General features: G+C 37.0%; 3 protein-coding genes and 3 long non-coding RNA genes across 13 annotated transcripts; 3 read left to right on the top strand and 3 right to left on the bottom strand.

Moving 5' to 3' along the window:
* The first annotated feature begins 4,279 nt into the window (after nt 1-4,279).
* Nucleotides 4,280-9,508, top strand: zfand2a (zinc finger, AN1-type domain 2A). 2 transcript variants are annotated; one of them, XM_019098966.2, is made up of 10 exons: nt 4,280-4,435; nt 5,017-5,102; nt 6,374-6,468; nt 6,570-6,701; nt 6,783-6,934; nt 7,021-7,140; nt 7,633-7,723; nt 7,820-7,896; nt 8,064-8,148; nt 8,901-9,508. In XM_019098966.2, the coding sequence occupies exons 2-10, from the start codon at nt 5,048-5,050 to the stop codon at nt 8,937-8,939; spliced, it is 846 nt and encodes a 281-aa protein (XP_018954511.1). In that variant the 5' UTR covers nt 4,280-4,435; nt 5,017-5,047; the 3' UTR covers nt 8,940-9,508. The 2 variants fall into 2 exon arrangements, with proteins under 2 accessions (XP_018954511.1, XP_018954512.1); XM_019098967.2 differs by having other exon boundaries at nt 8,064-8,203.
* Nucleotides 9,509-12,959: 3,451 nt separating this feature from the next.
* On the top strand, nt 12,960-32,982 carry galr2b (galanin receptor 2b). Its single transcript, XM_042720954.1, has 5 exons — nt 12,960-13,287; nt 25,400-25,596; nt 28,153-28,236; nt 28,782-29,179; nt 30,797-32,982. The coding sequence occupies exons 4-5, from the start codon at nt 28,806-28,808 to the stop codon at nt 31,557-31,559; spliced, it is 1,137 nt and encodes a 378-aa protein (XP_042576888.1). The 5' UTR covers nt 12,960-13,287; nt 25,400-25,596; nt 28,153-28,236; nt 28,782-28,805; the 3' UTR covers nt 31,560-32,982.
* Nucleotides 32,983-69,943: 36,961 nt separating this feature from the next.
* On the bottom strand, nt 69,944-128,379 carry axin1 (axin 1). 7 transcript variants are annotated; one of them, XM_042720919.1, is made up of 12 exons: nt 128,237-128,379; nt 121,932-122,129; nt 107,563-108,534; nt 84,532-84,672; nt 81,856-81,952; nt 78,639-78,776; nt 75,628-76,175; nt 74,908-75,078; nt 74,471-74,719; nt 73,855-73,962; nt 72,406-72,555; nt 69,944-72,042 (listed from the first exon to the last, which is right to left on the bottom strand). In XM_042720919.1, the coding sequence occupies exons 3-12, from the start codon at nt 108,438-108,440 to the stop codon at nt 71,916-71,918; spliced, it is 2,607 nt and encodes an 868-aa protein (XP_042576853.1). In that variant the 5' UTR covers nt 108,441-108,534; nt 121,932-122,129; nt 128,237-128,379; the 3' UTR covers nt 69,944-71,915. The 7 variants fall into 7 exon arrangements, 6 of the variants coding, with proteins under 6 accessions (XP_042576853.1, XP_042576858.1, XP_042576845.1 ...); XM_042720924.1 differs by lacking the exons at nt 121,932-122,129; nt 128,237-128,379 and adding an exon at nt 110,431-110,765 and having other exon boundaries at nt 74,908-75,075; XM_042720911.1 differs by lacking the exons at nt 121,932-122,129; nt 128,237-128,379 and adding an exon at nt 110,445-110,765.
* LOC109059456 lies at nt 89,942-91,769 on the bottom strand. Its single transcript, XR_006154262.1, has 3 exons — nt 90,754-91,769; nt 90,573-90,597; nt 89,942-90,134 (listed from the first exon to the last, which is right to left on the bottom strand). It is a non-coding gene; the product is annotated as an uncharacterized LOC109059456 (long non-coding RNA).
* Nucleotides 98,450-100,033, bottom strand: LOC122136599. The gene is made up of 3 exons (XR_006154261.1): nt 99,596-100,033; nt 99,418-99,442; nt 98,450-98,974 (listed from the first exon to the last, which is right to left on the bottom strand). It is a non-coding gene; the product is annotated as an uncharacterized LOC122136599 (long non-coding RNA).
* LOC109065965 lies at nt 110,055-123,219 on the top strand. The gene is made up of 4 exons (XR_002013598.2): nt 110,055-110,100; nt 122,064-122,140; nt 122,289-122,491; nt 122,703-123,219. It is a non-coding gene; the product is annotated as an uncharacterized LOC109065965 (long non-coding RNA).
* Nucleotides 128,380-128,681: the final 302 nt, after the last annotated feature.

The following is a 128,681-nucleotide window of genomic DNA, read 5'->3' as shown; positions in this document are numbered from 1 at the left end:
AAGCTCATCCATCTGTACTAAAAAAAGTGCCTCACACGGCTCCGGGGGTTGAATAAAGACGTCCTGTAGCGAATCAATGCGTTCTTATAAGAAACATATCCATATTTAAAACATTATAACCACTTTTCTGTAGCTTGCGCTAACTGTCATATATGGAAGTTGTTCTGGGCAGATGACGGGCAGCTGTGGCCTGATGGTTAGAGAGTTGGACGTGTAACCCGAAGGTCGCAGGTTCGAGTCTCAGTGCTGGCAGGAGTTGGAGGTTGGAGGGAGTGAATGAACAGCGCTCTCTTCCACCCTCAATACCCATGGCTGAAGTGCCCTTGAGCAAGGCACTGATCCCAGAGTTTCTCCCCAGGCGCTGGATATATAGCTGCCCACTGGTCCGGGTCACAGTGTGTTCACTTCTCACTGCTGTGTGTGTGCACTTGGATGGGTTAAATGCAGAGCGCCAGTTCCAAGTATGGGTTACCATACTTGGCAAATGTCACGACTTTCACTTTCACGTAGGACGTATGCGTTGTGCATGCGCCGGTGAGCATATGCTAGTCTCGCGGAAACCAACATTTGTTAACAGGAGCAAAGGAAGCAAATTTTCCTTACATTAGCAAAGGAAAACCAGTCTTCTCTTGGCTTATATCATAATCCTCTGACATTTTTCTTTACAAATCCTTGTTTTTTTTACTTCTAATTCATGACCGGTGTTTGTTTTCTTCTCTTCTCTCTGCTTCCACGTTCGTCCATCTCACCGGCGCATGTGCTACCCATACGTCCTACATCCAGAATGAACGTGCTTATGACAGTTACAGGAAGTGACAGAAAAGTTTTTAAATATGCATATTTTTATTACAACAATGCATGGATTCGCTACAGAAGACCTTCATTCACCCCCCGGAGCCGTGCGAGGCACGTTTTACTATGGATGTGTGTGCTTAATTTCACTTCTTTTGAACTGATGAACTGAAACACCTGCTGAGTCTCATTCTAAAGCTTGAAAGATCGAAGACATTTTTAATATAACTCCGACTGGATTCGTCTGAAAGAAGAGAGTCAAATACACCTAGGATGCCTTGAGGGTGAATAAATCATGGGGTAATTTTCATTTCTGGGTGAACTAACCATTTAAGTACTTGTAATGAGACATTTTTAAAATACTCGTAATCAAACTAGTTAAATTTTTATCGATTATGTGATTACATATTACTCACATAATAGCATTATATTATTTATAATTTATAAGTTCTCGAAAATTCCACTTTTTTTATCTTTTAAATATTCCTTTCTGAAATAGCCTACCACTTCTAGACATTCAGAAAGTCTTCCAATTTTGTGGACATTATATAAAAATCAGTCACTAGTTAGGTGGCTATAATTACACAGAAAATTGAAAATTCTGTCATGTAATTCTGTTCTGTCATGTAATTTGGAATCAGTAATGGACCACAATTTGTAAGTAATCTACCCAGCTCTGTGTCACTGTGTTTGAACCCTTTTCCGTTATAAAAAAAAAAAAAAAAATCCTGTTGTCCATTGGAAAGGTTCAATGAACATTTCATGGAACCATCAATGTCAAAAAAGAACCTTAATTTTTAAGAGTGTAAAGCAACATATAAAATATAAATTTGGCTGCTAGATTAAAAGTAAAATCATGAGATTTAAAGTAAAATCATCTTTTAAAAAATCCTGTCTGTATCTAGACTTTCTCATTTGGTGCTGTTTAACTGTAAAGCATTAATGGGATAAGTTATCAAAAGGCATTCAAGCCTTTTAGTAAATCATACCAAGCAAATGTGGTAAAACTTTGTATTGATGCTCTCAGGGTTATAGATGCAGACTTAGAACAAAATGCCAAATCTTGCATGACAGATCGTAAAAACATAATGCCCTTATTTAATTGAATGATCTCTGTTCATGTGACATAGTTCATTTAAAACAACACAAACTCTAATATTGACAATTTACTGCCTGCATTTCCATAGCATAAATTGATAGTAACATTGAAACCAAAATGAAAAATAATTATTAGAAGTATTACATTTTTAGTGAGGCTCAGATAGAAAAAAACAACTACAACATTAATGTCACCTTGTGGTGAAATTATACAGGCAAAGCGCAATCAATTGCACAGAATATTGTCTTATTCCAGTTTGTGATGTTTCATTAAATAACTCAGAACTCATTGTTTCCTTAATGATTCATTGCTATTGTCAAAGCTGTTCTCAAGACCAAATACTGTCATAGCTAGGAATACTAAAGTGTCATTTACACTTTTCCTTATTGACATTTCCAATAGTAATTTGCCTAATTTACTTTCTCTTTTGTTACAGCCAGGATGCATTAGAACAAACAGGACACCTCTTCTCTATGATGTCAAAATGCTGATAGGTGATCCCAGTCCTCCTCTGATAGCTGGTGTGATGTATTATCTGGCAAGAGTCAAAAGAGAAAACACAGCCCTTATTGGTCATACGAGATGACACATACTGTACAACTACAATGTTCCAGAGTCATTTTCTGCACTGTCATTGTGACATTTAGCTTTCCAGCACTGGGGACTGGAGAGAATAATCTACATATGCGAGATTAGCCACCAACTGATAATTAGTTATTTATTGTATTTACTTCACAATATTTTTGTGAACAGATTAGGATATAAATCTGATCAATGCTTTGCTATGTTACAATCTAAAAATTGTTATACAAACAATTAAGCACAGTTACATAAACATACACATTAAAATAATTACACAGTTTACATTTAAACATGATTATTTCTCATGTATATTCTTTTGTATTAATTCCTGTATGTTTTTAGTTGTATTATTTTTATATTAAAATCTTCTTAAGAAAACAGTCTCAATATAGTTATTTACGCAACGCGCAATTTGTATATGTCCCATTCAGATATTTGAGATCTCCATGGTTGTTTTTTGTTTTTCTTTTAACAAAAAAAAAAAAAAAAAGCTGAATCACGGCCTCTGGTGGTATTTTCTGGAAATCTCCAGCAATAACGTGATTGCGTCAGCAAGAACGTGACTAGTCAGGGCGTGCCTATCTGAAGCCAGAAACGATAAGGAACAGCAGTACCGGAAGCACAATTTTGAAAAGATGATTTTCACTTGTAAAAGTCTCTTAAACAGTCAGTGCTAATGTTTTTCTTTTCCCCTTGTAAAATAGCACAGATTAGTTATTTGAGCCAAAAATGAAACAATCCTTATGTAGTATTTGTGCGTGTGTGTGTGTGTGTGTGTGTGTGTGTGTTTGTTTGTGTGTGTATATATATATATATATATATATATATATATATATATATATATATATGCACAGATTAGTTATTAGTTTCTCCACTTTCAATTTTATACTATATACTCTCTACAAAAGGACATTTGGCAAATTCCAGATGTTTGGCTGGTTATAGCCTTGGTCCTGTCGAGTGGCACGCCGTCTGTGTATATAGTTTGCATTCAGAATACACTACAACTGAATATAGGTTTACTGGATTTACAGTATTCGGTATTTATAATTGTGGATTATTTTTATGTCCCTCAGTTTGGAAGAGAAACAAATCCACACCCGAAAATCAGGATAGCACAATTAGGCTACCACAGATCGCTTATAAAAAGCAACACTGCATTTTACATCCACTTTTTTTATTTTTTTATTTATTTATTTATTTATAATTTAACTTTCAAAATTACAGAATTCAACAGTAAGTTCTTGACATATTACATTTACACATTTTGTATACAAACTGAAAAACAATTTAAATAAAAAAAAAATGGAAAGAAAAAAATAATGGCCTTCACAATCATATGTTAAATTCATTTAGCAGAGACAGTTCTGTGGGATTATCGATTTTTTAAAAAAATAAATAAAATAAATAACTTTAAAGGCTGTTTGAAAATGAGCAAAATTGTGTTTTGAGTTAAGTTACTCCATTTAGTTTGATGAATATAACAGTTTCCTAATAACAAAAACAAATCAATAAAAATGTTTTTCTTTTAGAAGTCATACTCATGAAGGAAAACAGATGTTAAGTTTAAGATTAGGATGCAGTTCATTCGAACACTTAATGACTGCAGTGTGTCATTAATTCTGTTCCATACTTTCTCCTCGAATGGCAACATCAATAAGAGCTGTCCGAGACAAATGGGGAGAGCGCAGCAGAAATAAAATACATGCAACTTACGTGATGCTTGCTGCTGTGGGACACCCTGCCATAAACTGCCGAATACAATTTATAAACCCCGAGTACTTTTATTTTGAAAAAACAGCCTCCTGTAGCAGCTTCACACCCCCAGCGATGACATCTCAAAAAAACAGCAGTCGACTACAAAACCCCAAACACCGCGGCTGCGTTCGGCTCACAGATAAAAGCTTTAACTAGATAACGAACGCCATAACGTTACCCAAGGAGGATTTGCGCACAATTTCGGTAAGATACACATTTACTGTTTTAGCAATTAATATAACGTTAACTCGGTTAAAATGTTCATTTTTAACGCAAAACAAACGACAACCAGTCATTCCTGGTTTTTCTATGCTTATTAAATCGCCCTGTTTAGACTAGATTTATTAACAAACGTTTGATTTAACCTCACCCGGCTCCGTCTTTTGTTAAATTATGTTAACTTCTGGTCAAGTTTATTGTATCACATCTTAATGGCAACCAAGAAATCGTTTATCGTCCGCACCCCCTTACAATAGCGTTTATAACAACCCGTTTATAACACCCATCTATTGAGATGTTCACATATTATTCTGTATGATTCAGCTTCAGTCGTTCGGTGCTCATAGTGAAGCCACAACAGTTACGTAACGTAATAGCCTCAGCTTAATATAGTAAACAGGATCATCTTAACTCTTGCCAGGCCTTCCGCATTTAAACCCTGTTTTCCTCGTTGTGTGGATTCCTGATGTTTGGACTGGCAGCTTGTTTGATTGATATGACAACAGGCCACTCTGTGGGTCAGAGGTGATGTTTGATTTCCTGATTTCCTGATTTCCTGTGTGCAGTCAGCTGCTGAGCGCTTGTCACCGCTGTGCCATGGAGTTTCCAGATCTCGGGGAGCACTGCTCGGAGAAGAGCTGCAAACGTCTCGGTATGCCTGTAATGTCTGATTAAACCGTGTCCCATAGAGCAGGGAGCAATAAAGTTGTTTTTTTCTATTGGCTTGGATTTGTCAGATTTTTACTTTGCTTGTCAACATTTTCACTGGCCACTAAAAGGAAGCACAACAATGTAAACAATGTTTTTAACAATGAAAAACATTAACATTAAGTTTGGGGTCAGATTTCTTTATTAATTTGATTATTTGGAAAGGAATAAATACTTTTATTCAGGTAGGACAAATAAAATTGTTCAGAAGTGACAGTAAATACATTTATATTGTTATAAAAGTTTTCTATTCTGATTGCTGTTCCTTTTGAACATTCAAAGAATCCTGAAAAAAAATGTATCATGGTTTCCACTAAAAAATGAAGCAGAGAAAAAGTTTTCAACTGTAAAATCAGCATATTAGAATGATTTCTGAAGGATCATGTGACACTGAAGACTTGAGTAATGATGCTGAAACTTCAGATTTGATATTGCAGGAATAAATTATATTTTAAAGTTTATTCAAATTGAAAAGTTATTTTAAATTGTATTAAAACTCCACAATGTTAATTTTTTTTTTTACTGTATTTTTGATCAAATGAATGGAGGTTTGGTGAGCATAAGATGTTTTAATGCTTTTCTTTCAAAAGCATTTTTTAAAAGTCTTAACAACCAACTTTCGAATGGTAGTGTATAATATATATGCCAGAACAAAATGCGTCATTCAATGTTTCTTTTTCAAAAATGTATTTAACAAAAACAATTGTATATTAGCTAGCTTTTACTTTTGCAATAATAGTTGAAATTATAGCTATAATGTAACTCCATGGCACTTAGGAAAAAATAAATAAATAAAATTAACGATAATATCTGTGTATTACACAGCTGCCAATCAAATAGCCTAAATAAATAAATAAATAAAGGAATATGGATGTTGAGTTTTTCTGTGTTGCTCTTGGCATCTGCCATTTTCAGAAGTGCTGTGATTGACCAATCAGCATCAAGTACTGGAGAGTGTGTAACAAAAATAATGTGGCCTAATGTGTCAGCCAGGTCGATTAATTTAGCAATATTTGGCCAATTTAAGATCAAAAACACTGACTGATAATTATACTCTGATTTCTGTTGTAATTTTAACATCTAGTGTATATTTGTGTATCAATTTTAGTGGATAAATTATTTCTATCAGCCACTGAAAAACCCATATAGGTCATTAGTCATATAGTGATTCAGCATTAGTTGATAAATAAAACTTTCACTGTCCTGTGTGTACAGATTTTCTTCCAATGAAATGTGATGCCTGTGAAGAAATTTTCTGCAAAGACCACATAACTTATGCAAATCACAAGTGCACTTCATCATATAAGAAGGTGTGTATAATTGTGTTCAGTAAATAATAATCTTAACCTTAACCTAACCAATGCTTAAAACACACAGGTTGAGGCTTATACATGTTTGCTTCCTTGTGCAGGATATCCAGGTCCCTGTATGTCCGTTGTGCAACACCCCCATTCCCATTAGAAGAGGGGAAATGCCTGACATCAAAGTTGGGGAACACATAGACAGAGACTGCAAATCTGACCCTGCTCAGAGGAAACGAAAGGTAGGCCGGCCACAAAAAGGAAGGAGAGAAAAGGATATCTCTGTAAAATGAATGCCGACTTGATTGTTTCCCACCCTACAGATCTTTACAAACAAATGCTCCAAAGGTGGCTGCAAGCAGAAGGAAATGATCCGGGTGACATGTGACCAATGCCACTTGAACTACTGTCTCAAACATAGACATCCACTCGACCATGACTGTAAGACTGACGGCAAGCCAGTCTCCAAATCAGGGTTAGTACGATAGTTTTGCTTTCATACGGCCGAGTTAAGCTCTCTGGAAGACTAGTCCACTAGTAATGGTGGGGTTTGTTTTGCAGGCATGCTGCTCTAATGAGAGCTCAAGCCCCTTCTTCCAGTAATGCTGCGGCATCATCCACTAGAGGGAACTGTAGGACCATGTCCAATGGAGTAACTGGAACTAGACCTCAGAGCAGTAGGTAAGCACTTTTTTGGGGGGCTTCATGCATTTGATAAAATACAGTTAAAACAGTAACATTGTCTAATGTTATTATAATTTAAAATAAGTGTTTTCTATTTGAACATTTTAAAATATAATTTATTCATGCAATGGCAAACATTACATGATCCTTCAGAAATCATTCTAATATGTGATTTGCTGCTCAAGAGACATTTATTATTATTATTAATGTTGAAAACAGTTGTGCTGCTAAATATTTTTGTTGAAACGATGATGATTCTTTAAACAAAAAGTTCAAATGAAAAGCATTTATTTAAAACAGAAATCTTTTGTATCATTGTAAATGTCATCACTATCACTTCTGATCGATTTAATGCATCATGTCTTAATTAAAACATTAATTTCATGAAAAAAAAAAAAAAATCTTACTGGTCCCAGACTTTTGAATGGTAGTGTATAGAAGTCATTTGAGTGTTTTCTCAGGTACTTATTACTCTCTGTTGCCCCTCAGTGCACAAAGGATAAATGCTGCGTCTTCTCCGATGGTGTCTCCAACAGCGCAGAATGTAATTCCCCCATCAGCGTCATTTCAAGTCGGCCTGGTATGTTGTTCATTTTGAGCTTGATTTTAAATACACTGTCAGTTTTTAAACTATGTTTGACTATATTTAAACCATGATTTGTGTTTTATTTCACAGACGGAGGAGCAGGCCCTCCAGAGAGCATTGGAAATGTCACTGGCTGAATCAGCTCGGGCAAGCCAACCTACTCTAAGGTATTTCTGACCTCTTCTGCCCTAATAATAAACCATCAGATTTTAAAATGATTTTTGAACATTACATTTAGTATTGAAAGTGTGCCATTTAAAAAAAAAAAAGAAAATGTTTAACTATAATATTGAAATCTGAAATCTATGCTAGTAACTAACTTTGTGCATTTCAGCCCTCAGGAGCAGGAGGATCTGGCCTTAGCTCAGGCTCTCGCTGCTAGTGAAGAAGAATACAGGCGACAGCAGCAGAGACAACAGGTAGCCAGAAACCTTAGCAGTCAGTAGCATTCTATGCTAACAGGACCTCTTCTAGGTACATAGCCCTAGTGGCATCTCTGTTTACATCTAATCTTTTGGGTGCCGGGCTCTATTAAATAGTCTGTATTGACTATCAACATTAAGTATCAACATCTAACACATCTTGGGTGAGCGGTAACATCTGGGTGTGCATCTGGGAATGCAGTAACATTGCAATATTTACACAGGGACTGTTAATTAAACAAGAAACTAAAGAGAAAAAAAATAGGTTTGCCTATCAATTATAATTATTTTTCAAATTTTGCGGGGGTGTGCTTTCGAACTGGAATTGGGTTTGCATGCGTTATAATTTCAGGAGAGAGAAAAGATGATTACAGAAGCAAGCATGTGTACTTTTACTATTTTGCTGAAATGGTCTCTTTGAAATGTGAATTTGAATAAACACTTGGCTTGATATTTGTATAATTGTCGTCTTGTTAATATGAATTTTATTTCAAAACACTGAAACTAAAGTTTTAATTTGGCCGAAAACAAAGTTTATTTAATAATAAAATAATTAGATTTATTTAATAATCAACGCTGAGTTGCATGTAAACATTTAAAATATTTACCGTATCACCAGGGCTAACCAGCCAAACTTCAGTCTCTCATTTAGGTCATGTCATCATCAATCAGGTTTTGTCATTATGTCCGTGAAAGATGCTACTACAGTGATTAAATACTTGATCTCTTATTCTCTTCTCAATCCACAGGGAGGAGTTGTCAAAGAGACCAGCTGCTGCCTGTCGTAATGTGAGGTGGCACTGACCAGCTGTAATCTGCCTCAATCTGCACACAAGCACCAATAATGTCCCAGTGAGCTGCACATGTCTAGTGGATTTCTGAGTCCAGCATATGAAGCTTCTACTTCCCAAGTCAACACATCTGACGGCTGTTATGTTGCCGTTGTTTTTCTGTTTCGCGTCACTCTGTATTGTGCTTCTTAGATGGGCAATTGTGCCGTTTTGGCAAGTGGTGCTTCATGTAAATATTTTATATATCTATCATGTTAATCTGTCAGTCAATCTAGATGTCTTTTGAAATAAATTATTTTAAAGTGTTTATTTCACTCTCTGTTGATCACACCTCTTAACCAGAACATTACACACTTTAGTCTTCATTATACATTTTATTTTAAGAGTGGATGTTATACATAAGCAGTGTAAAAGTGTGGTCACATTAGAGACATTTGAGATTTTGGGTGCAAAATGGGAGCTATGCCTCTCTGCCGGGATGAATGTGGTTCAAGATACCAGTGTATATATTGATACAAGACATCTTATCAGAACTGATGGAGCAATAAATTGTTTCTTCAATTTTACATTTAGTGATTCGATTCCATGCAGGTTTGCCATTTTGTTTGATACATAATAAAAATTTTGCCATTTTGAATTATCCAGAATTTTTTATTATTATTATTTTATTATTATTATTTTCATTTTACATTCATTGTGACAAGTCTGACAACAACCTTTCCACTTCAAGCTATAGACCTTAGTCAGATTAGTGCCATATTTTTGACTGGAATGGAAATAAGGCTGTGAGGGATAGAAGTACAGTGCATTCGATCAATTGTAATGTTGTTAAACAACATACCGATTGTTTAGCTGATGACAGGTTTGTTTTTGTTTTTTTGGAAAGACTGCCAGTAGAAAAAAACCTCCATAAAAAAGTTTTGACATTTCTGAGTTGACAAAGTGAACATATAAAGTGTATTTGGATAAATACAAGGTTTGGAGTATTTTTATGCACTCTATTAATTTTGTATTTAAAAATAAAATGTTATTTATAAAATGTATAAATCATATTTATAAAATGTATGCACTCTTATAACGGTTTTTTTTTTTTTTTTTTTTTTTTAAAGTAGGTTTAAAACAAACTAAATGACTACCAATCAATTCATTTTTGAAAGCATTTCAGCAGATCAGTCAGAACAGTAGAACCCTGTGTTCTCTGCTAATAACCCGACTGTTGTCACGGGGAACAACAACAACAACAATGCTCTACATGTTTCTTTCCCCCTCATTTTTTTATTTTTATTTTATTTATATATTTATTTAATTAAATCTTTAATTCCTGTGGCTTATAATGGAAGTGATTACCTAGATTCTAGATTTTAAGAGAGAAACTTAAAGACAAAAAACAAAGAAAACAAAAACGTGTCATCTGCGCCACAAGAATGCGCTGTTTCTACATATATTTATCTTTGATTTGAAATAAAACAGTACATCCTTGTGGTGCGGATGATACAGAAGAGCATACACAGCATACAGTGATATGGAGAGACACAGAGGAGACCGTTGACAAAGGAATTACTGAATAAAGTCGTTATTTGTGTTTTCTTCACTTACAAAAAGTGTTCCCGTCGCTTCATATAACCCAGATTGCATGTCTGATGGCAGATGGAGTATTCTGTCGACGACTTTCATATCTTTTATGGACTTTGACACTGTTATTTACTTGCCAGTCTATGGGACAGTCACAAGCCTCCCGGTTTTCATCCAAAATATCTTAAATTGTGTTCAAAAGACGAACGGAGCTTTTATGGGTTTGGAATGACATGAAATTTACATTTTGGGGTGGAGTATCCCTTTAAAGAGACAGCAGCCTAAATATGCCTCCTGCTGTCTTTCATTATACAGTGAAGCATATCCGGTGTTATTTTACAGTAGATCATAGTTAGACCTAACTGAAAAAAAATTACTGTTAATTTAATTTTTATTTTGTTATTGGTTTCGTTTGTGCTATTGATTGTCATTATTTGTTCTTATTTTATTATTTACTATTTACATGTCTTATTTAGTTAAAATAAATTAAATTCAGAGTGCACATGATTCTTGGGTATAGGGAGGGGGCATGGTCCATGGGAAATAGTCCTGCAACCACAGCAAGTAAAAATCCTAGGAAACACTGCCTACTTTTAATAAAATTAGAAAAATGCCATTACAAAGGTAAAAAGAAATTGCCCCTTTAAATCACTTTCAGGCAAATGTCACCTCATATTAGGAAGGCAAATTTTTGATCAGTTTTATTGTTATTATTATTATTATTATTATTGATCAGAAGGTGCTCCTAAATTTTTTAAATTAGGAGGACAAACGCTCCTAATTACAAGAAAAAAAAACTGCTCTTAAACTGGATGTGACAATTTTTTTTTTTTTTTTTTTTTTTTTTTGCTTTAACCCCTGAAGCCAAAGTGTTCACATAATGATGTAACCGATGCATTAACACTGAAAAGCTAAGTGCTATAGCACGTCAGAGCTCCATGCCTCTTCGTTCAGGGTCATTTAAAAAATTACACCAGACCTCACTTACAGAGCGACAATTATAGATAATTACAGTAATTCATATTCAGATCAGTTATCATTTTTTGTTTAACTGATGATTTAATTTTTGAGCATCATTAAAGACAACTATATTTCTGTTAACCATATTGGGAAAATGCATGCCACCACATGTTTACTTTACAGAAGTGAAACAGATTTGAGACAGATTGATGACGTTGATGTTGGGGAGATCGCAGGTGCAGGTGGGTTTGAGTTAAAAGTGTTGTTTTTCTCTGGCGCAACATGAATTCAGGCTTGTTCAAATGTGTGCAGTCATTCCTCATCGTGACAGAAGTGCACTGGGTGCTTTAGCTGTCTGAACAGATTCCCTTCACATAGTCCATGAGGCAAAAAAACAATTGCACCCTAACTGCACCAGATGCAGTCTGCAGTCGAGCACAGCTGTGACACTGTAAGCATCTGTCAATATTTACAAGCTTTTTCAAGCTAAATTGTCAGTTCAACCGTATGGGGAATGGATCCCTGTATAATGGTTGTATCTCATCTGCTGTACTTGCATTGCAAAATCCTGAAGGAATGCTAATGGAATTTCATGCTTTGGAAATGACCACAAAGGGATGAATCCACTGACTATAAATCAAAATAATATATATATATTTTTAGAATTTAAGGGTGGTTACACTGGGCAGGTCTTGGCTTGGTGCACAACAAACAAGTGTATTTTATTAGACTCTCTAAAGAATCTTACAACAGAAATCTACATTCCTTTATTGACTGTCTTATTTATTTACTTCCAAACAGAACCAATGGGGATTTTAAATAGAAATAGCCTTTTGTACCCTAGTTCCCCAAAAAACTACATACTAGTCTAGGGAATCCAGAATTAAATATGCTGATTTGAAGGACCCAAATCAGCAGCATAAGACAATACAGGCCTCCATCCACAACTTATTAACATAAAACATGAAAACATAATGCTGTGCAACATTTTGTGCATTTCACAATCTATGAAAGTTTCAAACTCCCTATCTATCTTTCAAGTGAACTAACAACACTGGAGATAAATTAATTAACAACATTTATCCCAGGCAAAGAAGTTTAATAAAATTCAAATTCAACTGATCAAAAGTAACAGCAAAGACATTTATAATGTTACAAAAGATTTATTTTTCAAATAAGTGCTGTTCTTTTGAACTTTTGAGAGTGTAAAACAGGAAAATCAGGCATTTTCATCTTAATCTTATAATGAAGTTGCAATATATGGCCATATATGGTTAAGATGTGCCATATTAGGAGGAAGATGAGAAGGACACACTGTGTATAGAAACACTGCAGAAAAAATAGTGATAATTAAAAGTTATCTTTGCTCCTACAGATGACATACATAACAGACATACAGGCAGCCAACAGAATGAAATTGGCACCAAACAAATGAATCTAATCAGGGAGCAGGTGAAGGAAATTAACTAATCAAGAGCTAACAAGTGTGCGAGACAGGGAACAGAAAAACTGTGCTTGCAATTATAACATTTTCAGAATCCTGACACGAAGTTCCTATAATGAAACATCAGGAAACTTTAATTTTGAAAGAACTACAGGACTCAAGAACAAAAAAAAAAAACACCATTGCCATCATGTGGTCTGCAACAATCCCATGTGTTCTACAAAGGTCGGTGGTACAGTACATGTCGAAGTAGCATCCACATGAATGCCAGGATCCAAGGTTTCCCAGTAGATCATTGTCCAGAACATAACAATGCCTCCTCCTGCCTGTCTTTCTGCATAGTGCATCCTGCTGCCATCTGTTCCCCAGGTAAACGACACACACACATCCATCCACCAGATCTAAAAAAAACGAGGCTTGAGCACCCATGAGCCTGACACCAGTTTTCCTTCCTTGCACCACTTTTTGTAGGTACTGCATACCAGGAACACCTCACAAAACTTGCTGTTTTGGAGATGCTATGACCCAGTTATTTAGCCATTACTATTTGGCCCTTGTCAAAGTCACTCTGATCTTTTTGCTTGCCATTTCACCTGCTTACATGAAATTCCCACCCCTTTATAGGTACCATTGTAACCATACAATCATTATTCACTTAGTGTGCAGCTTAGCAGTTATGAGCTTATCTGTTAACCAAAAGTTGTAGCTTCAAACCCCAAATGGGGTTCCAGATCATCTAAACTCAGATTCAAACAGTTTACTGTATCAGTGTACCGAAACGTGCATGAATAAAATAAATATGGGATATATATGTGTGGGGTGGTGGAAGGGGCGGGGGGGTTAGGGTATGCTTTAGTTTCTCTGAAAAGACCAGAAAGTGTTGCTTTGTATTCAGCCATCCTCCACTGATTACAGTACTCTGTGAGACAGGAGACTGTTTACATTGGGTGCTGTGGAGTTTAAAGAGAGCCTCCATTTCCCCTGGCTTAATGAGTGGGAGGGCAAGGGCCAGTGTACAGAGCTTCACCCTGCATCCCTGCTCCATTATTATTCTGGTGATGAGCCCATAGCTCTCCAAAAGAAAACGCTGTGTGGGCTGTCTGCATTATCATGTTTGATGTCACTGATATTAATATTTTACTATTGTCTGAATTCACAACAGAACCTATAGCGGAAATAGTAGTGAAAACTGGGACAAAATGAAGTGAATTCATGATATGTATTGTGTGTAGCAAAGTGAGTACACTTTGAGTTTCATGCCATTGTTCTTGATGAAATCCTTACAGGAAGGCAGCGGTCTCTTTAGAGCAGATGCTGCTATAGAGCACTGTTCTTTTTTTGAAACCAATCTCTCAGAAGGAGATGAAACCTACTAGAGAAAATACTCAGTGAGTCATGAAGTCCTGAGGGATGTCAAGGATGCACTATGTGGAGTGTAGTCTGAGTTTTTTCTTCTCAAAATTTGTTACATCGGAAATCAAGTGCCAATTTGTTTAGCCCATAAATCTCTGTACAATACATGCATACACATATTATGATCTGCACAAACTATGATCAGTCTTTCAGGAAGTTAATCAATATTCAAGTTAATATAGTTTTGAAAATGCAAGACTATCTCACAGTACAGCATATGAATGAACAGGATATAATGTGCTGTTATTTTGCACAAGTACTGTGGTTAAAAATCTTTAAACAACAGCACACAAAGCACAACAGTAATTAGCCTAATTGCTAATTGTTAGCCATTATGAAACAGTGATTTTAGTTCAGTGACGTAAAAGAACTAGCTTTAGAATTCTCAGTATGCAGACAGTTTCCGAAGACATATGCATATACAATTTATGGCTAACTTACAGCGTTTTAAGTTTTATATTTAATAATTGATTTTATATATTTTTTTTTTTACGAATCCAGTGGTTCTAAATTCATAATTTTGTAACATTACTTCTGCAACAAAAAGACAGACTGAACTTCATTGAACTTTATTCCATGTGCTCCAACACATCAGTGTACTGTTAGTATCACTGATATAGTTTTTGTTAATATAATGAATTAGATTTTATTGTATATTTTCTGTATTCATTTTAATTTTAAAGGTTTTTGTGTTTTAGTCATTTTTATTTATTTCAAATATGTTCGTATAGATTTTGTAAGTTTTATTTTTGTTTTATTACTTGAACTTAGACTAAGCAAAAATTACAAATGTTGCCTTGGCAACTATCTGAAATAAAACAAGTTTACATTTTTAGACGTTCTATATTAACTCACACAGTCAGTTAATGTTTGTTTTTATATATATATATATATATATTTTTTTTTTTTTTTGTTTTAGTTAATAATAAACCTGATCTCAATAAGGTATGAAAAGAAATGTGACGACACTAGAATCTGAATCACGACATTAAAAAACAACAGGTTCAAAACAGGTCTTTCCCCAGGCAATATGCATTATAAACAGAAAGAATATAAGCACCTCATACATTCAGATTTGACTGATGCATTAATGCATTCCACTTTGCTATAGTGCACAATCTCCTGCTGTTTTCACCATGATAACATGATCTTTCTTTTAAATATAATACATTGATTTTATTTCCCCACATTATTTTGTTCACACAAGCTATATTTTTCATTATGATGCCCTCAAGGCTTTGCCTGGCCTCTAGCATAGCTTGCACAATATAAATATTATGCATCTGTCAATGCTTTGATTACATAATCTTTAGCGCGCTGCATTGCCTTACTGCCTGCATTTTCCACACACACCTACTGTTATTTGTACAAACAGACTGTTGTTGTTTTAGCAATCGAGCAAGTCTATAAAACAACAACATCCCAATTCAGACACATCCACACATGGCAAATAAAAAACCTTCAATTACAATCTCACACTTTCAGTCAATGAAAATCCTGTGAAACCAACCTGATGGCACATCTGTTAGGTGTATCTGAAATGACACACAGCCTAGTGTTTTTATGTAAGCTTCAAGCCCTCTCAAGCGGTGTGATTTATTTTATTTTTTTCACAGTGACGCACATACATTGAATCACTAAGTGGAGTCTTACCACGATGCTCTGTATGAGCGTGTTCACCCAGCCCATGCACACTGACACTCATTTATATCAGAAACTTCTTGTAATATGAAGCATCAAATGACATTGTTATTGTATACGTGTCAGATTGATTCCACAAATACAAAAATGAAGGCTAGTGACAACAGTAATGCTCAAAGCTAAATTATGATGCAGCTGTGTCACGATTATCTCTCTCAATCTCTTACTGATGAAAACAACAAAAGATAAGACATTTAAAGGGGTCATATGATGCTGCTAAAAAGAAAATTATTTTGTGTATTTGGTGTAATGAAATGTGTTTGTGGTTTAAGGTAAAAAAAAAAAAAACACATTATTTTCCACATACTTTTTCGCATTTGGCTCCCAAACTCTGGAATAGCCTTCCTGATAATGTTTGGGGTTCAGACACACTTTCTTTGTTTAAATCTAGATTAAAAACACATCTCTTTGGCCAAGCATTCAAATAATGCATCTCATAATTTTGGACTGCAGTTATATCTGATCAAATGTGCATTATTATTCTTTAGCTTGGGTTAAAATAATAAATTTTACTTGGTTGGAACAGCAGCTATGGTAATTATGTGTCTATTTGTTTTTCTGTTTTGCCACGGGATTTACCTCCCATGGTAACTAGGATTTACACAAGCTCCAGTCTGGATCCAGAACACCTGAGAAGAGATGATGCCAGCCCCTCAGATGATGCTAACCCAGAGACAACATGCAAAACTACTACATTTTGCTATAAGTTTGATTGCATAATTGCTGTTAATAGTGTTAATCGTCTGTTTGTTTACGTCTTTTATTGATTTTTCCGAACATTTCTGCCGTATGCACATAAACTGACAGTCATCACTGATAAGCTACTACTAAATATTGTAGATACTTAATTTTCTGTAAAGTTGCTTTGCAATGATTTGTATCGTAAAAAACACTTTACAAATAAACTTGAATTGAATTAAATTGAACATACTGTACATTATTGTTCCTCCTCTATGCCCCGCCTTCTGAAACGTATTTTTCAATTTTTACAAGGCTCATCGCTCTGAAAAGCGAGGTGTGCTGTGATTGGTCAGCTTTCCAGCACATTGTGATTGGCCGAATGGCTCAAGCGTGTGACAGAAATGTTACGCCTTTTAACATATTGTGATGTATTGTCCGGCCGGAGCGATGAGACATAAACATAAAACCCATTATAAATGTGATATAAACATGATTTCTAGTGGTGTCTTCTTTTAGAAGGCAAAAACAAAGTAGTTTCGCTTTCTCAATGAAACAGCTTCACACACTAGAGAAGAAGAAGAATTATAAATAAAGGTGACTTGACTTGTGTGAGGCATGATCGTTTGCTCATTTGCATTGCATAAATTATGGTATTGGCTATATTTAACAAGGGACAGGACATATAAATGATGGTTTAGTAAGTATGATTAAGCTTGTTGGCCATTATGCCACAGACGTGATCTTATTCGGCAGTTATTATGCAATCAATGTGTTTGCTACGCACTGACAGGTCTTGCGGTGCAGATAAATAGCGAAGAGAAGCTTTACGCCGTGAAAATGACTGGATGTAAAGGAGCTTATTGCACAACATTTGCAGAATATTATCTCACTAGATGTAAGAGCTGGAGGGAGGATGTTGTCTGTCAGTTTTTCTAATCTCTGAACCCAGACAGCGGTCCAGTGATGAGAAGACCCAAGGACATGCCGCCTAATTAAGCCAGTCATTTACTGACTCAAGGTACAGGAGAGCAATTAGCCAATGAATGGGGTCTATTCTCTGCAAGTTCGAAATGTCACAATCATTATCTCTGTCGTTATAAGCCACAAAGCAGCACAAGAACCAGCTGAACGTAGTTTAGAGGGCATTTGTTAAAAACTTGGGTGTCTGTGTGAAGAGAGAAGCTTTGATTTCCTGTCCTTAAACATCAAGGGGATGCAACAGTAATGGTCTCATATTGGAACAGTTTGTCTGTACAGACTGTACACAGTAGCTGACATCAAAGACTATAAATATATAAAGAGGGTTCACTTCTATTACTTATGAATGGGAGAAACTGCAATGCCAATATGGCGGAATATGCCCCGCCTTCTAAGTGAAAGAGCCAATCACTGATTAGTAAAGGCATTGCATCACTGCAGCTGCTGTTATAAACTCCGGTTCCCATAGAAACCTGATGCTCTTATGACTGTACATGTGTATTGGCTGGTCAAGTCTGAAAAATAAACCTTTTTAACGCTATTTGAATGCCAGTCTCTGTTTTTGTTTGTGAAACCCGCCGACTGGCAGTTTACCCAATTCTATTTCGGCACTCCGGGTTGCCAGTTGGCAGAAAAGACAGCGTATTTTATTTCATTCATCTTCAAGTGCGCTGGTTCCTATTGGTGTCGTCAATCTGGCAACCTGTGTGTGTATCATGTCTGAGGAGGAGGGGCTGAGTGTAAAAAACCCTCTCCAATATTTTTAATTTGGACTGCAATACCTAGTTCATCCACTCGGTGTCAATCCTACATACAGCACCTTTAAAGGGATACTCCACACCAAAATGAAAATTTTGTCATTAATCACTTACCCCCATGTCGTTCCAAACCCGTAAAATCTCCGTTCATCTTTGTAAAACAATTTAAGATATTTTGGATGAAAACCTGGAGTCTTGACACTGTCCTATAGACTGCCAAGTAAATTACACTGTTAAGGTCCATAAAAGGTATGAAAGTCATTGTCAGAATACTCCACCTGCCATCAGACGTGCAATCTGGGTTATATGAAGCGATGGGAACATTTTGTTAGCAAAGAAAACAAAAACAGCGACTTTATTCAATAATTCCTTTGTCAACGTAATCCAGTGTGTCTCTCCATATCACCGTATGCTGTGTATGCTCTTCTGTGTCATCCGCGCCACAAGGATGCCGTCGCTTCATATAACCCAGATTGCACGTCTGATGGCAGGTGGAGTATTCTGACAATGACTTTCATACCTTTTATGGACCTTAACAGTGTAATTTACTTGGCAGTCTATAGGACAGTGTCAAGACTCCAGGTTTTCATCCAAAATATCTTAAATTGTTTTACAAAGATGAACGGAGATTTTACGGGTTTGGAACGACATGGGGGTAAGTGATTAATGACAAAATTTTCATTTTAGGGTGGAGTATCCCTTTAATGTAAACTGTCAGTCACCAAATTGTTGGTTAAAGAGTGTAAATGTGAGACAAACTCTAAAAAATGGAAAAGTTAAACTTTGGAGTGTATGCGCAAGAAGCTGAAAGGCAGTGAGATGCAACACAATGGTCAAAAACATCCATCAAGCCATGTTTAAGAATAAAAACAATGAAAAGGCAGTGCAACCACACAAAAAAATCTGTTGTGTGAATCGTCATAAAGGTGTTAATCCAAAAAAAGGATTCATTGTCTCTCAGTACTATAGCGATGCATGAAGAACCACTCACAGAAAAGATATTTGCAATTCAAGCAGCTTTCCGTTGGTCAATGCAGCAAAAGAGCGCCGCCTATAGTTTAATTCATGAACAAATTACTTTTATAACTTAGAAGTGTGTTGTCATAATGAATCGTTCACAGTGACTTACAAGTTATCGGTTTGAATCCATCTGTCAAATCCTTCACTGAATAAACTGAATCTGACAGAACAGCTTATGAATCAAGATTTGACTCACTCAGTGACCTGCAAGATCCAGGCTGTGCCACCGAGAAAGTAAATGCAATGAAACTGATAAATAGGCTTAGCTAATGTAATACTATGACAAGGAAAAAACAAATGTTAAGTAAAAAAAAACATGCATTTCCCCCTCATATTTAGTTTTTTCGATTGATTATACCTTAGGTGGTTTTAGGATTAAATTTGGGAATCCCTGCTGTAAACCACAAAACTTACACTGGCGCTCTCTGTGAGAGTTGAATATCATACAGAAAAGCACAACCAAACAAAACCTCTGAAATTCTATATCAGGCTGGTGATTTACAGCTATGCTACACTTTACATTTGGTTTCTTTGAAGCATTTACCAGTCAGTTTAATATAACCATTCTATGTGCAACATTAATGCTCAGACCTCTGTGCTATTACAATGCATGCTATTGAGTCTGCCACTGCTGAAAATAAAGGCAGACACTTAAAGTGAGCTGAATACTTTGCGTCTAGTGAGGATCAAGCTCCAACAGCAACCTATGGACCTCTTAATTCAAATGATTCAGGCTTGTCTTTGATTAATGCTAGTCAAGGAAGCATGCATAATTTATATTCTTTTTTACAGCCTGTCATTCTCCGGTCACCTTCAATCAGCTTTGTGTTTTCAAAACCTGTTTAAAAAAATATACTGTATTGGACTGTAACTGCAAATCTACCAGATTAAAAACATCACTCTTCATACATGACTTTTACATGGTTGATGTTCTCTTGTAGTGTTTAGTGATGAATATTCCAACCATCTGGCTGATGGACGTTTTGTCACTTCTCCTCCCACGCTGTCCACCCTTTTAAGAATATCCAAATTACATGATTAAGCAAACAAACTATGCTAAAATGCAGTCATGCAGTCATTTAAAAAGCAGTTTTGTCAGGGTTGCACAGTGTGAGATGAGATGAGTGCTTGTGAAGCGTGGTTTCTTTGTCTACCCATTTATTATGCTATAACTGGTTGTCATTATGGTAATGGTTTTAGACAGAATGAAGAAGATGAATAATGCAAAAGAAAATCAGTTAAAATATAACACAATATTATCAATATTCAATAGCAAATAGAGCCATGAATATGAACTATAGGATTGAAGGTCTTGATCTTTCTGTGTTGCATTGACAAATATAGTTAATTTTGAAAAAGAAAGTTTGTACTACTCATACTTGCAAACAAGCTTAAACAGATGTGAAAGATTACTCAGATCCAAGAAAACCTCTCTTCAAAGGAAAAGCAGAAATGAAGATGGTCACGTTTATTTATTCTATACAGGAAAAATACATATAAATATAGACAATGAAATGGGTGACAATAACACTCAGTGACACTGCTTTTTTAAAAGCCATTAGAGATAATTTTAGGATAATTTCTGAACTACACAGAGACTCACACTAGTTGGCCCAGATTTTGCTGCTTGTGTTGCCATGACGACAAGGGAGAATTCTCAGAATGTGCTATGAATTTCATTTGATTTTGCTGTGTTTAAATATTTTAACTTTGGACAAGATGGATAGGAGAACAGAAAATGGACTTAAACGTGCGATGTAAAATCCCAATAGGTTTCAGTTTTTCAGCAACTGAAGAAACTGTGCTGAAATGACTAGAGTTGACCTACACTTGACTTCCACTTGAGCTTTTGAAAACTCTTAGGCTGCAGTCTGAGATGGGCAGACATTCATACTGAGGCCGACAGATATCAGTAGTGGAGTGTGTTAATAATCCAGATGCTGTACAAAAATCCATTTTGCTCTACAGTAGTGGAACAGAAACTTTAGATGCATTTACACAGACTGTTTGATGCAGCTCAGAGGAGGTATGAATGCATTTACACCGTAGTAACAATTGCATAAATAATGTTATGAGTTTAATGTTTTAAATATAACACTTTGAATATAAAAATATGAAATTATAAAAAAAAATTAATAATACTTTAAATATGAAACTAAACCTGTCTGTAGGTGGCAGCAAGTCTCACAAATCGAAGTTTGCCATATTAAAAAAGTATGTTCGTGATGCACAGATAGATCACCATTTACAAGTGGAAACAGTCCAAAACAGTTAAAAAACTAATAAAATGGATTTTGATGCGAAAGGATAACAGGACATTAGCTTTTACAATGGTTGATATTATTATTATTATTATTATGGATTGCAGATTATGGAGTCATATTTTGGTCAGAAAATGGATTCAAGTTTAAATTCCTTGATGATGGATTAGTTTCTTCTCAACTTATATTAAAAATTCCCCATAATAAATAACATATACACATACAGTGCAAGAGACAAGAGACAACATAAAAATATCATGCATCCTGCCTTTTAGCATACTTGAAGAATAAGCATTTAAAAATCAGTTATATAACTGAAAGTAAGAAAAAGACAGACGGCATGAAATTAGACATTAGGCATTCTGCTGGATCTTACACTGCACAACAACAGCACAGTCATTCAGAGGTCCTAACTGTAATGATGCTCTTTGTATTCAAGCCCCGTCCGCTTGAGGGATCCATTCCCATAGTCTTCATCAAAGTGGCAGTGTTCCCCAGTGACCAACTCTACCCCTTTCTAGAATTTTCATCACAGTAATTCAAAACCCCCAAGTGAAGATCTGAAAATAACAATAAGGGCACCTTTACCATAAAGAAATACAGTATACGTCACTAAAAACACAAACATCATCCTGAATTCTTATTAGCGATGGTTGACTGTTTTATTGAAGCCTCTCTCTTCAATAAAACAGTCAAGGTACAACTCTGTACCTGTCATGTTGTACTTTTAAACAATCATGACAGCTACAAGATGTGCATAATTTAAAGTAAAAATCTGTCAGTGCTGACACGTGTATAAAACAGTGTGGTTTGTTCTAAAAATGGCTTTAGGTGAAAATGAGAACTATAGGTAATCTAATATGCTGATTTGCTGCCAAACCATTTTGAAAGAAAGGAGTTTAATACATGCGAATGTGTCTGTATAAATCAGACAAATGCATCATCAACTGTGTCACTGTCAGGTACTGTGACCTGATCTGGTCACAGATTGTGCACGACGGAAGAACAGGTGGCATCCCATTTGGATGTGGCTACATGATTTCATCTGATTTGAGGTGCTTGAACATCAGCGGGGAAATCCTAGAGTGACAGGCCACTGAGAGGATGCCATTATAGTCTGTGTGGATTGAGTTACTGTACTGCTGAAATGGGTTTTGTACATTTTTCATCACCAAGTGGGGAAAAAATCCTCATTTGGTTATAGAAATGGAGAATGTGGTGGAAGTAATATCATGTAAGAAGACCAAAAAAAATTCTGTTCTGTCTTCTTACTTAAATTGAGGAAACCCGTTGCCTTGAAAAAATTAAGTAACCACAACTTATTGTATTTGTGTAATTACAATTCACTTGAGACTGATTTGATGTAATCTTATTTTACTGATTTCTTTCAAAATGAAAATTGAAGGCTACTAATACAATTCTCAAAAATACAGACTGCAAACAAACATTTCTATGAAGAATTGTCAAAAGCAAGTCACCTCACCTTTATTTATTTATAGCACATATACAGATATGTGTCAAAGCAGCTTTGCATTGTTAAACAGGAAAATAGTGTCAATAATGCAAACAAAATTCAGTTATGCAGTAAAGCAGCTCTAAAAAGAGGACGAAAGTAAACAGTCAATATTTCAGTTAAAGTCAGTTCATCGTTGATTCAGTGATGTCATCATCATCCAGCTCAATTCAGTTCTCTTCAAACAGTGTCTCTGCAATCAAGTTGTTAATATTCCCAAAAATTAAGTGTCCCCAGATAAGCAAGCCAGAGGTGACAGAAATGGACAAAAAACATTGGTAGAAACCAGGATCAATCGGAGGCCCAGCTCTCCTCTGGCCAGACAAACCAACATGGTGTTTTTCATCTTGGTCTTTGCTGAGGTTTTGTGCCAATGGCCATATAGTTGATGAGGTCTTCACTGGGGATCTGTCTTTGACATTCGGGGCTATAAAGTTGTCTCCACCATGTGGACTGGATACGGACTGGGTCCGGGTGGCTATGGTGACCTCTGAATAAGAATGAAACAGACTAATATTAGCGTAGATGCCACACTTCTTACGATGTAACAAGTACATCAGGTGTTATTGACATTGTTATTATTAGTGAACACCTTCAGAATGAGACGTGGCCTTTTGGGGACTAATTTAACAGACACTTCAAACATTACAATTATACTGACAGTCTTTCAATATGTAACAAAAAGGTAAATTAAATAACTTACCACAATTCAACCACATGAAAGAAGAATGCATAATCCATTAAATATGCATTTAATGCATAATCCATTAAATAGTCCCGCGCTGACACATCTGCTTAAGCATATGCATATGCCTAACATGATATGAGAGCCATTCACACAAAATGGTTAACTAGCTAAATCACGTCCTGATCCTATCCCCCTTGTAGGTTATATTTTGACAATGTACATCCAGTTGGTCTTTATCACAAAATACCCACTGAGCAAAAGTACGTCCAAAAGTCATCTTTTCAACATCATCAAATCTTATATTGACGTCCACGTGACTTCTCTAGAAGGTTAAAATTTAGTTCAGATGTAGTCCTTGTGGAAGTATTTTCAACATCTTCTAGGGATAATCGCAGTCATAATTTACATAATTTATACAGCTTGACAAAATGACACTCTTAAGCCTCGTACACACCGGGATGATTATCGTGCACGCTTATTGCAGACGTTTTTCGACACGTCTTTTGTTTTGCAAATGAAAAGCAAGCACACAGTAATTATAATTACTCTTCGTCTTCATCTTCCTCTGAGGACAACTGATGGACTGATACACAATTATTACAAAGGGGAAAAATATTCACTGATGCTCAAGAAGGAAACACAATGCATTAAGAGCTGGGGGTGTAAACTTTTGAACAGGATGATCATGTGCGATTTTTTTATTTGTATTTTTTTCTCAATTTGTTTGCCTTTCAGAAGCTATGGAAGATAATTAAATGTTTCAGTGAAGATGGTATGTACAATATACCCTGATCATCCTGTTCAAAAAGTATGTGTTTGTCTATTCTTGTGACTGATTGATTTCAGATTTGAAACAAATGTAATATGACACAAAATCATACTCTATGAATATGGACTTAGTGTATGCTGCATTTTCAAATTTCATGTGTCTCACATAAACAGTGTCATACAGGGGAGCAGAACCTGTAGACAGGTATATCAGGCATCATATTGCACAGTTGAAAGGACACTATTATTGCACAAGTATTTACAATGTAAAATGTGCTGCAGCGCAATTTCCAAAAACAATAACTGTGATATTTGTGAAGAAGCAACAGAAACAGTTTTGCAGAAATGCCATCCGTCTGTCGTATTATCATGAGCAATGATGCCTTGAAGGTGCATTGATTTGGTCATAGTGCGTATCCAACTGGAAAATATCCTGTAAACGGATTGCAGTTGAAGTCTCATCTCTTGGGAAATATATTCCAATACATTTCTAAATTATGCTTCTAAAAGGAAAATTGCCCTTGTGCAAAATGTGATGCAAAAATAACATTCTCATTCTGAATAATTAACCAGGTTAATATTCTAGATTTGTGCCTGTGCGAATCAGGTGCAGCATTAGTAACACACATGAAAAGATCTTTGCAGGAATGTATGTGGTGAAAGAATCCCTGCACATTCTCTCTCTCTCTCTCTCTTGGAGGAGGAGCCTTCATATGTGAGGGGAAGTGAGGGAGGGAATGCATAGAGAAACGGAGAAGCAGAATTAAAGGAGATGAGGGCTGTTCAAGTACTGTTACATTCTGCAAGCACCACTAGATTGCCTGGACACCAGAAGCTTCTCAGTATTACAATGAATCTAAATCGTGGATATACAGTCATTGTTCATCTCATAAACTGGTAAGTAAAAGCAACTGATTGAAATTCTCATACTATCATCAAATTCTAGGATGTTATGTTGGTTCTCTGGCGTTTACAGTTAATACAGATTGACATCTCAAGAATGATGTTTATTATGTATTTATATTTCTATGATGACCTTGGCTGACTTATCTTTATTTATCTTAATATATCTTAGACTGCAAAATGCATTTATATCATGCATATTTTACATGTAATGCATCTGTTACATTGTTTCTTTCTTTAATGTGTCTGTATACTCTATTTAGTATGCTTTATTTATAATATTTATACATGCTGTATTTTGCATGCTTCATTTACAACATTTTCCAATATATATTGATGTTATTTTGATGTATTTGTTAGAATGAATCTCTTTTGAAATCTTAGTCCAGAGGGATGCAGTTCATGTACTGCGATGCTTTAATTTGGCACAAGAGAAAGTTTTCATGAAAGTTTGAATTTTAAATGGCAAATGCGTTTGAAAGGGGGTTAGAGAGACATGTGGTGCTGTGTGAGGAGGTTTGGTGTGCCATTTGTCAAGTGACAAAACGGATGCACTGTAACCAAAGGGATCAGTTTAACAGCACTGCTTCTTGAAGGACACTTCATGTTATATTCACTGGCAGCTAGTTATCTGGCTTCACATGAAAGACAGTCAAGTGTGTTTACAAAGGGAATTGTTCAAAGAAGCCCAAACAAAGAAAGAGATGCCAAAAGTCAGAAAAGCGAAAACATTTGTCCTGCCAGCACCGACTTAAGTGGTGTCTCTGTCTCTTAAAGCTTTTAACACATATGCTTGTGTAGTATGAATCTATAAATAACCTAATCCCTGAACTTATTTCTACAAAAGAGTCTGTACTGTCTGATCAATAAGGCTGTAGCATAATTCACTAAAGGACGATTCATTGCTGATCTGCTTCAGGGCCGTTTTTTAAAAGCATTGGCAGTTATCAAGTCATTTCTGAAAACACGTCTATGTTAAGAGAGTAAGATGACAAAAAGAGAGGCTTTTAGCTACTGTTGAGAAATAAATGCTTGCTTTTGAGATCACTTCACCTCTAAAAAAAAATGCTTGGATATTTTTTTCAACCAAATCTTTGGGTTGAGCCTGACCTCTGACCTCTGAAACTATACTTATTTGTGTGATTTTAATTTCCAACCTATTTTGGGTTCATTTTAAGCCAGCAATAGTACATTTTGAATAATAATTGAATTAAATAAATGGCCAAGCATGTTGGATGAAACATTTAACCCAACCCACTAGACTAAAACAACCCAGCGCTGGGTTTGTCCATATTTGACCCAGCGCTAGGTTGCCAAAATAACCCAAAATAATACACATCAACAAACCAATGAAATTTGTTTAAAAGAAACATCTGTTGAATTGTCTCTTTCTTCCTTTTTTTCCTCCTCTTTCTCTCCTCTCCTTCTGTCCCTTTCCGACTACCTCTTTACCCTCAATTACCTATAAAGTCATTGCAGAAGCAAGAAAATAACTGTGATGAATGAGTCCAGGAGAGCTTTACCTCTCAGAATAAACTGCTTCCTTTTCATTTACCACTATAAAGACCTTGCTAAATAATGAGTCACATTCTGTTCCTGCTAGAGAGAAAAAAATAATCTCAGCAATATCATCTGATCGTGCAGTTTACGTTGTTTCATCAAAAATAATCAGTAAATGTAATGACATTTTTTTAGAAGAGGGACAGAATATCAGCATTTTAATTATATCATGATGACCCCTTGACAGACAATTATAGCCTAATAGGACATATCCACATTTCAGAGGATTAGTCGCCTATATTCTGCATACTTTATTATTTATATAACTTAATAATTTATTGTCACCTGGTTATATCACACTTTTAGCATGCACTTTGTCAGCCTATTAGGGAGCAAAGCTCTACATTTGCTAGCCCAGCAGTTGCCTGAAAGCTCTTGCTTTTCCTCACTTAAATGATCTTTGAAAAGCCTTTGCAATTTTGGATTTGCAATATTTATCTAGATGTCACCTATTGCACTGTTTACATATTAAATATCATGTTTAAAGAATTTATATGATTATATAGTTTATATTTTATTATTTGTAATATTAGTGGTGTTTTCTAGTAGAGTATCTAAATATCCTTACTTGAGAAGCTAAATTGAACATATTAAGACTTCTAAGAGAATATATCTGGAATTAAGATTTTCTTCACCCCAATTTTTTTATCCCATGTCATTTTTTTTTTTCAGGATTTAAATCTACCATAATTTTATAAATAAAACGAATCCAACATATATTCTCTGAAAAACAAGTCTTATTTCACATAACTTTGCTTCTCAAATAAATGTATCCTGTTTTTGCATGTAAATCACATGTAACTAGAAATTAACTAGTTTAAAATGGAAATAATCTCCATTAAAAGTAAAATTAATCGAATACATATTTATGGTGCTATAAAAATATTATTTACTAGGAAGATGTTTCCATTACCCATAACCATGTATCATTCAATCTGTGTGCTTGTTAATGTAAAATATAAAAAGTGAGGGTTTTTTTTCTTCCTATAGCCTGATCAATATTTGAAGTGGAGAAATCGATGCTGACCGTTTCTGAGCAACACCTACTGGGACACACTGTGAGATTAACTGCTGGTAGGCAATTGCATTCCTTCTCATTTGGCAGGTTAAACCAACAACAGAATGCTAATATAATCCAATGCACTCTATTCAGTCCATAATATCATGACACGTTGATTATTTCTCGACCAAATGGAGACATGCTCTTTATATATTGACAAGACAGGGTTTTTTTTTTTGCCCTTGGAGAGGTTATGATAGTTTTTCTGAAATTGATTTTAGTCTTGCCTCCATCTCATTCTTCAATCCTCTTTGTACTTGCACCAGCTTTCATGATCTTTTGTAATCACAGTGTACTTTTTTCATGTTCATCTTGAGTCTGATCCTCCTGATATTTGCTCTCAGTGCGGGTCTAGCTATATGGCTTTTCAAAAGAGCTTTTATATCTCATCATACTGCGATTCAGATTCTGGAAAGATATGTGAGATCTGTAACCATGCACTTTACATCAAATCCTCACAAAAAAAATGTGACCAAAAAAAAAAAAAAAGACGAAAAAAGTTCCTAGTGATTCTAAGCACAAACTACTCCAGTGTCTCATCATTTATGGCCTCTTGCAGGGCTCTGGAACTTCACATCTTAAAATGTCAGATCACGAGGACCTGAATAAAGCCATGGGACACTGGAACGCCTCAGAGAGCTACCAGCTCAACCCAGCCAGTGTCATTGTGTCCGTGGTCTTCTCACTCATCTTCCTCCTGGGGACCATTGGGAATAGTCTGGTACTGGCTGTGCTCCTCAGAAGTGGGCAGGTTGGGTACAACACCACCAATCTGTTCATCCTCAACCTCAGCGTAGCTGATTTCTTCTTCATCATCTTCTGTGTGCCTTTCCAAGCAACCATCTACTCCCTGGAGGGTTGGGTTTTCGGGTCCTTTATGTGCAAGGTGGTTCACTTCTTCATCAACCTCACCATGTATGCTAGCAGTTTCACCCTGGCTGCTGTGTCTGTGGATAGGTGGGTTTCTTCAACTATAGGAGCTTTTTTGTTGTTGTTGTTCACACTATCAGTGTTTTTTTTTTTTTGTTTTTACCTTAGTTAATATCATGTCCATGGGTACAGTGTATATATGCATACATCATAGGAAATTTTTTATTGTATTAATTATTTTTACATTTCAGGGATGTTTTGTGTTTAATATCATTCTGTGATGGAAGTGCAAGGTGATGGAGGAAATGACATTTGTTTATGTATGTATATATTTATTTTATTTTTACTTTTTTCTTTACATTTTTGGAAATAAAACAGCCAATATCTTCACACTTTGTGCATAATAGTTTGGAAATGACACAATAATATTCTGTTGTCAGGTGATATTTACCTTTATTTATTTTTATTTGTTTTTGTCACATCTCATATTTCATCTTCACTGTTTTCAGATTTGATAAACAAGTGCACTAACTTCTGAAAAAAGTGCCAAATGTATTAGGTGCAAAATTTCCCAATGCAGATAATGTGACAACTATGGAAGTATAATTTAATTTTTCACACAATAGACATAGAAATGGTTTATCTTTATTTCATTCTTTGTTTAAAATATCATGATTTTGAACACATAATCATTCATACTTTTATGTAGTATTTTCACAGTCTAAAATAAGTCATGATCTCAGACAAGGGTAAACACACAAAAATGTACATATAAAAGGTGTAGCACAAGCAAATGAAGAAGGCATTGTAAAAAGGTTTAATGTGATATTCATATAACAATCAGAGGTAAATTAAATTCTATGTCCCAAGGGTTTAAATGTTGTAAACCCTTGGGACATAAAATTTAGATATCTTTAACGACAAACAGGGCATGCTGATTATACATAATATTAATCCTGTCAAGTGAACTTCACTCTATGCATAATAGCATCATGAAATAGATCGCCTGAACACAAGGAAGTCTTGCAAATTGCATTGGGAAAGGTTGGAGTTTAACTGCAAAAATGTCAGTGGACTTGTCGCCAAAGACCCACTTCATTAATAAAACAACTCCAAAAACCTGCAGCCCATTATTCCTGTCTTCACAATGAACAAGTGAAAACAGAAGCTTTAGCAGCACCCACCCGTATCCACTTACTGGTGTGTTAGCTAAAATTATGCAATGTTAAGGTCGAACTAAAGCACCAGTGATGAGTGGGACTTGTGAGCTGACCCGGAGACAGCTGAATGGAAGAGCCAGCCAGCCTTTTTGCTGAAATAATGGCATAAATGTAACAAGGCCACCTATATGCCCCAGTATAATATGTTACTCTAAGCCTGAGCAACAGACCCACTGCCCTCCATCAAAAAAAAACATGTTAATTTGACGGTTTCCTGCTCTGTGAAAAATGGTCCAGGGCTGGGTGGGGGGTGGGTGTGAATCATTGGTTGTTAATTAACTCTTTTTTTGGTAGAAAACAAGAAGAATTATTCTTGTTGTGTGATGAAAATTGTTTGCTATATTGATCATATGGCGTTTCAGGGCAAACTCAATTTCAGAAAGCACCACTCAGCTTCTGATGAACATTTCCTGTCCCTTTTATACAGGGCTAAAGAGCCAATTTTTCACAGCTCCATTTGATCAGTGGGTTTCTTCTTTTTCAGGTATCTGGCCATCCGTTACCCCCTGCGCTCCAGAGAATTGAGAACGCCGTGTAACGCTGTAGTTGCGATGGTGGTCATCTGGGGCCTGTCGCTTGTTTTCGCCGGGCCTTATTTGAGTTACTACGACCTCATTGATTTCGAAAACAGCAATGTGTGTGTGCCAGGGTGGGAAGAGCATAACCGGAAGGTTCTGGACACCTGCACCTTTGTTTTTGGCTATGTTATTCCTGTGCTCATCGTGAGCTTGTCCTACACACGCACCATCAAGTACCTCTGGACCGCGGTGGATCCTCTCGATGGGATGTCGGAGTCGAAGCGAGCCAAGCGCAAGGTCACCAAGATGATCATCATAGTCACAGTGCTCTTTTGCATCTGCTGGTTACCGTACCACGTGGTCATTTTGTGCTACCTCTACGGAGACTTTCCCTTCAATCAGACCACCTACGCCTTCAGGCTGCTGTCCCACTGTATGGCCTACGCCAACTCTTGCCTAAACCCTATCGTTTATGCCCTGGTGTCCAAACACTTTCGCAAGGGTTTCAAGAAGGTCTTCAGCTGCATCCTCAGCAAAAAGGGACGAAATAAGGTGCACGTGGTCCATGTGGCCAACACCGTCCCTGGCTTCGAAGCTGGATCCACAGAAGTGTCTCACATGAATGAAGAGAATGCCAGACAGAATGAGAACGAAATGGTCAACCGCCCACTCGCAGAGCCGCAGGACACCACTATGACTATAACGTTACCCTTCCAGAATCAGCCATGAAAATAAAGCACACGACTAATGCTGCCTTACAGAAGCCTTATTAAAAAACTCAAACAGAGCCGGAGGATTTCAGCAGCTTTGATCGACATCACCACAGTTTCGCATTGACTGAATGAGCACAGAGGAGTCTGTAGTTATTTATGATTCAAATCGCTGAGCAAATTGAAAACGTACATTCAATTTGGCTCTCGCACTTGCATCTTTGTGTTTTGCTTAGTTGTTTTGGTTCCAATGCTAAATTATGTCTTATTTACGATCTCCTCTTTCTTTTTTTCAGTAGCACTGTCTGTTTGTTTTCTATCGATGTGTTACCCTCTGAGCATGTTTCAGTTTAATGCTGATGACTTTTCTCCTGTGAAAATTTGTTACCAATTATTGTGTGTAACACACTTTAATATCTGAAGAGCCCTTTGTCTTTATGTGAGCAAAGCTGTGATTTCCTACTGTGCTTGAAGCTTTGAAGAGGACACTTTGATTATGCTCCTCAGCTTCGCTTAACAAGTTCTTAAAGAAAATGCTTTCGTTAAGTACTGTATGTTCTTGCTTTTACAGTCGTTTCTAAGCTCTGATATTCCCTGCTGTTTTAGAAAGTCTTAAAATTATTTAAATGGTGAGTTTTATATCAATTCCTACATTGCAAAAGCCCTAAAAACAGGGTTATACAGAAAATCTCAGATTACAGACAACCAACAGTTTTCTACATATGGTTCTTGTGCTGTCTGAAAGGAATTTACTGGATTCAGTACAAGTTAAGCTCAATCAATAGCAAAGGTGATATAACGTTAATAAAAATATATATATTTTGAACTATGCCTCCTTTTCTTAAAAAAACAAAACAAAATCTGGGTTACAGTGAGGCGCCTACAGATGAAGTAAATGGAGCCAATTATGGGGACGTAAATATTAAAATAAATGTCAAGAGTACAGCCGCAAAACAATTTCTATATGATTTTAGTGTAGAGGATATGCTTACTAACCTTTTCTGTGTAAATTTATATCCATTTTTCAACATGACATCTAAAACCCTAAAACAAACGTAAAATGAGAGTAAAAATGAACCGTAAAAAAAGTAACTTTACAGTTCAGATAACACGGATATTTTAACAATATAGTTAATGTAACACTTATATACAGTTTAAAGGTAACATTTGAGCTGTTAAAGCCTCAAAAATTTGCCCCATTCACTCATTCATTTGGAAATGTCTCACCAAAAAAGAGAGAGAGAAAAGAAAAGGATATGACACAATTATTTTGTTATAATCAAAACAAATGCTGCAGATTAGCCAAACTTGTACAGAACCTGGAATATTTCTTTATCTGTCATCAGTTCATTCATTATGTATAATGTACTGTAGCTATATAGCAAGTGCTATGTTGGAAGTTTTGAATTGGATGTTGACAATGAATTTCAATAAAAAGCGCATTGATATTCCTCTTGGACTAGCACAATATTTTAATATATGCAAATAAATGACCCCAGTGCATTTAGCAGTAGCCTGAGTAGCCTTGAAGCACCCTTTGGGGGATGTTTCATACTAGATCAAAACTGTACTTTCCCCTGAAGGCTCAATAACAGAGCTGCAGCATTAAGTGAAAATTAAAGTTTAATGTCTTCCATTTAAAAACAACTTGAAGCCAAAGGAATGAGGGAAGTACTGATGCATGCACCATAAAAGACAATCAGTCAAGATGCACTTCTGAGGTTATTACAAGAAAAAACAAGGTGAAAACAAATAATTTTATTCTGTTTATTAGTTTTTAGAGGCGATCTTTAAAATCATCCTCTATCTTATTCAAGGCAGACTTTTTAAACTTCATAAATTATAATGTTTCAACACTTGGAGAAGCTAAGTACTTTGGTAAACATTACAAATCAGTTGCTATTTTCTGCCAGATGCATTGAGTTTATGTTTATTAATCATGGACATGGGCTATTTATTCATATTACACTCTTTACTTTTAGAAAAAAAATAACAACAGTAAAACACTGCACATAAATATGGAACAAACCAGTCATGAAAATTTAAAAAGCTTCAATATTAAAATATGCACTCATCAGTCATGCAAAATTAAGAAAATGAAGCCTCATTTGGCTTGTTCTGCATATTAGTCGTTGATGGCAAATTCAAAAGCTTCCGTGCACAATTAAGTATCCGCTGCCATTTCTGCAAATTTACAGCAGTTAGGTCATCCAAGGATATTTATTGAAGCTCTCAGTGGTATTACAGATCATTCATCATTTCTGCCAAGCCACAGAATTAAGAGAACATTTCCTAATGTTTGACGTGATCTGACCATATGAATGTCATTTTTCTTTGATCTCACAGAAAATAAAAAAATTTCATCTTCACTCAGAGATGGACTTTTGCCAGTTACGAGATCTCGAGAAGCTCAATACAGCAACCTGTTAGTTTCGGTATATTCCTCTTAGCACTCCACTGCTGCCTGAGAAAACACCAATAATTATACATTCTCTAATATGTTAGCAGATTTAATCAATCTACTTCATGTCGAGACATGATTTGTGCTGGGTCTATATCAAAAATCTGAAATGTACATCAAAAGGAACACTTAACCTTTAGTAAGATACTGAACAGTCTGAAAAAAATCTAAACACTTCAGTGTTCCTCAACTTAATTAATTCTGCTGTGAATTTCAGTTTCATTGATTGTGGCTTCTTTAAAGGGAACACTCCACTGTTTTTTAAAAATAGGCTCCCCTAGAGTTAAACAGTTGAGTTTTACCGTTATCAAGGAACTTTGCTGTCGTACATGGGTGCAGCAGGCGCAATGATATTACGCAGCGCCTGAAATGCACCCATTGTACGGCAGCAAAGTTCCCTGACTATTACGGCAGAATGAGAGTATAGTACCTAACCATATCAGCCTAGAAAATCGCAACTTTTCATTTTCCGTCGGTCTTAGTACACGATGTAACTACAGAAGAGTCCACTTTTAAATAGGAAAAATATCGAAACTCTTTGTTCATTTTTGAGCGAGATGCTAACGATCTAATCAGATTCAATGATCTATGCTAAGCTAAGTTAAAAGTGCTACTGTCAGACCCGAAAACGGTAAAACTCAACTATTTAACTCTAGGGGAGTTGGAAAATGAGCCTATTTTCAAAAATAGTGGAGTGCTCCTTTAACAGAGACATCAAAAAAAAAAAAAACAGGTTGGATGTAAACACACAAACTACATAATAACACTTATTTTGGTCTTTTAACAGCAAATGAACAGGAGATCCTGCAGGAAATTGAGGAAAAAAGATAATTACAGTATTACAAAGAGAAAAGCTCATACAGTTGTTTGTGTACTGTACAGCAGTGAATTTGTGGAATTTTGTTGTAGACTTTGATAATTGAGATGGTTCATGAACTTTAGATTGGGTAGATAGGAGATTCAATGAAATGTGATGTGAATGAAAATGAGGCTCTGAGGGATGGTCTGTTCAATTGATTGTACAGTGCTAATATCTTATAAACAGTTAGTTCTGATCCTCATATTTGATTTGCTGAAAGAAGTCAAGAGTGCTGATATACAGTCCAATAACACTAGTAATTTTCACTCTCAGTCTGGGCATTAGTGGTAGGGACTTTTCAGTGAATCTTTCTGTATGTTACATAGCTACTCCAGTAGACAAGTTTATGAGTGACTGAGCAACTTTATGAGTGAACCATTTGAACCATTCATACAAATACATTGATTCATACAGGGACTGCTGTAATGAGTGAGTCCTTGAATCATTTGCTGTACCAATTCGTTCAAAAGCACATATTCATTCAAGAACGAAATAACTATGCCTCAGTCATGGAATCATTGACACAACCAATTCATTTAAAAACAGATTAATTTAGAAACAAATGAACTATGAGTCAGTCAAGAAATCCTTCACTCAACAGATTTGTTAAAAAAACAACAACAAAAAAACATTCATCCAGAAACAAAATAACTATGAGTCAGTCATGAAGTCATTCACTCAAACGATTTATTTAAAAACAAAGATTCTTTTGGAACTGAATAACTGAGTCAGTCATGAAGTCATTCACTCAAACGATTTATTTAAAAACAAAGATTCTTTTGGAACTAAATAACTATGAGTCAATCATGGAATCATTCACTCAACAGATTAATTTGGGAATGAAACAGCTACTTTGTGATGCTTGGTTTTTATTCCACTTTGACATCATTTGGAATTCCCATTGTCGCAGAAAAAAATTAACTAATTAACTGGCAGTAATGCATCTAAAATGTAAATTCCTCTATATCAAATTCTTGTTTATTGAACTGCTGTGTAAAACAAAACTCAAAATCGTGCAGCTCTGTCTGTAACTCACAGCCTCTATTTCACTCACATCAAATGAAACATGATGTCAAACCTCACTATGGTCCGTCGTTCTCCACAGTCATGTGATCAAGAAACCACTGAAGTCATTCGCATATTTGACTCAAGGGGCACTTAGTCGAGATTCTTAATTAGACAGCCAAGCCTGACAGAGCTTTTTCATTCAAGTGTAATTATTTGCTGAAGACATCTCAATAGCAAGATTTCAGAGACATAAGCAGCAGCTCAAGTAACACAAGTAAGAGTTAGTTATGAATGATTTTAACTTACATAAAACAATTTTGTGGGTGCATATGGACATGTGGGTGTTAGGTCAAGAGAGTAAATTACCTTGTGCTCTTCCTGCCACTCTGAAATCAATAACAACAGCTCAGCTGAGTCTTTCTGGAGACCATAATCCATCACACCATAGCAAATGCAATAAACATGTTGCCAGGAACACCCAATAAAATATGTGATTTAGGGGATTGCTTCTGTTAGGGCCACTTCTGAGGATCAGATTATCATGAAAAGGAGCTGAATATCTGGCTCTTTTGCCCATCTTCAGGTGCTTAACAACATTTCCTGAAATGGATGGATAATAACTACTGTGGAAGATTGCTATTTGTATCTAGGGACAGGGTGACAGAGCTAGGATCTCATTTAGAAAACTCTTAAATCTGGAAAATGAAGATATTTTCCATCCTACATCATACAGACATCATCCAACCCTACATAATGATACCACTTTAAATATTTAATCATTTTAATATTGTTCCTCTAATTTGCACCTCTTGATACATGATTAAATAAAACCCGCTCTATACTGCATCTGAAATCACCTCTTTTCTCTCACTCTGTCTTTTATAATGTAGCTGAAAGGAGAGCTGGAGGATGCCAACAGGTCACAGGTTTTATCTACAGCACTTTTATTCATTTCAACATTTCTACCTATTTGGTCATTTAACACGAGGGACTATTTAACTGACTAGCACTAATGTAATAAATATCATATGTGCTTTACTGCTGATGGGTCAATTTATGTATTTCTCTAATTAAAATACCATTATCTGTTCTTTGCTATATATATCAGTTTTTATTTTTGGAGAATTGAGGAAGATTCCTGTGAAATTACAGTTTATCAATGGTTTGTTGTTAATAAACTTCAATCAAAGTCCTACGGGCCATTCAAAGCCTCCGCATGTCATCAATTGCATGCGGGTGCAAAATGTTAGACTCTTATCAAAAGCACCCCAAAATGTCAGAACGCGTTCTTCTGATCCAGATCCAGACTAGAATCTGCTAAAGTGTGCCGTGACAAAGTAGCACAGCTTCTGGCATCGTCTGTTGCTCTATCAGCGGCTGTCAGGCATGCCTATTCCACCCATTCCCACTCTCTAATGAAGCATAGCCCGTGGGAGCATGGCAGGGCTTTTGTCGCAGATTCAAGGCAGCAGAATGTGCCTCAACAATCAGACAATCGATTCAGCACCATGGGTGTGCATAAGTGAAATATATTGAAATATAACCCACTTTAAGTAATGTCTTTTCTGAGTTCAGCTGTACAGAAGATGTGATTTTGCTGGTGAAGGAGCCTGCTGATTATTAATAGGGCTGACAATGTCAAACATAATAAATTGAAATCTTTATTTGTTACTGATTGCAATTACATATTAATATTTGCTAAGAAAACTCAAAGTAATCCAAAGACACATGTTTGGTGTTTGATGTATTTCCATAAATTACTAAACATATCAGTGGCCTACAGTCTGCAACCCAATTCGCTTCCTACTTCTACAAACTTTCTTCATTTGACTAATCTGACTCTGACTGTGGTTTGTTGGATGGCTTTGTAGCCTTTTCCATAATGGCAACAACTTTTTTTGTGAAGGTCTTCAGAAATTTCCTTCCCTTTTTATCACCGTGCTATTAAGTCCACTCTAAAAGTGCATTCAGCATTCATGCCATATCAGAATTGGCATGAGATTATAAGAATACGACCTCTCGCAGAACTCGCAATTGCAATTTGTACTCTGAATTTTCTGAGAGCTCTGACTTGTACCACCGTCAGGTAGAAACACTCAAAATGCCAGCAGCTTTACAAGTAAAATTAAGTCAAGCCATTATTTTATAATATTTCTGTTTAATAATTTTTATAATTGAGTGCTGTTTATGTTTTAATAATCTGAGAATAATCTGAAAATAAAGGAAAGGCATTCAATATAATTTTTTGTAGCTATATCACAGAGTTGAATAACTATTTAAAGGTATAGTGTGCCCAAAAATGTAAATGGTGTCATTATTTACTCACCCTCAGGACTTAAGGCTTTTTTTTTTCCTGTGGAGCAATATTGGAAAAATGTTAGTAAGCAAATAGTTTCGGTTCTCATTGACTTCCATAATATTTTTGACCATACAAAGGAAGTCAATGGGAAACAAAACTATTTGGTTACCAACATTCTTCAAAATATCTTCTATTATGTTCCATAGGATTGGATGTCATACAAGATTGCAAACTGACTAAATGTTGACAGAATTTATTTTTTTAGGTGGACGATCCCTTTAATATCCCACTAAATAAATTATAATTTATAATAAGGCATTTGCATAATGATTGTTATATCGTTGTTTGTCTACCAATTACTCAAATTACACAGATTCATTTTGGCATTAATAACGTTGCCATAGAAATACATAATTTCGAGTTTGAGGAGGTGTACAACTTTAGAACATACCAGGTTGTCATTTAGTAATTATAGTAATTACAGAAGCAAGATTGTGAGGGAAAACATCTGATTTGTACTAGCCAGAACTAGCCCAAATAAGGGCTGCTTAACCAAAGCAATCAAAAAAAAAAAACATATGACCTTAATAACTATAATTCATTTGCACCATTAAGGGTCTTTGGTACAGGCTCTTTTTCATACCTGCATAACTAAAACCTTGAACTCCAATAAAATTTGACCACAAAGTTAACAATGTGCACAAGCTCAGAAAATCTGACAGAGGGCAACTTTTCCACAGCACTTTATATCCTAAAACACAAGGCTAACAGTTTGAAACAGATAAGGACTAAATAATTCTAAAAAGATATGATTCATTCATTATGAATTACACTGCTAAGCTAAATACAGAGAATTGAGACTTTTTCAAAAGCACACTGTAATTACATGAACGCGTACTGTGCAATCACAAAGTAAAATCTCTGCCATTAAAAGCCAATCAAAGAATCTTGCATCTCAGCAGCGGCAGTCCAACAACTCACTTGTACAAGAAACTAAAAAATAAACATGCCATAATGATTTCACCCCCTTATGTTTAGGCTATACCTGAATTTAATCATTCTGAAAACACATTTTATGAAATATAACAACATACAGGCTCATCATCTAAGCCAGGCTTTCATATCTAATTTACAACAAAGACTTTTGCTATAAAAAGCTGTATAACTGCCTTTTCAACAAGGTTGCCTTTAAAGTCTTCCACAGTAATGTTCCCACTTTTGAAACAGGCTCAACATGATCAAAGCCACATCCTTGCATAAAAACAATTAGCCAAATGCATCTGAGAATGTACTATTCTCAAAGGGTGGCAATCCACAAGACTCTATACAAATTTGCAAGGAATGTATGTATCCTTTCCATTTCTACATGTTTTATTCATCAACAATTTCAACATTTTTTAAAATCACATCTGTGCAAATCTGTCTGAACAGGCAAATTTCTTTTTTAAAGCCTGACTTTGGTCTATAAATTTCCTACTGCATAATCAATGCTGTGAAGAAAGTCCTATCATGTCTGTCTTCATTATTTATTTTAATAATTAAGGACAAGTCTAGTTCTTCAGCTTGATCATGCCCTGTACCACTTTCCACAATCCTTTGAGAGCAAAAGTCAGTTCAGTCCATTATTTCTTTTATGCATGCTGATATACCACATTTATTAAAGATACTGCATAGATCAACAATTTTCACAATCCTCCACCTCTTGAACAAAATTTGTGCAGGTCTTAGGAGAGAGGAAAGCAGATGGCTTAACTCTTCAGTTGCTCATACACTCATTTACCCAATGCTATTCCCATAATAACATGTTCTGTGATGTTATCAAAATCCACTTCTAAAGGGTTGATATTTTTGCATTGTTGATGAGCAATCACTTACGGGAGAGTGAGTATTCAAAAACAAAAAGTGCACAACTTGCACCACCAAATGGAATTTAAAAAATAATTGTTTTCAAACCAGTTTCCCAAACAAAAACAAATAAATGTGATCATGACTTCTTTAATTGCTTCAACGGTACTTTTGTTCTTTTCTTTCTGTTATTTTTTCAGATTTCATTTTTTTTTAATATTTCTTGTGCTTTTTTCTCCACATCAAAACTGCAGAAAGCTACAAGAGGAGTTGAAAAATATTCAGGATATTCAAGACTTCTTTCTGTCAATAGCTTTTTTTCTTTTTTCACAAATATTTTTTATTCCTTCCACTACAGCAAGTTTGTGCAAACACACAAAAAGAAATTTAAAAACATATTATCTTTCCATTATCCTATGCAATTATTTCATATAGAATGCAAGTTATTACAAAACACCATTTAAATTATCATTCAAGGTTAAGCAGCACAAGCTCCCGCAACAAGACCTGCGACAGAATGTACTGTCCTGGAATGAACATTAGAAATTAATATTAAATATAGAAATTGTGAATATTATATGATTTCAATGTAGATGGTGCATTGTAAAAATGTAGAGGAAAAACTCAAGGGTCCATCAAAGTTGAGAACATTCTGACCTAGGTATACATTGACCATCATGAATGTCAGATAAGAGGGTTCAGCTGTGCTCTCGGAAATTCAATTCACTGTATTCCCCCTTGATTTAAAATGTACCCTGCTCTTTCTACTTCTTCAAAATGGACCACATTCCATATCTTTAAAACTCTCTATCTGAGCTGTCTCTAGTGTGCAGGTGCCCATTGCATAAGGCAGTGTAATCACTTGCCAACCTTGTGCAAATCTATAACCGAACTCATGTGATTATAAGATTAACTTAGCTTATTAAAGTAGCTGAAAGGGCATACTATCAATAAACATTAGTTTACATGAAGCAAACTCCACCAAAATGAATTATGTTGGTAATGCATAACCATTCATCCATTTAGAAAACTAGCACAACCTCAACAGGATGCTTTAGACAACATAAATGAATTCAAAGACAAACTCGGATCTTTCTTTTGAAGAACAAGCCATAAGTCTACACCTAGAAGATAGTTTACTTCAACTCTACACTAGGTCTGCCTGCAACATGATTCAGTTAAAAACTATATTCAGCATCTGTTTACCATTATGCTGTTGAAGTTGAACAACTAACTATTATTAATGCATAGATGAAGAACAAGTTTATTGCGAATCATTCCATCCCCACCAAAAGCAAAAAGCTCTGGATGATTAATTTCCAAGGACATCAAACATTTACTCTTGGCTCTGTATCCAAAGAGAAAAGCATGTCTAAGCAAAAGTGCATTGCATACTCATTATGAAATCTTTGCAGCCTTTCTGTGTAGGTGTGAAGGAAAGCCTGTTTCCCAGAGATGCTTCTCTTTGAACAGTTTAAATGATAAGCAGTAAGATCGTAGACGAGATTCTCATGGGAAATATATTTCTCTAATTATTTGTGGAAATAATGGAGGCTGTATTTTGCTCATGCTTTGGACACCTGCCACTTGACACATTCTGTGCATGTTAAATAATGGACAACACTCCAATTGAATGGAGGCAAATTGGTTTGTGCTGTGCCTAAATTATTTTAAGTATATTTTAAATAAACCTGACTATGCAAATGCATATTTAGAAATAGACTTGGGCAGATTCAGAACCAGGGCATAAAGTCATTGAAGTATGTGTATACCTCACTTTTTTTCTAGATTTACATCTGTTTCTTAATTTGCAATAATAATAATAATAATAATAATTGCAAGCAAAGTAGTTCTTGAGGTTTTTTTTAAGACCAGCTGACCACACTTCCCACACTCTGTTTGTTCCTAGCTACCTTAGGAACAGCAAGTCAAAATAAATGGTGTACTTTAGCTTGGATGGTTTAATTACGGGGACACACAGACTGTCACAGAGCAGAATGAGCAGTTCAATGCTGAGGGCTTGATTGTTTCACCTTACAGAGCTGCTGATAATATTGGAGAACTGCTAAATAAATAATGCACAACAATAATGCAGCACAGCACCACCGATATAACATTCTTCCCCCTTCCTGGTAATGAAACTTGGGTTAAAACACTTTCAGTTAGATTTTTTAATCCAGTCTCATTTGTTGAAAAATGGAATAATGTATCCATGTTTTCAATGTAATATTTTCTTTAATCCATTAACTCCAGACTATTGACTAAATTCTTCACTTTGCGTGATGCAATTAGTAGTGAATATATGTTATACTGCATATATTAAAAATGCAAATAGTGCTATTTTATCTGGGGCTAATATTGGGGAGTGGAACCTCTGATTGTAAAGATGTTATTCACTTTTGAAAATTCCATAAACTGTAATAAAGGACTTTTGTGTATAATTATACTGTGCAATATTAAAGGTAGTCTATTAAAACTGCCCACCCAATGTTCAATGTCCAAAATAACCCATATCTATAGACACCAAAGTTTTCAACATCTATTCTCGTAAACCAATCCTTAAAATTATGAGCTATGCAACACGTTTTTCCAACCCCAAACCCTCCGAAATCAAACAAAAAAAAAACAGCAATGAATTCCCATAGCTATAATAAAAACATTTAATGCATTAAACTTGTTGCCACAAATATGCTATGAATGCAAATTATGTTTCTCTAAATTCTGGATGACAGCCAGAGGTGGTATTAAATATTACAAATAACTGCAGTGCCAGCCATATCTGAACATATAGCAGCAATTCAAATTTTCTCGCACATTCCATGTGATTCTGGCAGTAAACATTCTCAAAACTTTGGTCAGATAAACAGTGTTCTGTTTCCATCCTATTTTGCCCGCCAGAGACTGTTTGAAACAGTAGATGACCAACACTAACAAAGTCACAAGGACTTGAACTCACCAGAGAAAAGTCTGCAGGTCCAGAGGGAATGGGGTTCATGGAAATTATGAGTGATTGGTGGGTACCAATGAAAAACAGAAGCAGTTGGCATTAAAGGTTGGAGAGTAGGCCTACTGCACCTGTGTCAGCTGCTGGACAAGTCGAGATGGCGAGATGGATCATTAAATTTGCTTAAATATAAGTTTGCTAGATTTGTTAACGTACTTAGTATCCTTTAGCCAGTCGTTGCTTTCACTCATGTCACCAGCGTATGTATACATAAAACAATTTTCTGTCATTCAGAATAAATCAGAATTTGGTTACATTTTAAATTATATGTAGCCTACCCTTAAATTTTGTGAATATTGGACCATGAGGCGCAGAGTGTAACCAATAAAAAGTAAAGGTACGAATTTCTAAATATTAATATTAATAAAATAGATGTGCCAACAGATTAATATATTTATATTAATAAAAAGTCCACTTTGTAAAGCACCCTTTTAAGCACAACTTCACTCACTGCTGAAGCTATAAGCATAAAGCACAGTAAATTGTAAAAATAGGTGTCACAGAGTAACACCTATAGTACATAATTAAATACACATCCAGAGACTTGTAAAAGTTTCTTCAAATTACATGGGCTTCCAACTCAGTTTTGCCCATTGACGTGAGAGTTTGATTTGAGAGCTCTTACTGCATTCCACTGTCGGAGGACAGGACTGTCACCTGCTCTCTAGATGCCATCTTTAATGCATCAGCTCTTCAACATAACAGAACAACAGATTAAAGTGCCTTTTAAAATAGTCAGTAACCCATATGTCATTTTGTGGAACTGCTGTATTCACGTCAATCTGCTTAAAATCTGCACCTTCATATATGAAAGTTAAAACACAAGGTGGTGGTAGTTTGAAGGAGAATTCAGAAATAAAATAAGAAAACCTTGTGCTGTGAACTTGTTCACTTAAAAATGAATAGATGTAGAAATTGTGGTTAATCACTAAAAGAGAAATTATAGTTATGCTCAGGCTTTTGATTTAATTTTTATTCTGCCTTCACAGGAACGTCCAATAATAGTTAGAAACTATAGCATCTTAAGAGTAGAATTGATTTTGTGAATTTTTAAAATGATTTTTCAAAAGTGCCAAGCTAGATACTGTCTTTACTAAGTTATATTAAAACTTAAATCTCTTGGGTATATTTTTAGCAATAGCCAAAAAAAAACATTGTATGGGTCAAAATTATCGATTTTTCTTTTATGCCAAAAATCATAAAGATATTAAGTAAAGATCATGTTCCATAAATACATTTTGTAAATTTCCTACCGTAAATTTATCAAAACTTAATTTTTGATTAGTAATATGCATTGCTAAGAACTTCATATGGACAACTTTAAAGGCGATTTTCTCAGTATCTTAATTCTTTTCACCTACAGATTACAGATTTTTAAATAGTTGTATCTCAGCCAAATATGGTCCTATCCTAACAAAACATTCATCAATGGAAAGCTTAGTTTTTTTGTTTGTTTAGCTTTCTGATGTATAAATCTCATTTATGAAAAATTGACCCTTATGACTGGTTTTGAGGTCCAGGGTCACAATTTAGAAACATTTGGTGACACGGTTTGTTTCTTTGTTTGTCTCTCATTTTGCAGTTTCTTCAAATTACCTCAAATTAGCATGGGAGAATGAAATTGGATTGAACATCTCAAACAAGGTTTGGGATAAGGGACTGAAACAAATTCATACTTGCTCTATTAATGCTAGATTACCACTTATACAGTTTAAAGTGTTGCAGACTATTCCAAAACTAAACTCAATAAAATACCATTCAGTTTCTCCGTTATGTGATAGGTGCATGATCTCAGATGGCACTCATGCTCATACTTTTTGGTTTTGCTCTAAGATTTCCGAGTTTTGGAAGAATATCTTTCAGTGGTACTCTTTTTGGAGAAGATATCAGTCTAGATGTTGAGTTAGCTTTGCTTGGATGTTCTGAAACTACATTAGCAATAACACGTTCTCAGCAATTGTCTCTTATGTTTGGCTTGGTGGTAGCTAAAAGGGTGATTTTGATGAATTGCAAGTCCACTTTACCACCTAGTTTCAATAAATAGCTGGCTGAAATAGTTTCTTCCCTCAAGCTCGAAAAGATTTGTTTTCCCAAGATCAATGTTTCTAAAAAAGTTAATAAAATCTGGGGCCCCTTCATTAAGAGTTTAATGTCTTCTTCAGCCGGCGCATGACGCGTCTTCTTCTTCTTGCTTCACAGCAGATCGCAGACTTATAAATGCATTACCGAGTGCATTATTTGAGATTGTAGATAAAGTGTCAATGGTTCATTTGAGAGATAGGTGGTGGTAATGTGCTTATAAGTCTGCGATCTGCCATTAAGCAAGAAGAAGAAAAGACGCATCACGCACACGCGCAGAAGAAGAAGACGTGAACACGCTCAGGACAGTTCGGACACTGCGGTGAATCAGAGGTAAAAAAATTAATAAATAAAAATATTATGATATAAGTACTGGTCAGTTTCTTCTTATTTTGGTTTTGTTTGTGTATGGTTTTTTTTTTTTTTTTTACTCTCAAAGCCGTGATTCCCATCCACTTACATTATATGACTGACAGACTGCAATGGTTTCAGTTAAAAGTCTTTGTATGCGTTCTACTGAAGAAACATAGTCACCTACATCTTGGATGCCCTGGGGGTAAGCAGATAAACATAAATTTTTCATTTTTGGGTGCACTATCCCTTAAAGGTGTTTTTATTTTATTTCGTTATATTTGGTGCATGGGGGTCAGATGGGGCATTTTCTTTTTTAATTTTTTTTTCTTTTTTATGTACAGTATATTTTTTAGATATTTAATGATACTTTGATTTGTTTTATGTTTGTATTAAACCTGTTACAGATAAAATATTTAAAAAGTCTCCACTCTGGAGCTTGTCCAGGAGGGAAATACATCATGTTTTAGCTATAATAATTTTTTATCCCATTTCTAAACACACAAAAAAATAGAGAGAAATAATAATAATAATAATAATAAAGATTAATTTAGATAATAATAAAGATTACATTTAATTAGGCCTTTGACACAAAGGCAGACCGTAGAAAGACTTTCAGCAAATTGTGAATATAAAACAGACTGTAAGAAAAAACTGTTGTCATTGTCATGCAGTTAATCATCTTTGTCTCAACACATGGGTCTTCTGTAGCTATTATTTGACACTTTGTCTAGCTATTCACACACTGCAGGCATTGACCTGTCTGTCAGTGATGACATGCTAAAGTGGAGTAAAGATGAATCACCCTATTAAAAAAAAACAGATGTAAAGCAGATAAACAACTGATAAAGCTTGGCTAATAAATAGTAGGTCCCTTTCTACAAATAACCTTTTTGTAAATTATATGACCATAGATCATGAACTAGATGTACTATGTTTGACAGAAACCTGTATAAAACTAGATTATTAAATTACTTTAAATGAGTCTACCCCCAAGATTACTGTTATAAACATGAGCCTTGTCCAAAAGGTAAAGAGTTGCTACAATTTATAGGACAATTTTCAGTATTTCTTGTTTGAAGTAATGGTGCTTTATATAACATTATCTAGAGTAACAAGTGTAAATGATACAATGACAAAATTAACGAAAAATAACACATCAACAGACGCAGACATTTCCCAACAGCACAGTAGTAATGACTTTCTGAACTTCTTTACTTCCAAGATTGATACTATTAGAGATAAAATTATAACAATGTAGCCATCAGCCACAGTATCACATCAGATTGTGCACTATAGATCCCCTGAGGAACAAGCCTATTCATTCTCTGCTATAGGAGAGGAAGAATTGTATAAAATTGTTAAATCATCTAAACCAACAACATTAGACCCTATTCTATCTAAGTTACTAAAGAGGTGCTTCCAGAAGTCATAGATCCTCTTCTGAATATTATTAACTTGTCACTGTCATTAGGATATGTCCCAAAAATCTTCAGTCTGGCTGTTTTTAAACCTCTCATTAAAAAAGAAAAAAAACACAACTCAATCCTAGAGAATTAGTTAATTACAGACTGTTCTCGAATCTCCCTTTTCTGTCAAAGATATTAGAAAACGCATTATCCTCACAACTATGTTCCTTCCTAGAGAAAAATGCTATCAGTGAGGATTTCCAGTCAGGTTTTAGAACAAACAAAAGTACTGAGACTGCTCTCATCAAAGTTGCAAATGACCTCCGCTTATCTGATCGCGCTTGTATTGCTCTATTAGTGCTACTGGATCTTAGTGCTGCATTTGACACTATCGACCACAACATTCTTTTGTATAGACTAATAAATTATGTTGGCATTAGTGGAATTGCATTAGCATGGTTCAAGTCATACTTATCTGACCATCATCAATTCGTAGCAGTGAATGAAGAGGTATAATATTGATCACAAGTGCAGTATTTAGTATCACAAGGCTCAGGACTAGGGCCATTGTTTTTCACGTTTACATGTTACTCTTGGGAGATATCAGCAGGAAACATGGTGTTAGCTTTCACTGTTATGCTGATGATACTCAGCTAGCTCTATATTTCTTCATGGCCTGACAAAACATACCAATTTGCTAAACTAACGGAATGCATAGTTGATATAAAAACTGGGCGACTAGTAATTTCCTACTACTAAATTTTGAAAAAAAAACAGGTGTTAAATATGTATTAAATATGTAAATATATAATGCATGTAATAACCTAGAACACTGTCTAACACTTGATGGCTGCTCTACCAATTCTTTGTCACCTGTTATAAACCTATAGGTGTGCTATTTGATAGCAATCTTTCCTTTGAAAGCCACATTTTTCCATCTTAAAAATATATCTAAATTACCACCTATGCTTTCAATGTCACATGCAGAAAGGTTAATTCATGCCTTTATGACCTCAAGTTTAGATTATTGGTTGTTCTGGAAGCTTAATAAACAAACTCCAGCTGGTCCAAAATGCAGCAGCTAGAGTTCTTACTAGAACCAGTAAGTACACTCAAAGAAAATTATTTTAGTTGTTTGCTCAGTTTACTTAAAATAAGCTCAAACAACATAAAATGTTTAGTTTTTTTATTCAGTTATCATTTGCACTCAATTTTATTATATTAAATAAAGTTACATTTGTAAAATGTTACCTTAAACCATTGAAGTTAAGTTCATAAGTCCTACATGAATCATTTATGTTGCATTGACTGAAACTGGGCAGTGGATTTCTAGTTCCCAGCATGCTTTGCATAGGGATAGACCTGGAGAATAAATGTTGAAATTAAGTGCTGTTTAATGTGTTTTTGGTAAAGGGAAAGACATATTAAAGTTTGTTGTTTAGTTATTTTTGACATTTAAAAGAGTTTATGTTTATGCTGATTTTTGAGGTTACCATTATGGTGCATAGATTTTGTGGTTAGGCTATAGGCTACATGAGCTGTAACTGTGCTAATGTCATGAGAACAGTTTTACTTGATCATTACTTGCATGCTACAATAATTGTACTTAGCATGTGTATTGTTGGCTGTTACATTCTCATAAGAATAAATAAAAGGTGTTATTTTGGTTGTTAGATTATGATATTTATAAATTATATTTTGTCTTGTTTTTTTTTTAGTTGTGAGTTAATAGTTCATAGAACATTTACGTGCATGTATGACAGCTAATGACAGCTTAAGAACTAGGTACAATCTTCACCACAATGGTAACCAAAAAAACAACAAAAAAAAAAACATCATTTAATGTTGTTTGAACTCTTTTAAATGTTAAAAATAACTAAACATTAAAAACTTAAACTCTAACAGGCCTTTCCATTTTCATAAAAATGCAGAAAACTCACACAACTCTACACGAAGGCACCAGTCTGAACAGCAACAACACTGGTTGGATCAACAAGAGTGAATTATGTTCAGGGAACATTCACAGAATATGTCAAATGAGATTGATGTGATCTCATTAAATTAGCATGAATTTTACTCATCGGTACATTTAACTTAATTTAAGTTCAAATATATCAGTTTAAATGCGTGGAAATATGCGTCATAACTTTATTAAGTTAGACCAACAAGCTATTTTTTTGAGTGTATGATCATATTAGCCCGGTTCTATCAACACTGCACTGGCTCCCTGTTAAACACCATATACATCCTAATTACTTTTAAAGCCCTGAATGGTTTAGCTCATCAGTACTTGAGCGAGCTCTTATTGCATTATAGTTCTTCACAACCGCTGTGATCTCAAAACTCTGGCCATTTGATAATACCTAGAATATCAAAATCAACTTCAGGCAGCCGATCCTTTTCCTATTTAGCATCCAAACTCTGGAACAATCTACCTAGTATTCTTCGGTAGGCAGAAACACTCCACCAGAACCAGGAACACTTCCCATAACCCAGATGTATTTGTTACATTGTAAGAAGAATGGCCTCTATTCTACTATTAGTCTGTTTCATTCTTATTCCAAGGTCACCGTAGCTACTCGATCCAGTCCATATGAGATCAACAGATCCCCTGCGAAGACCTCGTCAACTAGACGACCATCTGCACAAGACCACGATAACCAGAAGAATCCTCTGCACAATCTGACTTGTGTTGCAGCCCAGAATTAAACTACACAATGCTGTTTTAGCCTGGCCAGAGGAGAAATGGCCCCCCAACTGAGCCTGGTTTCTCTCAAGGTTTTTTTTTTTTTTTGTGACCGATGGAGTTTTGTTTCCTTGCCACTTTCACCTTTGGCTTGCCTAGTTGGGGACACTTAATTTCTGAGTTTTGTCGGCTGGATTGTACAGTACTATTTGAAGAGAACTGAACTGAATTGGATGATTACATCACTGAATCAACAATGAACTGACTTTAACTGAACTGTTTTTTTTTGGACTGTTTGCTATTGTCATCTTACATCACTGACACACGACTGAGGTGCCCTTGAGCAAGACACTGAACCCCCAACTGCTCCACGGGCGCTGCAACATAAATGGCTGCCCACTGCTCCGGGTGTGTGTTCACGGTGTGTGTGTTCACTGCTGTGTGTGTGCACTTTGGATGGGTTAAATGCAGAGCACGAATTCTGAGTATGGGTCACCATACTTGGCTGTATGTCACGTCACACGTCACTCACTTATTTTCCCATTTAACACTGTAAAGCTGATTTGACTGTCTCTATATAAAGTGCTCTATAAATAAAGGTGACTTGACTTGAAGAATGAAATACTAAGGGTTTGCAGGAATCCTTCTAGTTTGCCATTATTTCTTATAAATAATAAAAAATAAATGAATAAATGCAGGAGCAAACAACATGCAGAAAAATACATCACACAGAAAATAATAATCAGTGACAGCAGACTTTGTTTCAAGGTCAGTGCATCTCTTAAAATACTTATCATTTTGTATTTTTTATGATATATCAAGGATGTAAAATGTCATACAATACAATCCCATATGGGTTAAAAATTCTTGGCGAAATAAAAAAAAGAAAAATGTACCTATAGCTATAACATGTATTCCTTTTCAGACAGATTATCAGTCAGTAAGGATTTTGGCACTGTTTGTTGCACAGTAAACAGTTTTACCACTGTGCATGATTTATAAACTAATACTGTGTAAATTGTGCATCACATAAACAATGTAGATATTTATTTGCTCAGTACTTTTAAGGCCAGCCACCAGACATCCATCTCCTAACTGCCGTGATACGTGCAGGAACCAAAAAAATGTTGCAATAAGTCACGTCTGTTTCAGCGTAAACTAAAATCACTTTAAGTGCCACTAACTAGACATTTCACATTTTAATTTGCAAAAAAGTCACCACTGGCACTTTTTCCCTTTAATGAAGTCTGCATCAAATTTCAACTTTTGTTAAAAAAAATGGCATACAAGTTTTTCAAACCAACTTGAATATAACGAGTACATTTCTAAGAACTTGACACATGCGTTTAAAGATGTTTCCCTGTATGAAGCTTTTGATCTCATGCTTAAGATCTTGACGTGAATATTAAATTAGAATGACCTTCTTCCCCTCACAGCATGTTTTAAATGCACTCAGGGTGATATAATGTATCCTGCTGTGATGAGGCTCACCTAAAAAGCCACTATAGTCTGCACCACCTTTTAGATTAGCACCTTATTATATTGCATATTTTATTTAATTCTTTTTAATATTTATATTACAGTATATGTTTTATTAAATCACATTTAAATGCCACACCCAGTGTCTTCATTCACCCTGCCAGAGACAGTACCAGAGAGCAGCAATGGTGAAAACACGAACGCACAGGTTATATAAATTAAGCTGCACATCTAACGACAATGTGCAAGGTTACTTTTCTGATTGTTTTCTTATTGCTCTTTTACAGTTTCTTTCACAATCTAAGAGGATATTTGACATAAAGGCTGGAGTTCACGTCCTGCAGTTGTACTGCACCACTGACATAGTCATTTGCAAGCAAGGCAGGATACCCAGCATCAGACATCTCTTTCTTTCTTTTCTTTTTACACAAGTAAACACCAATCCTCTTCCCTCAGCAGATCATACAGCAGCTCTATTGAGCAGCATAATTGATAACCTTTGAATACCAAGTGGTCAATCCCAAGAGGCACTGTTTAATGGCTGTATCTTGAGGAGGAGGAGTTACCCTGACTGCCACCGTATGGTCAAGGTTTGGGTGAAGGCCAGGAGAAATAGCATTGAAATCAGAAAAACAGAATCAATAGCAACACAGTAGAAACGTTGGCTCTTTTTTCCATTCAACAGAACAAAATAAATGGCTTCCATTGTGGGGAAAAAAAAATTAATGGAATCCATTTATGAACAAAATTGCATTGGCAACTTCCCATTGGCCTTCTGTATAGCACCCCTACAGAATGTCTATTTTTATAACACACTCACATGAGAATGACAAATCTGGGCATTTGGAGTAGTTTGGAAGCTACAGGAATCCACAGGAACAGCTAGGTTTTTTTTTTTTTTTTTTTTCTTCATTTTGTTTAACTTTCTCCACTTGCAATGTCACTAAATGCCTGTTAGACGTTGTGCCTGTATTCAAGTAATGTATTGACCAGCCCTCAGCACACATGGTTGAAATTTGCTTTGTTCAGCCACCATATATGTTGCTTATTTGAAAGCACATTTCACGGTTATATTTGATCTTTTGTCAAGTCAAAAAGATCTGCTTTTGTTAACCCAGTGTATCTAAAATAAGAAAACACATCAAACTAATAATAACATTCATATTGCTGAATGGTTTCCACCTTTATTGGTACTAGATATTTAAGCATTTGAATGGTCCCTTGCAAAGGACCCTTTTCTTAAAATACAAATGCAACTTTACATTTTAAAGCCTTTTTTTTTTTTTAAGAATTCTGGAAAATATTAGCTTTAATTCAAAAATCTATTAATTAATATTGATAATTCACACTTATCTATTTTCCAAACAAATATTCTTTAAGTGTTTTTTGCACACCTATTTTGTTGTTCGTTTTACTGAAAATGTCCCCATTTGAAACCCATTTCATACACAATATGGTTGATGAAATAATGTTCATTTAGACATTTTAAAAATTTAATTTTTCATGCATTGTTTACATATATTGTTTCATAAATAGTGTTACAATTGCTCCCAAGCTGACAGTTGTGAGAAAATATCACCCGATAAAGTGTTTGCATCTTTTATAGATAATCAGATATGTGTAAATATCTACATGCTTTAGATAGCAGAATTAAATATATATCACTTATATCTCTCAGAAAAAGCGTCATCCGGTTTGTTTATTTCCCCTAATTGCCATAAAAGAATACATTGTTCTATCTACAATACATTCATTTTTAAATAATTAGTCTTTGCAAAAGATTGAGTAGCTCTAATAGCCCCCAAGGGATAGACTCTGTTACATAAATCATTGATCCAAGCACTTGTATTTTCCATAATTAATTCCCTTTAGTTCTCTGAGCGCAAACATGACACATCACACCACAATTAGTTCAAAAAGAGTGATCTGATGTATCAGTATTTAAATGATTATTTGAGGAAATGTTACGCTTGCCTTTCTCCATATCCTGTGGTCTAGCAGCTGAAAGCATGAGTCCTCTGTGGGCTTATTCTCATATCATTGATTCCTTTTAGACTGGGTGAATGGCCTTGTATGAATCAGAAACCTTCCTTGACTCCCCTGCAATGAGACAAGAGCAACATCAATGCGCAAAAAGCCCTAAAATGGACATATTTTTCCTAATGCTTAGCCGACTAATCAATTCGTGAGACCATTGTTGATCCTTTGCGGCACAACAAGGAAGAAGCGATTGATTTTAGGCTTGTTATATGGCACAACAAAGAGCGGATCCAGAAAAAGAATAACTATATTATTACAATTCAATAGTTTTGTCTTTTTAATCAATCAGCAATTCAGTCATTAACACATGGTTATGAATATAATAAGGCCCAGTACTTGGTGTGGTGCTCTCTGGCTGCATAATTAACACGTCATTTCCCAAATGAATTAATGAGCTGGGATTATTTAATAATTCAGACAGAAATGAAATTTCTGTTATTCGTAGGAGGAAAGAGTGGAGCAAATGGAGTACATTTAAGCTCAAACAAGGCTTGGTGTAGGCTACTGTATATTGTACTTTTTGCAGCAAGACAAAAAAATCACTTTTCTGAATGTTTTTAAATCAGAGCCAATAAAAACAATTGTTAGACAACAAAGAATTAAGAAGGGAATTTCAATGTCTTCAACATTTCAACACGTGAATTTAAAAAAAAACATTAGAATATAAATATCTGAACTGATGATAGCTGATGGAGAGTGGCACAGGCCCTTCATTCTGAGGCATTAATTAGCACTCAGGTCAAGGGCTCTTTAACTTGTGGAGAAATTATACAGGTCAAAGATGGTAAGCCAAGGGTCATGATAGTGCGCATTACAATTTTAAATAAAGAAATATGAAGCACCAATGCCTCAGGTGGACAATATGGACACCAGTGACTCATGTGCCATGTATCTTTCCAAATAATGTGGTTTTAATTTAGGGTTTGATGAAATAGCAAAAATACATGATAGTTTCAATAGAAACAACTCACTCAAACAAACAAGCAGATATCAGCCATTCAAACTAAAAGATAGATTAGGAAACCTATACATTGTAATGGGGAAAACCTTATATATTATGTGGACAACATTGATATTACAGCCTCTCATCTGTCCTTCAAACTGAGGCAAATACATTTTGTATACAAAAAGTAAATAAAAAATAAATAAAAATAAAAACAAGATCAGGGTATATACAGGAATCATGGAGTTAAATTTAATACCTTTTAAGACCTTTTTAAGACTCTTTTCATACATTTTAAGACCTCATCGCCACTCCAAGTTTTAACCGGTAACATCGGCGACACTTTAACTTACATTTACTATAAAAGATGTATTTGTAACATCAGCTCTTATTACTCTCTGCAAACCATAGATATTTTGTGGAACACTTCTCATGACAAAGATCTGACAGTTTACCTGTGATTATGGAGTGCTTCATTTGATAGTGTCAGTACTGCACCTGATCAAGTCTGAATGATCATGGAAGGTAAAATAATAATCACAACTATTACATCCTTTTAATTGTGCATCCCAAGCCCATGTCAGTATAATAATAAAAAAAAAAAAAAAAAAACACCCCACAGTAGCGCATTTACCATTTACCATGTCCAAAAATGTCATTTCCATCCCTAAAATACATATTTTACAGTCACTGTTATGCACATTTATCATAAACACAGCTCAAATGCTTTCTACTAGTGTGGCCCAAAACATTTAGCACAGTTTTATTACAGGTAGAATGCAAAATGTTTCAGTGCAAGCATTTCAACCAAATGTAATTAATGCAATCTTTCAAACCTTTAACCCACTGGGAAAAATCAACCCATTGCAACAGTTTAAAAGCAGCCCAATTTCGTGAAAAAACAAACAAACAAACAAACAAACAAAAAAAACCCTGCATCCAACACGAGTTGCAGAAGTCAGATTGGCTGATCACGGGTCAAAAGTAAGGAGAAATGACTGACAAGATAGCGAGTTCATTGACAAATATAGATGTACTCACTTTACACAGTGCGCGCGCGATCGCCAAATCGAAAGTGAACTTGCAGCGCTTATTTCAAAGGGGTTTAAATACTCCACAGATTGATAGCGGCGCCCTGATCCTTGAAAATTAAATACAATGTTAGAATGTTTGCGGGAGCAGATTCAAAAATCGCGGGAGCATGCGGTAATGATAGCGTGGGGCTTGTTGATCCCGCTCTCGCTGAATTTCTGACCACGCAGCAGCGCAGTCAGTCAGTGATGATGTCAAATCTTGCGGGAGTCCATAAATAAACTACACAGAACCCCACTATTCAGACGAATATACATAATGAAAAGATGATACAAAATTTAATACTTTGGTAAATGGCATTTCAGACTTTTTAATACTTTTTAAGGGCCTTAATTTTCTCTAAATTGATTTATCAACTTTTAATACTTTTTAAGACCCCGCGGACACCCTGAAGATATACATTTTGAAGTTCTTGACGCAAGGATTTGTAGGAAATAAAATATTTTATGCTAACACTGATGCAAATTTAGGCTATTAATAAAAAATTGTAAATTCACTTACAGTGCCACAAAGCTGCAGAAATATACCAATTATATAAACAGCTCTTTAAGTTTTTTTTTTTCTTTAGGTACAATGAGTCTATTTTACAGTAGCATTCAATTAATACAAAAAAAATTAATAGTCATATAAAAATAAAATAGTCTTCATTGTGTGAATTACATATAGTCCTAAACGGATTCTTATTAAAGCTTCTAAAGTTATTCAGACAAGAGCAACAGTGATTTTGTCATCATTACAGACAGACAGCAGCAGGTATTTTAGGCTGCTGTCACTTTAATTTCCAACTACCCACTGTGTTTACGAGAAGACGTACTCTATTTTCTCATATTTGTTTGTGCTTTAAGGTGTCATGTATAAAACGGCTATATTTACAACCCGCAATGTAAACATACAACAAATTATATCATTAAGTTAGTATCAGATATTGTTAGATTTGAACGCTATTGTTCGAAAGGACCACGTCACGCATTCCATTATCTTCCGCTTTTTTTTTTTATTCCATTCTGCGCGAGCGTCTATGACGCCATAATTAGCCTATTACAGTATTTAAAGGCATGAAAATCACTTGCTCATTTTGTGGGTTGAAGTGTCGGAGTATTTGATAGCGACTATTAGCGAGTGGCAAACGGTGTTAATGGGACTGCTTTCAAGACTAAAAAAAGCGGCTGGTTTGGAGTGTGTACGCAAACCATGTGTACAAACCAAAGACTCCACCAACAGCTCGGACAACTATCAACCTACTCCGCCTGATGCTGCTGAGACTGATGGAGGGAGAAATGAGAAGAAGAAGAAGAGCTTCTGGAAGTGGCCCGCTCTTCACGTTCCTTGCCGCAGAGCTGGAACATATGACCTGGTCAAAGCTGAGAAGAAATGCGGGATAGAGGCGGGAACATATCAGAGAAATAGCGATGGTACAGTCACATTAACATCATGATGCAAATATTGATAAACGACTGATTCTTCAGTTACAGGATTTGATTTAATTCATATTATAGCTCCAGCTCTTGAAATCCTACCCGTGTCTGAGGAACAGCAGAAACAGGATGTCCTGGACAAGGGTAAAAATAAGAAATAGAAAATTTTATTATAAATTGTATAATAATAATAATAATAATAATAATAATAATAATAATATATTGTATTTCATACAAACCACAATTGTTTCTCTGTTAATAGGCCAGAGAGTACAGGGACCCTGTGTACTTTCCCCCATCACGTCAGAGAATCGTCGTCCTAATCCACCTGATGAGGCGCCTGTTGGAGCTGCTGAGACTGTTGGAGGGAGAATGGAGGCAGGGAGAGAGGAAGTCCTCCTCACTGCTGAGGAATGGCTTGTGCAGGACATCCTGTACAAGGGTAACAATAAGAAATCTATGAGAATTAGAAAATGTTATTTAAAAAAACCCATTATTATTTATACAGTATAATATAAAGTTGCATTTCATACTAACCACAATTGTTTGTCTGTTATTAGGCCACATTTGCAAGCAGTATAAAATCGGCTGCAAGATGGGTGAAGGAGGTTGTGGTAGTGTTTATGAAGGGACTCGCTGCAGGGATGGACTTAAGGTTTAAATTTTCTTCACTTAAAAATTTTGCACATCTGTTTAGGATTCATGACTGGAGTGATATCAACTATCTGCACATGCTTATTGTTAATTCTTTGTTTTGTTGATTAGGTGGCTGTGAAATGTTCAAGGAAGATGCCATCTATCAAAGTGGTGAGTAGGCTGCGCTCTCTATGTTATTGCCTCTTAGTCATTATTTGGGAAACTGCCTCCATCTAAGCATCATATTTTCCTTCTTTTAGCCTGGTCATCCAAAACGCCTTCCCATAGAGATTGGCCTGATGCTCATGGCCAATAAGGGCCCCAGCGCTCCTCAGATTATTCAGCTGCTTGACTAGGAGGACGACACAGACCACTACGTGATGGTCATGGAGCGCCCCATTCCTTGCATGGACTTGTTTAGTTTTGTGGATCACCATGGAGGAAGCCTTGATGAGGGGATGGCACGAAATATTATGCGGCAAGTCACTGATGCCGCTAAAACTTGCTGTGACCGTGGCATCTTCCATCGTGATTTAAAATTGGAGAACCTTCTGGTGAATGAGGACACCATGGAGGTCAAATTAATTGACTTCGGGTGCGGTGCGCTCATGAAGAAATCTGCCTTCAAAATCTTCCATGATATGTGTTATGAACTGCTTTGTTGATTATATCACAGAAACACATATTTACTCATCATGCTGCGACAATGTATTACACATCAGGCATCTTTCCTGCAGGCACAAGAGTGTACTGTCCTCCCGAGTTCTACATGAAGGGCAGGTACCACGCAAAACTGACGACAGTGTGGACTCTAGGGTTCATCTTGTATGAAATGCTGTGTGGAGAATGTCCTGCATCCTACGACCGAAACATGATCACTGTGAACTTCTGGACCAGACCTGGCTTTTCAAAAGGTGAGATCTTCATCAGACAACAAAGAACTCTAAATCATACAATAAGGACCAATAGCTTCAAAGAGAGCTGGTGTAAAGTATAAGTTTATAATCAAATGTCTTTCTTTTTGCACAGAATGCTGCTAGATGATTTGTGATTGCCTGCAGCCCAAGCCACGGAAGAGACTCAGTCTGGATAAGATGCATCTCCATGACTGGTTTAAGGTACAGAGTCTAAGATTAGTTAAGCTTTTTGTTGGTTTAGTTTGATCATCAGTCATCATGAACTTAAAGTAAATTTTCCTCTAAATGCAATTTAGGCAAATAATGCTGATTTATCTTTTTGTTTCAGGTCACGGAGTAAGACACAAAGAGCCTCAGAAAACAACTCCTGTCACAGCCACCCTGTTGTTTTCTGTCTTCAGTCAGCTTTGTGTCTAGGAAGCTGACAAGAGTGGCCTTTTCATCAGTCCATTCAGGCCTTAGCGTCTTGCAGCCTTGCGGTCCTGGTAGCGTCTGGCTCCTTGACTTGAAGAAACAATACTATATATAAATAGTATTGCTGCTTGGGGATCTGTAAATAATAATTAATGTTTTATTTGTATTCATTTATTTATAATAAGGAATTTTATAAGAAAATGTGTAAGAAAAATTTAAGAAATTTTGTAAGAAAATGTATAAGAATATTTTTAAAGAAAATATATAATGAGTTTTGTAAGAAGATGTATAATAAATTTTTATTTATATTGTGCTGTTCCCTTGTAGAGATTCGTAGTACATTCACCTACAGTACTTTAGGCTCCTAAAAGTCATTCTGGCATGTTTCCTCAGATTGTTGTGTTGTCCATGTGTACATATGTTTATTAAAAGTTATGACAATATAATATTAAGATTAGACACTGTGTGTCACACTCAAATATATCAGCTAGGGTGACCAAAGTGCCATTTTCCAGGACACGTCCTGGAGTCCAGGATTTCTATATTGCCTATAGTATCCAGGTTTTGGCTTTGGTTTCCTGTTTTCATACTTGAAGGTAGTGATCGTTTGACCAATAGCATGCAGACATTGTAAGTAATCGACCAATCGTGGTGAGTGAGAAGCTGGGATCTACAGAGAACGGTCAAAGCGATGCAAATACATGTATACATTAGTGTTCGACATGAAGCAGCACTGAGCATAACGATCGGTGTATGACATCAAAGTACCGCGAGAGTGATTCAAAAGCACAAGAAGCCGTCTGCTCTCTAGAGCTCTCACAGTACTTTATACAACAACTGGTCTGCGCAGCACAAACAAAGCCATAATGTGGATATTTTAGGCAATATAGAAATCCTGGCCTGGACGTGTCCTGGGAAAATGGCACGTTTGGTCACCTTATATCCATTTGCCAAGTTATAGACAAGTTAAAACTATTAAGTTATTGCTCTTTGCAGCGAAATATTTGACCGAGCGGGTAAAAATGACGGTTATTTTCGTCAGTTATAGCTCGTTAGCTCTAGCATTCTCCCGCTTCAAATCAAACACAGAGATGAAATAGTGGCGTTAGATTACATTTATTTAAATAAATTGTTGCATTTGTTTGAATTAATTATCGGTCGTTTGATCGCGAGAGAGAAAAATGACAGCTGTGTGTGTGTGTGTGTGTGTGTGTGTGTGTGTGTGTGTGTGTGTGTGTGTGTTACTTACCTGCGTCTGTGCGTCTATCTCTTCAAACACTGGAGTTGTGATTTTAGTTACTTAAACAGAAATTTTACCAGCGATGACAAGCTCATGTTGGTCTCATAGTATGGGATTACATCTCTGCCACAATTGTGCGCGCGAAAGATCATATTTTGAACGCGCGCGAACTGAGTTTTGTGGAGAAAATGTTTGTCTCGCAAAGAAAAAAGTATTTCGAGCGCACGAAAATCAATTTTGCATTTAAAATAAGTTTTTGGATTTGTGCAACGTTTCACTAGCTCGCTCATCTAATGCCTGCCCAAAATGCGCTCTAAATGCCAAGTTGCTAACGGCTCCCTTGCTCAATACAACCCAGCGTTACAATATGCCATAATTCCAGCCAATCAGAGACGAGGCTGCTAAATTCTGATTGGCTGCCTTGACAACCAATCACAACATTCCTTGCATTGCTGATGACAGCGGAAGAGGGAAATAAACAGTGCATTATTCTGATTATATTTTTTTCCAAGTACATAATACCAATTCCAAACGACATTATCTTAATAACAACTATTAATCTTTTATTTAATCACTTATAACCTATATATTATTATTGTTCATGAAGTCTGGAAGTGAAAAACGCCTTATATTCAGTTGTGCATAATTATTAAGCAGGTTATAAAAAAAGTTAATATAAGTGAGTTTGTCATTGTACTGTTTTATTGTATAGCCTTTTTGAATTATTATTAATAATAATAATGAGCCACAAACTATAAGCATTCGTTTGAAGTAAGGGGGAAATCCAAAAACCTTTTATTTATTTGTTACAATGCAGGTATGTCTTATTCGTTCTGTTAAAAGTTTTATGTTTCATATAAGCTTTGTCATTGTAGTATTGCTGATGTTGTGTGTGGGATTTTTATTTTATTTTATTAAGAGTAATACTGAATCAACCTTAAACATACTGTATGTAGGATTGAGTGGTTGAACTAGGAATTGCAGTCCAAATTCAAAATATTGGAGAGGGTTTTTTTCACCAGGCCCCTCCTCCTCAGACTTGACGCACATGTAGGTTGTCAGATTGAGGACACAAACAGGAAAGAGCGCACTTGACAATGAATGAAATGAAATACGCTGTGTTTTCAGCCAACCTGCAAATTGAAATACAATTGTGTAAATTGGCAGAGGGGGGGTTTCACAAAACAAAGACTGACATTTTGGCCAGGAACGCACATTTTCAAAGGAGAATAACTGACTGTAGCATTGTTTTTCAGATAAACAATTATGTTAACTTAGCATTTCTTAAAGGGGTAATGAAATGTGTTTATAGGGTTTAAGGTTCAAAAAACACATTATTTTGCACATAATGTACATTATTGTCTCTCCTCTATGCCCCACCTTTCTGAAACACATTGTTTTTTACAAAGCTCATCGGTCTGAAAAGGGAGATGTGCTCTGATTGGCCAGCTATCCAGTGCATTGTGATTGGACGAATGCCTCAAGCATGTGATGGAAATGTTACGCCCCTTGCCAGACTGTGATGCCATGTCCCGGTCAGAACACCGGCGTGACAAGACAATAACAATAAAACCCATCACAAACGAGGCATTTGTTGCATCCGGTGGTAGATTATAATGACTTATACTGTGTTGTTACATGTTGCGTTGCGTTGCATCGTGCTGTGTAAAACCATGTGTTCCTTTGTGATCAGAAAAAGGACAAACAGCAAGCTACTCTACACCAGCGGTTCTCAAATCCAGTCCTCGGGCCCCCAGCTCTGCATATTTTGCACGTCTCTCTTTGTTAACACACCTAATTCAGATAATCAGCTCGTTAGAAGTGAGCTCCGTGCATGAACTGTGTTCCCATTGACATGGTCCCTACACGGTGTTCATTGCGCCCCACTCCCTGAGCAGGGAAAATCTGTATAAGTTTACCTCACTTTGGAACATTCATTCACGGATTTGTGCTGCACAACATCATATGGGTGCGAGGACTGGAATTGAGAACCACTGCTCTACACTGCTCAAAACTCGCATTAGATCGTCAGTGGCAAATCCTTTACATATGTAAACGTACTTACAGACTGTGAGTCAGAACAGCCAGCATTGTAGTCTTCTCTCCCAGGATCAGGAAACATTCCTCCATAAAATGCGCTGCACACACTCGAATATTTGGGTTGTACTGTTCTGGAACAGTTTTGTAAATAAATCTTAACCACTGATTTCTAGTTGTGTCCTCTTTTGGAAAGCCAAACAAAGTAGTTTTGCTTTCACAACAAAACAGCGTCTCCACAACATGGCGTCGGTGGCAACAGCGAGAATAAAAGTTATGCCTTCTTTCTTTGCGTGAAGATTTGGGTGGCGTTATGCAAATCTTCCCACATAGTGACGTAGATATGTGGGGGTGTGTTTAAATGAGGTGTTTTAGGAGGGCATGGACGAGTCTTAAATTTTATAAAGAATATCTCTTTGGATTTGAGACTTTAGTCTTTGTAACTTTACAGATCTTCTTTATGCAACAAGAGCTTGTTACACTCCAAAGAGAAAGGAAAATTTAAAACAAGGAGTTGATGAGCTGAATGTTTCGTTCAAGTTTAAGATTGATGGGTTCGATTACGTAATCTTTGCTAAAAGAGAAGGACATTTGGCTAGAGATTGTCCTGAAAAGAAGAGAACAAGATTCAGACTTGATAGAAACTCAGAGTAGAAATACAATTACAGAAAATGAAGCCCCTGAAAATAAGCAAAATGAAAGCAGATTCGAGAATAATGTAGAATCGAATGCACAAGAAAAGGAAGATAAAGCTAGAGAGAAAATGGTAAAAGAGGTTGAAGAAATTGTTTCAGGGCAAGAATTAATGAAAACAACTGAACTTAATTTCAAACTGCCAGCTACAAAGTGTAAAGCAAGTAGTGGACAGAGTGAGAAGAATTCAAAGAAGGGTCATGTCAAAGAAAAAACTGAGATAAAAGATATGAATAAAACTGATGCTAGTAGTGAGATGGAATATTCATCAGAATCTGATAGTGAAAAAGAAATCTCTACTCAAGCCAATGATAAATGTAAGAAAGGAGGAGAAGTACGATTTGTATAAGTTTCGTAGTTTTTTTTACAAGTAACAAAAGGAAAAAGAAATGTGGTTGTTTATGATTTATTTCCAAATCTTGCTCTTTTTATTGAATCTGCAAGAGTTATGATGAAAAATTTGGGAGGAGATTGTCTTGCTGAGACTGAAATATGTCGTCTTAAGAAATTAGCACAAAAGACAAAAACACAAATGAAAAAAGATGAATTGGAAGGATCACAATAATGGATGTATTTGTTATGGAGTGAGGTTTGTCTTTGTAGTCATAACATTTCTATTTATGGCTGAGTTCAAGATTTCCTCACTTAATTTAAATGGAGCGCGTGATGTAATGAAAATTATTTTTATAAATTAGTAAAATTAAAAAAAATATTGATATCTTTTGCACAAGAAACCAACTCATGTAGAGAATGAACCTGAGTGGCAAAGATAATGGGATGGGACTGTTGTAATGAGTCATAAAAGCTCCACTAGTGCTGGTGTTCTTTTTTCAAGGTCTCTTGTACCTTTATCTTATGAGGTAGATGAAGTTATTGCAGGAAGATTAATTCAAGTTACTGCAGAATATGAAAGAAAAACAATAATTCTGATCAATATGCTCCTTCTTTTTGTAGAAGAAAGAATGGTGTTTTTAGAAAAATTGGTTTGATTTAGAAGATGTATGGCTTGAAAAGCAAGGAGATTCATTTTCAATTGTGTATGGGTCATGAATGTTTTTTTTTTTTTTTTTTTTTTTTTTTTAATGAATTTCTGGGTATAAATGATGCTTTTATTAAAGCTGGAGTTGTTACAATGAAATATCTGACAATGTTAGCAGGTCCAAATTTGAATAATGTGGAGGCTGTGGCGGAAAGACTTAATATTCAATCGAAAAATTGGACAGTTTTTACAAAGTTTTCGGGACTTAATTGATTATATTTAAAAAAAAATATATAAAACTAACTAAAGTAGAAATATTATTATGTAACTGTAACTTTATTATTGTAAAAACTTCATTAATTTTAACCTTTAATATTATAGTATGTAGTACCAACTGACGCTAATGTATATTTTACAGCATTAGTTGAGAGATTTTTTTTCTACTTGAGAAAATTTGGTAATCACTGTACCTGATATATATCCAAAATAATCAATATTGAATCGAATCAAATCACAAGCTTGTGAATGAGAATCAAATCGAATCATGAAAACCCAGCCCTAATAATCACAAGCATTCCAAAAGTGTCAAAGGTTTTTATTGGCAATTACATTGTTTATGCAAAGACTCAATATTTGCAGTGTTGACCCTTCTTTTTCAAGAACTCTGCAATTCACCCTGGCATGCTGTCAATCAACTTCTGGGCCACATCCTTACTGATGGCAGCCCATTCTTGCATAATCAGTGCTTGGAGTTTGGCAGAATTAGTGGGTTTTTGTTTGTCCACCCACTTCTTGAGGATTGACCACAAGTTCTCAATGGGATTAGGGTCTGGGGAGTTTCCTGGTCATGGACCCAAAATTTTGATGCTTTGTTCCACGAGCCAAAGTTATCACTTTTTCATGGCAAAGAGGGACTTCGCAATTAATTGCAATTTATCTGATCACTCTTCATAACATTCTGGAGTAAATGCAAATTGCCATCGTAAAAACTGAGGTAGCACACTTTGTAAAAATGAATATTTGTGTCATTCCCAATTATTTATTTAATTAGTTATTTATTTATTTTTGCCACGGCTGTATACACACACACACACACACACACACACACACACACACACACACACACACACACACACACACACACACACACACACAAACACACACACACACACACACATACCTACATATAAACATTAATAGTGCTTGATGCATGGATTCAATTAGAACGTTGATGCTGCTTGCGGGTATAGAGGCACAGTTATTGACAAAACATAAATTTGATTATTGTAGCACCACCTTGTGGCCGATTCTCGCGACATTTTCAGTTTAACACCATGTACAAATGTCAAAAGCATCTAATTAAAAACCATGTGATTTTACAATGGTTGAAAATCCAAACTGGCATTGATTTCTATGATTGGCTCCCAAGCCGTTCTTTCACAATTAAGTAGACATGAGTTTATTTGTTCAGCTCAGATAAATCATTGTTGTCATTGCTATTGAGGCTGAGTAGAAGAATTAACTTGGCTACACAAGAGTGCTCTTACACCTCAGCTGTTGATTCAGTTGGCATTGCTAACAAATAAATAACCTTGATACATAAAATTAGACCTCAGTGATCAGAGTGACAAAGCAACGGAACATTTCAAAACAATACTTTACAATAGCTCTACACAGTTGTGTGGCTCCCATGACTCCTCTTTAGAGAAAAACTCCTAACAAACATCCTGTATTGCATTTTGAAGTGGATTTTAGACATTTGAAATAATGAATCATGATGAGCGTGTGGGGGATAAGAAATGTTTCCTTCACCTCTGTTTGTATTCCTGTTTTGGATTAAATAAGATTGTAAATAAGACAGCTCATTTCAATTTCGCAGTGGTGCTTATGCATACAAAAATCTGATTGTTTGTTTGTGGATGTGTGCAAGTGATTAATTGCATATCAGGCATATAATAACTATACAGGACATTTTACATGTAATTTAAATCTTTCCTGTTAGCTGCCTGTAGAAACCTTCTTGTTGAAGGCAGGCTCAGATTAACATCTGAGAGGCCCACATAACATGTAGAGTCCAACAACACTGTGGCTTTTCATCTTTAGTATTATGTTTGTTTTTGCTAAACCAAGACAGTTAGTGGTGGGCATTTTCAGCAGGTTACACTGATACACCAGTAGGTGGCGACAAGTGACTGTCATTATGAGGAAGTCACTGAATCATGCACAGACTGATTCATTCAAGGATGAAACAAAATGTTGAATTTATGAGTGATTTTTTTAAAAAAAAAATTCACTCAATAGAAATATTCAAAAGCACTGGTCATTCATGAAAAAAGTGACTGTCTTAATGAGTGAGTCGTTGAATTATTCACTCAACAGATTCATTCAGGGATCAAACAAGTGGTTAAATTTGAGGGGGTCATTGAATTATTCACTCAACAGATTCATTCTAAACATCCAGGAACAGAAAACACTACTGTGTTCCAAACCTGTATGGTTCTCTTTCCAAAATCCAAAAGAGATTATTTTTCAAAGTATTGTGTGTGTGTGTGTGTGTGTGTACCTAGTCTTACATTATGGGGACTAAATAATAATACCAGTAAATTTTGACCTTGTGGGGAAAGTTGTTTGTTTGTTTGTTTGGTTTCCATGAGAAAACAAGCTTATATATCATGCAGAAAGAAAGAAAGTCAATATGAAATGGCATGAGGTTGAATAAGTCAACTCTCTTATTGTGGTGTCTTCCAATATCTAATAATTTAAGAATTAATTTTAATAAAATTGTAAATTAGAAATTAGAACGAATTCTTATTGGACAGAACTAATGAGAACATGCTGGATATTTTCTTGCATTTTTAAGAAATGCAGAAGAAATGAATTGCTTGCACACATCTTTGATTCCTGCAGCAGAGAAACTGTATCTCTAAAACCCAAGTGATTTTCCTTTGAAGATACACAATGGCCCTGCTCATTCTTTTGTCCACATCTTATATATTTAGAGTGAATATTTTCAGAAGTCCCTGCATTCAATACTTCATTTGAATGACAAGCACTATCTACGTCACTGGAAGCCAAATTTATTCACATCTTTTTGTACAGCATTTAAGGCGTCACACTACAGGTGTTTGAACATTTCTCTGAACAGTTCTGATACTTTCATACTTGCAACTTTTAAACTAAAGCAATCAGTCACTTTACCACAGCTGCAGAAAACAGACCATAGAGTAGTGTCAGTGCTGAGTGCAGATACTGTACAGAGTAATTGACAGTGTGGTTGAAAATCAGAGACTCTTAGTAAGGTTAACAAAGTAAAAGTGGAATCGTTTTTGATAGATTCAAAAGTGAGCACTGACGAAAGCTTTTGGCCTTTCAGCTTTTAGTGATCACATAACCCTCCCAAATGTAAGCATACTGAACAAAGATAAGTTTAATGCGATGATAATAACAGATTATTGAACACAAACTCACTTGAACAACTGCAAAAGTAGGACAGATGTTATTGTTGATAGCATATATGTTTGTTGCAATATAAACACTACAAAAATCTCTACAACAGTCTTATGAAAAGTGACGAGAATTTTGCTGAATTAAGGCTATGGATCCTTTGAGGAAATGCTGTCTTGTGATCTTTAAAAGGCAGCTCATTATGAAGCTGAACACACTATATTTAGTTGCTAACTTTAAACCATTCAGCAAGTCAACTGTGAGAATAATTATGCCTACATTTCATAAAATAAACATTAAAAAACTTTTCACATAAGCAGTACATAAAAATGGTCTCAGTTCAATGAAAGAACATTAATCTTATTTAAAAGTTTCATATGAAGATGAAGCAAATACCACTTCCAATTGTTTGTGCACAGCAAAAGACTGACTCTCCCTTTAACAATCTCATTTCAAGGTTAGTTTTAAGTGCTGCAACATAAAGACACTGGATTTCTATATCTATAGCCGCTACCTTCACTTGATTTAGCATGAAACACTTTCTAGTTTTCTTCTCAGATTGCAAAAATGAATGTTTTTTTTTTTTTTTTCATTATTAATGTTTATTTTGACACCTTGTATTGTCCCTTTGTGTGGGAAGAAAGGTAATTTTAACAAATAAAATGAACTTTTTTCAATAATACATGACAAGGAAAGCGTTTTCTGCATGTCTTTATCATCATCACAGTAAAATCATGCAGATTGAAGTTGTCTTTACACAGCTGAGTTAAGGCTGCTCAAACTTTGGTGTAAAGTTGCAAGCCAGACTAAATTTCGCCTGCTCTGACCCACCTCAGCCATTAGTGTCAGTTGTAATTGTGTAAATGCATTTATGCCACCAATGTGCAGCAAACAGTGTGAAGACATCTAAATGCCACTTCAGAAGCACTTCTGTGCCACCTTTGCAGTGTATATTTAGCACCGTGTTAAAATGTTCTAACTATAAATGGGAATTTCAACTATGTGTCCAATTTTTTTCTAGGGTGTCGTCCTAAATATTCAATTTTGCACTTTCATCATTGGAGCTATTAGAAACCTAGGTGCATTTCAGAGCTGTGGTAACCATGGAGACTGTAGGATCCACTGATGTTACTCCAATCCAGCCTCAGCAATGTACTTTGAGAGCCAGCTTTATTCCTCAGGATTATACCCAAAGAGATTTTGGGATTTTCGTTTTATTACAGGAACACGGATACTCATTTTGGATTGCTACTTTTAGACTTTTATGGTCTCATCTTGTACACGGTTTGCTAAATATTATCTGTAATTTAAAAAAGTATTAAAGAAAAGGTCTGGAAACTATCATACCTGTCCCAAATTTATTCCTGTGCACTCCAATTAATTATACTGAAAATTGTAAGAAGGCTAATAATATAAAGACATATCACCCAGTCCTACTTCCTGCTTTGAATGCATTGTTTGCTCAAGTGTGAAAACTGTTTTTTGGTAGTTGAGGTAATCACAAAATGAGCACACTGAGCAGAACTCGTACAGCATGACAAAATCAGTTTCTGACACAGCCGCAGGGAGTGAGAAAGCTTCTCATCAGAGCGGCTGGCCCAAAAACACGTTATACCTGCCACAGTGGGCAGGAGTCATCATTACTGATGAAGCCGAGACAGGGCCGGTGAGACCGGTCTGTTCCGATCCAGCTTTAATCAGAGGTGTGAACCTCAGCGTCAGCTCAGTATTTGATGAGTGAGGGCCATAACTCAAACATTTACCCGGCAGCTTTGATCGCAGAGGGCACAGGGGCCAGCGACGCCGGAGTTGAGGAAAAACACTGCTTATGTATATCCTGGAGATGTACCATCTGCTAATGAAAGTTTTTATTTTATTATTATTTGGTCCTTCTAGGGTTTGGTTAGATACTGCAGCAGAACACCCTAATGATCTTTCCTTTTTAATTAAGCTGCTCAGTTTTCCTAACCTGAGCCCAGCGCAGTGTTCCAGGATTAATTACAAGTTCAATATGAGGGAGTGACCTTAATCAACAAACATCCTCAAGGTACTTTCACATGTGAAAGTGAAGAAAACATGAAACGCAACAGCACCATCAGCCTCTCAAAGAAACAAAGAGGGGTGTCCACAAACACCCTGCTCATATTCACATATATATCAAATTCTAGACAAAAGGGGGTTGTTTTATTAAAAGTTGAAAAAGACAAGATAGTTCATACGTAAAAATCCCGTTTTTAATGTTTTATTTCAATTAATTAGATGTGCTTTTTGATTATGACAATTTTAACTGTTAAAACAGTCCAGAAAAATCCTTGGAAATTTTTATTTTTTTTGGAAAAGGGGTCCCTGGCCCCAACAAGTTTGAGAACCCCTGGGCTAGAAAAAGTTCATCTTTGGGTCAGGTTTAAATCCTTTCAAATCTCAGAGTTGTTGCCATCTCTGTAAAGCAGTTTGATTATTGATACAAGTTGTGCAAGGACAACTTTTTGATTTTAGCACTTTATACTAGATCAGCAATTCCTTTATATGATCTGTCATAATTCAGCGTTTACCCAAATAGTGCACGTACTCTGTAAGATGTCTGCTAAAGATTACTTCATCTGGAAAGCATCGGCTGTGTACAGACATCTGATAAACATCTTTCAGATTCCAGTTTTGCATACATTCTAAATCATAAACATCTTAAAGACATCTTCTAAATGTCTATTTGACATCTGACAGGAAACATCCTACAGACGTATTGCAGATGAGCAAACACTCTTAATAAAATAAAAAAATAAAAAAAAAACACCTGAAAGATGTAAATGCAGACGTCAAATAGATGTCTCAATGATGCTATCAGGGTATGTGGAGCCTCAGCCAACCGCTTTGAGATCTTGGCACAGCTCATGAAACTGTTGCTAGGATACAAGAGCGCCATCATCTGTTTAGTCCATTAAAAAAAATATTAGAGAGGCTTCATTTTATGCATGGATAATTGTACCCAAATAACTACAACAACACGCATACAAATATATAATTTATAAAACACAAATTCATACAAAAAAAAAAAAATGAACAAGTGAACTCCATATTTATTTTATAACATGTCTTTATTGTCCAAAGTACCATAAAATGATAACTGTACAACTCGGCACACTTAAGCAGAACCAGGGCACTAAATATCCAAATTGGGTTGCTGGTTGTAGTTGAAGACACATTAAAAAAAAAAATGTACATATTTACATAGAAAGACTTAAAGTGTGTTGATGCTCTTCGCATAGGAAAAAAAAAGAAAGTTCTTAAGATTCTTAAAAACATAATGCAAGTCCCTGGTACTGGACACAGAGTGAGGAGTGCAGACAGTGGATCAGAGATGAGAATGGTCAGAAAGGCACTCTGTGATGACTATGTACAGGTCATCCATCATTCAGTGAGAGCAACTCACGTCCAGACTATTCACAGTAGTTAACTCTTTACATCCCAGTTGGCAATTACACCATAATTAAAATGAGTCGAAACAAACATGAGAAATGTTCCATCAAGTACCCATATTGTTCAAGTTGACGACAGCTTAAAACAATTCTAGCAGAACGTGGTGGAGGGAACACATGACAAATCACTGACCGGACACGGACGACAACAGCAACTTAAATCAAACTACACTGGGAATTTAAAATGTAAAAACTCAGAGTTGGGAAGATGGGATGCCAGATCAACAGAAAGCATTCTTACGTTACAGCACCATGCCTAGCTCAATCTCGCCAGGCCTTTCCTAGCAGTTAGTACTCTTCTCAGTGTTTCATTACAACACGCAGCCTGAAAACTCTATGAAGGAGCTTCATTTTTTGTTGCTGAAACAACGCAAACGGATTTTATTCGACTCCTGTGGTTAGATTGTTCTCTTTGGTGTTTCATGATCTTATCAAGGCAGACCACATTAGGCTAAAACTACATTTTTAAAACGATTCATTCTCGCCAGGCACCACATTTAGCCTTGTTAAGCTAAAAGGCTACAATTCTCTATTTGTTACTTGTTCCGTAAAATACATTAAGGTAAGTGTAAACATGATCAGTATATTGTCCAATGGCACTAGATAGACGATGGACCCCAGGACGACCAGAACGTCGCGTCCTCTTCCACAAGTTTCACATTCCCCTGCTCTTTAACAGGCGTCAGCACTGCTGCGGAAAGCGACCTTACAGATTCTGGATATAAACTATACAACTATATGAGATATCTGTGCGCACTCATCCTTTGCCCTTACATTATGATGTGCGTGAAGAGGGGAGGAATTATGCATGTCATTACATCAACGAAAGACAGCAATGTGAAGGCATCGTCGTAGAGGACATCCGCTCGAAGCGGTTCTCCTTTGACATCAATGCATAATGCAGTGAAAAGTGCGGTGTCGTCTGACTCCTCCCTCTCCAATGTGATTAACAAACTGGTTTTAGGAGTTAAAAGCACTTGGTAAAGCGTGGGTTATGATTTCTTCGTAACCACAGCCTCTTGTGAAATCTACCACTGTCTTGGGTCAGGTTGGTGATGCAGCTTTGATATGGGTGAACCGATTTCTCTCTTTTTTTTCTTCTTTTTTTTATATTTAAATAGATATAAAACTTTCTCTTTTTCCTTTTAAACAGGCAGTCTGTACACATCTGGTACCAGTACATATAAAATTACAAGAGTTGTTAAATTAGAAAGGATATGTTCCTTCTGATACGTCATATCAAAAATATGCAGCTTTAGTAAACATATTCATAGTACTTTTTTCTAAGCTAACTTTACATTGCTACATTACATTTTTCAGAGTTAGAAATATAGCAAAGGTGAGAGAATGCTGCCTCGTGCTTTCGTCTCTGAGTCCAAGGGCTTTCCGTGCACAGTGCAGTGATCTTGAGCACTGAGCAGCGGTGTGACTTTAAAAGCTGTTGTGCGGAGGTAGAAGCCTCGGAGTAAATAGTGTATTAGTCCCTGTTCTGCACCTCCACGTTCACTGTACCAATCTCAGCACCTGCTCGCCGCTTCCTCCCTTTCCCCATATCCTGCATCGCTCGCAGCCTCAGTCGATCTTCTCGACTTTTCCAATGATCTTCTCTTCAAAGATGGGCAGGATGGCATCGTCTTCGCGTACCTCCTCGAACACCACCCCACAGTCAAACTCGTCGCTCACTTTCTTGAAATAATACCTAAGATGTGGTGAGGAAAAGGGATAGGAATGGTTTAATAGACCATGTGTATCAGTCAAGTAATTCCATTCAGTTGACGTTGCTGTAAAATTATTAGCATTGTATATATAAATACACATATACTGCCATTTGATACTGGAAAGAAATGGTTCATTCAAAAATTAAAAATCTGTCATCGTTTGCTTGCCTCATGCTCTTTTTGGGTGTTTCACAGTAGATAGGTTGAAACATGCCTATGCCTATAACAACATGAGGGTGAGTAAATGACGACAAAATCTTATTTTTTGGGTGAGCCATTTAAACTGAACACTACAGACAGTTCTCAAAACCGTACTGATGCTATGACAGGTGGGAAAAGATTACCTGTAGCTCCCTTTCTTAGTAAGCAGCTCCTTAAACTGTCCCAGTGTGACGATTCTTCCTTTGACGGATGTCCTGTACGGGATGGGCTCTCCACAGAAGTAATAGGCCACAGTGATGTTCTCACAGGGCTGCTTCTTCATGTTCTTATGCCTGCAAATGAACCAAGTGGCAAACATTTGTTTTACAATAAGGAAAAAAATTATGCATTTTGCTTTCCTAGCAACAAACTAAGAAGTATGTCCTGAAAGGATGTCTGGACCAGAGCCGCATTTCAAAGGCTCTTGTACGTGCTCTGCTCGGCTTGAAGTGGGCACGAGTGCTGGTGGGTGTCAGAGGATTGGTTTACTGTTACCAAGAAAAATGGATTCCAGATGCCTGACAAATGTTCCTCAGGAAAAAAAAAACTGGCACCGATGTGCCGCTTTCATCTCATCCACACCAAAGCTTTGATGACACTAAACTGCATATCTGCATTAGAAGCAGGCACTCATCCACGGCCTCTCATTCTCCTGCAGCTGATCAGTGGTTAATACGCCAGAACAACACTTCACTGCAACCACATTTATAAGAAACTACGTACTAAAACTGGTAAAACTAGATTATATTCTTAAAAGAATAGTTCACCTAAAAATTAAAATATGCTGAAAACTGACTCACCCCTAGGCCAGCCTAGACTTTTGTTAATCACATCAAATTTGGAGAAATGTAGCATTACATCACGTTCACCAGTCGAACCTCTGCAGTGAATGGGTGCCGTTAGAATGAGTCCAATGAACTGATAAAAACATCACAATAATCCACAAGACTCCGAGTCCATTAATTAACAAGTTAAGTGAAAAGCTGCGTGTTTGTAAGAAACATATCCATCATAAAGGCGTTTTAACTTTGAACCATTGCTTCCTGCCAAAATAGGATTCTATAATCCATAATACTTCATGAAAGTCTATCCCGTTATACTTTTACATCATAAAATCCCCAACATATTTGTTTAGAACTGTTTTTTAACAGAAAGTGGTGCTTGATCTGTGCATATTTCTCTCCTGATTCAGAAAAGATGAATTTTTCACTGGAGAAAGCAATATTATGGAGTGAAGACTCTTACAAACACGCAGCTTTTCAATTGACGAGATGTTAACTGATGGAGTACTTGTGGATTATTGTCATGTTTTTATCAGCTGATTGGACTTTAATTCTGGTTGCACCATTCACTGCAGAGGATCCAGTGATGCAATGATAAATTTATCCAAATCTAGTGAGTAAATGAACATTTTTGGTTGAACTATTCCTCTAACAGTGGAATAGACTAAACAAGTCTGTATAGCGCTACACAGAAGCGTTAGTGAACTACGTGAAGGCATAGCCCTGACAAACACGTGCAGGTGCATGTATTGGTAGCATGGGATGGTGAAGGGAAGGGCTTTGCTATATGGAGAAGCATGGAGGACATACTCGGCCTCGGAGAGCTCCATGTCAGAGACAGCGGGCACCACACTGAGCGTGGGGAACAGAGCGGGCCTGACAGTGGTGCGACCCCTCTGGATCACCTCCATCACATACCTGAGGAACAACCCCGAGTTAGACACACCGGCTGCGTTCCAAGGCTCACATCGCCTATTATACGCATGCACCTAAGCCAGCTACAATGTGTGCGGGAACATGTCGACTAGAAAAACGGGGGAAAGAGGACACAGGCTTGCATTGTGCATTATGGGTCATAGAGGGATTACTGACAAAGAAGAAAACTTCTAAGATGAAGTAGTTTGTAATGCAAAGTTTGTAAATGCAAAGTGCTTAAAAATGTAATCTTTGCTCATGTTGGTTTCATATGGATTTTCAACAAAGCGTTCAATTCGGTGACTCAAATGTCAAGTGGTGGAATCAGGAAGTAAAACGTAAAAAAAATCCTTGCACCTCAAATACAATACAAAGTGTGTCCTAGTCATTATTTTTAATAAAAAGTAAAAAAAATGTAATAATAATAAAACATGATTATTGTCATGAAATAACAAATCAGGCCACCATGTATGACATGAAATATCAGTTTGTGGTGGACATGTCTTCTCACCTCTGCTTAGCTTGCAATGTTCCAGACTTCCTCCTCTCTTCCTCAAGCCGCCTGCGCGCCTCTTCCAGCTGTGTGAGGGGGTTCGGGGCTGGGTTGGGGGGCATGGTTGGATCTTGGATGAAGGGATGGGAAGGCTGCACATTGTTGCGGAGCTGAGCGGTAACCCAAGGGTGCACAGCCCCCGGTCGCTCCACCGAGCTGGGCCTCGACACCTCATGACCCTGAGCCTTCTTGGAGCCAGAGACGCTCCTATGAAATAAGTGAGACCAAAATGAGCTTTTACATTATTTTGAAAAATATTACTATCTATCCATCCATCCATCCACATACCCAGCCATCTGTCTGTCTATCTAACATAACATACAACAAAACTCTTTGAATTGCTTGAATCGTTAGACACCTTTATTACTATTACAGCACTAAGTAAGGGTTCCTACCCGTAAGGGGTCCTCTTACAGCGTCCAGCTTCCTTCTCGCCCTCCATCATCCACTGCAGTATCTTCTGGTTCCTCTCCATATCATCAAGGGGCAAGGGCTCCCGCATCTCAAAGTTTCGACCATCATCTCCTTTCCTGACTGGACGCTTTGACAGTGTGCTTCCTTTACTGCTACAGTGGGACATGAGAACATCAAAATCACTGAAGCGGATGATAAATGGTTTCACTAAATGTCTCCAAATTACACTGGCATTCAAAAGTTTGGTGTCAGAACCATTTTCTTTTTTGAAAAGAAATTTATTTCTATTCCGCAAAGACATACCAATTGATCAAAAGTGAGAGTAAAGATGTGTAACTAAAGATTTCTATTTCAAATAATTGCTGTTCTTTTAAATTTTCTTTTCATCAATGAATCCTAAAAAAAGTTTCCAAAAAATATCAAGTAGCACAACTGTTTTCAACATTGATCGTAAGAAGAAATGGTTCTTGAGCAGCAAATCAGAATGATTTCTGAAGGATCATGTGACACTATTTTATATTAAATTACAAAACAGCTATTTTAAATTGTATTTTTTATGTATTTTGGATTGAATAAATGCAGCCTATGTGAGCACAATAGGCTTTTTAAAAAACATTTTAAAAATCTTACTGACTCCGCACCTTTGAACTGTAGTGTACATATCTGAAAAAAAAAATAAAAAAAGATACTGAAGCGCATACCTATAACCCGTGGGGTCCATGGCATTGGGGCCGACACTCATCCCATCTGCAAAGTTGCGTGTCTTGGATCCATAGTGGTGTTGCTCCATGTTCCAGGCGAACCCCCCGTGCATCCTCGTGGCTTCCACCTCCACCTGTTCTTTGGGTTTCCCTCCAGTGGCATAGTGAGTGTGGTGAACGTGTTTGTGATGGTGCATGTGCGCTGCCTCACCCTTTGGGCCCACCCGAGCCTGGTGCTTGCCCTGGACACCAGACAGCGGCACCATCATCCCGGGAATCTTACCCGCGGGAAGCCCGTCAGGGGAGCGGGACTTCGGAGAGTGGCGGCCCGTGCCTGGAGACTGACAACCAGGGGTTTTCATGACACGCTGCACATGCTCATCCAGGATGCTCTCAGGGTTTTCCTCGTGTGCGTCCCGTAGCTGCAACCCGTTGTAGCTCATTTCAGAGTAGCGGCCGCCATAATGCTGCATATGAACTGCAGGAGGGATCCTGTGATTGGCTAGGGAGGGAGCGGTTGAGATGTCTGCATCATCACCTTCCTCTTCCTACAGGACACAAGAGATTATTGAATAATAACAAGATACTTAAAATTTAATTGTATCTGAAACCATCTTATTCAATAAAGATAAAACACATTTTTTTGTGGTTGGTTAATTGGTTAGTAATTTTTGAGGTGTGGAGAATATATTTTGTAGAAAAATGTGGTGTGTAGTATCTGTGTGCAGTAACATGTTTAAACCAGCAGATGTCATACGTTTGTAGGTTTCCTAAGATTCTATTGATATGCCTTTGTTATGGTCACACTGAAAACACACAATGACCTCAAACAGCCATGAGAAAATTCCCTTGGTGCTCAAAACATGACTTCAATATTCATTTTAATAATGAAAACCCTTCTCGACAAGCAGATTATAAATGATCTGACATGCCTGTTCTCTTGACAAGATTTTAGATTTTACTCGCTTATTTGTTGAGCCATTCTCTGATTTGATATGACAGGCAAAAAACAGTTCTTTGACAAATTTAGTTTCAGTCTGGTGTCTCAATTGCCTTTTAGTCTCATTTTATATTGTTACTTGCAGACAATGAAAAAGCACAGGTTTTCTATGAAAGCAGTCATGACCTAAATCTAATTACACTGTAACTGCGTTCCCACCATATCTTTATTATGAATAACATTCAGCATATTACAGATTCAGGTTGTCTCACTCTAGGTTGGGGTATTTGCAGAAGTTCACCCATACTGCTATGTCAAGCAATTTCGATCATTTTCCCCACAAAGTTAATCATTTTATGTGAATGTTCAACTGTTTCAATCAATACCATTTTTAAGGAATAGTTTCAAGTTATTACATTTAGTTAGTTGTAATGCAGTGCCATTGCTGCTTGTATTATGTTGATGTGGGCTAAACTATGCACAGTGTTTCATAACCCGCCTTTGTGTATTCTCTTTGCTGCTAGTTACTAAAATTATTTTAAATGAACAGATCTCGTGATCAGTCGACATGTCATACATGTTTCCACTTGACTTCTGAATAGCCAGCTCACTACATACACTACCATTCAGAATTTTTTTTTTTTAAAGAAACTATTACTTTTATTCAGCAACGAAGCATTAAATTAATCGAAATTGACAAGAAAAAGAGATTTAAATTGTTAGAAAGATTTTTTCAAATAAATGTTGTTCACTTAAACTTTCTATTTATAAAAAAAAAAAACAAGTATCAAGGCATCCAAATTTGATAAAATATTAGTATTTAATAACGGTTTTCAATATAAATAAGATTTTATTGATAAGTATGATAATGTTTCCAAATGGAAAACAATTACTATAAATTTATATAAAAAAATATTATTTATCAAATAAATGTCGCCCTGGTGAGAATGAGACGAGACCCAAAACATGTGAACAATAGTAACAGTATATATATATATTATTTTATTCTCTTTTAACAATACAGTGATATTTTTTTTATTTATTCCCATCCAAATTATTTTTTTTTTTTAATCAAATGTGCCTTTTAATTTGGTCGTCTTCCCGTTTCCATAATAGAGAAAGTCAATAAAGCTGAAACCTCAGCAGGTCATTTGTGTGCAATGCTTTGATTCTCTCTCCAGGTAGTGAAGTCCAAGGAGATAAGGAATTTGGAGGATTTGGCTTATGCATAATTTTATTTTTACTGAACAGCTGTGCGGGTCAGCGCTCTGGATGATCTTTGACAGATCATGCCAAATAAAAAATAAAAAAAGAGGTAGGAGACACAACACAAATCCAACTGCAATGCGCAAAGCAGCCAATTTTCACTGCATCTACTCAACCTCTAAAACTTTCACTTTCAAAAAACTGAATTCTGTCTGAAAATGACTGAATAACACCCAGAATGGAGATATCAGAGTTTATTCAGACTTGTCAAGGTTCAGTTGCTGGCAAAAACACGTTTAACTGTCAGATTCCATCCTGCTCAGTGGAGCAAAGACAGCAAGTGCTGTATATAGAAGATGGCTGCTCAGAAAACTTAAAACAAGTTTGCTGAAAGCCGAGGCTCCAGTGAGAATATCAATTAGGAGACAAATGCCATTCCTCCTTCGGCTCTTAATAACTCAAAGTCACTGTTCTATGACGGAAGTTCCTCTTACAGGAGGCCAAACTACATAAATAATCTTCCTTGAGACTTAACACCTGGCTTTGAGTCGGGAAAAAGATTCCCATTTGCGGTGCGCGCAAGCATTTCTTCACACCCCGGCTGACTTCAAACAAAGTCATTACACTGAGGCAGACTAGCAAGTAGCTCAATCTCAGCAGGTGATTCACCTGACACTGAACAGAAAGACGAAAGCAATGAGCAGAGTCCCCTTGATAAGACAGGAAGTCTTTAGAACACATCCGACTGTCTCGCTCATGAACAGAAGCGGCAGAGACATCAGTGTTTGACAAAAGGAGAAATAAAACAAAAAGACCTACTATAGCTCGAAATACGGCAGTGACGTGACGATTCAGATGCACTCACCAGCCGAACCCTCTTGAGCCGCTCCTCCAGTTTTTCTTGCGCCTCACGTTCCCTCAGCACCCCCTCCAGCCTGCTGATGAGCTCCGCCGCAAACTTCTCCGGCTCAACGTGAATATCCTTTGGCATCCGGTTTGTGCGCTGATGGCAAGACAATGAGAGTCAGTACTTAAGGTCACTATTCACAATTAATGTGATGCGCTTAAAAAAAAAAGAAGCTACAGCTACAGCTGCTGATTACACAGGCACGTGGAGGGAACAATAATACATGACAGTTCAAGACACAATAGTGAAAACTGCTTTTGCACTATTGTTTCACGTTGCGCTGTTGCTGCTGACTCAGAATGAGGTTTATTTGAATGTCTGAAAGGTGTTTATTTTGTAACAGACATCACAAATAATCAAATTAGTTGGATAACATTTACAGATTGCAAGATGTAATTTAGATTTGATCACCCTAAATAAAAAAAAAATAAAAAAACAACAACAACTGATATTACATGATGTTGTAGTATAACAACAAGGACATGATGAAATGCACCAATATAAGTAAAAGAGAAAAAAATAATTAAATACACTATTGTTCAAAAGTTGTTTTTTTTGTTTCTGAAAGTGTCTTATGCTCACCAAGGCTCATATATTTGATTAAAAATACAGTAAAAATAGTAGTATTGTGAATTATTACAATCTAAAATAATTCTCTTCTATTTTAATGTTAAAATGTAATTTATTCCTGGATAAACTGAACTCATACATACTGTCTCCCTCTAGTGTACAGTCAGTGACAGCACAATGATTCATGCTCCTAACAGAACTTTTTGAAAAATTGAGAAAAAAAACAAAAACCCAATCCACCTTCACACACTGAGCTCGCAACATGAACCCAAAACTTAAATACAAATAACTGAATATCAGATAATCACTCTTTATCTGAGGAGATTATGTGGCACAGGGGAAAGGTGCATATACAGCTTTATTATACTATTTTTTGCTCTCAAACCACCAGGACTCTAAACAACTTAAGTTCAGGAAATGTATTATTCCAGAAGTCTGGAAGGAGAAAAGAGACGGGGAGGAGGACAGACACATGGAGAAATATAGTTGCAGGCAGTGCCTGGACAAGGTCCAATAAAACCTTACAGGAGCCGTTAAAATTTTGATTACAGGGCCAAATCTGATCTAAAGTCTGTTTCAGCTCTCTTTGTTCTGGCCTTCTGTTTGCTTAAGATTCATCAGTCTCCTCCGCAGCCCACACGGTTACATGCCCAGTGGAACTGCAGAATCTGTCAAGTCTTGACAAGGCGTTTTGGTTCCTAACACTGCCTCCCTGCCGCAGACCATGCTTACAGAATAGAAGAAAACCTTTTAAACTTAACAGAGACAGAACGCATGAATGCAACCAAATGGAAAAAAACATCCAAGCGAGAGAGTGTTAAAGGTTTAGAACCATAAAAATAATGTGAACGTAATGTACAAGAAGAGAAAACCTGAGCAAAGTGGAGTAATAAATAAAAGTCAACAGTTCATCAGTAAATAAAGATTCATCAGTTTAGTTCATTTTTTTGTTAATAAAACATTTTGTTCATTTAGTTCATGTTGTTCCAAACCCATATAATGTTCTTTCTTCAGTTAAATAAAGCAGCCATTAGGAAAGATCTGCTTTTTTCTATACAATGAATCTGAATGGTTATCAGGGGCTGTCAAACTCAAAAAAACTAAAAAAGACGACTAAAAGCACCTAAATAGTCACATGATCGCTCTGTGCGAGGAACAAGCCAAGATGTGTCATTATTCACTCTCAAATTTGTGTGGTTTTAATATAAACTACCATTCAGAAGTTTAGGGTTTTTTACTCATTAAATAACCTTGAAATAAAACGGATAGTTTCTACAAAAATATTAAGCAGCACAACTGCTTTCAATAACATTTTGAATTATGTTTCTTCAGCACCAAATCAGCATATCAGACTGATTTATAAAGGATCACGTGACTGGTATAATGACTGCTGAAAATAAAATCAATAAATTACAATTTAAAAATATTAAAATAGAAAAGAGTTGTTTTGAATTGTAATATTTTGAAATATTACTGTTTTTATTGTATTTTAGATCAAATAAATGCAGACTTGGTGAGCATAAGAGACTTCTTTAAAAAAAAAAATTGTATGGAAATACAGGCAAAATTAAAAGTATTGAGGTTAAGAGAGATCAGAAATTAAAAAAAAAAAAAAAAAAAAAGGTCATCTGGCATCACTGATGTGCCATGTTTTGATGTGGCATAATTGGAATCAGTGAATAAATAATTTTAATAATAATTTAAATTAATAATGAATAAAGTATTGTAGAAAGTTCAGAAGACTTATGCAGTATGAGTCACAACACTAAAAGTGTGGCTCTTTTTGTCATTTTAGAGCCTGACAGTCCCTGCACACAGCTTAACAAACTGCTACATCATTTTGTGTTCCATGAAATAAAGAAAATCATATCAGTTTGGAACGATGTGAGGTAAACTATGACAGACCTTACATTTTCAGGTGAACTATCCCTTTAAGAAAGTTTGTACATCTGCAACTTGTCATTGGATAATCAAGGTATTGGTGTGCACACTGAAAAAAAAAACCCCGTTAAAGATTCTCCAGTGCGTCACACGTGCATTCGAGCTGAAGTGTCTTCTCTGCCTCCACATCTTTCAGTCTCTATAGGATGAGTGAAAGGCCCTGCTGAGGGGAAGTGTATGTTTGCTCTGTTAAATTGGGCTCTATCTCAGAGGCTCCAATTATGCTGGAGCCGGTGCAGTGGGAAAGCCGAGCCATCAGAGGGGGAGGCTTCACATCTGCTGGGGCAGAGCAGGCAGAGCTGACGAGAGCATCAGGAACGCTTTAGACAGCACACTCACGCTCTCTCACTCTCCATCAGCTCTTCGCCGGCACATGATCAAAGCTCCCCAGCCACCGCTGTGCATCTTAAGAATGCACATTCATTTCAGGGGCGATGGGAGAGACAAGGCAGGGGGAAGAAAAGAGAGAGTAAGAATGACAGGGAAAGACCAGAAGATGATGGACAGAGACCAGGCACAGAAAATAAAATAAAAAGAAGGAGTGGGGGGGGGGAGAAAGGGAGAGAGAAGTGATGGAAAGAAAGAAAGAGATACACACACACACACACACACACAAAGTGTTGTAAAGTCAACAAGGTGCTCTACAAACCCAAAGCATACTTACAGGAATATGAGGTAGTGGCACTCGCCCATTAACTTTGGCACTTTCGTGTATCTCATGTCGATGCGGCTTACGATATCTGTAAGGTGGGACTCCATCTCTGCAGGGAGGAGCATAACAAGATTTTACCTCTCAATCTGTGCCAATATATAAAAACACAGTATATGAAGTCATTATCTTCATACACCTTGAAATAAAAATATTTAGTCATCATTTACACACCAATTCATACAGATTTGGACCGATTTTCATTTTGGAACAAACTATCCCTAGCCATCCATAGCACCGTGTCTAATCTACATGAAATGCAAAAGCTGGCTCCTACATAAACTCGTGCTGAAAAACATGTACCAAACATCAGGGGTTTTAACTGAGCTTGCTAAATGCTACCTCACTAGACTTGAAATGTCAGTTCTATAGGGAACAAAATGGTACTATTGCTTTGTAACAATTAATATGTGCATACAAGACAGTCCTTGTGTGAGAACAGATCTCAGATTGCAGAGCTAAAGTGATAGCAGGCATTTACGTTTTTGTTGTGGAACTGAAAAAAAAAACTCCCTACATCTGACTGAATCCCTGGGGCAGTGGCGGCAACAGCTTCAGAGCGAAGCATGTTTGGGGTACTTCATTGACAGATGCAAGGGGAGTCTTTAATCCCCCAGGGTCCTGCTGAGGACCCCCTGCATCCCTGCCTGGCAAACAGCTGATAACGGCCTCTAATCTAGCCCACTTCAGACATGTTTTTGCCCTGATGTGCCTTTAATGTGTTTTTTTTGTGCAACACGGATCACTCATGCCATCTCTGCACTCCACACACTCCCTGTTGCTGCTTCTCTAGCTAAAACCATCTCTAGTCGAAATTCTCCCAAAAATCACTGAAAAAGAACTCATTTCCTGTGAAACATGACGAAAATGTACATTTCATTTAAATTACTGTCAAGGTGTGGCTATGTTTACCGTTGTTGCGTGGATTTTTCATGCACGAAATCCATTTCAATAAGAATACACACAATTAGGGATATTGTGTGAGGGTAAAGATTTTCCTATGCAGATTTCGCAACATGTTCAAGTTTGTCACGCAGATCCGCCGTGTTGACCAACAGAAAGCTGCTTGGTTTGAAAGTGACTTGTGTGAGCTATGCTTCATATATTGCTACACTACTATTAATCTATATATACACTATAGTCACTAATGGCACATTAACTGTTATTCGGCACATTTACATGGGCGAAATACAGTAATTTCAAAAAAGATCCCATATGACTAGGAATTTTGCATGAGGGTAAAAGATTTCCCCATGCAGATTTTGCAACAGGTACAAATTGGTCACCCGGATATAAAGAACTGGCCAACAGGAAGCTGCTTGGTTTGAAAGTGACTTGTGTGAGCTGTGCTTTATCCATCACTACACTATTGACAATAGACCTTTTTTCAACCAAACAAATTTCACTAATGTGAGCACACCTTGACTAAGCATTAGCAGGTTTAAAAATCTTTAAATTTATAACTACTTCCACATAAATAATTTCATATCACAATACGTTCTCCAGCTGACCACGTCCTCGTGTCGACCATTTAAAATAATTGCATGATGCTGAATTATTTTGGAAGCCATGAAATGAGTGGACAAATTTGATTACACCTCAGGGTTTCCCACACATTGATTTATTTGTGGCGGGCCGCCACAATATCAAAACTGACCGCCACAAATAGATTTTCCAAAAGGCTTTGACTTCATTGAATAAACATGAGCACTGCACGTTTCAAAATCAAAAACCAATGCGGGTGTTTTTATATCACTGTATTTCAGAAGGAAACTGACTGTATTTAGAAAAATTTCGATTTCATTTTCATTTCATTTTGCATGTAATGCTTGATAAGGCAGCGTTTTGTGAGCTCAGCACTGCTTCGCAGCCGTTACCGGAGAATCCTGTATCTCTCCCGCTCTTAAAGCGCCTCCTGCTGGCAGAAAATGAATTTGCATATATATGTATATATGGGGGTGGGGGAGTGCCGCCACAAATAGAGTGTAAGGCTGTGCGAAACACTGCACCTAATGCCAAAACACCATTTATTCGTTCTTTGTTTTCTACAGTTCATTTCCTGCTCCTTTCCGTAACCTGCCTGTGTACAGTACAACGTGAAGGCCATTTCCTTTGTTTTCAGAGAAAGTTAATTTAAAGGGAAACAAGTCAATGCCTTCAAATTACAGCCTGCAGTGCCTCATACCTCCCAATTTGAAGCGCTATAATTAGCATAAGTAATGACATTTAGAAGCTTTCATTGGTGTGGATAATGAGCAGATGGTCCTCCTCAGAGGAGAGCAGATTTGTTTCTGTTCCCAGAGCAGAGCTAGGGGAAAATGGCACAAATTCTGCATGCACGAGACACTGCTCTGAGACCAGTCTCTGCTAACGGCTGCCAGCCACGACTTAGGACACGCCAATGACAAGTAATATCAAGCTTTGTCTGCGCATCTACCGCTCAATTGCTGAAATATCTGGATTTCTGCAGAACTGGCTGCAAGTTTCTTGGTGGAGGAAAATCCTGCCAAATTGACTCAGGACAACATGGTGAAATTTAATCGCTCTAAGCCCTTGGATGGAATGTTCCACCAGCTTGTGGCGATGAGGATGGATCCGTGTGTGTTTGTGTGTCTATAGATGTGTACGTACACACTGCTGTCGGTCAGGGAGAGAGTGTCTGCATCACTGGACATGCTCTGCTGCTCGCTGTCGTTGGCACTGGTGGCGGGAGCCATTGCGTAGCCGGTGTTCACATAGTACGGGTTGATGGGCTCCCTCCATGACGTGTGTCTGTTGATGAGAAATGAGACAGAGGAGATTCCTGTTAGACACGTGATTAGGAAGACAATACAGGTCATTTCAATGAAACAAGGCATTATATTCACTCATTACTAAGTAATAATGGCATTCGAGGGACGCTCAGCTGATTGTAATCAGTTGATAATCCCTTTCAAAGACTCGACTGTTGGTCTGTCAACTTGACCGGATCCCATTTCAATACTGCAACAGACACCAGTCTGCTTTAAGACTTCAACATCACTTTAAAACTGTAGGAGAAACAAATAACAGAGAAACTAATGTTACCAAAATCAACAACATGAAAAAGAAGGGAATGGAATTATAAATAATTCAATAACCATTATTTAGAAAGTTAAAAAAAAAAAAGCTAAATATATAAATAAAAGGAATGAATGATTAAATAATGATGAATACACAACTGTTAATCATGAACAATAATGAAAGCTCTCACATTAAGTTTTATTACACCGATGAGTTCAAATGAATATCAGTTTAATTATTTGCTCATAGGACTGTGCATGCTAATATGGATCCCTACTTGTTCTTTTTAGGCCTATTAAAATCACTTTAAAAGATTGTTCTCCTTTATTTTTTATAAAAGATACCATAGCTGTTGTCTAGATTGTCATATTGTTGGTTAATTGATAATTAGCTTATGTTAAAAGGGACTGTGAACAGAGAGCTTACAAATAACTGCTTCTGACAGAGCTCCTGAAAGAAAGAAAGAAAGAAAGAAAAGAAAGAAAGAAGAAAGAGAAAAAGAAATAAAAAGAGAAAGAAAGAGAAAGAGAAAGAAAGAACGAGAAAGAGAAAGAAAGAAAGAAAGAAAGAAAGAAAGAAAGAAAGAAAGAAAGAAAGAAAGAAAGAAAGCCCAACCTAAATAAGGATTGGCACTGGACTATTGAGATGACAAGACAAAAATGTATCGCCGTAAAAACCTGATTGGAGCAACATTATACAACTAATTACAAAATTACAAAACTGTAACAGGTCATAAAGATAACATTGCACCCTGCCTGCTCTGTCTTATTATTAAAGCTAAAATCCTTCTTAAAAAAGGACCTGTCTTCTATTAATGAAAGTACACCCCTAATCAAGTGTTTCATCATATAATTAACCTTAAACATTTTCAAAATGAGCTTTCGGCTGGGTGGAGGCAAATCACAGACAATCAAATTCTCAACAACACAAATTATCTTGCAATTAGTTAATGCCGACAAAGAACAAAAACATACACACAGTTGAGGACACCATCTTGTCATGCGAAAACTGCAACAAGAGTAAGTGTAACACTGCTTAAATGGTCTTAAAATATGATTGGGTTAATGCTTTTTCTCCTAGCTAGCATTCTCTTGGAACTGTGCAGTATGCTAACTTAATGACTTATTCCCTGACTAGTGGTTTATTTAACTGTTGAAAATTGAAATGTAAATGTAAATTTACTATCAAATCAATTGATTATCAAAATAATCGTTAGTTGCAGCCCTACTTAATATATTACTAATGTACACTGGAATGTACTTCTCAAAGAATTTAACATTAATAATAATACAGTTCAGAAAAAACAAAACATTTCATAGGGCCATATTTATATAAGCTTATATAATTAAAATAATTTACTTTATTTACACAATTTATAATATTCCTAGATTTAGGAATATTTTCTCTAAACAATGTTTACTTGAGATACTTTAATTCTATATGCCATTGGTTAAATTTAATTTGTTATTATCTATATTTAACTTCTTCAATAAATAAGTGTTCAAAAGCACAGTACTGTTTGCTGCAGGTTTGAAAATGTCATCAAGAATACGAATTTCTACTTCCTCTTCCCTATTTTAATATTTATGTCTGCATTCTCTGCTTCCCTCCGACTGAATTTACCCAGCTAACATACATCATGCCAACTGAGGCATGTAACAGAATCCAGGATGGCCAATATGAGCATGACACAGAGATGATGAAAACAATAGCAACGTAACAAGGTAGTCAACCTTGCGATACGGATTCCTTCCTGGAAGGACAGGTATGACACAATTCGAAATGCTTCCACAATTACTCATTACTGCACTCATGTAATTTTCGAGCGACTACAAAAGATTGCAGGCAGTGTTTTGAAGTATGATTTGAAAATCTAGTATTCTCACTCTGTTTATTCAAGGCTTATTTATTGTGTGGCACTTGGGAACAGCTAGGCACTGCTTGAACCTTTCAGAAACCGAGACAGAAGCATCTCTTTATGACCAGCCTAAGCAGAGGGACAGAAAGAAACAGACAGAGGCAGATAGAACGAGAAAAATAGAGAATACGAGAGAGGAGGGGGGAGAAAAGAGAGAGACCCAGGCTCTCTGCAGTCTCCAGTGATTATCCCTCGCTCTCAACCCATCCACGGTCTTCTAATGATTCAAGCAGCAGCCATGTCAATATTCACCGTATAAGAGAATACCCAGAAGCCTTCAGAGACCATCCCGAGCCTTCAGCAGCTCTCTCCACATGCCCAGCATTCCCCATTCCATTTGATTCTTCACAAAACAAAGGCTGCAAAACAGGCAGGGGGCATTTGGAATCTCTGAATCATTACTGCGATTCAAAACGAATCGATCTGCTTCTCTTCCCCCCAATGACATACACATGCCAACATCCAACTGAGCTAACACATTAATTACTGTGACATCTCCTGTTAAAAAAAGAAAGCAAGCCCTCACTAGAGTAAAAATAAAATAAAAATAAAAAGCATAGGCACATTAGGATTTAACTGGCTCCCTTGCAGCCCATTACCACTTAAAAATCTTTGCATCCAAAGCAACTTCACTGAAACAAAAGCATGATTGGAAAGGAGCCATTACCTAGATACAGGTTACAGTGCTGTGCCTGAGATTTGTGCACCTCCTCACATTCAGAATCCTATTTTGCATGTGATCACAGCTGGCTCCAGACTCCTTCAGATTAAACCCTCAAAGGGAGCTCTGCGCTCAAGAGCACAGGTACAAGAGATTCAGATTACACTTGATCTCTAATAGAGCCACGTATCACACAAATCAAAGAGAAATCACTGACCATCTACTGAACAACTATTATACCATGTCATATTGGATCATACGGTCATACTCGACATATAATAGTTGCAATCTCCCGCTCTACATACAAAGAAATCCATACTTAATGCATACATTAAAACACGAACACACTGTGGAGAGATCTTGACATTGCCCTTTGCCATTTTATCTTGATATAAGATGTAAACAGAGTAAAATCAGTCTTAACACAACAAACCTAGCCTCAGACGTCAAGCACCCACTGACCGATGCTCTGGTGAGCATAACTCCAAAAAACTTTTGTTTCCAAAAAATGTTATGGACCATAGTATAATACAAGCAATAAATGGGCGATATTACAATTTGGTATTTTTCCTAAAATGTAAAAATAAAACCGTAGTATATTAAAATCTTAAATAGTTTTAAAAGCTCCAAGTGAATTTAGAACACCATTACAATGTACAGTATAAAGGTTTGAGATCAGAGTATTGGATTTCCTTATGAGAACTAGGCTATGCTTACACTAGTGCGTTTTTGTTTTAAAATAGCATTTTAAAATGAAAACTATCCTCGTCTACACTTGTGTTTTAGAAACATTCACCGTCTACACAACACAACCGGAAACGCAGGTCACATGACCATTCATGCAGGTACAACAATGTGCATGATGTCATTGTTTAGATGTTCCTAAAGGAAACGCAGAGCGAATGTTGGCAGCCACGCCATCATTTTCAAATGTCTACACTTTGGTCCGTTTACACTGAAATGCATCCCTGGAGTTTAAACAGGGTCTGAAGCGTTTTCAAAAGTCTGTTTTCTAGGGCCGAAAACACCGGGGTAGTGTAAACAAAAAGTTATGTGTTTTAAAACAAAAATGCACTAGTGTAAACGTAGCCTTAGATTTAATAGTATTCTTTAATGTGGGTTAAGATTAACTTGATGGCAAAGAACATTTAAATGTAAAAAAAAAGTGAAAAAAATAGTAAGTACAAGTAAATATTCAATACAGCCCAATATATATCTAATATTCCTACCAATAAAAATAAACATCTAATACCAGCTGATAACAAATATGGCACATATATATTGTGCACTCCTACTTCAGTGAAAGATATCCCCAAAAAATAATTCCTGCTGGAACAAATTCCTCTTCTAGCAATGGTTTTATATTTTGACCACTGTGCTGGAACAAATTCTAGTGGCTAGTAGCAGAGACAGAATAATAGAGCAAATAATAACACCAAGTGCAGCAAGATTTAATATGTATCTGTGACTGAATAAAATATTTATAAACTTAAATCTTTATAAATTAAAAAACAATATTAAGGATTATAATCTCATCCAATGAAATTGCGTTTTGAATGACGTCATTACGTCTTCCGCTATCGCGGCAAGGTTTACAATGCAAGCGCGTTCCAGATCTTTCTTTTCTCCGTGAACTTGAGAAGAGAGCAGATGTCCGTCGCTGCTCCAAGAGATTCAGTGCTTTAGAATTGAATGCAAACGACGTAAGATCCACTTAATACATTTCTATATCGTTATACATCACTGATATAAAATTAAGTATTTGTGTAACTGCAGAACCAGTTGATTTATCTCGTGTAGCATTCTAAATGCATGTTAATAACGCAATCTTAGCGTTAGCATAATGCTAATATAAATGGTTTTATATATATATATATATTTCTAATGAAGGACTGAGAGAAAAAGCAGGGTGTGTGTCTGAGAGTGATATCTTCAAACGTGGATCATCGGGAGTTTTCTGGATTTTCATATACATTTGAATGCGTTTCCTTGGTGAGTTGATGTGGTTTCATTTTATTTTCTTTACAATATGGTTTGAAGTCTTGTTAAAAATGTGTTTCGTAAATTAACCATTTATTTGGTTTGGTGATAAATGATGGACACAGACCTAAGAGAGAAATAGAGAGAAAAGTAATGGTAATTCCTGTGAAATACCAATAATTAATATGCTTTGTGTGTCAAATAAGATAATTATGCAAGTGACTGCATAAAATTTAAGTGCAATGCTTATATTGTTAAAAAGGGAATGCCAAATAAGGAAAGAAAAATCATACAAAGAAATTCCGTACACAGAAGTATATGAATGTATATTGTTTATTTGAAATTTGTGTTGAATCAGTATATACATTGGAAAGTGCTAATTGATTGATTGTATATATTTTTTTTATTTTTTTGCCTTGTGTTTTCAAGGCTAGGTTTTTTTTTCCTCTCCTTGTTTGTTTCCTTGTGATGTCCTGTTTGATGTTCATCTACTGCATGTGGCCTGTTCTGGATACGAATCAAGTGAAGTGTGAACTTTTTCCTGGATTGTGAACTGTCTCAACTCTCTCCTGTGCACATAACGGTGGAGTTTGGACTGGCGAGCCGCCCATTGGTTGGAGGTTGTGAACATTCCTGTTTTGAAAGAGCACCGAAGTTGAACTTATTCATCTTCAAATGGTAGGAGTGGAATTTTAGACTTTAGATACTGTGGATTTCATCATTTCCTGGATTCTTGGATTAAATTTATGAACCGATTGTTTTTTTTTTTCTTTTCCTTTTCAAAGAATCATTCTGATTGTTCATTACAAGCAGTAGGCTCTTGTTAAGTTTTGAAGTGTTCAGACTGAATGAAGTTTTGTTTATTGGGTGTTTAATATCTTTCAGAAACTTGTTTGAGGTTTATGGGTAAATAAGTGTTGAATAACTAAACTAAGATCAAATTTAAGAACAGAACAGCTAAAAAAAAACGGACAAGGTTGATTATATGCTTAATGATAAACGGCTTTAAAATTTAACCTTGTGAATTAGCTATCAACGAAGTAGAAAAACAGAAGGGAAGCGTCAACTTACCTTGACGAGTGATATTGCCATAAGTCTGTAAAGGAAAAGGAACCTGGTACAAATCCTTACTATTGAATGTAACTAAATTGAGGTCATTATACACTGAGTGTGAGAAACAAAATTGTTTTTTTTTTTTTTATTTATGACATTGTTAATTCATTGTTAAAAATATAATCTTTCTTATTCGTACCTCAACCCCTGTATCTGAGTGGTTCACTGCTGTCGCACATCTCTCTTCTCGGACGAACCTAGAATGCTGAACTTACTGGTCCATTGATAAAATAACTTGCAAGATATTTGGGTGTGACGTGTTACAGAAAGTGGCGAGCCAGCCAGGAGAGAGATTGCAACAGCAGTGGCTGATTAGAGCAGCTGAGTTCACTAGAAAGATAACATATTGAACAGAACTTTAACATCATGGATATCATTGAGAAAGAGGATGTAAACATCTCAAACGCAGTTATTGTTGGCGGTTTGACACTGACAGAGGCAGACACAGACTTAGAGTCATGGCTTTTGAGATATGGCAGTATTAGTCGAAATCTTCTCATTGATGACCCGAACTCTGAGTTCCATCATCATGCTATCATAGAGTTTACCTGCAGCTCTGCAATGAAAACATTGATGCCCCTGTTGCCTCTAACAGTTGTTAGTATGCGAACCCCAGGTACCACTTTTATTGTGCGTGCTTTAGGTTGCGTCTACCCTCATGTTGCTAGTGACAGTGCCGCTAAGGGGTATCTGGCAGAGTTGCAAAACATTGCTAGTATAAGTGGTAAATCTATTGAGGAAATACTCCAGGCGGAGTTACTGAAAATGAAATTCGGTCCTTCTCTTGCTGAGCCATCCCCGTCTTCAGGTGAAAGACTTGAGTACTCAAATGCAGCGGATTTTCAAATACATGATAGCTGCACAGTCTACTCACCAGATGGACAGTTGTCCCCAGCCATACCACAGAATGTGACCACCGAACAAGTAGCTACTCTTCCATCGCGAAACTCACCATCTCACGAAATCGAATACACAAACTCACAAAACCTGGCCAAGGAGAAGCCTAACCATGGAACTAGCCATCCCGCAGTCACTGTGTCATCTCATCCAGCACTTACCATGGACATAATTGATCCTCCCAGTGTACAAAAAGTAGTAGTTGAGCACATTGTCCGAACCAATGACACAGCTCCATCATATCATACCTCGCTCCGCCTCAGGTCCCTTCTCTGGAAAAGTTCCTAGACCTGTTAACGAACCAGACTTTGACACTTGGCGTGCAAGCGTCGATCTTCTACTGACAGATCCTTCTATTTCTGACTTGCATCGGACCAGGAAAATACTAGACAGTCTGCTTCCCCCAGCAGCAGATATTGTTAAACATGTCTCACCAAACTGCCTACCTGCAGTATATCTGGAGTTGTTGGAATCTGTATATGGGTCTGTAGAAGATGGAGATGAGTTGCTAGCCAGGTTCATGAGCACTCTCCAAAATCATGGTGAGAAGCCTTCATCTTACCTACATAGATTACAGATTCTCTTGAGCACAGCCATCCGACGAGGTGGCACATCTGAAGGTGAGAGAGACCGCAGTCTTCTTAAGCAGTTTTGTCGTGGCTGTTGGAACAATGCTCTCATTGCTGATCTTCAGCTGGAAAGGAGAAAAGTTAACCCTCCTTCATTTGCAGAATTAGTATTTCTTATCCGCACAGAAGAAGATAGGAATGCTTCGAAAGAAGAAAGGATGAGGAAACATTTAGGGCTAAACAAGCACTGTCCTGCCCCCTCGAAGTTGAGACTATCAACCAATCAGATATCTGCACACCCATGTGATACACAAGATGACCAAGCTGATACATCTCTTGCAAAGCAAGTCTGTGAACTTCAAGCTCAAGTAGTTGCTCTGCAAAAACACTCGAGCCAGAATGATAAGACCAAAAATGCAAAACCAGATGAAGTGAGTACACTGAGAAAAGTTGTTACTGAATTACAAGCCCAGATTACAGCCATGCAAACTGCAGCCACTTCAAGAATGAAGAGTGGTGTGGAAGCAACCGAAATATCTGATTTAAAGAGGCAGATCGCTGACTTGAAGGTTCAAATGACTGCTCCTGAGATGTACAGACACAATTCTGAGAAGTTCCTTCAGTCCAAAAGCAGCACCAAACACACACTACCTGAACCAGGCACAACAGAGTGGTCTAGAGATGGTAGACTGCCTGATAGTAGACCTCGTCCAGGGTATTGTTTTAGATGCGGGGAAGATGGTCATCTTGCCAGCAGCTGTAGCAATGCTCCTGATCTTGCTAAAGTTGCAGAAAAAAGACGCAAGCTGAGGGAGCGACAAGCCCAGTGGGATGCCCACCACGATGGAGCTATGAGACCTTTAAACTGAGGATGGTCTCTGTAGAAGGGCATACAGAGACTGGACAGGGAAAAAAATTGCCCTAAGGGATTTAGACACCCGTCCAAACCGAAATGCATATGACACATTCCCATTAAGGGACTTACCAAGAGGATTAGTAGGTGTAAAGTGCACTGCCCAAATTACTGTTGGTGAGAAAAAGGTTTCCTGCCTTCTGGACACAGGGTCCCAGGTAACCACGGTTCCCTGGTCGTTTTATGAAGAAAATTTGTCAAATTGTCCCTCTGTCATTGGATAACTTGCTGCAAGTGGAAGGGGCGAATGGACAAACAGTGCCTTATCTCGGATATGTGGAACTGACTCTAAAATTCCCCAGAGAGTTCCTTGGAACAGAGACAGAGGTACCTACTTTAGCCCTGGTAGTTCCAGATTTGATGAACACGCCTCAAGTTCTGATTGGCACAAATTCATTAGATGCCCTTTACTGTAACTATGTCCAGCAACCGGTATCCTTGCCTCAATCTAACTCTCATGGTTATCATGCAGTCCAAAGGGTTTTGGAAGCAAGACACAGACAAGCAAGTTCTGATGTAGTAGGCTGGGTGAAATTCAAGGGACATGTTCCAGAGTTAGTACCTGCGGTATGTACAGTAGTCCTTGACGGACATGTTCTGGTTAACTGCCACCCTGTTGATAAATGGGTAGCCTTAGAATCACCAACTTCACCCGCCTTACCTGGTGGTTTGCTGGTTGCCAGCTGTTTGCATACCTTACCCTGCAAGAGGCAACACCAGTTACCTGTTGTGTTAAGGAATGAAACCCAGACCGACATTACCATCCATCCCCAAACTATAATCGCTGAAATGCGGGCTGTCCAAGAAGTGATGCAGAGTGGACAAACAAGTTCCAGTGCTGTGAATGAAAAACTACCTGCTCTTTCCAATCTCAAATTCAACTTTGGAGATTCTCCCTTGACCTCTGAATGGAAAAAACGGATTACAGATCAATTGAATAACATGCCCGAAGTCTTTGCTATGCACGACTTAGATTACGGTCATACAGAAAAAGTAACTCACCGTATAAAGCTTAACGACGAAACCCCTTTTAAACACAGGCCTCGACCCATCCATCCTCAGGATATTGATGCAGTGCGGAAACATTTGCAAGAGTTGTTAGCTGCTGGAATCATCCGAGAGTCAGAATCTCCCTTTGCTTCCCCCATAGTGGTTGTAAAGAAGAAAGACAATTCTGTACGTCTGTGTATTGATTTCAGAAAGCTAAATACACAAACCATTAAAGATGCATATGCCCTGCCGAATCTGGAGGAAGTCTTTTCAGCGTTGACAGGTTCAAAATGGTTCTCTGTCCTTGACTTAAAATCGGGATATTATCAGATCGAAATGGAGGAAGCTGACAAGTGTAAGACTGCCTTTGTGTGTCCCCTGGGGTTCTGGGAGTTCAATAGGATGCCCCAGGGGATCACCAACGCCCCTAGTACGTTTCAAAGGCTCATGGAGCGATGTATGGGTGATTTGAATAGGAAGGAGGTGTTGGTCTTCATCGACGATCTAATAATTTTCTCTGAAAGCTTGGAAGAGCATGAGTCAAGACTATTGCACGTTTTAAAGCGGTTGAAGGAGTATGGACTGAAACTGTCACCTGAAAAGTGCAAGTTTTTCCAGAAGTCTGTTCGATACCTTGGTCATATTGTATCTGAGAATGGAGTGGAGACAGATCCAGTGAAAACTGAGGCCCTTAAAACCTGGCCAAGACCTAGGAACCTCAAGGAATTAAGATCCTTTCTGGGGTTTTCTGGATACTATAGGAGGTTCATTCAGGATTATTCTAAGATAATCAAACCCCTCAATGACCTTACAGTAGGGTATCCACCTCTTCAAAAGGGTCAGAGACAAGGGAATGAGATCAAACAGTATTTCGACCCCAAAAAAGAGTTTGGGGACAGATGGGATCAGTCCTGTCAACAAGCCTTCGACATGATCATTGAGAAACTCACCTCTGCACCTGTCTTGGGATTTGCAGATCCAAAAATTCCTTACATTCTGCATACTGACGCCAGTACTACTGGGCTCGGGGCAGCTTTGTACCAGAAACAAGAAGGACAAATGCGGGTGATCGCATTTGCTAGCAGAGGGTTGACGAGAAGTGAAGCCAGGTATCCAGCTCACAAGCTAGAATTTCTAGCTCTTAAATGGGCAGTTACATCTAAGTTCAGCGATTACCTGTACGGAGCAGAATTTGTGGTTGTAACAGATAGCAACCCTTTGACTTACATTCTGACATCTGCGAAGCTGGATGCTACCAGTTATCGCTGGTTGTCAAGTCTGTCCACCTACAATTTCAAGCTCCAGTACAGGGCTGGAAGTCAGAATTGTGATGCAGATGGGCTTTCTAGACGTCCACATGGCGAGCTTTTGGATGACCTTGCATCCCAGAAAGAGAGAGAGAGGATAAAACAGTTTACCCTTCATCATTTAGATGAATCTGAAGATGAAGGTTCTATTATCCTGCCAGAAGCTATAAGAGCCATCTGCGACAGACATCAAATTGGAGAGTTCCCGGATGAGTGCAAATTGTCCAGTCCTTCCATTGCCCTTGTTGAGTCCTTAGCTCTGCATGCAGATGTCCTACCTGAAGAGTTTGAACAGGAGAATGGGCATGGTCTTCCGATTATTCCTTACCTGTCCAATGAGGAGTTGAGAAAGCAGCAGAGGATGGATCCTGACCTTAAATTCATCATTGATAGTTTGGAGCTGAATAAGAAGCCTTCCACTCCAGGGGACCAGTCTCTCACTACTATCTTGTGGATAAGGGAGTGGAATCGGTTAGAATTAAGAGACGGACTGCTTTACAGGAAGAGGCAAGATCAAGGAAACACACTCCATCAGTTAGCCTTACCTGTGGCTTTGCGAGGAACAGTGTTGAGGAGTCTGCATGATGATATGGGACACATGGGTATAGAAAGGACTCTTGACCTTGTCAGGACCAGATTTTTTTTTGGCCAAAAAATGTCATCATCTGTGGAAGAGAAGATTAAGACATGTGAGAGATGTGTACGTAGGAAAGCATTTCCAGAGAAAGCAGCTGAAATGGTGAACATCAAGACTACCAGACCGTTGGAGTTGGTCTGTATGGACTTTTTGTCCTTAGAACCAGATAGGAGTAACACTAAGGATATATTAGTTATTACAGACCACTTCACCAAATATGCTGTGGCTGTGCCTACACGAAACCGAAAGGCACAAACTGTGGCTAGATGCTTATGGGAAAACTTCCTAGTACATTATGGGTTTCCGGAAAGACTGCACAGCGATCAAGGACCGGATTTTGAGTCACGCCTGATCAAAGAGCTGTGTCACATTGTAGGCATACACAAGGTGAGAACTACTCCTTACCACCCGAGAGGAAATCCGGTGGAGAGATTCAATAGAACCCTTCTCCAGATGTTGGGTACTCTTGAAAACAAAAATAAGTCATGCTGGAAGGAGTATGTGAGGCCCTTGGTACATGCTTACAATTGCACTCGAAATGATGTGACTGGATATACTCCCTATGAACTAATGTTTGGTAGACAACCCAGGCTGCCAGTTGACTTGGCCTTTGGTCTGCCAGTGAATGGATCGACTAAGTCTCACTCTCAGTATGTGAGGGATCTGAAAGAGGGTTTAAGGGAGAGTTATGAGATTGCCATCAAGAACGCTGCAAAAGTGGCTCAACGTAACAAGCGCAGATTTGACAGACACGTGGTTGTTTCTACCCTCGATTTGGGAGATAGAGTCCTTGTGCGGAATTTGAGACTGAGAGGCAAGAATAAGCTGGCAGACAAATGGGAGTCAGATGTTTATGTAGTCGTCCGGAAAGTTGGAGATCTCCCAGTGTATGTAGTTCAGCCTGAGGGAAAGAACGGTCCAGTTCGCACTTTACACCGTGACTTACTTCGCCCTTGTGGGTTTTTATCTGTGAACGAAATTGAAGAGTTGGGTCCTCTGAATGTTCAACGTAAGCCTAGAACCAGATCTAACTCTGCTCTAGAAGCTGCTCACCAAGAACATCTAACGAGCGATCAGTCAGAATCTGATGACGACTCTCTTCATGTTAGAAGTTCAAGACGCCAGTTGGAATTCATTAAAATGACTGTTTTACCTTCTGGGAGTCCCATGGTTGTAAAGAACTTACCTGGCGTGGAGTCCATTGAACCACCCCCTGTTGTGGTGAACCCTGTAAAAGAAACCTTACCTGAAGCCGAGTCCTATGAATCCCCTTCTGCTGTCGTAAACCCTGAAAAGGAGACCTTATCTGACACTAGACTAGAAGAGTCAACAGATAATCAACAAGATAATTACAATGAGAATCACTTACCTGTGGTGAACTCTGCTGATTTCAACACTAATGGAGTTGAGTCTGGGAAAGATGGAAATATGGCTGAAGGGCAGACCAGCGGAAGAGTGCTGGAATTAGACCCTGCAGGTGATGAAGTTCAATCCAGTGATCAAACCCCATCTACCAAAACCGTTTCAAGTTACCAACCAGTCATGGATGATGACCTAGCTGCAAATGGCCCTAGACGTTCTAAAAGGCAGTGCGGACCTCCTAATAAACTTGAGTATCATAAATTAGGAAATCCCTTGACATTGGTCATTCAGTCCCTACTACAAGGATTGAGCTCTGCCTTTACCACTTCATTGGAAGAACCAGCACCGACTAGTCATCAAACTTTTGATGTATCGGATGCTTTCCCCACTGTAGTGACAATTCAGCCTCATGCATGCCCGAGGACGTGCCTGAATTCAGGGGGGGAATGTGTAACCCAGGTTACTAGTGGCTAGTAGCAGAGACAGAATAATAGAGCAAATAATAACACCAAGTGCAGCAAGATTTAATATGTATCTGTGACTGAATAAAATATTTCTAAACTTAAATCTTTATAAATTAAAAACAATATTAAGGATTATAATCTCATCCAATGAAATTGCGTTTTGAATGACGTCATTACGTCTTCCGCTATCGCGGCAAGTTTACAATGCAGCGCGTTCCAGATCTTTCTTTTCTCCGTGAACTTGAGAAGAGAGCAGATGTCCGTCGCTGCTCCAAGAGATTCAGTGCTTTAGAATTGAATGCAAACGACGTAAGATCCACTTAATACATTTCTATATCGTTATACATCACTGATATAAAATTAAGTATTTGTGTAACTGCAGAACCAGTTGATTTATCTCGTGTAGCATTCTAAATGCATGTTAATAACGCAATCTTAGCGTTAGCATAATGCTAATATAAATGGTTTTATATATATATATATATTTCTAATGAAGGACTGAGAGAAAAGCAGGGTGTGTCTGAGAGTGATATCTTCAAACGTGGATCATCGGGAGTTTTTCTGGATTTTCATATACATTTGAATGCGTTTCCTTGGTGAGTTGATGTGGTTTCATTTTATTTTCTTTACAATATGGTTTAAAGTCTTGTTAAAAATGTGATTTCGTAAATTAACCCTTTATTTGGTTTGGTGATAAATGATGGACACAGACCTAAGAGAGAAATAGAGAGAAAAGTAATGGTAATTCCTGTGAAATACCAATAATTAATATGCTTTGTGTGTCAAATAAGATAATTATGCAAGTGACTGCATAAAATTTAAGTGCAATGCTTATATTGTTAAAAAGGGAATGCCAAATAAGGAAAGAAAAATCATACAAAGAAATTCCGTACACAGAAGTATATGAATGTATATTGTTTATTTGAAATTTGTGTTGAATCAGTATATACATTGGAAAGTGCTAATTGATTGATTATATATATTTTTTTTTTTTTTTTTTGCCTTGTGTTTTCAAGGCTAGGTTTTTTTTTTCCTCTCCTTGTTTGTTTCCTTGTGATGTCCTGTTTGATGTTCATCTACTGCATGTTGCCTGTTCTGGATACGAATCAAGTGAAGTGTGAACCTTTTCCTGGATTGTGAACTGTCTCAACTCTCTCCTGTGCACATAACGGTGGAGTTTGGACTGGCGAGCCGCCCATTGGTTGGAGGTTGTGAACATTCCTGTTTTGAAAGAGCACCGAAGTTGAACTTATTCATCTTCAAATGGTAGGAGTGGAATTTTAGACTTTAGATACTGTGGATTTCATCATTTCCTGGATTCTTGGGTTAAATTTATGAACCGATTGTTTTTTTTGTTTTTTTTTTCCTTTTCAAAGAATCATTCTGATTCTTCATTACAAGCAGTAGGCTCTTGTTAAGTTTTGAGGTGTTCAGACTGAATGAAATTTTGTTTATTGGGTGTTTAATATCTTTCAGAAACTTGTTTGAGGTTTATGGGTAAATAAGTGTTGAATAACTAAACTAAGATCAAATTTAAGAACAGAACAGCTAAAAAAAAAACGGACAAGGTTGATTATATGCTTAATGATAAACGGCTTTAAAATTTAACCTTGTGAATTAGCTATCAACGAAGTAGAAAAAACAGAAGGGAAGCGTCAACTTACCTTGACGAGTGATATTGCCATAAGTCTGTAAAGGAAAAGGGAACCTGGTACAAATCCTTACTATTGAATGTAACTAAATTGAGGTCATTATACACTGAGTGTGAGAAACAAAATTGTTTTTTTTTTATTTATGACATTGTTAATTCATTGTTAAAAATATAATCTTTCTTATTCGTACCTCAACCCCTGTATCTGAGTGGTTCACTGCTGTCGCACATCTCTCTTCTCGGACGAACCTAGAATGCTGAACTTACTGGTCCATTGATAAAATAACTTGCAAGATATTTGGGTGTGACCTGTTACTATTGGTATTTGTAAAGCCTAGGAATTATTTTTTAGACTTAAAAGTCCCCATGAAATTTAAATTAAAGTTTTTTGGGTGTTAGTATCAATATGTTAGTCTTAAGGTTATCTATAAGGCAGTGTGCTCCAAAATAGTAAAAAAATTCGCATTTAGAAGATATAAGCAATCAAAGCTTGCAGTTCGTCACTTCTGCCAAAACAGCTCAAAGATTTTTTGACGTCACTTCGTACTACATCTTCTCATCAAATCTTCTGAACAATCAAATGCTCTCTAGAATCCGAAGCGCCCGCCCCCTACACTATAAATAGACGCTGAAGCTGCAGCTGAGATCGATTACTTGTTCACAGTGTAGTATTTCCTGTACAGTGAATGGCTCGCAGTGCAAAATGTAGGCGATAGGGAGCGATTCAGACAGTGTAAATGAGCTTTCGATTGGTGCAAATGATGTCTGGTTTCACGCGAACCGTTGCAGCGCACACAGTCTGATCCAGACTTTGGCGCCGGTCCAGAGACGCAATCGCAAGGAGCCGATCATATGCGCGAGTCGGCATATATTAAAAACGTTTACAACTACACAGCCTCAGCATGATTATGATCACTAGTTTGTTTTATAAGTGTTTCATATTGAATCTAGGGGGAAATCTATTAGACTGTGGCTGTCAAATGCTACTTTACCGAGCTCAACGGCTTTGGCCCAAGCAGATATAAACCAAATGCTATTGGCTATTTTAAAAATGGGGAGGGGCTGCTAGATATGTCCCACCCTCTCTTCAGGGGACCTTTAACAATACACGTTACAGACAATCACTGTGGCCTTATTACCAAACTAACTGGCAGTACATTACCATACTGAGAAACTTCTGAATTCCCTCACTTCCTTTTTTTTTTTTGCCAGCAAATCGAAGACATATGACTCCTGCAAAATTTACATGCATGAAACCCTAAAGCATTTACCTAAAAGGCTATTTAAAAAATAAATGTGATGTCTTTCTGTAATTCCAGCCAAATACTTCATGTAGGCCTAATGAAAAAATCATTTGAACACAGCCACACAAATGCATTGCTCCCGCTAATTAAAAACACATCAGGTCCAGAGGCAATGGAACATACGTTGAGCTGGGTGGAGAGTGGAGGGTGTTTCTGCGGTTTAACAATATCTGTCAGAGTCTTTCATTTGTCATGTTAACGCTTGTTAAAAGAAGTACCCTTTAACAACATTTAAAAATTAAAACACTATGCAAAGCCCTCCCGATGCTAAACTTAAACTGTTGGGAGAAGATGCGAGTCAAAAGGAGGAAAGGAAGAAGATGCTGCAAAACAATCTCAAAGAGAGGCACATTTCCTTTCAGAACACTCCTGGGGATGTTTCTCATCTTTATACCTCACCTGAACATCTAAAGCGCTGAGGTTTTGGACAGAACAGGGTTACTGCAACATCAACAGATGTCAAGGTTTGTCTCAGACAGTTGAGAGAAAACTGGGTCAACTTCTAGGGGTAGATTTCCGCAATTTTCAATCTCTTTGCGAGAGGAGTGCCAGCAGTGAACACAGTGCAGTTGAGCACATCAGAGCGACGGAGCACAATGTATGCTTGAGCATTTTACAGAGGCTAAATCAGGCTGTGTAAATCCTCCTCCTGCTCCTCCATGCCTGCTTAGAATTTAAGCTTTAGCACTAGAAGAAAAACATGTACAAATGCAGAAATGAAGTAAATGATAGTCAGACTCAGATTCAATTTGGATGACCTGCATTCAAAGGCGCTGATAAAATGCAGGCAATATAAGAATAATTGTTTATTCTGATTATTGACAAACTATTGATATTGCCGTTTTACTGCATCTTTTACAGGGTTTCTACAGACATGAACCAGTTAAATTTAAGACTTTAAGACCTTTTTAATACCACCTTATATGAAATTTAAGACCTAAACCTGTAATGTAAATGCACATTTTTATTTACATTCATATGTAATATTTAATGTGTTTAAATTAAAAAGAAAACAAAATATCATTGCTGTAATAAATGATATTTATTACTACAATACACAGTAAACTTTTAATGTCAGCAGACAATATTCCATACAAAATATCCCTGCAAAATAACTGCATTACTGAGATTTTTGGTGGAGTAAACAATTTATTCTGAAGCAATATTTTCATCAGTGTTCTGTTCTATCAGCTTTTACATACTTAAATCTGCATATTTTTTATTTACCTGTACAAAGGCCTATGTTTAATCTTTTTAGATGTATGCATCATCTTTCATGTCAAATTATTACAATTTATCAATAAATTCAATGTACACTATAGGGCTGCTACAAGGCAGATTGAATAATTTACACTGCAAATAGAAATAATTACAATTGCAATAAATAATGTTATTAGATTAATGTTTTAAATGCATTTATGAATATACAAATAAGAAAGGTTGAGGGGAAAAATGCATACTTTCCAACATACTTCTCAACTAAACTACCAGTAAGGCAGTAAGGCGGTAAGTCACTTAATGAATGAGTCACTGAATCATTCATTCAACTGATTGAGTATGCCATCATGCTGGTATCTTAAGGACTTTTGTGGACAGCTGACTCCTAAAGTTTTTGATATTCTTCATATTCTGTGTGGTGGTCAAATAGAAATTAATCTTTTCTAATAAGTTTAAATTGATTTTTACCATTTATAGGCATTTTACCTTTATAAAGCCATTTTTTCCATAACTGTGCATTATCTTTTGAGTCAAAATCTTACATTTAATCAGTGAATTAGAATAATAAGACATTTGGGCTGTTATTAAGCAAATGAAATCAGTATCAACAAAATTCCTCTTTAAAATCCAGACATAAGCCGCACTTGAAGTGGCATTTAGAAGTATTTACATACTGTTTAATGCAAAACATGTATGCATTTAACCTGCAGTTACAAATGCATAAATAATCTGATATATTAAACATAAAACGTTGAATACTGATATTTGAAATAATAATAAAAAAAGAGAAAAGATACTTTAAATGTGAAATTAAAACCACCAGCAGGTGGCAGAAAGTCACTGTTAATAAGTGAGTCATTGCGATTGAAGCGAATCATTTAAATGGGTGATTCATTTAGGAACAAAATGGCAACGCTGTAATGTTTCTCAAAGACGCAAAACAGCGCTGTGGATTTGTTTGGAATTATTTTTGTTGGCGAAATAGAGCATAAATAGGCAATATGGTGTCTAAAACGTAAGTCTCTTAATAAAACCTCTAGTTTATTGAACTGTTGTAAAAAAAAAAAAAAAAAAAATCAATATTACATTTGTACTGTATATGGTAATCATGCAGTGAAAGAGTGCAGTGTAAATGCGCAAGCGCACTAGACTTAACGAATATTGAGCTAAATAACTCACTTGTCCTGGTATTACTTAACTATATCATGTTATGAATAAACTAAACAATTTTAATTTTTACCTCAGTGTGTTTCTTCTGAGTTTATGTGTGCCGTCAAGCTCATTTGTTCTGAAGTCTCTCACGAAGAGACAAACAGACAAACAGAGTGAGCCTCAGCGCGAACTTGTATTCTGTATTCTGCTAATTTACTGCAATTCTTTGATGACGTAGTAATTTACCGCGGGGAAGAAAAAAATTTCGGTCTGTCCAATGATTGTAAACCGTCATTAGGTCCATCAGACTTAATATATTAGCGGTAATGTGACCAAAAATATTTAAGACCCATCGAATACGAATTTAAGACATTTTAAGACTTTTTAAGGCCTTATATTAGGAAAACGTTATTTAAGACATTTTAAGACTTTTTAAGGACCCGCGGACACCCTGTTTTAGCATAAGTTTCATAAAAGTAATAGGCTATTCACTAGAGTTGTAAGAAAATATTGATACACGTGAGTATCGCAATATTTTGTTTGGTGATACTATATCGATTCTCAAAAACTGAATATCGATATTTAAAAACATCCTACAATATTCATGGCAGTTGTTTCGTTTTGAGTTTATATCCAGACCACTAGATGGCAGTCTTCATCTCTGAACAAATCCTGAGTGACAGGAAATACTAGCAATAAGGCACGCCACTAATGTTATTGTTAATATAGTTCGCTGCTAGTAATAGGGGAGGAAAGAATTGTCCCAGTTCTTGTTTCGGTGTACAATGCTGAAGTGTGTGGTCATTTGGACTTTTGTGGTAACGTCGACCACGGGACCGTGGCGCGGGTGCCGCCTCACTTCTCTAAAATATATATGGTCTAAAAATATTTTTAGGGTCTAAAAATATATATGGTCTTTTTAATATAATACATTTTATACGTATTATACATTTAACTAAAGGATCCTGCAAGCCCTTACAAAGCTCAAAGTCCACTTCAAAAAGAGATTTTTTTTAACAAATCACTTTTCAAAAACTACAACGCATATTTTCTGGGATTTGTGATATCACAAATTTTGACGAACTGGACGAGACCTGGTTGAGCTGCACTAGAGAAGGCAACGAGTGTTCTCACTATGTCAGAGACACGGTAGCTTTCCCAAGGCGGACAAACTTACGAGTGGTTACAATCATCCGGGTTTAAACTGTGCTCAAATTGATCTGATTTTGACGCAATATTTACACTGAAGCTCGCAGTAGGCAGCCGTGGCTATCTAAAAGGGGCATGCCATTTCCTGATCAGGCGCCGAGTGCTGCCAATCACAACACACACTGGCCCAGCTAGCCAATCACAACACACACTGGCCCAGCTAACCAATCACAGCACATTTTTTATTTCAGAAAGCGGGCCTTCATGCCAGACTGGGGAGAGAGGTGTTGTAATAATGTAAAATATGTGAAAAATAATGTAATTTTTCAAACAACCTAGTATGACAGCCTGTTCTAGTACAACCTCAAAAATCAAGACTTTGTAAAAGAGCATAATAGGACCCCTTTGCACAGTGAGGTATGTAGTATAATAAAATATTGAAGAGGGTTTTTTCACCCGGCTTTCCTCCTAAAACTTTACACACACACACAGGTTACAACACTGATGACACCAAAAGGAACGAGCGCACTTGACAATGAATGAAATTAAATACGCTGTGTTTTCCGCAAACTGGCAACCCGGGTGCCAGAATACAATTGGGTAAACTGGCAGAGGGCAGGTTTCACAAACCAAAACAGAGACCGACATTCTGGCCCGTAAAGCACATTTTCAAAGGAGAATAACTGACTGTAGCATTGTTTTTTAGATAAACAAGTATGTTAACTCAGCATGTTTCTTAAATATCTGCAAACATATTATGGTATATTTATGCTTAAGTAGAGTCAAAATCTTACAGCACCTTTAAAGGACCACTCAGACAAAAGCCCAATTTATACTTCTCCACCAAACCTACGCCGTAGGGGGTGTGTAGTTCGCCATAGCCTGATGTGCACCTCTCCAAAAATCTAAAGCCCCTTTCACACTGCGATTCCGGCAAATACACGGGTAATGTGTCCCGGCATTTGTACCCGGGTCGCTAGATTTTGCACTTTCACACTGCCAGTGATTACCCGGAATATGTGCGTGCGTTTACATATTCTTTAATGAGGATTAATGAGGAACTAACTGATCTCTGCTTCGTTACAGTTTGCACATATTTGTTTCATCGCGAACGTTGATCTGCCTTCAAAACACGCTAAAAGAGTCGTGCGATAACGCGCGTCATCACTACCACACAGCATTAGATCTGGCTTTTGTTCACACAGCGCTCGTTCTGGGACTGAACCCGGCAATGTTACTAGGTTCCCGACCCGGGTTCAATCCCGGAATCAATCCCGGGACGTGTTTGCTTTCACACAGAAGTCGACCCGGCAATGTTCTGGCAATTTGCCGGGTCCGACGTGCAGTGTGAAAGGGGCTTAACAGTGCTACAATTCTACGCGGACCGCAAGTGCTGTGATTGGTCTGCTAGAACCCCTCCCTCCGTATGTACTTGAGTTTTGTGTGTGTTCATGTGCACTTTAATATATTTAAATGTTACACCTTCTTATTTAAAATGAAACAAAGCAAATAACAAGTGTCTTTTCAATTATTATACTACATCGCATCATACATCAGTAGTTGTCCGCAACAAACAATGTTGATCTGCCGTGGTACAAGTCCTTGTGGAGATTGAAAGAATGCCATCTTCTGCTGTTCCGTTGTCTCCTTTCTGTAGTTTTAAATAATTATTTGATATTTATTTGCTGCTGTCACGGCTTCTCAGATGAGGCGCTTCTTCTTCGGCTTTTGCCGTGATTCTGCGGGTTACACAAACAACACGCCCGTGGACACTGCAGACTAACGCTCAGCATGTGTACTGCACGTCGACGCAGAAGTATAAATCAACCTTAAAAATCACACCAATCCAGTTTTTAGCTCAGCAAAAAATTAGGATTCTTTCAGTATTTACTCACCCTCACATCACTCAAAACATGTGTCACTTACTTTCGTCTACAGATCAAACAATTTTGTTACCATTAGCTTCCATTGAACAAACAAGAACACTGAGACATTTCATAAAATATCTTCTTTTATGTTCCACAGAAGAAGTCAGTCATGCAGGTTTGGAACGATATGAGGATGATTTAATCAGGGGTGCACGATAAATATCGGCCGATAATTAATGTGCATCTCGTCAGTAAAGCCGGTTCTCTAATCAGAGGTCAATTTCATCAGGTGCATGATTTCACACAGAAAAGCTGTTGTTAACTGACAAGCTGCACAAATCCACGTTCATTATTGCATAATGTATATGTGGACAGATAACGCTCACGGCTTGACTGCACAAAAAACTGCTGTAGCTTGATTATAACAGCACATGTAAAAAGTGATTTTACCATGGTAAAAGCGTATGAACACCTCAAACCTGGAGTGGCTTATTGCTTTGATATGTCATCGTGAAAGCACCTGTCGATGTTTGCTTTTAAATCTAGGATGGAAAGCTTTGTAATCTTCAGCAGAGGCTGTTTAAAGGCCCACATGCACCGCTTTCTATTCCAGCAGGACAAGGATTAAAGTATTTAGCAGTCACATCTCTAAATCCCATTTTGCTCATATGGAGGGACTCACGGCTCTGATGCATCAAGTGATTTGCTGTAAATTTCACAGCACGGCTTAAAAACCACATCTCTCCTGATAAAGCAATGTCGGTGCGATGCACGACACGAATGAGAAAGATACGTGCGCTAAAAGAGCACAATAGGCCATCACAACCAGTGGCGAGGAATGCCTCAGGAATGTCTGAGCACAAAAAATTCATTACAGAACACAATACCTGAAGCATACATTCCAATACGCTCGCTCGGCGCGCAAACCATGGGTGGTATGAGAGATAGAGATCTGAACACATTCAGAAACACACCAAATCTATACACAGCTGTGGGCTTCAAAGTGCATTAGATCAGATACGCAAAACGTCCCTGAACGCATCTGTTCAATCTATACCGCAAAACTTTTTGGAGTGTGCGCATTCTTTTTTTCTCAGAAAATATTCAATGCAGTTTCTTCCTTTGTGCACATTCTAAAGAGAATCCATGTTGTGGTTTTCCTGAAGAAACCTTTATTCTGCTGCAAAGCCTGCCATTCAAGAGACACCTGCATGGAGAACACAAAGAGTACCCACTTGCACCAACTCGCAGTAGGCAAAGACAACGCTGCGACCCACTATCTGTCTCGCTACCTCAGTCGCAGCTACTTAGAGGTTTCTGCCTATACTGCATTCCTCTCATCTCCTGTGGAGGGCTGTGCTTAACTCCGATCCCTTTTTATCTTTTTCTTCTGACTGCGCTTGCACCGCGAGGGGGGAAGGGGAATGGAAGAAGGGAGAGAAGCTTTTCAAAGCTGCAGGGACTTACCTGTATTCACGGTTGTCCTGATATCTCTTACTGCTGGCCACCCGCTGAGGCACGGTTTCCATGAGCAGCTTCTGGGTCAGCCTGTTGCTGGGAGTGGGGTCGCTTTCGTGGTTCTGCTCCTGTTCCTGGTCGCACCGCCATTCCTCGTCTTCGTTCAGAGTTGGCAAGTAGCCCGGCAGGGCTTTGCCGTTGCCTGACACCGAGCTCTGGTCGCAGAATAGTTTGGGACTCTCTCCACCCGTCCTGGTGTATTCCAAGTATATGTCGGACTTTAAAAACAAAGGGTAGGTGTTTTCTTCCATCATAGTCTGAATTTCAGTTTGCGCCTGGTCGAACATGGCAGGATCGATGTGAAGCTTCATCACGCAGTCCTTGATGAAGCTCTTGGTGGCTGGTTTGATCTGCCTGGACACAATTCCATTGTTATCCAAGATGTATTTTTTGTAAATGGCTTTCGCGAGTTTCAGCATCTTCTCGTTGCCTTCGTTGGCCTCTTGCTTGCGGAAGCCGCTGCAGGCGAACCAGAAGTCCAGCATGTCGGCGCACTCCTCCTGTTTGAGGAAAGTCCTGAACAAGTGGATGCCATCTTGGTCGTCTAAAAGCGAGTGCAAGGACTCCGCCCACTTCAGGTAGGGTGGCGTCGGGGAAGCACTACCCTCGGGCTCGTAGCCCAGGTCCAGGTCGGGTCTTCTGGGCGTAGCTATGGAGGTCTCGTTCTTGAGGCTCTCGCTCTTAGATGAGTAAAAGCTGTGGCCGTATTGCCGTCCATCTCTGGACACCAGATCGCCCTCCTCCCCAGGGACTGGAGGTCTGGGGGCATCCTCAGTGAAGCTGCCGCCCACATCTGGCAGATAACAGCCCGTCTCGTTTACGCTCATGCTCACAGTGTCCCTGCACCCTGTCCCAGTACAGCCCACAAGGCAGAAAGTTTATATCCAGGCTTCTAGTAATGCCACTGCAAAAGAATTCCTCCTATAAGAGAAGAGAGAAAAGCATGGAAAAACATTCATAAACGCTCGACACGATGATGCAGTGTAAAAACAATTTAAAACCATGTGTAAAACAGTGCTGATCAGTTCAAAAACCAAATAACTGATGCAAAGCCTTCTACCTGAATGTGGGTGTAACATTTCATATCAACAAACACGAATATCCATAATGAGAGAATAACATTACATAGAGGGACAACACAGTGTCACTAACAACTCGCACTGATTTCATATCATAGTGTTTTCTCAGTACGCTGAATTTTATGTGATAAGTTGTGTAACACCTTAGCAGAAGCATCAAGCAAAACAATAATTGTTGCATCACCAAATGTCACGAGAAGCAAATCAAGTGTTTTCCCAACATAAATTCTGTACATTGCATATAACATTAAAAGATTAGACAAGTAAAGGAGGTTAGTTTATTTTAAGGTGTCCCAGTGACAATGTAAACAGAGAAATATTAATGAACAAAATGCATTTACTATAGAGTTAGCTGCTTGCAACTACGCATGATTTACTGTTAGTGCACGTAACGTGTGACAAGAGGACAATAAGTGTTACCATACAATAACTGAACATTTTCAACTTTAAAGAGAGTCGACTACATTGTAATAATACCTCAAAGGGTAGCGTTACACGTTTTGGGCAATTAAAAACCTATGCATCTAGGTTTAATTAAACGCTGCAGGGCTCTACAACCCCATCAAGTTTACAGTGGCCTCAGGCATCTATCTTAAGCAAAGATAGCAAAAAAAAAAGGGCAGCCATCGTGGCACAAACACTCACCTGTGATACGCTTTACGACACCAACCATAAATCCAACACTTTCAAGTTCCGACCTTAAAACCTGTGACTGCCTGCCAACTAGATCCCGTCTGATGTTCTTGATAAGCGAGCGAAGGAGGAAAGAAACCTTGAGCTTTCCTAGTCAATAACTTCACCAGCGCGAACTTCAATGGCGATGAGCTAGCAGGCTAATCCAGCAGAAGACGCGAATTTATAAACATTTCACTCACACTAATGCTGTAGTTTAACAGCAAAGCCCCGCTAAACGCCCCTAGTGCTAACCTGGGGAGGCTACCAGCTAGCTACAAAGCAAAACATGCCGTGATAAGTCAAAAACACAAATAGAGCGAACATCAACCGCATCAAAGAACGTAACGCGCGAGGAGAGGAAGTACGTGCGGCGCGACACCTTCCCGAACAAGTGAGCAAAGATGGTGAAAAACACTTTCACCATCCTTGAGCGCACGGGCCGACATTTCTAGCGAGCTTCTTCTACTCATCCGACTCAACTAGTGTGAAAACACGTTGTCACAGCACGCTAGCCGTCTTTAACCGCTACGAACGCCAATATATCCGATCATCCCGCTTAGGCACGGGAAAAAACGCGGCCGTCTAAAAACGGATCGCGTTCGCTGCGTTTTTCCTCCGCTTACGGCATTACAACACCCCTTTCGCTGCCCTCGCGATCTGCTTTGAAGTGAGCCCCACATTCATCGCATTCATGTCTCGGCCTCAGCAGCAGCAGCGGATGGGGGAGGGGAAAGTAAGAAACAAACTCCATACACACACACACACACACACACACACACACACAGCCAGGCCCTTCCGCAGCCCAGGGACTAGTGTGCAACTTTGCAACACTGATTTTCGCACTCCAACACACGCCGATAATCCGAACGCGTGAGCTTTATAAGCGCGCCTCGATCTCGCGGAGGATTCGAATGCGAGCGGCGAATACGCGACGGTGCATTTCATCTCTCTCTCTCTCACACACTCTGTCTCTCTCTCTCTCACACACACACACACACCGCTACCGCAAACCCCCATTACACCCAAGCCAGGAGGAGGAAAAAAAAAGTGTTCTGTACTGTACCTGTGAGAACCTACTTTCCGTTTTCGGGCGCATCGGGAATAGCGTTGTATGCGGCGAGATGCGAATCGTGTCATCGATGCGGCTCTCGGAGTTTAAAAATAACAAAGAAAACATTCGCTTCTCCACCTCTCCATGGCTGTCTCTCACACTCCTGTGCCCGTGTGCGAGTGAGCGAGAGAGAGAGAGGAGCAGGAGATGTGCAGCGCCGCGCACGGCCAGAAATCACACTGCCGCCTGGAGAAAGAGAAAAGGGAGGGAGGATGAAGGCGAGGAAACCCTGGAGTGTTTAGGGAGCGCCTTCGATTCACTTCCGCTACACCGTAAATGTGCTCTCAGAAATACGTTTTGCCAATTTAAGAATTTAGAGGTGAACAGTATGGAATGCCAAGTCTGCCAAAATAAAAAATATATAAATACATAAATAAATATACAAATAAATGTAAAAAAGAAAAAAATAATAAATATATATATAAATAAATATACATAGAAAAGCAAAAAAAACGAAAATAAATAATTTATTTATACATTTATTTCCCTTTTTTATGTATATATTTATTTTTTTTCCATATTTATTTATTTCTTCTTTTATTTTATTTATACATTTTATTCATTTTATACATTTATTTATTTCTACATTTATTTATTTTTACATTTATTTATTTCTACATTTTTGTTTTTCTACATTTATTTATTTCTTCATTTATTTCTTCCTACATTTCTTCCTGCGTAGGGTAATCAGGAGGGCGTGGTTTACCTCAGACATAGCAATCGAGCTCAGAGTAAGCGAAGGCGAAGGGTTGAGGCCACAGTGACACCCTGTGGCGAAATACAATAAGTATCACTGACGTTGATACGGTCTGTGACTGCGAGGTATATATGGTTAAAATCTTACTGTGTGACATGGATATGCTCGTCTTTATTCCGGACATGGTCGTAGAACATCGTTTGGTCTGGATTTGTAAAATGTCCTGGGCTAACAAATCATGAAACAGGGACTCTGAAACGGAAGCGCTTTATTTTTTCCATTTTTCGGTCAAAAACTCACGGAAAGGAAGCAGGGCACATAGGCTACAGTGAAGTCAACGCAAGCATATTGACCAATGCTTTTGAAACGAGACCATTGCATTTGAATGTAGCCTAATTTCCAAAAACAATACTGACAGCAACAGCCTTATTAAATGTATGAACGTCACGGTTAATCCACATCGATAAATTCAGTTAGAGGATAAGACTGTAGTCTATAGGGCAGTTAGCCTACCACTAAAATCCAACCAGATCTTCATCAGAGCCATCAATACAGAAGAGATCTTAATGCATTTACACAGCAATTAGCCTACAAGTGCATACAAATATTATGAAGTGTCTTACGCCTACATTTTGAAGACATAAATATGACATGATGGAATCAATGAAGTGATAGCCTACGTTTAATATGAAACTAAAACAGACACCAGGTGGCAGAAAGTCACTGTCTTAATGAGTGAGTTCAATCCACTCGTTTGATACACCGAATCAAAAACAACTCGACGTGTTGAAGCGATTTGTTTCTGATCATTTATATTTAGGCCTATGCGTTATCTAAATAATTATAATAGACTAATAAATAATAAGAATAATAATAATAATAATAATAAATAAATGACCAAATGCTCAAAAAGTTGGCAGAGAGGGGTCATGTTCGGGGAAACAACATAATTGTTGATAGGCTATATTTTTCGGGGGCCATGGGTTTAATGCGCAAACCTGCGTGACCATATAGCAACTATTCAGAAATGGAAATAACGAATGCATTAATATTTTGTTTTGAATTTAAGGAAAGTCGATTGAATATTTACAGGTTTTATCTCGTTATTATTTTCAGAATAGTAACGTCTTTGTAACCAACCACAGTGATCAAAAAATCTCTATCTAATAGGCTACTTCAAAGATCAAATCAAATTATATATTGTAAAAGTTTGTACAAATTTATGTAGCCCAAAAACATAACAAAAAATAGTCTACATAACTGTTTAATTAGTATTATTATTATCATTCTTTCTTTTTTTTTATTATTATTATTAGGCTATTGTTATCATCATCAGCAGCAGCTGGCAAACCATAATGGAATCTATTTAAAGGGAATGATTGTGGTGGGGAGTTTGGTCAAACTATTGCAGTGATAGCCTACTGCGAATATAGACGGTTTCAACGGCATCAACATAAACAAACGTTAATGCGAGTGAGCGCTTTTGTGGGACCTAACTTAACTTCCGGTAGACTCCAAATAGAATCAATAACAACAGTCAAGTCCCTCTAGAGTAGATATTTTTTGATAACAAACAAAATATGTTTGCTGCGTGGATCAGGCGGACTTAATGAATATGCAAATTCATTCTTTGCCAGCAGGAGATGTTTTAAAGCATAGACATAAAGTGCGAGAAATAGAGGTTTCCCCAGTAACAGCTGTAAACAAAGCAGAGCTGGTACGCTCATACGCTGCTATCAGGCATATAACATGCAAGTCCTACTTCAGAAATACAGCGATATAAAAACAACTGTGCCTCGTTTTGATATTTAAACATAAATGTAAGGAATTATTATTATTAAACGTGCAGTACGTTACGTAATGTTACGTTACTCATGTTTATTTAACGAAGCCTTTTTGAAAATCGATCAGTTTTAAAATTGTGTGGAGTCTCCAAAAATAAATAAATGTATGGGAAACACATCCCGCAGCACAACCACCTGAGCCCAACTTCAGTCTACTCATCACCTTGGCTTTAACTGCGTTTGTAGATGGCACCGCCATAGATGTCTATGGGCACCGCAGCCAGACCGATATAACACAGACCGGAAGTTAACTTAGGTCCAGGCGCGTGTGCCCGATGAAACCGTCTATAACGGGTTGAAATAAAAGACGGCGCCGTCCACAGAGACATTTCTATGTGCACTATTTCATCTGTGAAAACCTTAGTCCCCTGGCTATCATGTCAGAATCTGCAATTCAAAATAAATTTTGCCTGCCACTGCAGCAAATTCAGCAGCTTTTAGATATTTTTGTTGGTCCGACTTTGTCAAGACAAACCCGACGGGACTCAGCCCCGAAATTCAACTGCTGTCGCTCTTCTCTTTCTTTACTTTCCGCTGTAGCTGTTGGGTCCGTGTATATTTTGGTCATTCGATTTTCTATTTAAAAATTAATAAAGATAAATGTTAAGAAACGGAAAACGAAAATTTTCGTATTTTTGTTTGTGGGTAAAAAATGAGATTATGCTTTAATATTTGTTTGAATGTGCGGGTGGCGCTGAAACGCCCCTTTCATCCCTTCTGTACCGCACCGACAAGCGGCAAACCGCAAGCTCAGTTCATTTTCACCAGGAGAGAAGCGGCAGACAGCAGAGTTTATTAATCCTGCGGATTCTTTGCTTGGGGTGCTTGCAAGCTTATAATATATTATATATATATTATATATATATATATATATATATATAATAATATATCTAAATATAATTGAATGTCATGAATAATTAATTTCTGTTTGGTCAAAAAAAAAAAAAAAAAAAAAAAAAAAAATATATATATATATATATATATATATATATATATATTATATATTTTTTTTTTTTATTTATTTTTTTGACCAAACAGAAATTAATTTATTCAATGACATTTGAATTTTACTGTAGGATCTACAATGGCATGAAATGTGCAGATTTTTAGCCTACTAATTTTAATCTATGCCTATTTAAGAAACACCTCAGAACATGTTTTTCATTTGCTATACAAACAACAGCAACTGAAGCTTTATCTTGTAGAGTGTAGTCTGCTGCACTTCTCCGATCGGCGGATCCCGATCCACAGCTTCCATCCCGATAACAGGAAAGAGCTTCAGCTCCGTCAGTTTGGGTCGTAAGACACCCTAAATAACATTAAAACCTTACAAAATTCAACAGGATTTGCTTTCTGCCATCTCGGTCTACATTAACTTCTTTCTGAAACGTCAGAAATGAACCAGGCTCATGCATCAGACGAACCATGTCTAGCTGGACATGTCTAATTTTAAAATAAGCCATTTAAATAGAATAACAATAATAATAATAATAATTTTATATTTAGGCCTATGTAATTCAAATGAAACCAACCAGAGGTGCAGTGTTTCCCGTCTGAACTCATTATCTGTAATTATGTCACCCCATCACTATATTCAAAAGGTCATCTACAGAATTCGTGAATTCAGTTCATAATTCTAAGTAGCCTATAGCCTATAATTAAAACATTTAAATTAGACTAATTATGGGGAAAACTTATTTTAATATACATTTTATTATAAATGTGGGGTTGGATTTTTCCCATTTTATTTTTTTTATGAATGGCCTAGAATAAAATAAGTAGGCAAAAAATTTGTAGTAGCTAGGCCTATATTTTATTCCATGTCGTTGTAGATCACCGGCTAAAGTAAAATTCAATTGGTGTTTTATGAATAAAGTTGTCAAGTCTGCTTTGTCAATAATATGTAGCAGCCGGAAAAATATAATATTATTTTTTTTTATTTTATTATTTATTTAATTAATTTATTATTATTATTATTATTATTATTATTATTTTATCTTGCAAGCACCACTAGCAAAGATCCGCAGGATTAATAAACTCTGCTGTCTGCCGCTTCTCTCCTGGTGAAAATGAACTGCTGAGCTTGCGGTTGCTGCTTGTCGGTGCTGTACAGAAGGGATGAAAGGGGCGTTTCAGCGCCGCCCACACATTCAAACAAATATTAAAACATAATCTCATTTTTACCCACAAACAAAAATACGTAAAATCCAGCTACATTTTCTTTTTCCGTTTCTTTAAACAAAACGAAAAAAACGAAAATCCAAACCGTTTTTCATTTATCTTTATTTATTTATTTTTAAATAGAAAATCGAATGACCAAAATATACACGGACCCAACAGCTACAGCGGAAAGTAAAGAAAGAGAAGAGCGACAGCAGTTGAATTTCGGGGCTGAGTTCCGTCGGGTTTGTCTTGACAAAGTCGGACCAACAACAATATCTAAAAGCTGCTGAATTTGCTGCAGTGGCAGGCAAAATTTATTTTGAATTGCAGATTCTGAAATGATAGCCAGGGGACTAAGGTTTTCACGGATGAAATAGTGCACATAGAAAGGTCTCTGTGGACGGCGCCGTCTTTTATTTCAACCCGTTATATTCGCAGTAGGCTATCACTGCAATAGTTTGACCAAACTCCCCACCACAATCATTCCCTTTAAATAGATTCCATTATGGTTTGCCAGCTGCTGATGATGATGATAACAATAGCCTAATAATAATAATAATAAAAAGAAAGAAAGAATGATAATAATAATAATAATTAAAAAGTTATGTAGACTATTTTTTGTTATGTTTTTTGGGCTACATAAATTTGTACAAACTTTTACAATATATAATTTGATTTGATCTTTGAAGTAGCCTATTAGGTAGAGATTTTTGATCACTGTGGTTGGTTACAAAGACGTTACTATTCTGAAAATAATAACGAGATAAAACCTGTAAATATTCAATCGACTTTTCTTAAATTCAAAACAAAATATTAATGCATTCGTTATTTCCATTTCTGAATAGTTGCTATATGGTCACGCAGGTTTGCGCATTAAACCCATGGCCCCGAAAAAGTATAGCCTATCGACAATTATGTTGTTTCCCCGAACATGACCCCTCTCTGCCAACTTTTTGAGCATTTTTTCATTTTATTTTATTATTATTATTATTATTATTATTATTATTATTAGTAGTATTATAATTATTTAGATAACGCATAGGTCTAAATATAAATGATCAGAAACAAATCGCTTCAACACGTCGAGTTGTTTTTGATTCGGTGTATCAAACGAGTGGATTGAACTCACTCATTAAGACAGTGACTTTCTGCCACCTGGTGTCTGTTTTAGTTTCATATTAAACGTAGGCTATCACTTCATTGATTCCATCATGTCATATTTATGTCTTCAAAATGTAGGCGTAAGACACTTCATAATATTTGTATGCACTTGTAGGCTAATTGCTGTGTAAATGCATTAAGATCTCTTCTGTATTGATGGCTCTGATGAAGATCTGGTTGGATTTTAGTGGTAGGCTAACTGCCCTATAGGCTACAGTCTTATCCTCTAACTGAATTTATCGATGTGGATTAACGTGACGTTCATACATTTAATAAGGCTGTTGCTGTCAGTATTGTTTTTGGAAATTAGGCTACATTCAAATGCAATGGTCTCGTTTCAAAAGCATTGGTCAATATGCTTGCGTTGACTTCACTGTAGCCTATGTGCCCTGCTTCCTTTCCGTGAGTTTTGAGCGAAAAATGGAAAAAATAAAGCGCTTCCGTTTCAGAGTCCCTGTTTCATGTTTGTTAGCCCAGGACATTTTACAAATCCAGACCAAACGATGTTCTACGACCATGTCCGGATAAAGACGAGCATATCCATGTCACACAGTAAGATTTTAACCATATACCTCGCAGTCACAGACCGTATCAACGTCAGTGATACTTATTGTATTTCGCCACAGGGTGTCACTGTGGCCTCAACCCTTCGCCTTCGCTTACTCTGAGCTCGATTGCTATGTCTGAGGTAAACCACGCCCTCCTCATTACCCTACGCAGGAAGAAATGTAGGAAGAAATAAATGAAGAAATAAATAAATGTAGAAAAAAACATAAATGTAGAAATAAATAAATTTAAAAATAAATAAATGTAGAAATAAATAAATGTATAAATGAATAAATGTATAAATAAATATAAGAAGAAATAAATAAATATGGAAAAAAAATAAATATATACATAAAAAAGGAAATAAATGTATAAATAATTATTTATTTTCGTTTTTTTGCTTTTCTATGTATATTTATTTATTATATATATTTATTATTTTTTTCTTTTTTACATTTATTTGTATATTTATTTATGTATTTATATATTTTTTATTTTGGCAGACTTGGCATTCCATAGAAAAGCGCCTCGGGGAATATAATTAAAATTATATGGGCATGAGGAGATAATTTAGCAGTCTTCTAGAAAAAGCGGTTTGATTCTACAATGAGCAGGTCGCCCCCTCATGGACGCCGCCATGTTGACATCACATGACCTGCCGAGTCATATAAGGGCCTTTGGCACGCAGGAACCTTTTCATAGTACCAGAATTAATTGTGGAACTACCCACTTTTTGGCGTTTTCTCAATGCATTTTTCGAGAACCAAATTAGCTCCTACTCCAGACAGAGCAGGGTCTAACCAGCACAACTGGTACGACCCGTGACGTGTGAAACCCGCGAGACACAACAAAAACACAGCTCTTATCACAGCGTCCTCCATCCTACTGTTGTTAACGTTGTTCTTCTTTGTTAACGTTGTTGAAAGCCATACACAAATGACATTGCTGTCGACTGGCTTACGTCACGTCCTAGTACACACAAAATCATCCCAGACCAGTTCTTTACATACTGTACAACTAATGCGGTGCGAAAGGCCATATAGTTCACCAGTTGCTACCAGTACTATTTATAATATTGTTTACTTTTCACTTGATGAACTAAACCAAACAAGCATTTACGAGACACTTTTATCCAATGCAACTTACAGTGCATTCAAGCTAACATTTTTTACCTAACATGTGTTCCCTGGGAATTGAACCCACAACCTTTTGCACTGCTAACGCAATGCTCTACCACTGAGCCACAGGAGCATACCAAATAATATATAAACAAACATAATCTGCACTGTAATAAACAAACACATTGTTGGAAGATGTACTGGTAATTTTCTGCTAGGGGCGTAGTGCCCATATTTTGGTACTCTTCTTTAAATGGTGTTTTGGATATAAAAGGATATGAATCATCTTTACCTGCAGTATAATGTTGCTGCACACGCAATAAAGAGCTTCTTCATCGTTGTTTCCTACAATGGTAAATGTCGATCTCATCCAGTGCTCTTGTTGTTTTTTTTTTCTCTCATAAAATATCCCTTTACTATTGTGATGTTAGAAACCGCTGCAAGCAATTCCGTGCATGAGTAAACTTTCCTAATGAATCAAACTGAATCGCAAATAGTTTTATGCAAACCTGTTTGGCCGATTAGATCAAAACAATGATTCATTCACAAATCTGGCATCACTTGTTCTGATTCTAAACAGCTCGTAGAAAACACTGATTGCTGAAATATTATCAGAAAGAAAAAAAAAAGATTCACAGGTCGGTGTACGGTTGTGTTTATATAAGCATTTATCAGTAATATTTCACAACATACAAATTGTTGATGAAACATATTTCCAAGAGACTTTAAGTATGATTTTTTTTTAAAGTTGTGTGTTTTGAAAATCACATGTGATCTAGGACCTTTATACAGGGCATGCCATTATAAAGACTGCAAGTCTATACAATGCACCCTCTTTTTCATCCACATAAAATCCAATATGGCATTTACACTGTCTGAAGTTTATGGGGCCCTATTTTTTTTTTATTGATTTTATGTACTTAAATGGATACTCCACCCCAAAATGAAAATTTTGTCATTAATCACTTACGCCCCTGTCATTCCAAACCTGTAAAAGGTTAGTTTGTCTTCGGAACACAATTTAAGATATTTTGGATGAAAACTGGGAGGCTTGAGTCCCATAGACTGCCAAGTAAATTACACTGTCAAGGTCCAGAAAAGTATGAAAGACATCGTCAGAATACTCCATCTGCCATCAGTGGTTCAACCGTAACGTAGAATACTTTTTGTAAGCGAAGAAAACAAAAATAACGACTTTATTCAACAAATCCTTTGTCAACAGTCTCCTCTGTGTCTCTCCTTTTCACCGTATGCTCTTCTGAACAGCCACGCCACAAGGATGCGCTGTATCTACGTGTATTTAGCTTTGATTTGAAAGAAAACAGCTTATCCTTGTGGCACGGCTGATACAGAAGGGCATATGCAGCATACAGTGATATGGAGAGACACAGAGGAGACTGTAGACAAAGGAGTTCTTGAATAAAGTCGTTATTTTTGTTTTCTTCACTTACAAAAAGTATTCTTGTCGCTTCATAACGTTGCGGTTGAACCACTGATGGCAGATGGACTATTCTGACGATGTACTTCATACTTTTTTTGTTTTTTTCACTTTTATTTATTTTTCTGTTTGTTTGATAGTGTCAAGCCTCCAGGTTTTCATCCAAAATATCTTAAATTGTGTTCTGAAGACGAACGACATGGGGGTAAATGATTAATGACAAAATTTTCATTTTGGGGTGGATTATCCCTTTATTGAGTCTAAAATGGTGCCTAAATCAACAGCGTAGTCTTGCGTGATCAGCCTGTGTAAAATATACTAGTTATAAAAAAAATCCAAACAAGCAATAATTCTCTGCTATAGTGATGAAACATAAGCAATGACCTCCGGTTTCCATATATACAGACCAAGGATAAACAGCAGGACTTCAAGCACCGAGTGGAAATTCACAACAGTCACAGCTGCCACACTGCAAAACGTCTCCAGACCAGAACCACCAACAACATGCAAAAAAATCTTTAGAGTAAATGCAAGAATGTCCATTAAATAAATGTGTTGCCATACTGAGTGCACCTCTATTTATTTTGTAGGCATTCTGCAGATGTGTCAGTCTGTATGATTTATGCGTGCACAGCTGTATGTATGTTGACTAGTACAGTTATAGTGGACTATAACCTTGAGGAAGTTATCTCAGTTTTCCATCGGCAGTGTCATTGACACACATTTCATGGCTCTGCCGTGACAGCTTGGACTTGCTATCTGTTTTTAATTCTTTCCAGCTATCAAGGTGCAGTAATCTAACAAAGTTTGCCAGGTTTAAGTAAATCTCTTCCTTGTACAGTAAGTTCCTTTTGTGTGCATTATACAAATGCTGTTTACACATAAAGTTCTTGTTCAAATTTCAATTAAACATACCAATAAAACTAAAATAAAATAAAATCCCCAGCCTGAGCTTAGCACAGTAAAACATGAGAAATCTGAGTATGAAAAAGCCTCCACAACTCTCTCAGTGTGAGTAGAGATTAGAATCAAGGTACATTTCGCATTGTATCTCTCCATCTGACAAAAGATGAAAGCAACGTGGTAAAAGAAAGAATGCAGGAGATTTAAACACTGCTCTTTTCTTTCAGTCATGAAAAAGCATGCAGCAGGAAGTATGTATCTTTATATAATCCTGTTCAAGAATGTTTTTAAAGTCTTATAAACCTTACAGGCATTACTGGAAATACGAATATCCTCTGTCCCATTTTTAGCCTATTGAAGGGAAGAAATACTGTATTTCATCAGAGTGGACATAGACAGGTGAACATTACATGTGAGAGTCAAAACCTCTGCAAATGATATGCAGAAGGTAATTCTGGATTTATGAGTTAGTTTAGTGAAGGAACTCACATCTTATGACTTCGAGCGGGCTGTATAGTGTTAAAGGACCTGCCTTTGAAATAAATTAGCAGGTCATAAAGACGAATATTACTTTGTATGCTCTGAACCTCTGAAGTTATGACTCAACACCTGGATATAATCAGGCATGTAATCTCATGGATTCATTGCAAAAAGATCAAAGGCCTTTGGAATGTGAAGCCCTGTTCCTCCTTTTTATGACTTTATTTGATAAGCTCATCTGAAAATGAAAGAGTGGTTTGTGTGGAACCATGAATTTAATGACATATTACAAACTGCTCATGGGAAATCAAGTCTGGGTGTAGTTAGGTGTTCATCTCGGAATTTGACACACCTTAACTTTCACAAAAGAACATTAAAGGAACATTTGTCATGATTTGCCAAGCCAAGATCACCAAAAAAATGTTAAGAAATTTTGATGACCATGCCAAATGAACCCTTCCTTTTTTCCCTTTTTTTATTTGTATACAAGATACACTGCTGTTCAAAAGTTTGGGTTAAGTAGGATTTTTTTGTGATTATGCAATTAGTTTTTTTTTTTTATGCTCACCAAGGCTGCATTTATTTGATCAAAATGAAGTTAAAACATTAATATTGTGAAATATTTGTACAATTTAACATTGCTGTTTTATATTTGGATATATTTTAAAATGTAATTTATTCCTGTGGTGCAAAGCTAAACTTTCAGCATCATTACACCAGTCTTTAGTGTCACATGATCCTTCAGAAATCATTCTAATATGCTGATTTGCTGCTCAAGAAACAATTCTTATTATTTTCAATGTTTAAAACAGTTGTGCTGCTTAATATTTTTGATCAGGATTATTTGATTTATAAAGTTTTGTAACTTTGTAACCTTATAAATGTCATTACCGTCGCTTTTGGTCAATTTAACGTGTCCTTGCTGAACAAAATATTTTTTTTGACGTGTGTGTGTGTGTATATATATATATATATATACACACAGTACTGTAAATAAATTTGTTATCAAGGCATAGCAATTCCTAACTATATATCTGCCCTTCACTTTTGTTTTGTTCCCATACTTCAGTTAGTTAATATGAATGAAAAGGTAAATTCATTACCTGAGGAAACGGTAAGTTTCTGTCTTGCGTTTTCTGGCTTCCCCCAACTCTCCCTCCATTGACAGAAGATTCCATTTCAATACCATTAACTATATCAAGTTCCAGTAAAAACTGCATCCTCTTCTTTTTCAGAGAATCCAAGGTGAATGTCCACAAAAAATCGGTCCATTCCAGGTTACTGACTGTCCCCATTCGAATCTGAAACACAGGTATGAAAAAACTTGAATATCAAATCATTAGAAATTTTTAACAATATACTTCCATGTTTTTTACATTTTATAATCTGTCTATTTCTACACAGTATATATATACAGTAAATGTGGATGATTTGTATATTTTTCCAATAATGTTTTCCAGGCAACAGACTATGCATGGGCTAGTGAATACTGGGCCAGTGCTCAAATCAGATGGCATCAGCAGCTGCAAACTCAGATCTATCCTTGCCCTTCCTGAGGCCTGGCTTTGATTACTGGGCCCCCCACCACGAGCCAACACATGGCCATGAGCGCATACCAACTCAGTGCACAACCTCTGAGCAACCACTTGGAAACAATCAAGAGGTAAATAGCATGAAATAGAGGTGTTTGGAAACGGTTTGGAGAGATCGTGGCGATTAGGAGAGTATTTAGTAATTGCTCAACACCAGATTATTCTTGCCTTTGAAACATTCAAGCAGAAATCATTGCTACAGAAAGTCATTTGGGAAACTGTAACCAGAGGTCAGAGTCACGTGGGTGAATGTCAGATTGTTCTATCGTTGTTCTTCTACAGATAGTGAAAGTCACAGTCCCGGAGGAAACTATTGGAATCATTTGACAGCTGTGTTTGGCGAGCTTCTTGCATGAGTTTTGATGGAGGTTGTGACTGGCAGCTGTAGCTGCCATTCTGCTACCTGTTGAGTGGCCTTGGAACTCTTAGACAAATGACATGACAGGTGCACTTTCAGCTTAAGTACCTGCTCCTCTACAAAGCAGCTGGGGCGATTGCTGGTCGGTTGCACAAGACAAAGAAAACAACAGCAAGTCTGCTCTGAATTACACTATGTTTGCTCATATTTTCCAGTTCTGCTCTCACCAACATTCTGTCTGTAGCTGTCGAATAAACCCTTTTATTTATTTATTTATTTATTTTGAAGAACACTCAAATAAACACACACTCAAGAAACTGTTACAGCTGCAAGGTCAGAATGAAGCACTTAAGGCATAAATTTGAGGTGTTTCAGAGCATAAATCAGAGCAATGCCTGTAATAAGTTAATTCACAATGCACTTTCAGTAACATTATAAGAAACCTTGTATTATACTATTGTAGTTTTTGTTAATATTTTGAATTTTATTTTATTTGAAATTTTTAATTTTAGTTAAAGTTTTATTAATTGTGTTGTGTTTTTGTCATTATTATTAGTTTTTTATTTCTATATAGTATTAGTTTTTAGTTTTAATTCACATAGTTTTAGCTATTTTAGTAATTCAACTTAAAAACTAAACGAAAATGAGAAATGTTGCCTTGGCAACTAGCTTAAATAAAATAAGTAAATTTTTTAAATATTTTATTCTATGTCAGTTAATGTTTATTTTATTTCAAGTTTGTATGATTTTAGTTATAGTTTACCTTAGAGTTAATGAAAATAACCCTGATGCACACACAATTAAATTATCCACTTCCATCATAACGTATAGTATTAACTTAAGTAAATAAACATTTGAACTGAATTAAAATGTCTTAATTTACTATACGAGTACTTTTCTCTTCTTTAATAATTAGATGTATTTTATTGTTGTTTTTGGACCTGATTTGATAACAGTATTACAATAAAATATGCAATGTAACAGGCTCCTCTATAGGCCAGGATGAAGGTCCAGTCTATGTTAGGCAGAAACCGTCACATAACCTTGTGAAAAATATACATACATATATGCTTCCAGTTTGGCTTATCTAACTTGTTAAACATACACGTTTAATGACAGGTGATGACTGATACATCACAAAAGTTTGAGGCAACATTTCAAAGCTTTAAGCTGAACAACTTCTAAATTCATATGCATAAGCTAAAAAGTGTTACTATTATTTTGGATTTCCCACATTATTACTATCATTGCAGATATTTTGCAATATGTAGTATTATAAAGCATTATATTGCATTTTTTGAAAGTACATTCGTTCAGTTTGCAAAATCTTATTGGTATGGCCTTTAAGATTATAAGGGGGGGAAAGTAGTTTGATGGGCCTCCAGCTGAACAGTGGTAATTGTAAATTCCAAAGGTTTTCAGGTCTGACTAATAGAATTGCTGTGTCACTCTATATTGTCTTTATCAGCAAGAGTAATTCTCAGCTTCAAGGACATCCCGCACCATAAACGCAACTCGGAAACTTTGTGGTATACGTGACACAAGGCATGAAAACAGGCCCATAAAAGTAATTACCTATGATTTTTTAGCATCGCAGATGACATCACAAACATTCCTCAAATGTTCATTACATCAACATGTGACTCTGCAGGAAGTAATAATGAGTAAATAAATACATAAAACAGATTTCTGCTTACATCTTTGTTGTTTAACGTCTGAGATTAAACATGTCGTTTTGTAACTTGGTTCGTCTATGTCCAGAAATATTACAATAAATAAAAATAAGCTATACCATACTATAAAATCACGTGTACACTTAGGGCTTAGTATGATATAAAAGGTAAAATTTTACTGCATTGTGTTTATCAGTGTTCTATCTAATTCTAATGTTGTACAAACCTTTTTTTTTTTTTTTTTGCAAATTTTAACAGAAAACATATGACCAGCAGAGTTTTCCAAGAATATTTGGAGATGGTCAAACACACAAGTTAAAACCTCACCTTTGACCGTCTATAAACAAAGATTAGATTGCAGCATGCAATAGACATACATTTAGAGTCATGTTAAAATTCTCATTGAGGGAGCAGGTATACCAAATATGAAAATGAAGCATGACAGTAAATGTGGAAGGAAACAGATAAGTTCTTGGCCCGCGGTCATTCATTTTAATTTTTAAATCACCTCTTACTAAAACATGTGGTGGCTCCCATCCCATTGTGGCATCTCACATCTGGTAGGCTAAGCAGGATAAGCTAAGTCAAGCCCACGGCGCTCTTCCATGAACCTATTGTTTGTGACAGTCCCATCTGCTCAGATTCGCCAGTATCAAGCGCAGGAGCAGATGAGTGAGCATCCGCAGGGACCCCCGCTGTAACATCACAGAAGGAATGCTTCATTTGAGGAACCGAATCAATACCCCTCTTCAACCAAAAATGAATTGGGCCTCAGAAAATAGAGATTTAATTTTCTCATGATAATAAAAATAAAACACACTCACCAAATAACTTCTTCTCTCTTTCTTCTTTTGAATAATCCATATTTAAAGTAAACTTTACGGTCAGTTGCCTGTTGTACTGTGGGAATCTCCATACATATCTTACTAAATTAAGTTACTAAATCATAAGTTATTTAAAACCATAAGTTATTAAAACATTTTCAGATCCATTAAACTTATTTAAATAGTTGTTTAATAGATCCGTATTGTTTTCCATTACAGTTTTTACCTTTAAAAACAAGGAAAATAAGTAAATACAGTATTCATTTGCATAGATTTCATGGCATCTAATCTTCATGGTCATTGACACCAATGACTTTAACACAATTATAGCCTATAAACTACACAATAGATATTCCAGACCTCAGCTGCATGTCACCAGGCCGCGGCGTAACCATTTCAGTGGCTGTGACAGACTAATATGCGGCTCAAGCCTTCAATAAAAAGGCAATGACAGCCATGTTAGGTGAATGAGGATTTGAAGAAAAGGAGTGAGTTCAGCAGGTGTTTCTTTAGCTATGAATCAATTTGAGACTCTGGTTACTATTTCCGATTCCAACATCATCAAATGCAAAAGGACAAAACATTTACTATGCATATTCTGTTTACTACAACTGTAAATTATTTTTTGCAGTTACTGAAGTTGGTTTTAAAGAAGATACTATTTCAGTCTTTCTACTTTAAAATTTCACATTTAATTGGATGTTAGCCTACTTGTCATTTCTTTGTAATTTTTTTGTGGAATTTGCTAGCAGTTTTTAGTGTGATGAAAGAATTTACCCAACTAAGCTAAAGGTAAAATCAGCACATCTACCACAGTAGAAACATTTAATGACTTTGAAACAAGTGAATTGCCACTATTAATATTAAGAAAGTCAAAACTAATAGAAATTCCATAACAATCCCTTTTTAGAAATTAGACAGATGTTCAATTTGTGCACGTTACAACTTTTAACTTGGTAATTTGCAGTGGAAACATGGTGAAACACAGAAGAACCATTATGAGCAAAAAAAAAAAAAAAAAAAAAATGAATGATCATTCTGATGTCATGATATAAGTCCTCTCGACAGGAGAAAGAAAACCCATTTCTGGCCAGCATTCCTCTGTGTTGGTTTTTGTTACAGCTGCCAGTGCAAATTTACCCCTCCTTGTAGGCTGTGCTTGAAATAGGCTTATCTTTTGAGGGGCCTGATCAGTTGACAATAGCCCATTTAGATGTTAAAGCTGAGTGCTGCTCTTCTCATTTCTACAAAAGATAATTATTCCTTCAAATAAGTTACTTCAAGGGTCCTTTAAGCACTTCTGTAAAAAGTGGAATAATAAGGCTTTGAATTATGAGGAAAAACTGAGATTTTCGGGACAAAGAAGCACATGCCTGAAATGTTCGGGCTGGCAGCACTAAGAAACAAAGGCGACGAGGGTCCGGTCGAGAAAAGCTGATTTATATTTGAATGATTGGGAGATCAGAAAGGGAAAATGTCTTTGGTGTATTGATAAGCTGCTCTTTTTAACGCTCGCAAGTCTTGAGAGAAAGGTGGCATCTAAAGACTGTCAGAATGCCCTCTGGAGTCCTGCTGATATCTTTTGTCATAGCTGAATAAATTGTGACTAACAAGGCCAAGAGTGGATTAGCCACAGAGGATTAAACAGGTTGTTGCTTGAGGTTTGTCTAACACCAAACTACTGATTAATGTTTCCATATGAAAACATGCAAAAAATGCCACATTCGGGTGCTTTAGCTTATTTTGCTGGCAAACAATGTGGCGCTAATGACACGGGGCTACAGCTACAAATGGGTCGAAAGACTCAGATCGCTAACAAATGCGCAGTCAGAGAAGCTTAAAAGCTTGTTACTATCGCCAATGCTACGAGCTAGAAATGCACAGCAAGCGGTCGCAACAATTGAAGCGGCGTCTTTGAAAGCAAGAGGGCTGTGAGAGATGCGAGTCTACAAGACGTAAATAATAAAGACACTGGCAAACAACGCTGAAGGAAGAAGAAACCGCCGCCATTATCAACGGTACACAATTGATGCACATGCCATCTGTTACCTCAGTGTACGGAAGAACAACTTTTTCGCTGTTCTTCAACGTAGACTTTCCTGATTGTCTCAACGGATCGGGTCTCGTGCTACGCAGTCTGCAACATCGCTGGCCGCCATCTTTAATCACAACTGGGCTTAGTTGGCGATGGTCCTCCCCTCCATCTTTCTTTATCTTCTTGCTTTCCACCCAGCCCCCTCTCAGTTTGTTATGAGGGCTCTTCTTTTGACATCATATCGTGATATCGACAGGTTCATGGACGGCTCGGTCGGGAATCAGCGAGAACATGGAGCTCTTGCTGCTGCGCTTCACCCAATGGTGGATTCTCTGACCATGCTTGATTATCTCGAAACATATCCGCTAAGGACAAATGTTCATCCCAGATCTGAGGCCTTTGATCTGATGAAGGCCCGATTTGAAAGCCCCCTCCAAAGAGCCCTTTTATAGACAGCGTTCCCTCAGATGTTCCAAGTAATGAGATTTAGAGTGCTATGATTAATCTAGGCCAATTTCATACACACACAAACACACACACATGAAAACACAAAGACATGGACATATGCATACTGACTGATCAAATTAAGTTTGCGCAGCGATTCCTCCCATCTGCAAATCAACTGAAAAATATATACGAAAATCGAACAACAGCCCAGCTGGATTTCTTTGATCGCGCTTTGGAAAAAAAAATTATTTGAAGAGGCTTCAACAACCATATTGAAAACTACGGCCGCGTCGTTTTTTTCTCGCTTTCATTTGCCCGACGTTCACCGTCCACACTATTATTCTTCGAGCTCTAGCACGACCAGCATTTATTTGTACTGGTAATGCTAATCTCGTTGACCACCATCTCTGACACATTTCACAGAGTCTACTCCGAGAACAATAATGTGAGTTAAGTCTCAAAATGGTTGATGCTCTCACCTGCCTCTCCTGCTGGGTGTCTCCTCCGCTGTGATTTCTGTGGTCCGCCATGACTGGGCGCAGTCGCCTACTTGCCATCCCAGAGTACTTTCTTATACTCATGAATCTCTTTCTGTTTCTTACTACTGTGTTGCTGAAAGATGTGCATCTTTACTTTATGTTGCAGCTTCAGCTCTGCAACCTGATTGGTGGACGCAAGGACCAGATGATAGACCTCAGAACCCTATTGTAACTATGGCAACAGACCCCACAGGCATGAGTGATTTGCTCCTAATTGCAAAGTAAACATTAGAAATGGAACTGTATATCATCACAAAGTGTGACGAACCTTGTGGTGACGATTGCAAAAATGCAATAAGCTTTGAAACGAAAACAAAGCTGAGCGCTGTCCAATATGCTGTCCATTCTAAGCAGGATGAAAAGGGAAGCACAAAGACCACAGAGT

This window comes from Cyprinus carpio, chromosome A3, assembly GCF_018340385.1.
Source record: "Cyprinus carpio isolate SPL01 chromosome A3, ASM1834038v1, whole genome shotgun sequence".
NCBI classification, from domain to species: domain Eukaryota; kingdom Metazoa; phylum Chordata; class Actinopteri; order Cypriniformes; family Cyprinidae; genus Cyprinus; species Cyprinus carpio.
Note: the sequence above shows the minus strand (reverse complement) of the source record. Positions and strands in the feature narration are given on the sequence as shown.

Excerpts from the sequence above, each read along its gene's own strand:
- axin1 (XM_042720919.1), bottom strand. The coding sequence starts at position 108,440 with ATGAGCGTAAACGAGACGGGCTGTTATCTGCCAGATGTGGGCGGCAGC. Across the intron at positions 84,673-107,562 it reads CAGGACAACCGTGAATACAG|ACACACGTCATGGAGGGAGC; the intron begins GTAAGTCCCTGC and ends TCTCATCAACAG. Across the intron at positions 76,176-78,638 it reads GGCTCAAGAGGGTTCGGCTG|GAAGAGGAAGGTGATGATGC; the intron begins GTGAGTGCATCT and ends TGTGTCCTGTAG.
- zfand2a (XM_019098966.2), top strand. The coding sequence starts at position 5,048 with ATGGAGTTTCCAGATCTCGGGGAGCACTGCTCGGAGAAGAGCTGCAAA. Across the intron at positions 5,103-6,373 it reads GAAGAGCTGCAAACGTCTCG|ATTTTCTTCCAATGAAATGT; the intron begins GTATGCCTGTAA and ends CTGTGTGTACAG. Across the intron at positions 6,469-6,569 it reads GCACTTCATCATATAAGAAG|GATATCCAGGTCCCTGTATG; the intron begins GTGTGTATAATT and ends TTCCTTGTGCAG.
- galr2b (XM_042720954.1), top strand. The coding sequence starts at position 28,806 with ATGTCAGATCACGAGGACCTGAATAAAGCCATGGGACACTGGAACGCC. Across the intron at positions 29,180-30,796 it reads GCTGCTGTGTCTGTGGATAG|GTATCTGGCCATCCGTTACC; the intron begins GTGGGTTTCTTC and ends CTTCTTTTTCAG.